Here is a 144,179-nt window from a genome sequence, read left to right as displayed (position 1 = left end):
CTCTAAAAATTATTGCAAGAATGTCTTTCATTTTTCTTAAAACCCATAGATGAGTAAGACCATTCTGCATCTCTCTCTCTCTGACTTATTTCACTCAGCATAATAAATTCCATGTACAACTATGTATAGGAAAATTTCATGACTTCATCTCTCCTGATGGCTACATAATATTCCATTGTGTATATGTACCACAGTTTCTTTAGCCATTCATCTGTTAAGGGCATCTTGGTTGTTTCCAGAGTCTTGCTATGGTAAATAGTGCTGCAATGAATATAGGTGTAAGGAAGGTATTTTTGTATTGTATTTTTGTGTTCTTAGGGTATATTCCTAGGATTGGTATAGCTGGATCGTGTGGGAGCTCAACTTTCAGTTTTTAGAGGAATCTCCATATCGCTTTCCAGAAAGGTTGAATATTCCCACCAGCAGTGGATAAGAGTTCCTTTCTCTCCGCATCCCCGCCAGCATTGCTTGTTCTCATTCTTTGTGATGTGTGCCAATCTCTGTGGTGTGAGGTGGTACCTCATAGTTGTTTTGATTTGCATCTCCCTGATGATTAGTGATGTGGAGCATTTTTTCATGTGTCTTTTGGCCATTTGTATTTCTTCTTTGTCAAAGTGTCTGTCCATTTCTTCTCCCCATTTTTTGATGGGATTAGATGTTTTTTTCTTGTAAAGTTCTGTCAGTGCCTTGTATATTTTGGAGATTAGACCCTTATCTGATGGGTGTTGGGTGAACAGTTTCTCCCACTCAGTGGTGGCTCTTGCAATACCAGTGGCTTTAATACCACTAAACCATGTCCTTTCACGTTGTTGAAACATATTTATTATCTATATTTGCATAGTATCAATAAAAAGCATCAAGAGGCTAGAAAGATTATATTAACAAAATGAATTAACAGAGTGAAAAATTTTAAATTTATGCTTTCTGATAGGAGCATTCATTCAAAAGTTGCTATGTTAAATTTAAAAAAAAAATGGTAGCAATTATTCACTTCACCATTTCCAGATCTCTTTGCATTTGACTTTGTAGTTCATCCCAGCTATAGGTAATTTCCCCATCCCCTGAACCAGGGCTAATGTTTCTTGGACCAATGTTATTCAGAATCTATGTCCCACTACATCTAAATCTCAAAAGACATTATATGCTCTAACCTTTTGAACTCTGCTGAGTTTTCACATGAAAAACCAAGGATAAACCAAAGAGTTGTCCCAACTCTGGAAGTAGCAAGTCTAAAGTTAAAAGAGGCCTGAAAGATAAAACAGAAGTTAAGGAACTTGTCTTGCATGCCTCTAACTCCAGATTGACTTCCTGGCACCACATTTGGTCCACCAAATACTGCCAGGGTTCACTCCTAAACACAAAGCCAGGAATACTACCTGCACACCATAGGCTATGGTCCAAATCTACACACAAATACACCAGAAAACAAAACAAAACTTTTTTTAGCTCAACTGACCAAGATCACTTGGCCAAACCACTGAACTCAATACATTTTATTAGCTCAAAGAATCATGCACCAGGTAAACAGTAGTTGAGATAAGCCACTGATTCTGGAATGGTTGTTATGGTACAAAACTAATATATTTGTCATTATTTAAAATACATTTTTCCTTTTTGTTATCTTTATTTAAACATTGTGATTTAAACATTATGATTGTAGTTGGGCTTCAGTCATGTAAAGAACACCCTCTTAAAATGCATTTAAGACTACCACACACCCATCAGGATAGCTACTACAAAATAATAATAACAAACATTGGTTGCAATGAAGAATTTGAACCTTTTGTACTGTTGGTGAAGAAAAAAAAAGCAAAATGGCACAGACACTGTGAGAAAGACAGTGGCTGTTCCTTCAAAAATTTAAATAAGGATTCAGAGAAATACTACAATTGGTACTTGCCTTTCACACAACTGACTCGGGCTATCAAATATCACCATGTATCTCCAGGAGTGATTCCTAAGCACAGAATTATGAGTTTAGCCCTAAGCACTTAGAAGTGCAGCCCCAAAACAATAAACAAATAAATAAATAAAACCAAATTATTTTTATTTGAAATAGAATCACCATATGATCTGGTAGTTTCACTTCTGAATATGTGCCCAAAAGAGTTGAAATCAGGATTTTATAAATATGTCTATATAGTTAAGTTCTTAGCAGCTTTATCCAATGCTATGTGCACCATAAGTGTCCATCAATGGGTGAGTGGAACATAAAGGAATATTACTTGACCTTAAAAAGGAAATTCTATATATGTGCCATATGAATAGCAATAGTTTAAGTGAGAGATAAATACTGTGTGATTCCACTTACATGAAGTTCCTGGACAGTCCAAATTACTTTCAAAAACAAGAAAGTACAATGCTGTTCTCTGGGACTAGGGAGTTGAGAGAATGGGGAGTTGATGTTCATTGAGAACAGAGTTTCCATTCTACAAGATGAATGAGTCCTGGAAACAGTGAAAATAATCCTGGATGTCCAATATCAATGTCCTTTAATACCACTAAACCACAATGGTAAGATGGTGCATTTTATAGTCTACGTATTTACCATATCAGAATTTTTAAATCAGAACTGGAACGGTAACACTAGAGGTAAGACATCCCCGCCTTGCAAGCGCTAGCCTAGGATGTCCCATATGGTCACCCCAAGCCAGGAGTGATTTCTGAGTGCATAGCCAGGAGTAACCCCTGAGCATCTAACAAAACACAAAATAAATAAATAAATATATTTTAAATTAAGGGACCAAATAGTATGGGACTTATGTAAATTGCCTTGCACATTACCACCCCAGTTGGATCCCCAAGACCATATGTAGTCCCTGAGTCCCACCAGGTGTGATCCCTAAGAGCAAAAACAAGAGTAATCTCTGAGAACCACCCAGTGTGGCCCAAAAACCAAACATAAATAGATGAAGTATAAATGTGTCCAGTGATGAAATAAAGTTCCTGGGAGAGGTCAGCATTCTTGTGAAAGGTCTGAAGAGTCTGAAGAGACAGGGACACAAATACCCCAGAAGTTATTGGATATTCAGAGGGGCTCAGAATGGAGGGACTGTGGGTTTCCATTTGGGTGCTGAGATACTCAGGGTTCTTTTGGTTGTTAGCAACAACAACAACAAAAAAAAAAGCGAACTCTCTTTGGGCTAAATAAAGCAAACCCTGAAATGCTGAGCCAGATGTGATTTTATGTGATTTTTAAATCATTTTAGGCAGCTCATGAAAAAGGAAGGTGACTCAATTGCAATAGCTCAGCCATGGATCATCTTCCTCTCCTCGTCACTATTTCCACTTTACCAAAGCCCCACACCTCTCACCAGCAGAGACCCCAGAGGAAACCTTCACTTCTTTCTCCACTCTAAACATCAAAGCCTTAGGGCAGGAATTTGGTGGGCCTCAATCCATCCCAAAAAAGCTCATTGTAGGAGATGAGGGGATCTGATCTGGGTTTTAAAGCCTCAGAGGCAAGGGTGGGATGAAGTGTGAATTCAAGAAAGTTGAGGGGATTACCCCCACTGAGCCTCAATCCTGTCCTAACTGTCTAGCAAAGCCCAAATACTCACACTTGGGTGCTCCTCACAATATCAAGAGTCCAAGCTCTAGGGAAACTAGATGGATATATGGTCACCAACTAGCAGTGTAAACTGGACAAGACATAAACTTACCTCGTTTTAGATTCTTTTTAAAGCTTCTGGTGGACACAAAAATTGCACAAATTGTACTTATTTAGAGTGTCCCGTTTGACAAGTTCATACACCTATAAAACATCCTTCAGCTAGTAAACACTTAATGTATGCCCCCAATGTTTTCTCAAGCCTCTGCATACTCCTAACTCCTCCCAAGCTCCTTCCTGGCCCCAAGAACTTATCATTGACATTAGCTCACACTATCTAGAATTTCAAATGAAAAGAACTATGCTGGATACTTTCTTTCAGGTCTTGGCTTCTCTCATTCAATGACATCATTTTCGAGGTTTTTTTCTGGGGGCTATTTATATCAATAACTCATTGGTTTGGAGTTTTTTTTTTTGAAGCAGGAATTTTTTGGAGTGGTATAGGGAGCAGGGACTCTAGAGGGGCAATTTCTGAGGTTATTAGGAACCCATTTTCCCAGAAGTTCGCAATTAGGAACCTATCTGACTCCAGGGATGAACTGGAATGAACTGGGATGAACTGCTGTTCACCTCTGTGTCTTCAAGCTCATCCATAGTAAACCTAATAAACTCTAATTTTTAGGAGATATTAAACTTCAGGGAACTTGAATTTGACCCAGCACAGAGCCTCAATCCAAGGTTCCTTGCTTAATAACTCAGTGCCCTGGACATGATGATTTGGTCAATATGGTCCCTGGCAACAGTTGCTTTTTATTTAATTTTTAACCATTTTATTTAATTAAATAAATAATAACATTGATTTACAATGTTGAATAGTTGAATTTTAGGCATATAATATTCTAACAACAATCCACCACCAGTATTATCCATAAGCCGCCATGCTTGCCACCTTGGCAGGCCACATTACAAAATTCTATAGTTGCAGCTTAGATTTCATGTTTTCAGTCTGTGCTTTGAATATATAGCTATAGCACTTTTCCACATCACCAATATAACCAAAGCCCAGACCCTTGCCACCCATTAATTCCCTTTATCATCTTCCTCCTTCCCACATTGATTTCTTTCCTTCTCTAACCTTCTAATTCTGGAATCGCGTTTGCTTGCTTTTTAATTGAGGGGATGTTGGCTTATAATACCACATATATTTTAGGAGCACAGGCTCATTCACACCCATTCAAATATATGTTAACATACATCTACTACTGAAATGCTGAGATTCTCCAGCCCTTTCACTGGGCCCATCTTACCCTGGGTCTCTCCCACTTCATCCAAAGTACCATTAGTTTCCCCACTATAGGGTTAGGAAAGAAATAACATATGGAGCTGTTTATAGATGATTTCTCACTGTATTGTTCCTTATGAGCAACAAAGGAATCCATACTTTCATTGCCAGGGCCAGGACTAGGAGGAGGTCCTGCACCAAGATCTGTGGTATCCCATTGAAAGATCCTCACTTAGAAAGTCATGGGGCTTTATGATGATCTCTAAGTTCAGGCAGTATGTCCTAAATGTGACACCCCAGGCTGTTGCTCTCCCTTCCTCCAAAATTGCCGACATCATCAGTCCTGTAGGGGTGCCATTAGCAGTATCTCTTTGGGCCTACCCAGACCTCCAATTTTTTGGGAGACAATGGTAAGAAGGGGTGGGTAGAACTATGACTGTTGACTTGCATGAAATTTATGGTAGCAAAGCTATCCTGTGAATTCAGGCAATGATTTTCAGAGCAGTAAGAGTTCTGCAGAGACCATGGAGTAGAGGGCAAAGGGGAAACCCTGCCCATTTTTTGCCCAACACTTAAACTGGGTTTAGGCTCTGTACATAATGGGCCTTCACACAAAAATATATATATATATGTATATATATATATATATAATGCAGAAATTTCTGTTGCTTTAAAAATGTTTGTATCATAATTGTTACAGTAAGTAGGGCATTTTTCCTAGTACACAAGAACTCATGATTGATCCTTGACATTACACATGGCCTCCCAAGCACCATGAGAAGTGATTCCTGAGCACAGAGGTGGAAATAAAGCGTGAGCACTGTCAGGTGTGCAACCCTCCTTTCAGAAAGAAATTCTCACAGACAAGTTCTATAGTCACCGCCATGTCAGCTCATCAACTAGCTCCATAGACTCATTTATCTCCTGGAAAGAGCTGTAAATCAAGCTAGCAAAAAAAAATCATAGATACACTGGTCTCACTGCTGAAAATTGAGCCACTCTTGAGAAGAAGGGCAGGTCAAGTCCTCTACCTTGCTGAACCCTCAGAAGCTGCACCCACAATCTACAATCGCTGCCATGTCAATGGCCCAACTTCACTGCTTTACCACTAATCAATGCAGAGACACCTGATGGACTAAAACTCGAGGCATGCTGGTATTTAGGCTGACATCTATAGGGTCTTCTTGGAATGAATGCAGGCAACCTCCTACCCACCCATTGATCCATATTTCCAGAAGTCCTAGCAGTCACAGATATGTCACACAGCCACTGCCATGTTAGCCAAATAAAATGGAATACGTGCATTGAGCTGCTGTGTATGCCACCAACGTTTTTAATATTGACATCCCAGTAGGAATACACCAGATAGATGTGAGGACCAGAAAGATAATACAGTGGATAAGGCACTTGCCTTACACGTGGCCAATCGGGTTCAATCCACAGCAATCCATATGGTTCCTGGAGCATAGCCAATATGATTCCTGAGTGCAGAGCCAGGAGCAACTTCTAAGCATTCCCATGGATGACCCAAAAGCCAAAAAGAAAAATTAGATATCCAAGTAGTATAAAAGCCACCTAAGATTAACAAAAAAAAAAACCCAGTAACACAGAATGATCAACTAACAACCAACAGCTAAGTCAGACAATGACTTACTGACCCTATTGTGAGGTATAACAATTTTCATAACTTTTCTTTTGCTGAATTTTTTTTTAATAATTCCATACCACTTAGTTGTAAATAAGCAAATAAATTATTTTGTACCTGCCAAGCCTGGGGACAATGGTGGAGGGAATGTTACAGTGGTGATGGGATTGGTGTAGGAACATGGATGCAAGAAACAAATGCATTATGGACAATAATGTAAACCTCAGTATTTATGTAAAGTAATAAAAATTTAAAATATAGGCCCGGAGAGATAGCACAGTGGTGTTTGCCTTGCAAGCAGCCGATCCAGGACCAAAGGTGGTTGGTTCAAATCCCGGTGTCCCATATGGTCCCCCGTGCCTGCCAGGAACTATTTCTGAGCAGAGAGCCAGGAGTAACCCCTGAGCAAGGCCGGGTGTGGCCCAAAAACCAAAAAAAAAAAAATTAAAATATAAACAAAAATTTTAAATAATTCTACTAAATTAAATTAAATTAAAATGTTTAAAGGCTGTGAAGCTCAGAGGTTTAGAGCACATGCCTGGCATACTTGAGAGTCAAGTTTGCTCCACAACCTGCACTGCTTCACAAGCACTGCTGAGTTTGAGAATGGTGGTCTCTAACACCACTGGACCTGAGCAATACCCCCACCTTTGGGAATGACACTAAGCCATCAGGTCATGTATTATTAGAAGTAGCTTCCTGAGCACTGTTTGGGAGGATATCTTCAAAAAAATTTTTACAAGACAAGGGAGAAAGCTATGTCTAATGGTGACAAACCCTTGACCTTTGCAGAACTGACATACTCAAATGGATGGTTTCTTATGTTTGTTTGTTTTTAATAGTTTGGATAGGGAGGAACGACAGTGGGAGGAAGAAGCAGTTTAGAAGTTATATAAGGACAGTGGTGGAGGGTCTTAGTCACTTCTGTTATGAAAAAGGAACACTAACTGTACGTAAAATATGTCTATGTTAACATCATAGTACTTAAACTAAAATCAAAGAAAGGAAAAGAAATATTTGGGACATCTGAACTGAAAGTAGAAGAAAATAACATGAGAAACCTCCATTAACCCAATGGTCAGGCTCTCCAAACAAAGCAGCACTACCCCATCCCTGACTCCTGCTCCTTCCGAAACGCTCTTCTTCATCCAGAACACTCTCTCCTTAATCCAGAACATTCTCTCCTTCATCTATAATATATATACTCTCCCTTTTATCCAGAACATACTCTCTTTACAGATAATACAAACTCTCCCCTTTATTCAGAACACTCCCAAGTTCTCATGGAAAGTAGAATCCTAATTCTGCCAGCCTGGTGGTTGATTATTGCACAAGGACAGAATGTAAGGGTCCATTCTGAGCTGAGCCAAGATGCCTCTGTGATCTCGTTTCTAAATATACTTTTCTTATAAATTTTGAAAAATGTTTCTAACTTCCCTCCATAATCATTTGTAAGCACCTTCAGACATGTCATTCCAATGCTTCTGAGTTTAATGACAAGGAACATGATGTGGTCTTCCTTCAGAGAGTCACTGCTGATTTCAAAGTGACCCATTCTAATCTTGGACATTAGAGGAGTTAGACTCACCTCTGCACTCCAATCAGTCAACTCTGAAATAAATATCTAAAGGTCTGATGTTAAAGTGATGCTTGTTTGGTTTGGTTCAATTTTGTGTGTTCAAAAACTAATCTCTCCTTAAAATAAAAAAACAAAAGACAAGAATCCCATGGAGAATGCTCCACCATCACAAAGATTTCATCTCAAATGGATGTCATAGACCCAGATTTCGCAAACACAGACATTATTTCTAGAACTGTGTCCCAACTAGTCATAGCCTCTAACACTCAGATTGAACCAGCTTTTAATATCAGAACAGAAATGCATTATTTCTCCAAAAGAGGCACAAAAATGATTTGACATTATGTATATAATCTAATTCAAATCCTGGGCCCCTAATCGACATTTAATTGATGCAATAATGTTTGTTCATGATGGTAAATAAACAAAATATATAAACAGAAACATCTCCTTGTATGTTTAATGACTGCTTAGCAGCTATTTGGGTCAGAGCTACTGAGCCCTAATAAACAAATGCTTAATAATCAATTGGAATGCATTTCTCTGGTTATTGCCTTATTAAATCAGGCTCCAACTCCAGCTGCGGAATATACCCTCTGTCAGGAAGGAAGTGGTTTAAAATGGAAGCAGCAGCAATGCCAGGTTCCAGTGTGCACAGAGAGTTCAAGGGGGGCTTTCTCACCCACCCTGTACAATCAGAGGGCACACAGCACCTGCATAGTCCCTGGACTTCATGGCTTCAACATGAGTCTGTCTCATTTCTAAGCCTGACATTCTCCAGAAATTCTGTCCTATTGCTCACTTAACAGGGGATTCACATAAGTAAAATAACCCAAGAAGAGGCTGAGCCTGGCATGAAGAAATTACACAACAATGGTTTCCACTGCTACTGTGAGTATTGTGGTATCTTGCAAGCTCGACACTAAGGTATGACATCTTGGAAAGCTCATGTGAGAGTCTTTGTTCCCATCAAAGTAAGTCCAGAATTGTGGGTGCCCAGTCAGCACCAGCAGCACCAGCAGCTCCACTACAGGGGAAGGAACAAGCAAGATTGGCACAGTGGGGTCTAGGTCAGGGCTGCCTTCTGAGCTTGCTCTTTCCAGCTTTTGGAAGCTGATGGACTATTTCTGAGTCACCTCTGGCCCACAAACTCCCAGGAGATGAAACCTATGCTTGTGGCTTACTTCAGGCAGCCGTAAGTCTCTGGATTGGGCTCTATTGCTTCTTGCCAGGATTACCGAGAGCTCTGGTTAGCTCCGGCCCCAGAGAGATAGCGCCCTATGTAACTCAAGACTTTCCTTCCTGGTTAGCATCTAACCTTTCTATATCTATCTATCTATCTATCTATCTATCTCTTTCTCTCTCTTTCTCTCTCCCCCCCCTCTATCTTTGTCTCTTTATCTTTGTCTCTTTATCTTTGTCTCTGTCTGTGTCTGTCTCTCTAATTTTGTCTCTCTGTCTCTGTCTACCTGTCTATCTTTGTATCTCTCTGTCTCTGTCTTTCACCTCTCTCACTCAACCTCTCTCACTGTCTTTCTTCCCTCTTCCCTCTCTTTTTCCTATCTTCAGTTCCATCCTCTCTGTCTTTCACCTCTCTCACTCAATCTCTCTCACTGTCTTTCTTCCCTCTTCCCTCTCTTTTTCCTATCTTCCGTTCCATCCTCTTCGGCACAGCATGGAGATCTGTCCACTGAGGAATCAGAAGACTCACAAATCAGCTACCCCTGTATAGAGACAAGGAGGAGATGGAGGATGGGTACAGAGGAGGGTGAAAATGATGAGTTAAGCAGAGACCAGTGTTGTTTGTAGAGCAGTTAGTATGTGGACCAGGCAGCCATGAGCATGTGCTTGGTGGTCTCAGTGCGCCATCGTGTGGCTAGTCTGTGTAATGACCCAGAGTTTCGAGAGATTTGAGCAACTTGCCCCAGTTCTTCCTTAAACTGAGGAAATTCTGCTCGTTCTGCCCTGGAATGGAGGAGACTTGGAGTATAGTCTAGCGGAGAAAGACGAGATGGAAGCCAGAGCAAGGAGACAGAAAAGGGAGCTGGAGGATCTGCAAGGCTTCAGACAAACTGATCTGAGAAGATTAGAAGTTTCTGGAAGTAAGAATGTCAAGAGAAAGAAAGGCTCCTGTAACAGAAAAAGCAGCGGAAGAGATGAAAGCCCTGGACTCCTCTGCCCTCTCTCCCCTTCTACCCTCCTCTTTTTTTCTCTCTCCTTCCCTACTTCTCTTCTCATCCTCCTTCCCTACCTCTCCCCCCAACATCTCCCTTCTCCGTACCCTCTACCTCCTCCCTCTCTTCCCCTCCTTCCTCTCTTCCTCCTCTTTTTTATTCCTCCTACTCCTCTGCTCCTTTTTCTTCTTCCCTCCTCCCCTCATCTATCTCCCCTCTTCCTTCTTCCCCCTCCTCTGTTCCCCTCCTCCAAGCTTTCATCCCCTCCTCTCCTTCTGCACCCTTCCCCTTTCTTCTCCTCCCCTGTCCTAGTCCTTTACATCCACAGACTAGAGCATAGGAAACTATAGAGAAAATAGAGCATTCCACAGCCCTGTGTCTTTTCCCAGCTTCCCGCTGCCAGGTGTGAACATTTTGCTGATACATTTATTTGGTTCCAAATCCACTCCCCGATTTGGGGGTTGTTGTTTCCAAACACCCAGGCTTGGGTCTGGTTTGACTCCCCCTACTCCCTTACTGGCTGTGCAGCCTCAGACAGCTGGCACTTCCTCACTGGGCCTTCAATTTCAGATCTACAGTGGGATCCAACACCCAGGGTTGTGGTAAGATGTTTCTATAGTGTTGGGTGCCAGAGCTGATTCCATTCCTCAAACTCCCTGTTAAAAGTGTCTCAGGAAACAAGGAGAGCTAGCTGGGGACTTCTGGAACTCTGCCTGGTAGGCCAGTGTCAAAGTCATCACATCTAAGGGGCAGAGGGGTAGCATAAGACTCTGGGTTCCTGGCACTGCACAAAAGAAGAAAAGCGATGGAGAGTAGGAGTGAGTGCTTGCACTGAGACTCCAAGGACATGTACTTCCTCCCTAAGTCCAGCTCTGATACAGACAGGAGCACCTAAGTGCATCAATGAGGCCACATCACCAGACTGTTCTTACCCTAGCAGGCTCCTCTCAGCCACCATACCCCAGTATCCTGCAAGATTTTCAGATGAGGAGGCTTTGCTGCACTCCAGGCACAGCCACTAGAACTGGCCTGAGTTCATCATCACAGGAACCACATACACTGTTGTCGCCTGTTCATCTGAAGGGTACCACACCCCCTAGGCAGAAGCTGGGGACAGCATAGTCTTCACACACACACACACACACACACACACACACACACAGAGTCAAACATAGACTCACACACATTTTCACATATACTCTCTCACATGCACACACATACATATGCACACCTCTATTCATCCATCTGGAGCTCCTGAAGGTAGGGGTGCTCTCAGAATATATAAGGGGACTGGAAGAAGAGGAAAGAAAGGAGGGGATAAGTAAAAGAGAGGAAGGAAGGAAGGAAGAAAGGAAGGAAGGAAGGAAGGAAGGAAGGAAGGAAGGAAGGAAGGAAGGAAGGAAGGAAGGAAGGAAGGAAGGAAGGAAGGAAGGAAGGAAGGGAGGAAGGAAGGAAAGGAGGGAGGGAGGGAGGGAGGAGGGAGGGAGGAGGGAGGGAGGAGGGAGAGAACAGGGAGGGAGGGAGGGGGAGGGAGGGAGGAGGTTGGGAAGAGGGAGGGAGGGGGAGGGAGGGAGGAGGTTGGGAAGAGGGAGGGAGGGGGGAGGGAGGAGGTTGGGAAGAGGGAGGGAGGGGGGAGGGAGGAGGGAGGAAGAGGGAGGGAGGGGGGAGGAAGGAAGGAGTTGCCCTACTTCTCGCAACCCCCTTATGGGGGTCCCCGCCTGGCAGAAGGTGACATTCCCGAGAGAGAGGCCAAGGTCCCATCCACCTGGCCACCCCAGAAGCCTCCATCCCACCCTTCTCCCCAGCACTCAGCTGAACTGAGCTGAGCAGGCGCCTGACTCATCTCCCGGAGTCGAGTATGCACTTTCTGGGAGCTGGAGCTTGGGGCTGGGGCAGAGCAGTCTCCAGCCTCTCGGCAAGCACACCTGCCAGCCTGTGCTGACATGCAGTTTTTCCAAAACCAGCCTGGATGGTGCTCGCCAGCTCCCCCAGGCTGGGAAAGGGCATGCAGTGCTACTTTGGAGGTTCCTCTGCTCCCTTCCCCAGAACTCTCTTGCACAGCAGGAGACAGAGATGTGGAGCCCCCACACACACCCATTCCCAAAGCAGGGCAGACAAATCCACAGGGCTCTTGGATAAAGTGCCAGGACTGTCCCTTCTCACCGGCTTAGAAACCCTCCAGACAGACCACAAGAATATGGGAAGCAAAAGTCTGCAGCAAGGAGCAATCTGACAAACAAAATGTCCTTTCTGGAACTTGACTTTGGCCCACTGGTTCCTCTGTGGATGATTTATTTGGGAGTTGTTTCTGCCAAAAACAGTTGGTGTCACATCTTCCTTGAAGGGTTGAGACAGAGCTTAGATCCAGCAGCTTTGGGAGAGAAAAGACCATGATGTCTGAGTCTCCAACCAATTCCTGGAAGTCAGACCCTAACCACCCTGTCCCCTTCAACAAGGAATGCCTGGGAGTCTCTGTGGAGTTCCTCACACATACCACCAGTCAAAACTTCCTTCATTTACTCCCCACCCAAGACCCCCAGATCCAACCCGTTTCTCTTCCCAGGAGTTCTCAGAGAAAGAATGACACCCACTTAGGTCACACAGCCAGAAGTTGGCTTAGAGCCACCACACTGCCTATGCCTAAAGACTGGGCACTTTTCTACCTTTGTCTCTTTTCCTCTGAGAATTCATTGGTGAAAATCACTAAAGAGAAATATGAGGACCAGCCTTCAGGAGTCATTAGGAAGACTCAGAGGGCAGGGAGCAGAGCCAATTAACATCTACCTTAGGCCATTCAGGGCTGGTCCAGGGAATGACTTCTTGGGGCACTATGCCTTCAACTGTATGATCATGGCTGCTTCCCCACAGGACACAGGCAGCACTGGGAGGGTCTCTGCAGTCTGGGGTGGGGATGTCCTATGTAGTCCTGGCTTCTGTACATTGCCCCTCATGAACATAGATTTACTGACAGGTTAGCTGACCAGTAAGTCACATTCCCATCCAAGCATATTTGGGTTCTATTTTTCTACAAAAGAAGGATCCTTTTGACCCTGAAATAAATATATTATTTTATGTAAGTGTCTCCTACCATCTCTGGGCAATGATTGCCTGGAGCTGAGAACCTAAAAGGCAAGGACCTACAGGGTTCTCTCTGAGCACCATGAGAATGTGCTCAGAGATCAACTTTTCATATCTTGACAGTATACACAACTGCAAGTTGAGATTAACTAGTGATACCTGCCAAAGCTGAAGGTCCCAGGACTCAACAGAAGGATCAAGGGCTGAAACATGAGGAAGTGAACCCAAGGCCCTACATCCACCCCATGCAGGAAGGATGACTCCTATGAGTTCCTGTCACAACCCTCACCAATATTTCCTAAGTAAATTCTTTTGCTACACAAATAAGTCAGAATTCAATTGAAACTACAAGTTTAATGTTGGGCACGGTGATTCCTAAATTCTAAAATGGATGTAGTGTTTCTCTCACTGCCACCCTATCTGCATTCACCTCTTTCTTTTGTGGCATAGAACACTTTACCCCAAGAAGCCATAAAAGTTGTCCACAAACAGGGGAGCTCCTACCGCTGATGTGAAGTAGCCCCTCACTTGAATGTCAAAGTTCCACTTGTATGGTTTAGGAAAGCTCTTTTCTTTCACTCCCTTCTCCACTAACCTGTCACTTGGTATAAAAACATAGTCATCACTATTATAATTATTATGAAGCTGAGAAATGTTATCCTAGAGTGACCATGGTCTCAAAAGACCCTCTCCCACAATTGGAGCTCTGAACCCCTAACATAAAGCACTCATGCTGAATGCAGTAAAGGATACTGATCCCAGGTCTAGTTCCCAGAACTCTGACTTAATGGGTTGGAAGACTCCTGAAAGTTGCCCAACTCATTCTAATGACAAGAATTCTCATTCTGCCATTATCACTCCAAGAAGCCTGTGGGAAATGACTGTGTTTTACAGATCCCCTGTCTTCTCTCTGGATGTCCCACAGCATGATCATCTTTCCCAGTTTCTTTTATCATGTCAAAGCCAATGTCAAAGTCTCTCGTCATTGGCCAATGACAGAATCTCTTGTCATTGGATTCTGGTCAGTGGGACAAGAGTAGAAGTGATTAGCACCACAAGGCCTGATCCTGTTCTTGAAGCTATCTTGAACAAGTACCACCCTCTATGCCCTGTGTGCCAGCCCCAAAGAGATAGCAGAGTTACTGAGCATAAGGCACCCAGAGGCAATTATTACTTCATGGTAAACTACATTCCAAACATCTCACTGGGCTGGGGAAGAGACAGTTGCCATATTGATGGTTGACATATGGTCTACTACAAGAGCAGGAGATACCAAACTCAAGTGCAAATGATGCCTTTGTCTGGAGTATCCCTCAGGACACTGGACCTGGGATTCATCTGTCAGTTAACCAGAGAGATATTTAGAAATTCTTTGTAATTAACTTACTTTAATTGTAATTAAACTTACTTTAACTCTGAACTTCAGACATAGAACCTCAGGTTGACCATATCAGCCTAACTGGAACCTCTCAGGGCTATTTTGTGAAGCCCTGTAGTTCCTGCCTAAGAGATTCCATCCTTGAGTTCTTGGCCACTACTCCATCCAGACTACTTGCTGTTTCCTCTGCTAAGTCCACTGACTTATCTGTTCCCATGATAACTACTTCTTCCTACTATCTCAGCTATAATGTCACCCTCTCAGAGAGATGACATTTCAACTCAGTTGGCACAGCTCTTATCTCTCTTTAAGCAGCCTGTTCATTTTCTACACGGCCTTGATCTCAAGTCCTAACAGCACATTTGTTACTTTCCTTACAGATTGTCTTTCTCAGAATAAATGATCATCTGGAAATAGATATTTTTTTCCTTATGTGTCCCAAGCACAGGACCCAAAAGAGTTCTGTTGAAGTTATTGTATAGATAGTTTGATGGATGGACAGATTTATCAGAGAGTTAATAGATAGATGAAAATGAATCAATGGGCAAATGGATGAGTGAATGAGTGGATGGATGAGTGGATGGGAGGATGTCACGGAGTCACAAAGTAGACAGAAGCTTATTGTCAGAGCCAGAGGTAGAGCCTAACAAGCATCTCTCTTGGGAGAGTAGGGTACATCAACAGCCTTGGTAGAGTTTGCTGTAGCTGTGTAGAGTTCACCTCGGGTCCACTTGAGATCTGACAAAACAATTAATATTCAAGATGCCTCCTATGGTACAGTGCTCTAAGAAGTTTGACAATGAGGAAGGCTATTTCAGTAGACATATTTCATGGGCAATGGACAGGTGAATATGCCCCATGGAAGGTGATTCAAGAATAGACATCTTTCCTCCTCTTTCATTGTGGATTCTTAATTGCCCTTAGCCCCAAATAGTACATTGTTCCTCCTCCCTCTTCTTAGTTGTTTTTCTAATCCTATTCTCCTATAAGAGATCAGTTACCCTCTGTTCTTACTGACGGTCATAGATGGTGATTCTAGATCCCTATGATAGTTCCCAAATAATGTAACTACAGTACTGTTTTTCTAATAGGGCTCTCCCTGCAACTAGTCCCCAAAACCCCTATTTGCTCTGCCTATGACCCAATGGTTCCCAAAACAAAGACTTCAAGAACATGTCCTTGCAGTGTCCCCTCTTCTCTACAGGCAGATGGGCACATGGCCACTCTATCTAGTTCCATCTTCATAAGAATGAAGTTTTGAGCACTGGAGCCACACTCAAATATTTTTTAATTTATTCATTATAATTCATGCATTTAAAGAATCTTTCTAAGAACCAATTTCATAAATCTTTCAGATTGTGTTTTGGGTTTACACTTTGTTGATTTCTGCTCTAAGCTTTGTTATTTCCTTCTGTCTCCCTATTTTTGGTTCCTTTCGTTGATCATTTTCTAATTTTATAAGCTGCATCATTAAACTATTGAGGTATGCTCCTTCTTCCTTTCTGATGTGTGCTTACAAAGCTATAAATTTTTCTCTCATACTGCTTTTGCTGTGTCTCATAGATTCTGATAGTTTGTGTCTTCATTGTCATTTGTTTCCAGGAACGTTTTGATTTTCTCTTTGATTTCATCTCAGACCCACTGGTTGTTCAGTAATAGACTGTTTAATTTCCAGCTGTTAAAGTTTTTTCTTCTGTGTCCCTTTGTAGTTCACATCTAATTGCAAAGCCACAAGGTCAGCGAAGGTAGCCTGCAAAATTTATATCCTCTTGATTTTATGCAGATATGTTTTATGTGCCAGCATGTGGTTTATCCTGGAGAATGACCCATGTACATTAGAGAAGAATACACATCTGGATTCTCTGGGGATCTAGTACGCCTCTTTCTTCTATTTCTCTTTTCAAGGCTAGTATATTTTTGTTGGGTTTCAGTCTGTTTGACAGTATCAAAATAAATAAGATTAATAGATCATTGGCAAAACTCACAAAGAAAGAGAGCGAGAGAAACTTGATAACCTATATCAGAAATAAAAAGGGGGAGATCACTACAGATATTGCAGAGATTCAAACGGTAATCAGAGACTACTTTGAGAAACTCTATGCCACTAAACATGAGAACCTGAAAGAAATGGATAAATTCTTGGACTCCTATAACTTTCCACAGTTGAATAAAAAGGACATAGCATATCTAAACACCCCATCACTATTGAGGAAATTAAAACGGTAATCAAATGTCTGCCCAAAAAGAAAAGCCCAGGCCCAGATGGATTCACTAATGAATTCTTTCAAACCTTTCAAGAGGAACTACTTACCAATCCTGGCCAGGCTCTTTCATGAAATTGAAAAAATGGGAACACTTGCAAATAACTTTTACGAAGCCAACATCACCTTGATACCAAATTCAGATAGAGATGCTGCTAAAACAGAAAATTATAGACCAATAACCCTGATGAACACAGACGCAAAGATCCTCAACAAAATCCTGGCATATAGGATCCAATGCCTCATCAAGAAGATCATTCACTACGATCAAGTAGGTTTCATCCCAGGAATGCAAGGATGGTTTAACATCCATAGATCTATCAACATAGCACACAACATCAACAAAAAAAAAATAAAAATCACATGATCATATCAATAGGCACAGAGAAAGCATTTGATAAGGTCCAACACCCATTCTTTTTTTACATTAATATCTTTATTTAAACACCTTGATTACAAATATGATTGTAGTTGGGTTTCAGTCATGTAAAGAACACCGCCCTTCACCAATGCAACATTCCCACCACCAATGTCCCAAATCTCCCTCCTCCCCACCCCAACCCCACCTGTACTCTAGACAGGCTTTCCTCTTCCCTCATTCATTCTCACTGTTATGATAGTTCTCAATGTAGTTATTTCTCTAACTGCACTCATCACTTTTTGTGGTGAGCTTCAATGATGTCGTGAGCTGGACCTTCCAGCCATCCTCTCTTGTCTCTAAGGATTATTGCAAAAATGTCTTTTGCTTTTCTTAGAACCCATAGATGTGTGAGACTATTCTGTGTATCTCTCTCCCTCTGACTTATTTCACTCAGCATAATAAATTCCATGTACATCCATGTATAGGAAAATTTCATGACTTCATCTCTCCTGGTGGTTGCATAATATTTCATTGTGTATATGTACCACCGTTTCTTTAGCCATTCATCTGTTGAAGGGCATCTTGGTTGTTTCCAGAGTCTGGCTATTGTAAATAGTGCTGCAATGAATATAGGTGTGAGGAAGGGATTTTTGTATTGTATTTTTGTGTTCCTAGGCTATTTCTCTAGGAATGGTATAGCTGGATCATATGAAAGCTCAATTTCCAGGTTTTGGAGGAATCTCCATATTGCTTTCCATAAAGGTTGGACTAGACAGCATTCGCACCAGCAGTGAAAAAGAGTTCCTTTCTTTCCACATCCTCGCCAACACTGCTTGTTCTCATTCTTTGTGATGTGCTCCAATCTCTGTGGCCTGAGCTAATACCTCAGTTGTTTTGATTTGCATCTTCCTGATGATTAGCGATGTTGACCATTTTTTCATATGCCTGTTGGTCATTTGTATTTCTTCTTTGGCAAAATGTCTGTTCATTTCTTCTCCCCATTTTTTGATAGGATTAGATTTTTTTTCTTGTAAAGTTCTGTCAGTGCCTTGTATATTTTGGATATTAGCCCCTTATCTAATGAGTATTGGGTGAATAGTTTCTCCCACTCAGTTGGTGGCTCTTGTATCCTGGGCACTAAAAGTGTCTGCATCTATAAACTCTATTTGGGGACATCTACTCTAAGGATCAGGAGTATCTCAATTTTTTCTCTGGAGCCCTCTTCCCTCTGGCCCAGGGTGGGCCAGCATAGCTAACTGTATTGGGGGCAGGGTCACCAAGTCTTCACCAAGCTTTCTCCCTCTTCCCAGAGACCCCTTTACTTGGAATCCCAGGATCCCCCTAGGAAAGTATTAAGGAAGGAGAGATGCATCCTATAAAACAGGTGCTGGAGTCAAGAGATTGGACAACCTCCCTGAGACTTCAAAGTCAAACTCTGGCAGGGCCAGAGCCTTCATATAGGGATAAGTCACTTCACTTGCACACTGTCAACCAGGAAGGTCCCAGAACCTCCCTTTGAACTGTGTCAGGAGTTATCTTTGAGCACAGGGCCAAGAGTTAGACCTGAACATCACTGAATATGATCCAAACACTGAAAAAATAGAGGCAAAATCTGAATCCTCTTGGGGTGGTCCCAGATCCTGAGCATTGATGGGAGCAATCATACTGAGTCCACGAATCCCTGGAAGTTCCGAGTTCTGAGTTATGGGGGGGCTGCCCGGGTGTGGGTTGTCTCAGTAGGAGTTAGGGGTCTGCTCGTCCCTAGGAACTTGGCTTTGCTCGGGTCTGCTCTTCTGGTTTACAAACCACGGCCTGAGAAATAGTTTCTTTCCGCAAATGAAAGACTCTTGAAAGGTTGAGCAAAATAATCTACTCTGCCAGCTGAGTCCAGACCCTGTTCTCTCTCATCCAAATCACACTGCCCGCTTCCTATCCTTGGTCCCAAAGCAGACAGCAGCCATTTCTACTCAGTGGGTGTGGGGCCAGAACCTCTCCTGACTCTGGTTCCCTAGAACCCACTCGAGCCCATATGTAGGACTCTGGGTCAGGACAGAAAGGTAGAGAGGCATCCTCAAGGAACATCAGAGCAGAAGAGTTTTTCTTGATTTTGGTAAAACTTGCAGGGGTGGAGGATGGTGGCTGGGGGGGTGGGGTGGGCACTGGCTTCCCAGGTTCTTAATCTGAGGTTCGAAAGGAAGAAATAATAACGACAATAAGCATCCCGCTGAAGCCGCAGCATTTCCCGCCCGGAGAGGCGGCTGAGAAAGTGCTGACGGGGATGGCTGACAAGCCGTGTGCATTGTAATTCACACCCTAACAGCATCTCTGGGCTCATGGATTTCTCATTGAAAAATTATGTGATGTCTTTTTGGAAACCCAATACTGAGTTATTGATATCGCAAAGGCGGCGGGTTCGCCTCTCGCAGCTTATTAGCTTTCTTTCTGAAGGACTTTTTCCCCTCTAATTTTCAACTTGATTTTCTCTTTTCAGTTTAAATTGGATCATCGTGTTTGGAGAAGCGTCTGTGTGTGTTGACCCTGCGGGAGAAGAGGGTGCCATAGACTTAGGGAGATCTGGGTGAGGGAACCCTGAGAAGAGCATGAAGATGGTAGTGTGTGTGAGAAAGAGTGTGTGAAATTGTGTGTTTGGGTGAGAGAGAAAGAGAGAGTTCGTGTGAGTATGAAAATATGTATGAGTGTCAGAGTGTGTGTGTGTGTAAATATGTGTGCATGTGTTAGGGTAAGTGTGTGTATATGAGCATGTATGAGTGTGTATGTATGTGAATGTGAGTGCATATCCACTTGTTTGTGTAAGAGTGAGTGAATGTGAGAGTGTGTCAGTGTGTTGATGTATGTGAGTGTCTATGAGTGAGTGTGTGCCTGTGTATGAGTGTGTATCAGTGTGTTAGTGTGTGTATGAATGTGTGAGTGAATGTGAATGTGTGAGTATGTGTGAATGTGAGTGTGTATACGTGTGTGTGAATGTGCCTGTGTGTCAGTGTGTATCATTGTGTGTGAATGTGCCTAACGTGTGTGTGAGTGTGCGTGTGTGTGTGTGTGTGTGTGTGTGTGTGTGTGTGTGTGTGTGTGTGTGAGCACAAGTGAGTGGTCTTCCTAACCTCGTGGAATCCTTGGAGATTCATCTGCAAAGGTAAGAATTGCAGTTTCTACAGAATGCAGCATGTAATCCTGTGGCCAGGATTGGGGAGAAGTGTGGAAGCAGCCTGCCATGGAGAAATAAAGACACCATCTTTCCAAGGTGGGCATCTCTGACCTGTGTCAACTCCCGGGGTGCTTTGCCTCAGTTTCTTGGCCTGAGTCTCCCAGAGAACCGTTTGTAGGCACAGCTTAATAGGCAGCAGGAGCCTAGCCAGGGACGGCTCTGGCAGTGACTCGGGTGCTCATCCCAAGAGGGGCCTGGGAAGCAACAAGAGTGAAATCAGCATCGGGGAACATAAAAAGCTTAGACACCCCCCACTTTATCCCCAGGACCATGCACAAGAGAAAACACTCCAGCTGGGTTCCAGGGGGTAAAAGTGTGTGATCCCTGAAGCCCTGGGAGCATGAGGTAACTGTGTGCTCCTCCCTCAAAACTCTCTTGGCTTCTCCAGGACAGGCAGGTTCTGAGTGCCCCAGGCCAGGACAGCTTTGGGGCCATACGAGAATGAGTCCAAGTCTGAATACACACATGGCCTAGAGGAGAAAGGCCCATTCTGTGTGATGGGTATTGGGTTTCCCATCAATCCAGCGAGAAGTTCTTAAGTCTCACATAGGACAGTAAAAAGGTGTAACATCCAGCCGCCTGCCCAAATCACCCCCACTCTGCAGATGTTTGTTTTATGCTGACAGCACCCTGATTCACTTGCCATGTTCAGAGGTGCAATAAACCCCACTTTAGACAGCTGCACTAGACCAAAACACACAGGCCTGCTTTGCTTGCCTAAGCCCAACTGGAAACTCTAGCCATCCCTTACATGCTGATATAGAGTCCCACGACAGGCTGGGAAACAGCCACCTTCCAGGGAGAAAGGAGACCAACAGCAAGATGAGGCTCAGATCTTGGGTTTAGGAAGAAATTGGGTGTTTGGTGGAATCAGGAGAGGAAGGAGAGAGTCAGCAGCCTAGATCAGACAACATTAGAAACAAGTGCCTGAGAAGAGATAAGGAATGTCAAGGGGAAGGACCCCATCCTTACACAGCTCCTCTCCCTCTATCCCCTCCACAGTTCTTAGTCTTATTTCCAGTTGAAAAAGATGAAGTTTTGGGGACCCCACCATGACTGTAGATGAGGCAAAGGACAAGGTACCAGGTTGTCTAACTCAGAGTTGACAGTTCTATTAAGAAAACCTTCAAGGGACCAGAGGTGGGGGCTCTTGCCTTACATGCAGCCAACTCAGGTTTGATCCCTGACACCTCATATAGTCCCCCTGAGCCCTCCAGCAGCGATTCCTGAACTCAGCCAGGAGTAAGTTCTTTGTGTGGTCACCCATCCATCCCCCAAAAAAACCCTTCAAGGTACAAGATGTCAAGCTTGGGAGTGAGGCAGTGAGCCTCTGTGCTGCCAGGAGTTCAGTCAACATGAAATGAGCAGATACAGGGGCCGGAGAGATAGTATGGTGGTAAGGCGTTTGTTTGCCTTCCATGTAGAAGGTTAGTGGTTCGAATCCCGGCATCCCATATGGTCCCCTGAGCCTGCCAGGAGCAATTTCTGAGCATACAGCCAGGAGGAACCCCTGAGCGCTGCCGGGTGTGACCCCCCCCCCCCAAAAAAAAGAAAAAGAAAAAAGAAAGAAATGAGCAGATACAAATGGCTTCACTACTGCTATGAGCCCAGACAACTGGGTCACTTCTCCAAGGGACCCAGTAGAGAACCCACAGCTGCAAGTGTGCTTACTCTACTGATGATCTTCATCTCCACTCGATTAGCCCCTAATTAGATCTGAGCCTCCTGCTGCAGGGAGAGTGGCATGTTCAGCTGCCATCAGAACCTAGGCCTGAATCCAGCCAACCTTCCTCCTACTGCACATCCTCACTTACTCACCCAGGTGGACCTGGGAGTGTCCAGGACTGATACCTGGGCTCAGCCACTTGTGGGTGACGCTTACAGGTAAGTCTTCCCTAGGTGGACAGTACCTTCTCCACTCATGGAGAGAGGATCCATGGATTAGCCATGAATATTCACAGCACCCAAGGCCTAAGGGACCCAGCAGGAACATGGAAGGGAATAAACCCCACTTACCAAGAGCTGCTATTTTAATGGGTGACAGGGCCCTGCCAGTGATGCCCAACTGATGGCAAGTTGTCTGCCTAACCTCACTCTTTTTTCTTACACACACACACACACACACACACACATACACAAATGCACACACTCCATCTTGTGTGCTAGAGGATGAGGTTGTTGACACCTTTTCCTAAACTCACTGGGACATCCCACCCCCAGGCAGAGTACAGCTCTTTCTATGCCTGCTGCTGAGAGACAGACAGGATGAAGGCACAGCAACTATAGATAAATCTTTGGAGCTGGATGTCCTGGTGCCCCCTATCCATCTACCCTGACTCTGATTCAGCCCTCAGTCACTTTACCTTTCCCCAGTGTCACAGCATCAACTGGGGTTACCAACAAACACCCACAAACATGTCAGAATCAATGGCTACCCAAAGACTGACTACACAGTGGGTGTACTAATATGGACAAAGAAAAATATTCTTCTTACTGGATTCCTGCTGATATGGGAGTGCACAGGCCTGAGTGCTTACGCATGGTCGCATGCGTGTGCATATGCACACACACACACACACACACACACACACACACAACATTTTTCTCTCATAGCGAAAGAGAACAGCCCCAAGCATTCCATTCCAATCCCTTTGCATGGAAAAGGTGTTCCGTGCTCTGCCCCAGTAGGTCTGTGTGACTGAGTTAAAATGTGTCCTTTTTTATTAGATGAATTGCATCATTAAATTACATTATAAAAGCTAAAAATGCACCATTAATTTTCAAAAACAATAGTAAATACATCTCATTTCTAAGACATGATTCTGCATTTAATTTTTGCCTGAGGCCCTGCCTTTTTTTTCTCCCCCGCCTCACTGTCTTCCTTTATGCAGACTATATAAATGGAGCTAAATTGCCAAAGAAATTTTTGTCAAATGTCTGTAATGTGAAAATAAATGAATTTCTAATTGGCTGTTGCAAAAAGAAAAATTACTTTTTGATCTCAGCTCAGCCAAGCAAAAATCTACCTAGCTGGAGTAATAAGATGCTGGCATATCACAGGCAATGAACGAAAGAGACCAAAGACCCGTGCAAATGAAAGTTCTCCCCTTCCTGCCTCCTTCCAGGCCACCAAGAAGACTGGCCTGGAACAAAGCTCAGAAAGGGCCCACAGAGCAATGGCGCATCGGTAGAGCATTTGTCTTGCATGCGGCTGACCCAGGACGAACCACAGTTCCACCCACCACCCACCCCAGTGTCCCATATGGTCCCCCAAGCCAGGAGCAATTTCTGAGTGTATAGAGAGCAGTAACCCCTGAAAATCACCGGGTGTGGCCCAAAAAAAATCCAAAAAAAAGGGGGCCTAGGCAGCGACCCAGATATGGACAGGCCACTTCATAAGGACCTGAGATCCTGCTAGGGCCACACCCAGCCACAACTGAATCCAAGTCCTAGGGGTTGCAAGTACTGTCTTTGCAACACTTTACCAGTGGCCTGACCTCTCTCCACTCCACCGGAGTCCTATTTGCAAAATAATCACCATTTTTATCCTCACTTCTATCTTCAGAAGGAGTTGTGAATGGAACTGAATTCCCCTAAAATTTACACCATGAAGGCCCACTCTCAAGACTGCAGAAGGTGAGACAAGGTCTGCACCAGAAATTCTTCCAGACTGATGTGTCTTGCCTACCCTGTTCAGGAAAAGGATATTGCTCAGTGCAGCCATCTAGACCTCCAGAAATGTTCCTTCTTTAAAAGAACAAGCAAAAATGCCCTCCCTGGATCTCACCCAAGACATTTACTTCCCCTGGATCACTGTATCCAATGCCCCTGGAGGTGAGGGAGTGTGATATCACCCACTTTGGAGAACGCTGCTTCCCCACTGAGGCAATCCAGGTGGAAAGAGAAGGGTAAAATGGGCCTAGAGTTCAAAGGACTGACGCCAGCACATGCTTTGCAAGAGTATTCAGGATTGACCACCAACACCTAACAGAAGCTTTGTACACACCAAGGAGAGGACCCTGAACTGAGCTCTCCCAAGTGACCTCATAAGGATCTAACCTGTGGCCCTCTGCTCTGGCATTCAGACTCCTCAATTGTGAAGAGACTGTTACCCTTCCTGCGACCTCTCTGTCTGTCATGGTTTTGGGCCTTACTGGCAATTACAGTCTGTCTTGGACACAAGAGCACCTGACACATGCAAGCCTGATTGGCTCTCCCTGCTGTTACTCCAAAGTCCTTCCAGACTAACATAAGGAAACCAACCCAGGGACTAGAGGGTATATAGATTTGACCTTTGACATTTGGTCCTGAGATCAAAAGTAATTCAGGAGGTGGAAGAGGCTTCGGTCTTGTCATTTGAGCACCCTGCATCATACCAGCAAAGAATATTCATGGACCAGGATCCAGGATATGTATATAGATGTACAGATTTGGGAGGAAGGGGTATTAGGCCACACCCAGTGGTGCTCAGGGCTTATTCCTGACACTGTCCTAATGGGACTCAGAGACCATATGTGGAGCCAGAGATGAATCTAAGGTGACCATATGCAAGCAAGTGTGCTTGCTACCTTCTGTACTATTGCTCTAGCCCCAAGATCTGGGTCTTTGAACCCCAATCGATGCAAGTTTCTACAAGGCCCCACTCGAGATCTCTTACAAAATCACAGGCAGAGTGTTTCCTCTTCTTTCTTTTTTTTTTATTTGTTTGTTTTTGGGCCACACCTAGTGACAGAGGTTACTCCTGGCTATGCGCTCAGAAATCATTCCTGGCTAGGGGGACCATACGGGATGCCAGGGATCGAACCGAGGTTCATCCTAGGTCAGCCACGTGCAAGGCAAACGCTGTGCTATCGCTCCGGCCCCTAGCTCCTTCTCTTTTTAATGTTTTCTTTTTGTTTGTTTGGGGGCCATACCCAGATGCATCCAGGGGTTACTCCTGCAGGCTCGGTGGACCATATGGGACGCTGGGAGATCGAACCACAGTCGGTCCTAGGCTAGTGCGAGCAAGGCCTTACTGCTTGAGCTAACCCTTCCTCTTTATTCTTCTTCTTTTTTTTTTTTTTTTTTTTTTTTTTTGGATTTTTGGGTCACACCTGTCAGTGCTCAGGGGTTACTCCTGGCTCTATGCTCAGAAATCGCCCCTGGCAGGCACAGGGGACCATGTAGGATGTCGTGATTCGAACCACTGTCCTTCTGCATGAAAGGCAAACGCCTTACCTCCATGCTATCACTCCGGCCCTTTCCTCTTCTTTCTTATTTCTTCCTTCTTTCTGTCTCCCTTTCTCACTTCTTCCCTTCCTTTTTACTTTCTTCTGCATTTGAGTCAAGGCTTCACATGTCCTTGATCCTGGTGACATAAAATACACAGCACTTGCCCATCCCCTCCTGGCTGGCATTACCTAACCAAAGGAATCAAGATGGGAAGAGAGATGGCGGCCTGGAAGGGAGAATAGCGAGAGGGCTCATCACAGCCCAGCTTCTACAGTGCTGAATGAGATCAGGTCCTGTGGCCCAGAGAGGTCAATCAGGCCCAGAGAGGTCCCTTATATGGAAGAAAGTTGACATGGGGTCCACTGTGAGCTCAGACAAGGACTCTGGGTGGCAGATCTGAGGCTCCCATGATTTCTAGGTGCAACCTGAGATCCCCAGAATGCTGATAAGAAGGATCCAGCTTAGGTGCTGATGAACAGAATTGCCTGCAGTCCAGGAAGGCAGCTGGTGGATAGGGAAGAAGGCAGGAGTTAGAGTCAGATAAAATGATTCCAAAAAGAGATCTAACTGGCTGTTTCCACTGCATTTGAGTTTTTGCTGAAAATTGCGAGGCAAGGCAACTCTCTGCACTCTCGATAATCCCCAGCTCCTCCTCACTCCCAAATACCTGGCCCTTTCCCTCCTACTGCACATGAAATAACATCCTTTTTCCTTGCTCCAGTTAGAGAACTAGTCACCCACAAAGCCCCATCTCCAATGTCCTCTCTTATCTACAGGCTTCTCTAGCTGGTCCAGGCTAGGTCAGATTTACCCAGGGACTTCCAGAGTGAAGGGTGAGTTCAGGGCACCCTGTGAGTCTGCATTTCTGATCAGCAATGTTCCCCACTTCCATGTTCTAGTTTTTCTGTCTCATCTTGCACTGCAGGATCCCAAAACTTCATCCATGAAGCCAGAATAATAGCAAGTAGGTAGGGTGCTTGCTTTGTATGCAGATGACTTGGGTTCAATCCTGGGCATCTCATATGGTCCCTCAAGACAGCCAGGAGTGACCCCTGAGTGAGCACTGTCAGGTGTGACCAAAAAACAAAATAATCATGATGATAATGTTTTTTTGGGCCACACCCGGTGATGCTCAGGGGTTACTCCTGGCTTGGGGGACCATATGGGACGCCGGGGGATCGAACCGCGGTCCGTCCAAGGCTAGCACAGGCAAGGCAGGCACCTTACCTCTAGCGCCACCGCCCGGCTCATGATGATAATGATGATGATGATGATGATGATGATGATGATGATGATGATGATGATAATCCATTTACCTTTAGAAGAGAAAGGCAGTAAGCTGGATTTGATTTTACAGGAAGGAAACTGAGGCTCCAGGAGGCAGTCTACTGAAATAACTTATCCCCTCCAACTTTGGTTCAGAAGAACCTGGGAAGGTGTCCATAAGTTCATAGCCAAGACCAACATTCAAACTCCTAAACTGAGCAGAGTCTCAGTGTCAACTCTCAGCAGAGCCAACACTGAGAGGCAAAGGTGAAAAGAGAACAGAGAGGGTGGAGGAACCAAATCTCCATTCCATCCTGAGGGACTCTCACAGCATTTCCTCCCATGCCAGATTCTGTGTTCCCTGTGTTCCAAGTCTATTTCCCCTGCCCCCTAGGGGGGGGGGGCACATGCTGGCTGGCTGCCAAGGACCAGAAATACTGGAAAATTTTGTGCCACCAGGACAAGCCAAGCAGTTGATGACGCTCCTCTGTCCCCTGGAGTATGCATATTAATTACCCTGAACCAGGTGTAAAATCAACCTCATTTATTATTATTTCTTGGAGCGCGTAATGGCAGTTGCTGTGAATAAATCCCCTTAACCCAGGGAAAGGATTTATGGGCCCAAATTTACACCAGCCGTTTAATCATAGCACCTTTGCTGCAGACAGACTTTCTCGAGAACAATTTGCCCCCACGATTTGTCAGTGGGGAAATGGCCTCATATAAACGTTGGGAGGAAATAAATGTTAATCCAAACCTCAGTCTTTCATTCTCCTAATTGCCCAGGGAATGTAAAGGAGACAAACTTATTTACACACAGCAGGAAGTGAGCTGTAATAAACCATCACCATTGTGAGCTGAAATCAGCCCCTGATGGCTCGGGGGAGGGGGTCGAGGGATTTTCAGGGAAATCAGTAGGAACCAGTGGGTGAGGTCAGTGGGCAGAGAGACAGAATGGAGGATCAGGGACTTTGGAGTGCTCTTAGCACTAACTTCCTGGCAAGCAAGAGAATAGGTGAGCACTGATCACGAACTTCTTACTCCTCCCTGGGCTGTCCTGGGGCACAGAAGAAGGGACTCAGAAGCATTCAGGAGAGAATCAGTGCCCTGGGCTCACTAGCAATCCTGTGCCAGCAGGCTGTGCCTCCCTCATTCCTGATGGAGGGTTTCCTGGTGAATGGAAGGTCCCAGCAGTTGCTGGGGAGACAAGAATCACAAAACCTTCACCCTCTACCAGGAGGCTCAGTGACCTACTCTCACCTCTTCCCTGCTAGGATTTCTGGGCCCTGTTCCAGGAGTGAAAAGACTCTTCCCTCCCTGGGAACGTGAGTCACATGCCCCTACAGAAATCACTTCTCACAGATGCTGCCATGTGCAGAATAACCACTAGAGTTGTGCAGTGCCCAGCCTATGCATCTGGTCACCTCAGACTTTTCAGATACTGTTGTGTTAAATAATTAAGGATGGAGCTGGATTGTGGTGGATGGCAATGGATGGAGGAATCTTTCTCTGCCATCCCAGGCCACGTGGCTCTGCAACCCCCATCCAGCCGGCGGGTCCCAGGCCCAGGTGAACGGCGGAATCAGACTCATCCAGAGACAGGCATCAGGAAGCATCAGCTTTATTCATGCCCTATTCACCACATGTGTGTGGCCTATTTCATAACCTTTCAAGCATTCCGCCATTCTTAGCTAGCCCTGCCTCTTAATTCCTTTCAGTCATCTTCCTTTGACCTCCATGCTGGTCAAAGACCAAAAGAGGCCACCCAAAAACCCGAGAGCCCAGCAGGGCAGAACCCCCTAATCCCCTGGCTCAAAGGCTTATCTACCTTTTCCAAGACCCCTCCCAGGAATGGGCGGGGTCTTGCAGGTAAGGTCACACATAATATCTGGTTCCCAAGACCCCTCCCAGAAATGGGTGGGTCTCAGGTAGCTACACCTAAATCCAGGGTGGAGTTACAAGATACCTCTCAGGATGGAAACATTCCAGGATTCTCCTATTGGTCCTTTCTGTCCCTTTTTGCATCCTCCACTCCTCACTCTTTTTTTTTTCTTGGTTTGTTTGTTTTTTTTTTTTTGTTTTTTCGAGCCACACCCGTTAGATGCTCAGGGGTTACTCCTGGCTAAGTGCTCAAAAATTGCCCCTGGTTTGGGTGGACCATATGGGACGTGGGGGGATCAAACCGCTATCCTTCCTTGGCTAGCGCTTGCAAGGCAGACACCTTACCTCTAGCGCCACCTCACCAGCCCCTCCATTCCTCACTCTTGCACCAAGTTACCTTCTGACCTTTCCAAAGAAATTGAGGACAGGGATGCCTAAATGGACCCTCCAGAACTCTTCCCTTTGCCACACCCACGTGGGAACTTTCCTGTCTGTCACCCTCATCTTCTTTCTACCAAGAGCCTCCTCAGAAGGGCCAGAAGCGCCTGGATTTGAATTCAGATCCAGCTACCCCTCGGCACTGGCTGCAGCCCTTGGACCCACCCTCTACTGCCTCCATCCACTCTTCTGTGAGAAGATGCTCCATAGTATCCAGGATAGCTTTAAGATTTGAGGCAGTAATGCCGTAAAATGTGCCTGAATGTTACCAGACTAAGCGACACTTATTGCTCTGTAGACTAGTATAAGGGGTCTCTGGGAATCCCTCTCCATGCTCCAAGTCAACAGGGAAAATGAGAGACTCGTGTTCCCAAGGTATGTCTCAGAACAATTAAGGGATGGACATGTCTCTGGTCACATAGATCCAGAGGGAAATCTTAAAGGCAGCACCCTCTAGTAAGCACTGCAGTAGAGGTAATCTACCAGCACTGTACCCCTCTGCTCACCACAGCAGCCCCCAAACCACCCATAAGCTCTCCCATGGTCAGTGAGGTCTGTAGGGAAGAAGGGCATGGCTGGCCCCAGACTGCACTGTGAGTAACTTGACACTTCAACCCTCACAGCCTGTGTCTCCCATAGACTCCAGAACCCATTCAGCCTTCTGAGGAGAGGAAATCAGAGATGGAAAGCATCATCATTCAGGGGATATCTGCACTTAGGTCTTCCAGAAAATGGTCTGCATAGAAGAGCAGGGCCATGAAAAGGAGGGATCTGTGTGCAGGATGGCAGGCGGGAGGGGGACATCACACAGATCCATGCAACAAAACAAGGAACAGAAAACAAGCTTTGAATCATGTCCAGGTCTGGTTCTAAGCAAATTCCCTGGTCAGCCACTCTCCCTGACTTTCATGTATAGCAAGACTACTAACAACTAGATCTCATAATTCTCTTCCTCTGAATTACTCTTTACCACAAGAAAAGAATGTTTGTAACTGAATCATCTTCTCAGCCCACTTCCTGCTCAAAGAAAATTTGGGACTTAAGGACTTACTTAGAGGCAAGAGCGATAGTCCAGAGGTTAAGGCCCTTGCCTTGCAAGCAGCTGACCCCAATTCAATCTCCCACACCACATGTGGTTCCCCCAAATAACTCTAGAAGTAATCCCTGAATGCAGAGCCAGGAGCAAACACTAAACATAGCCATGCGTGGCCCAATAAATCCAAAAATAAAAATACATTTTTTATTTTGACAAATTTAGTCACTTTTAGTCCAAACTTCTTTTAGTGTTTTCTTTGCTACAACTCTTGCTACAACTCTTGAAATTTTCATGAACATCCTTTGCATTAAGGTTCTCTCGAGTTTGCCCCTCTCTCTCTCTCTCCCTCTCTCTCTCTCTCTCTCTCTCTCTCTCTCTCTCTCTCTCTCTCTCTCTCTCTCCCCTCTGCTCCCTTTTGAGCCCTTAATATTTTTAAAAGCTCTCGTGTCTAGCTGATAGAGTCTACTAGTATTACCTTCAACTTCTCAGCATTCTTCTACAAGGTATTACAGCAACATCTTTGATTTGATATTTAGCCCTGGGTCTCAGGTCACATTAAAGATTGTTTCCTACATACAGATATTAGAGCTTAGAGTTTTGTTTTCCAACCCAGCAAGTTCCAAATCATCAGTGTTTCTCTAAAATCTACTTACAAACCAAATTACTCCATTCATATCGCTCAATTCTCTCTTGCCCCCATTTCACCGTATGCATCCAGGAGAAGGCAAGTAGCCAATAGAACACTCTATTGGAGATCTTCATGGGAGCTCTACAAGTGACATCTACCTTCCAAGTCACCACCAGTGTGAACTTCCAAAGCACTGACTCAAGCCTGCATTAGAATTCTTCCTACTCTAGCCTAATAGTTGCCTAGTCCTTTCCCTGCCTTGTGTCCACTCCTGCCCCAACACTACACCAATGCCAAGTATTTCAGGATTTGCTACAGCAGGTTCTGATTTCCCATACCCACTTATCATTAACTACCCAGAGCTGTGGAAGGAATTATCTCAAAATCCAGTGAAATAATAAAAAAAATTCATGAGGATTTGTATTCTTTTTGCTTGCTTCCTTTCCCTGCTGCATGGACTTATTTGCAAAGGCAGATGCCCACTTTAACAATCCTGATCCTCTGGAGCTTAAGGTTTCATTGCCAAAGTACCAGTGTGGTGGGAAAGGGTAGAGAAAAGGAGCATAAGAAACTCTGTCCTGGGTGTAGGGCGGGCAGATACTGGCATCCGGCTCTCTATCCATCCTCTCTTGAGCTAGCTCTAGCCGCATGGGGTTTGGGGAGACCCCATGTGGAAGACCTTCTCCCTAACTTGGGTGCGCTGGGAGCCTTGATAGGCCCCCAGCCTTCCCCTCTTCTGCCCCAGGCCTCCAGGACTTCTGGGGTGGCAGCCAAGGCGGCCAGACAAGGTGGGTGTGTGGGGGGGGTCCCTCCTGGATGGGTTCCCAAGCTTTCCCCGCCCTTCCCCCAACTCTAGGGTGGGAAGGGCACAGGGTGTAGGGTGGGCAGATCCTGGCTTCTGGCTCTCTATCCATCCTCTCTTGAGCTGGAGGCTAGCTCTAGCCGCATGGGGTTTGGGGAGACCCCATGTGGAAGGCCTTCTCCCTAACTTGGGTGCGCTGGGAGCCTTGATAGGCCCCCAGCCTTCCCCTCTTCTGTCCCCAGCCTCCAGGCCTTCTGGGGTTCTAGCCCAGGAGCCAGAAATGGTGAGTCTTAACTTGGGGTGTGCTGTTTGTCACTGGCAATTTCTGACTAGTCCACATGTGGAAAACCGCGTGGGGGCACTAGCACTGCATGTATTAAGTGTATCCCTTATCTTTATGTTTGTTTTGCGTATCCAGAATGTCCATTTTGTATTCTTCCCTTTCCCACACCTCTACAAAGCTTATTTTTACACCTTACCTCTCTCACTCCCCCCACAAACATCACTAACCCACATTACTTTTTATCTTATATATCTTATCTTTATACTTTTTATTACTGCACAATCCTAATCACAGACCAAAGCATTGTGTGTGACAACCCCAAACTGTTTCAAAAGACATAAAATGGACACATATCTCTTTCGAATATTTTGTGTTTTTTCACTGACAGCTATAAGTCTTACTAAATATTCTCTTATACAGTGACGATTCTAACCACTTTTTATCTTCTCTTTATGAGCTGTTCAACAAGGAATTTTGTTGAAAGAGTCCCCCAGTTTAATGCTTATGATTGAACCATGTCATGAGGATTGTTGGACTTGTTCCTATGGCCCCCATATGCGCCAATAACACCATGTGGCATTGCTCCTTTTTTGCATAAGCACATTAAAATGGGAAAATACTATTCATACAAATAAGATACTATCTCATAGAGATTGGAACACACAAATCTTGTAGTGCAAAGGGACCTTACACCCTGAACATTGACATAACGACCTGGCACAGGCCTCAGAAGAAAGAACATTTTCCATTCACCCCTGAACCAGGGAAGCCATCCACGAAACATCCAGGTTTATCTACAACATCACCTGGAAGCAATCCTCTACCAAGAAAGACCCTACCACTGCTCAGACATCAACCTGCTCAAAAGAGACTTCCCTTAACACTGAGAAGACTTAACAACAACAACCTGCTTACAGGACAGGGCTCTCTGCATTGTCCTTTAATGGTGAGGTGAAACAAGAGGACGCTCCACATCCTGACTTCAATGTAGGATATGCAAATTCCAGGATATTTAATAAGAAACATGATACCAACAACAGAGACTGTGTGAAAAATAAAAGTGTGTTGGCACTACAGACAATGTCTTAGATTGGACGATCTAGCTTGCCTGGAGCCTAGAGTCGGTCTTATGCCAGGAAACTTCAGGGGTCGGGTCTCTTTGTATTTAGGCCAAGGTTATTCCTTTCCATGCCCCTCATATTTTGGTAAGCCTATGCAAACAACAATTGCCACTCTAATACCGTTTTTACTGTGCTCCTTTGACTCTAATCCTTAAAAAAAAAAAAAAAAAAAACACTTAAAATTTGAAGTTAACTTAAGCTAATATGCATGTGCATGGAAATGTAAAAAATACTATGCCTCTAATGTTTAAGGAGTTACGTAAGTTTTATGGCTTTAGATTGCCTTGTGTGCTGTTAAGAAATATTATAATGTGTTACCATCTGGGAACTTGAGGGACAAAGTAATTGTACATAGATTCTGTTTTATTTATCTTAATGTTCTTTGGCTGAAAGTTCAAAGTTAAGATATCAGCAAGGGGACTTCTGAGAATTATGTTATGGGTGATGGTCCTTCCACTGTAACTTTACCTTGTCCTCTTTCTTTGCATCTTTGTTCTCATAATTAAAAATAAAAAAAAAGAAAGAAACTCTGTCCTCCAGCCAAATATAATAGAGCAAGGAGTGAGAGGACAAGAGCTGTTTTCTGCCAAGAGCTTAAGAATCATGACACTGATGAATCTGACATTGGCAGATTCACTCACGAAGAGATTCAACCATAGCAGGGAGAGCGTCAACCCATCTCTGCTTGAACATGGGTTCCCACTTTAAGAAGCATTTAGCACTATCTAAGTATGCTAAGGACTCAGCCATGTGGTGAGAGGAGAGGAGAGGAAAGGTCATCCAGGGAGAAGCTAGTAGGTGGCTGAGCTGATGGACTAAGGGTGGTATAAGCATGAGAGGGAGAGACCAAGAGTCAAAGCTCAGGGCCAGAGAGAAAGTACAAGAGGTAGGGCACTTGCTTTGCATATAGTTCAATCCCTGATACCCCATGTGGTCTCCTGAGCACAGAACCAGAAGTGATGCCTGAGCATAGAGCCAGGAAATAACCCCTGAGCGCTACCAGGTATGGCCTTAAAAAATAAAATTTTAAAAATAAAATCTGTCACTTCTCAGGTTTTACCTGAGTTATGATGACAAAATCCTCATTTCCAGGGTAAAAAGGTTAGGGTACAAGTTTCTCTTGGTGTGAGGTTCCCCTGGAGACCCTGAAACAAGGGTAATATGGACAGAAATCTGTCAACGTACATGAGGAAGAGGTTGGGGAAAGGACTGACCCAGTGCAGAGAGCACTGTGAACCAGGGGAAATGGTGGATACCTGGGTCTCTGTCCCTGGGGTCCTGGAAGGTACCCCTAGAAATAGATGAACATGAAAGTGAAGAAGTAGGGTATTGTCCATTAGCTAGTTGGGGGCAGTTGCTCCAAGGAATGTCTCAGAGACTAGGCTACAGAGACTAAGTTACAGACTCTGCGCTATAAAGGAAGCTTTTTTTTTTTTTGAGGAGTTCTGGAGGCAGGAGAGTGAGGGCAGTGCTAGCTCCTGGCACACCTCACACAGCAAAGATGCAACTAGAGGGGCTGGAGAGATAGCATGGAGGTAAGGCGTTTGCCTTTCGTGCAGGAGGTCATCGGTTCGAATCCCAGCGTCCCATATGGTCCCCCGTGCCTGCCAGGAGCAATTTCTGAGCCTGGAGCCAGGAATGACCCCTGAGCGCTGCTGGGTGTGACCCAAAAAAAAAAAAAAAAAAAAGATGCAACTAGAGAGCACTCCAATGCAACTTCACTGGCTTCAGTGTTTTCCAGCTTGGATGTGAAGATCTGGAGGCTTCCAGATGGGTCAGGAGGAAATGTAGAGAGAAAGTGACACTGGAAGAGTGAGCATTTCCTTAGGGGGCATCTCATGGGGGCCAGGACTTCATTTATCCTTGGTGTCCTAGGGCGGGAGAAAGGATAGATAAAGGTGGGGTGGTGGTCTAGTAAATGCACACCCTACCTGGTCAGAGTGCCTGGAAGATGTGGAGAATGAGAGCTCCAACTTAGGGGCACTTATGACCCTGGTCAGCCCCTACAGGACAGCAAACCCCTTCTTTCCCCATGTGAATGGCTCAAGATATGGGTTCAGAAAATGGAGACAAAACTAGACTCAGGCACTCCCCTCCCAGCCAGTGACAAGCTGGGATTGGGACCCTTTTATTCCTCTAGCTAAAAATGCTTGCTGAGTCACTTCCTGAATGTCTGGGAGACCCCAGCAGCCCCCTGCCCATGAGGATCTCTGTCCAGACCTTAGGGAGCGGACAGGGGAACACGTTGGCAAGTGTTACCCCCTTTCTGCTCAGCCCACCTCTGGACATCCTGGCCACCAGCCCACTCCAGCGGGCCCCTGCCCCCCCCCCCCCAGCCCTACTCCCTCCACCCTCCCTTCTCCTTCTCCCTGGAACATCTCCTGCTCGAGACAAATGGCAGCTTCTTCCTGCCCATCCATCACTGCTCACGGACCCATCCATTAGCCACCGCTCCCTGGCCTGGCCCGGCCACACCGTCCTTGCTTGGGGACGGCTCCATTGATCAGAGGCCCATCTGCCGCTTGTCATATGCTGGCAGCCGTGACAGCAGGAGACAGAGCTGTTGCCGGCCAGGGTAGCCTGAGGCCAAGGGAGAGAAGGAAGGACCGAAGGACCATGTTCTCCCTGGGAATGGGGCAAAGGCCAGGAACCCCTAATGGGAGACACTAAGGCCATTAGCATTGCCTCCCCCAAAAGATGCTGCTAGGGGTCCTCAGGGAAAGTGAACCCCCAGGTCAGGCTTCCCAAGGTTCTCTCATCCCCACCTACCCCCATCTATACTGTTCCAGTCTGGATGAGCAGAGCTGAGAGGATATCCAAAGGCTGAGCTCCACCACCGCTATCACCCACGAATCAGGAATCCCCACATTATCCCTCCACCTGCACAAGACCTCCACAGTCTTGAACTTGGCAAAGTCTCCAAACTCACTGTCCCCAATTTCTCCCCATGAGGACACCCTGGAGGACCAGCCCAAGGGCCCCTATGCCTCTGGTTGCAGGAGGCCAGAAAAAATGTGAGGCACCTGCTGAAATGTGGGAAGAGGAGCCAAATTGTGGTGGCCATGGCTCCTGCCCTTTTAGCCAGCCCTCACAAGGCCCCAGTTTCCCAAAAGACACCCATAATACCTCCTAGTCTTCCACCTCCACCCCCTTCGCCTGGCCCAACTCAAAGGGCCCTCTCCATCTTCAAGGGCATCCCACTTCCTGCTCAACTTCTAACCTGGACTCACATTCCACCCGGAGACTCAAGGCCTGGCTTCCTCCCTCATGAGATCTGCACCCATGTAGACTTCTTTCTACCCTTAGTGAGTGTGTGTGTGTGTGTGTGTGTGTGTGTGTGTGTGTGTGTGTGTGTGTGCGCGCGCGCGCGCGCAGCCCTCACTTCTCCATCTGCCTGAGGATTTCAAGACCGCAGGTCCCTATCTTCACACACACAGACAAAAACATACACCAGCAGAGCCCAGAGCAAAGGAAAAGGAAGAACCTGGTTCTTATTCAGAAGGATCTGTCCCAATGGCACATTCCTCTTCCCCAACCCCTTGCCCACCCCATCATGGTATTTTCACAGCCTGTAAATATGTCATGGGAACCCTCAGAAGCACCAGGATACCCAAGCCTGGCCTCTGGCTCTCAGGGTGTCTATCTGTATTAGGAGCAGGGAGGAAGCTCCCTCATTTTGATGCCCCTTCATGCAATCGCTGCCTTAACCATAGAAGAGTGATTTCCCACCACCCAGGGTAACAAGCTTTGTCTGCTCCAGCATTTGCTTCACACCTGAAAGTAGGGCCAGATAAGAGGTCTGCCCCCACAGGGAGGAGCACAGCTGTCTCATGACCCAGTGCCCAAGATCAGGCTTGGGGACCCCTGGGACCAAGCTCCAAGTCCCTACTCCACTATCCCCAAACACTTTGCTCATAAAACACAAATTCAGAATAAAGGAATTGAGGGTTTAAAGATCTTGAGCTAGAGCAATAATTCAGTGAACTAGAATGCAGCTTTGCATGCCAAAGATCCAGGTTTGATCCTCAACACAGCATAAGGGCCCCAAGCACCACCAGGAGCAACCACTAAGCAGTGAGCCAGGAGTATCCCTGAGCACCTCCAAGTATGACCTCCCAAAAAAGTGTTAAAGTATAGCAGGCAGGGCTCTTGCTCCGCATATGGACAACCCAATGATTCACTGAGTCCCACCAGAAGAAATCCCTGGGCACAGAGCCAGGAAGAAACGCTGAGCACTGCTGGGTGTAGGCAAAAAATATTTTTTAATGTTTTTCAAGACCATAACCAAAGAGGTGAGACCCTTGTGTCCATGGCTCCATAGGGCCAAAACATGGCACATGCACCAGGCCCTTCCAACACCCTTAGCCTAAAAGAGGCACCTCCCACCTAGACATCACTCTGGGTCCCAACATCTCCAGAACCTCACTTCCCATAATACAGCTCAGCTCTGCAGGACACAACTTTTCAGAAACCTCCATGAGCGCTATCTAACACCTGCTTGCTGGAAGCCACTGTGGTTGTGTCAGCAAAACAGCTTGGCAGCTTGGAGCAGAAGCAAGTCTCCCAGAAAGATGCTTCTTCTTGAAGCACGACTTCTATTCCTACAGTTTAATCTTTTACCACAAGGTGGCGCGACCTCTGGAATGTCTCTTTCCCATACAGGTGGATAACTCTGTGCCTAGCTATCAGTCTTCTCCAATAGACTTCTTTCGGAAGGCAGATCCCATAAAAAAATAAATAAACCCCATTCTGGACCTGAAGATGGTATAGGGTTAAGGCACTTTCTTTGCAGGTGGTTGATCCGGTTTGATTCCTACAGTCCTCTAAGCACTGCAGGAGTGGTCCTTGGGTGCAGAACCAGAAGTAAGCCCTGAGCAAAGCCCAGATTGGCCTCAAAATAAGCAGACCAAAAGGAATAGGTAAGTTAAAGGTATAGGCCTTGCCTTTCATGGTGACCAACTCGAGTTTGAACCCAGATCCCATTTGATCTCTCAGGCCCATTAGAAGTGCAGAGCCAGGATTCAGTCCTCTAACAGCTAGCTAAATAATAATTAAAAAAAAAAATTTAAGCAGGCCCCGGAGAGATAGCACAGCGGCGTTTGCCTTGCAAGCAGCCTATCCAGGACCAAAGGTGGTTGGTTCAAATCCTCGTGTCCCATATGGTCCCCCGTGCCTGCCAGGAGCTATTTCTGAGCAGACAGCCAGGAGTAACCCCTGAGCACCCGCCAGGTGTGGCCCAAAACCCCAAAAAAAAAAAAAATTTAAGCAGGCTGTATCCAAAAAGCTATATGAGTTTTCTTTTTATATAGCATATTACACAATATGTGGGTATTTAACATTATAATATATATTTATATCCACAACCTCACCTTTGTCCCTCAGAACCTTAAGGAGTGAATACGACTCTTCCCATTGACCAGAGAAGAAACTGAGGCTCTCAGGAGTAGATCTAACCCCAACCAAGTGCTCCTGGTGGGTGATTCCACCTTCTCAGCACCAACTTTTCTGAGTCTTGGGTCTCTAATTCAAATCACTTTAAAGCTCTGATTTCACAAACTCTGGGACCTGAGCACTCTCCCTGCAGGAGGATAGGGGAGCACCCAGGGCCTCTCTCCTCCACATTCTTCCACCTATTTTTAAGAATTCCCAAGCTAGCCTGTATACAGGCCTCCTGGGAGAAACTTCAGAAATTTTCAAGCCTATATCTCACCCCAAGACTGTGAGTTAGCCTGGAACATTGTAAAGATACCCCCCAAGTAATTCCATGAATTGACTAGCAACCTCTAAAATCACGCCCTTCTTTCTCAGTTGATCCATTGATCAATATTTCTAAAAAGGTGAGGGGAAGAAAAAGTAGATCACAATTTCTCTCTGGGGCCCTGTGCCGGGTCCTTTTCCACTTTGTCCACTTTCAGCCCACAGCCCAGCAGAGCCTGGTCCAGGAAGAATCTTTTTCCATCAAAATACAGAGAATTCCAGTGGTTAGGTCTCTTTTATCATGAACTTTTCAAGTCAAATACTATCTATAGCAGAAATGCTCCTACTTGGCTATACAGGAGTCACCCCACATGCTATTAAAACCACAGTGCTTGGGCCACATCCCAGAACATTTCATCAGCGACTCTAGGGTACCAGCAGCCCAGCTCTCCCAAGTGGGAGAAAGAACCAGGGTTCAACACCTTCATTCCTCACCCGGGGTCCATATGTCCCTGTGGGCTTCCCAGGGTATTCCAAGGGGTGCATAGGTGAAAGCTTTGTAAGCACAAAACCAGGAGCCCAACTTGTAGGACAGGAGGCCCCAACAAGGAAACAAGTCCAAAAGGTGCCAAGACTGTTAAAAAGAAAGTTGAGAAACTCTGAACTAGACCCTTGTTTCTGAAGTGTAACTATGAGGCCACCAGCAAGGCTGAGAGCTGCGGCGGAAAATCTGGTCCCTAGATCTTTGAGGATATGAATTTGCACAGGGGTCTCACACCAAGGGCTCCTAAAGTGCCCTCGAGCGTCAGAATTAAGTCCAAGAACACACCTACAGGGAGGCCTCATGTCACTGGCCTTTGCTGCCAACTAAAGTCTCTTCTTGAAGTTCACCTGCACACGACAGAGCTGGAAATGTTTTTCTGCACCTGAGAGAAATTTATATTCATTCTTCGATGATTTATAGGGCTTTGTCCTTTGCTCATTTGATTTAGAGCCAGGGCTTTTCTTTATGAATTGACAGACATTAACCTTTTATTGTTATATATGTTCAAAAGGCTTTGTCAGTTTGGCTTTTGCCCTTTCCTTGGCAATTATGCCTTGACATCTATACAGGCAAACATCTTGGGAGCCATATCAATCTTTTCATTCAGGCTCTACCCAAGGTCATGGATAAAACCTTCTTCGTCTGGACACCCCATTATGCTCTTCACAGGCCTCTTTCTAAACTGGGATTGTTTGTTTTTTTTTAATTTTCAACTGTTCACCCATCTAGTTTTTTACTTTTGGACCTAGAATGAGATGCAAATCTACATAAAGTGATTTCCAAATAATTCCATTTACCAATATTTTCTATTTTCCAAATAACTTCATTTAGCATTTGCCAAATAATTTTGTCTTCTCCTGTTGAGGGGCAGCCTTTCTCTTTTCACAACCTGGCTCCAGCTCAGGAATTTATTTCACCCCATTGATTTGTCTGCTTCATCTCCCGGGCACACACTGGTTTTATTATTGTAGCTCTATAATGCCTTTTAATGCCTAGGAAAACAAGCCAGTTTTTTAACCACATCGATCTAGCTATTCTCATCTTGTTTAGGTTTGCCTTCTACAACACAACGTGTAGCCCTGTTTTTACTTGTCATCACGGAGCTGTGGTCTGGTCTCTTCCAGAAGAACTGAACTTCAGGAGGCAGCCCTAGTGACCCCTGGCAGGGTTTCGCCCTAGTTAATATGGATATGGCAGCAGATATGGCACTCCAGGGCATGGAGGAACATTCTAGCACAATGTGGGGGTCAAATGTGTGCTCCCTCCCTCCAACTATTTTAGTGTCTCTGCTAAATAAAAGTCCATTTTTATTCTTATAGGAGCTGAGCAGGGAGATGCTTTACACCCCAGTTTTCACCCATCGTGATCTATGTCCCTTTTACAAACTTATCTCTGGGTTTTTGCTCAGTTTATAAGCAAGGGGCTATCTTTCTTCCCTAAAGCCTCCTTCCACCGAGGACTGCAGGAACCTTGAGATTTCCTGCCGATGATTTAAAGGGCTATAACACTCGCAGGCTAGATTTGTTTTAGTGTCCATAAAACTCAAAAATTTCATAAAACAATTGGTGAAAATAAAATTACCCAAAAATGATATAGTGCCAGCAGACTGTATAATAGTTACGGGAGAAATGGAGACCATGATTCACTGGGGAATAAAAATGACAATGTATTTATTGCAGTGCACTGACAAGAAACTAATTTGTCCCTTTTACTTTTGAGACAGGGCAAGAATCCCGATTTTTCTCTTCTAGCTCTAACTGACAGAGCAGAAGGAGGCAGCAAATAGTTCTCTATGTGTATGTGCATGCACACACATACTAGCATGAAGAAAGGTTTCAATACAAACTATTGTTGCTTTTTTTGCAGTCTGTATCTTTTTTAATCTAAAAAGAAAGAAAAGAAAAGTCTGAAGAACCTGAGAGATAGTGTAATGGGTAGGACACTGGCCAGATCTGGTTCTATCCAGGGCACCAAGCACCACCAGGAGTAATCCCTGAGTACAGAGTGAAGAGCAAGCTCTGATGACAGCCAGGTGTAGTCCAAACCCCAATACACCACACACACACACACACACACACACACACACACACACACACACACACGAGTCTCCTTGACCTATAATATGTAGACCTGTCCGTGATGTCGATGTGTATAAGTGTGAATGCACATGTTCATCTTTCTTGTGAGAATAGTGGTGCAGACAGATGCATATGTGTCTGTTGTATATGGCATTACCAACTTTGATGAAAGAAAGGAAGTGGGAGAAAAGAGATCTGTCTACTCAGGATGTGTGCCCCAGACCAGATTCTCAGCCAAAGGACATATGGATCCCTGTGGGTCTCCAGAATATTCCAAGGGAATCAAGGTGAAAATCTCATCAGTGGGAGGCTAACTGCAACTTGGGGTCAACTTGTAACTTGGGGGAGAGACAGGAGAATGAAGGAAACAAAGTAGAAACAAGGTTGAAGCTGAAGCTTTGGTACAAGGCTCTGAGGCTGAAGGAGCCTCTTTTGCTTTGTGGTGAAATGCACTGCAGTAGGAGGGGTCAGACTACAATCAAAGAGCATGAAAGGTTATACTGATGATGTGGGTGTGTCCAAAGCACAACTCAGCAACACTAAAAACTGAGATCTAAGCTGCAACTACCAAACTTTGTTATGCGCCTTCCTGATTGGAGGGGAATAGAATATAGGAACACTAGTGGAGGAAAGTTGACGCTGGTGGTAGGACTGGTGTTGAAATACCATATGCCTAAAAACCAATTTTCAGTAACTTTTTAAATCATAGTTCTTTTTTGTTTTGTTTTGTTTTTGGGTCACACCTGGCAGTGCTCAGGGGTTACTCCTGGCTCTATGCTCAGAAATCGCTCCTGGCAGGCTCAGGGGAACCATATGGGATGCCGGGATTCGAACCACCGACCTTCTGCACGGAAGGCAAACACCTTACCTCCATGCTATCTCAGCCCCAAATCATAGCTCTTTAATTTAAAAAGTATATACTACTATGCCAAAACAAATAAACTACCACACACATACACATACCCTTTTTTCTTTTCTTTTTTTCTTTTTTATATTTTAAGTAGAGGCTCCCGCCTTTTTCATAGAACCTTGGGACACGAATTATTTTGTTTTATCTTGTGTTTTTGCATGTTTTTCTATAAAACAGAAAAAAAGGGGGTCTGGAGTGATAGCACAGTGGTAGGACGTTTGTCTTGCACATACCTTGCACGTTTGCCTTGCACGGTCCTTGGCGTCCCATATGGTCCCCCAAGTCAGGAGCGATTTCTGACTCTGAGTGCATGACCAGGAGTAACCCTTGAGCATCACCAGGTGTGGCCCAAAAAACAAAAAACAAAACAAAACAAAAAAAACCTAAGAAGAAAGAAAAAAAAAGAGACTGGGCCAAGGGCCAAGTGGTCTCAGATGGGTTGGTAGAAAAAATAAAATTAATAATAAAATAAAATTAATAATAAATCATAATAAATTAATAAATAATAAAATAAAATATACAGAACTAAATATCTGAGTGAAAAACAACAATAAAGCAAGAGACCTGGGACCAAAATGGTGATGCTAGCCTAGGATGGACCCTGGCATCCCATATGATCACCCAAGCCAGGAACGATTTCTGAGTGCAAGAGACCTAAACTTCAACAGTCTAAACTTAAATGGGCCTGTTATACTGGCAGGTCAGGGGGCAAAGGGTGGTGGTATAGGATACACTCTGGGTCCATTAGTGGAGGGAGGTTGACATTGGTGGTGGGAATGGCCCTGACTCACTGTATATCTGAAATTCAACTATAAAGCACTTTGTAGATCAGACCTCTGACCACCCCTTTTTTCTGGCCTGCTAGAAGGTCAAAACTGACCTGATGGGTACCTGTATGGTCAACTGTGTCAACTTGACTCGTCTGCCCCGGACAAGTTTGAGGATGACACAATGCCCAAAGGAAGCAGACCACCTTCCTACCAAGGTGGGCTTCATCTAGGCAATGGTGCCTAAAAAAGCAAAAGAGGCTCCTACAGCCTCACAGCCTTGTACCAAAGCTTCAGCTTCTTTCCTGCCTTTGGATTCAAAGGAAGCAGCGGCTCTTCTCTGTCCAGAGCCTGCTGTCTTCAAATGGGAATGAGTCAGCTCTTGCAGCTCCGACACTCACAGTTCCTCTGCCAGAGAGTTTCAGGCCCTTTAGCAGTGCCTGGCAACTCTTTTTTTTTTTGGGGGGGGGGTCACACCCGGCTGTGCTCAGGGGTTACTCCTGGCTCTACGCTCAGAAATTGCTCCTGGTAGGCTCAGGGGACCATATGGGATGCCAGGATTCAAACCACCGTCCTTACACATTCAAGGCAAACATCTTACCTCCATGCTATCTCTCTGGCCCCGCCTAGCAACTCTTATCACAAAACTGATGCATGGATGCAGTATATATCTAGCACAGATTTGTACTGTATTATTGAATGAGCTGAGGCCCATATCTCATATCTGTATAAAAGCATTTCTATTTGCATCCTAAAGGGTGAGAGCTTGGCAAATGCCAGGTTCCTAGGAGATGAGAGCGAGCAGATAAGAGTTCGGCAAAGTTTTCTGCACCAGGCCACCCAAGGAGTGTTCGGGCCACATTTGAGCAGGGTGAGTGAGGCCTGGGTGCCTGAGATTGGGGGTGCCATAAAGGCAGTAGGGAGGCAGGGAGCATAGCCAAGTCCTGCCCCCATTGTTATTTTCTGCTCAGCCTCCAGCTTCCTGCCTAGGTTCTGCACACAAGCCTGCTCTTTTTCAGGTCATGGGGCCCAAGCTAAGCTGATCTTCCTCATTGTGAGCCTGGCCTGTCACATCTAGCCAGATGCATGGCTGTTGGCCATGGGAGTCAGTCCTGACAGATGGCTAGAACTATGATGAGTTGTAAATTTCTCCTTGCTCCAGGGCTGCTAAGCAGTGAAGGGTAAGTCTAGGGATGCAAGAGATACTTTGAGAAAATCAGAAACCACAGAAAGTACCAAAGGTATTGAGAAGATGCCTGACGGTACAGGCCACTACCCTAAATCCTGTCCTTCGGGAAGGCAGTTGGGTCTTGAGAAATTTCCATTCTACAAATCAATGAAGTCCTTACAAACAAGGAACTCATAAGGAAAAACAGGAATAAAGCAAAGGGTAGAGGAGGACAGCTGGAAGAAATCTGCAGTTCTGGAAGTTGCTCTGGAATGAGCAGGACTCGAGGGCAGGCAGAGGGGGGCATGGACTGGCCTCGAGATCTCAGCATGCCCAACATCCAGCATACTAAAGAAGGAGAGCAGGGAGCACCTTTCCCACAGCTCTAAGGAGAAACAGCAAAGTCAAATACAAGGTCATGGCTCCAGGCAGGAGCAAAACATACTCTTGTGATGTATCTCTGCTACCACGGTGTGCGGTTTGCAAACCTCTGAGGATGGAGTAGAGCACAGGGGGCTACAGACTGTAGTCCTTGTGCACCACCCTTCTTGATGTTCTGCAACAGCCTCACATGCAACATCAACACATTCTTCTCAGTCACCGCAACCAGCAATGCTTTGAGGGCATTGGCCCTAGGCTTCAGTAGCTCTTGCTTCTCCTCCTCTGCCACCTTACAAGCATCCCCTTGGGGCCGGAGAGTTAGCATGGAGGCAAGGTGTTTGCTTTCCATGCAGGAGGTCATCGGTTCGAATCCCGGCGTCCCATATGGTCCCCGGTGCCTGCCAGGAGCAATTTCTGAGCATGGAGCCAGGAATAACCCCTGAGCACTGCCGGTGTGACCCCCCAAAAAAAAAAACCCACAAGCATCCCCTTCTGCTCCTGGTCCAGAAATGGGTTAAGTTCCTCAAACTTCCTTGTGATTCTGCATCTTCAGCTTCTCCTACCACCACACCAATGACTTTCAGTCTCATCATCAAACTGAGGGCTGTGTACCCACCTACAGGGGAACCCACAAAACCCCACAGCATCCCTAACAACAGTGTGTCAGCCCATACACAGAGATCCTGTGATAAGGCTATAGGTTTACCCCTGTTAGGATAAACCCTTTGGGAACCCTATGGTCTGTGTGCAGATACTGAAGAAGAGATAAGAGCGCTGCTGTGTGTGTGGTTTGTGCATGTGCAGAGAGATGGGCACACTCGTGTGCATGAATGTGTGCATACACACACAGACCCTGGCAGGGCTCCTTGGCTTCCTATAGTGTGTACTACTTATCCCACAAATGCATGCCTGCAGGCACACCCAAATTGGAATGGTTGGCATCAGGCATGCACACGCAAACATATACCAGTTGGAAAGCTTGGGGTTAGCATGTAGACACACGTGTTCACAGCTGTGAACATGCAGTTAGAGCTGCCCATGACACACACAGAATCATCGTGTGCTGGGCACTGGTTTCCACACTTTCTCCCCCAGGGAAACACTCTAGGACACACATGGAACTGCTGGATTTCTCTTTATTGAGTTTTCTGCTTCCCATAAAACAAATGTTTTCTTCTCAGAGTTGAACTGTTAGTCCCACAACTCAATGTTCCTCAGCTTCTGTGCCCTCTAGGCCCCCAGTTCTTCCCCTTGACTCATCCAAATGGAAGATGCAAAGAGTAATGAGAATTAAACATGGACACAGCACTGAGACTTGAGGTTGAGGAGATCCTCTCAGCAAAGGGCTGTTTGGGGATGTTCCCCAGAAGTGCACAGGGGACCACACATAACACTGGGTTTACACATCATTTACCACAAGCCCCCTACTTTTCTTACCACTAACTCTAATTTTCTACCTCCAGCAACCCCATAAAGTAAATTTTTAATTTTTAATTTTTTATATGAGAGGCTAAAGTACAGGGTCCCATGAGTAATAAAACCAGGACCTAAACCCAGACAATCTGGCCCAGATTCCAATTTTAGTATATGTGCTGCCAGAGAGCACTGGCCCAGAATTTCAAACTCTTATCAGCACTGCGATAGACTTTTCCATCTTCTCCTTCTTGGTACAATCCTCACTTCTCTGAGAGCAAGCTAGGACTGCAAGGGTTTGTGAAAAAGAAAGAAACAAGAGAAGGGGATGGAGCTAGGAGTTGAGGTGCTAAGGGTCCTCCCCTAGAAACTTCAGGAGGGAGGGTTGGGGGTCCACAGAGACATTGGCAAGGACAGTCACAATTTGAAAGCCCCTCACAAAGATATGCTCTGCCTGGTCAGCATAAAGGGAGGGAGCTGAGCTTCTCCAGGAGGAGAAGAATAGATCTCACTGCAGAAACCCCCCCTCAGCCTTCTTTTGCTAGACTATGTCAGCCTGGGTTGCTGGTACATTCCCAACAGAGGAAGAATGTCCAAGCAGGAGACTATGCCCCAGAGTGTTTGCATTTCCCTCCTCTTATAAGTCCCCCCAACATGGGATGAGGGTCTTACTCCAGTATGACCTCAGTGGGGACTGGGCATTTGCATAACACATCCCCATTACTATGGATGGGATCAAGGGTTGGTGACTTTGCCATCCTATTGATGGGAGGTGAGCAACCAGTCTATCACAGTGGGACCTCACACAGGAGGAGAGCCCTGACAAGAAGACCTGGATCTCTGTCACCATGAGGAAAGACCATAGAGCTCCCTGCTGCCATGCCTGGCTCCAGAGGAGAACCCTCAACTGGCCCTACCCCTGCTGGCCCCTTGACATTCAGCTCCCAGCCTCCAAACTATGTGAAAATATGGTCTGTCCTGTGGACCACCCAGTTGGTGGAATTTCCTTCTAGCAGCCTGAACTAATTTCTGCAAAGAAATGAAAGCACATTCACAGACCTTAGGGATTCGAACTTGAACCTAAGGTAGGGGCCATCATATAATTCCACCTGAAATAGAGCTGTGGCGGAAGGGAATTGAGAAGAAACACAGCTCCCTTTCCTGTCTGTCTTCTTGTGGGGCAGCAACAGCTCTCTATGGTTGCTGGAAGCTTGCCCACTCCCTCTCTCCAGGACAGCCTTACAGGTCTCAGCTCACCCACCTCACCTGTCTCCTACCAGCACCTGATAATTCAAGTCAGTTTGGTAAGTGATAAAGCAGCACTGCATGCTCTCTCCAATAGAAGGGGCTGTACCTTGGTATAACATCTGCTAGGAAACAAAGGCATACACTGAGTTCTACATGTCCCCTCCTGACTATATGCCTCAGAGAAATGCAGCCCTCATACTTCCAGTCACCTGTTGTTAGTAGAAGGCTCCAAGCAGCACTATTAGCAAAATCCCAAATCAGGATAAACCCCCAAATCTAGCAAGCATAAGGGAATGGGGATAGCCAATGAACTGCTCTGACCATTATTCTATGCTCTAGCCAGTGATTGCATTAGAGCCATAGGAAACTATTCAACAAGAAAAGGAAACCACAACTATATACCAAAGCCTGGTGAATTCCCACATCGTAATGTTAAATAGATGAAGCAAGCCAGAAGAGTCTACGTGATATCATTCCAACTGCTATAACATGTAAACAGTCAGCACTCAACTATGGTGCCTTGAGAGAAATTGCGAAGAGAGAAATGGAAAGGAAAAGACAACATGGGATCCCGACCAGACCTGACATTCTAAAATGTTCAAAAGAGGCTTGAGGGAACCCAGACTGGATCCTGGGATGAAAAAACAGCCTTGGTGGGAGGTCAGGCAAGGGGTGTCCTCCTATTTACAAAGCATCCACATTCCACAGCCCAGAACAAGCCCAGAACAAGAGTAGAAGCTACTGCAGAGAAGAGGGGCTCTGGCTCTTTTTTTGCAACTCATCAATCTAAAATGATTTCAAAATAAAGTTTTGCTTCTTTATAAGCAATAGAAGGGGTTTATAAGCAAGAAGAGAGAACTCCAAGGCTGAAGGCAAATACTTTGTATACGGGAGCCCCAGGTTTAATGGTCCCATGATTTACATGATTAAACCACTTACTGGCCCCATAATTTATGTGATTAAACCATGACAGTCTCACGAATCCATCCAGAACTGGGGAATAATATAGTGCCTGTCCCTTAGGACTGGTAAGACATGAAGAAGCATGGAAAAGCTCTTTGTGCAATCAGCAGTCCCCCCAAAGTTTTCCCTAAAAGGCACTCTTCTCCTGCTGTACTGGTTGCTAATCCAGATCATCTTAGCATATACAGAAGCGGGCCTCCATAGGATGCCATGTTGATGCAAACAAGCCCAGCTGTGGCAGTCAACAGGAAGTCAGCTTCCCCTTTCTCCGTTCGAACCCTCCATCAGTGCACAGATGCCTGTGACAGTGCACCTACCCGCCTCTCCCCTGCTCCAAGCACATCTTTCCTTCCTCCCCTGGTAATCCCCAACAATTCACCACTCCAAGTTCTTCCCTCTGCTCCTGGCCAAACTCTAACTTCTACCCAAGCAGACCCTACACCCCTTCTTCCTAGGCCTGCACCTACCTCTTGATTTTTCTCTGAGAGACTCAGAGACTCAATTCACAGCCCTCTCCCCTCCGTTATGCCCCCCACCCATTCAACCCTGACTGTCAGGACAGGTGGCTCTTCAAGGTTACAGGCTCAAGTTGTGCTGTTGTGTAAAATATAAAGAAGAAAGGGACCGGAATAATGGTGCAGTGGTAGGGCATTTGCCTTGCACGCAGCTGACTTAGGATGAACCGCAGTTCAATCCCCCGGTGTCCCATATGGTCCCCCAAGCCAGAAGCGATTTCTGAGCGCATAGCCAAGAGTAACCCCTGAATGTCTCAGGTGTGGCCCAAAAAACAAAAAAGGAAGGAAGGAAGGGAGGGAGGGAGGGAGGGAGGGAGGGAGGGAGGAAGGAAGGAAGGAAGGAAGGAAGGAAGGAAGGAAGGAAGGAAGGAAGGAAGGAAGGAAGGAAGGAAGGAAGGAAGGAAGGAAGGAAACTAGCCCAGAGCAGAAGTGCCCATCCCACAAATACAACAGCATGTGCTCTGAACCCTGCTCATGACTGCACAAATGTGCCTGTGAACACTCCAAACAGGTGCATGCATGCACGCATACATGTGTGCCCAGTCATATGTACACACCACTCTGTGCATTGCTTGTGCATGACCCATTGTGTCATGTGCTGTGCACACAGGGGCTATGTGCGCAAGCATGTGACCCCGCTCTCCAGTGTTCTGTGGTTAGTGCTGTTCAAATGTGCCCCATGGGTACAGGCTGTGTCAGACCCAGACTCAGGCCACTTCCTCCTCTAACTCAATGTACATTCCTTCACAGTCCCCCACTAGCCTCAAGAAACAAAGACAGTTTAGTAAGAACTCCCCAGCTAAGCGGTTTTTTTAAGACCTTCAGCGGCAGCCTCTGGGCTGAGCAGAACGTCTCACTTTATTAGTGAGTTTGGCCTTGGGCGTCTGGCTGTTTGATCAATCCTGCCGGGTCCGCGCACCTGATGAACAGCGCTGCCCCTGGACGCTGATCACCTATTGATTTTCCAGCCCCAGGCGGCATCTGCAGCCAGCTGCCATCTCTAGTCCTGTCACCGGCCCCTCTTGGTGACTAACTGGTCCCCTGGGTCCCTCTCTCTTTGCACATCAGACTCAGCACCTCACCACCACCAACCCCCACGCCCCCATTACACACTAACCGGCCCTGCCCTGCTGGCTTTGTCCCATTATTATTCTGTCACTTGGGGCTGAGTGTGGGAAACACAAGTACTGACCTCCTTTCCCTTAACCAGGGCCCCAGGCAGCTGGTCTTTGCTTCCCAGCTGCATGAGTCACTGTACCCTGCACTCTGCTGACCTCAGCTTCCTAAATCGTAAAACTGGGACATTTTAGATCTTGTCCAGAATGGGCAGAAGAGAGCAATGACTGAGCTGGAGAGACAGTACAGCAGGGAAGGCACTTGCCTTGCATAGAATCAACCCGGGTCCCCTGAGCCTCTCCAAGAGAGGCACAGAGACAAGAGAGATACTGAGAGAAGAAAGAAAGAAAGAAAGAAAGAAAGAAAGAAAGAAAGAAAGAAAGAAAGAAAGAAAGAAAGAAAGAAAGAAAGAAAGAAAGAAAGAAAGAAAGAAAGAAAGAAAGAAAGAAAGAAAGAAAGAAAGAAAGAAAGAAGGGAGGGAGGGAGGGAGGGAGGGAGGGAGGGAGGGAGGGAGGGAGGGAGGGAGGGAGGGAGGGAGGAAGGAAGGGAGGAAGGAAGGAAGGAAGGAAGGAAGGAAGGAAGGAAGGAAGGAAGGAAGGAAGGAAGGAAGGAAGGAAGGAAGGAAGGAAGGAAGGAAGGAAGGAAGGAAGGAAGGAAGGAAGGAAGAAGGGGGAAGGAAGGAACAAAGAGGAAAAGAGCAAACTGTGTATCCTGGCTGTGCACTCAGGGATCACTCTTGGTGGGCTTGTATGTGATACTGGGCCTCAAACCTATGTCACATGCACACAAAGTAAGCACTCTGTTCAGTTTACTATCTCTCTCTAGCCCCCAAGGCTGAGCCCTTTGGTCCTGTACCTGTGTTGTGCTTCCCCAAAGTTCTTGGGCTTTCGTCGCCAAAGTGAGAGGCAGGACAAGCAGTTTAGGGTTGGTTATTTGAAGAGAAGAGCTTAGTTGGGCAGGGCCCAGGATGAGTGCTGGTTGCTAGGGAAAGGGATGCGCTTTGGGGAACGGGGTTATGAATTGATGTATAAATTTAAAACGGGTCGGCAACATGGGTCAGTTCCAGGGCCTATTGTTCACTGGACTCTAGGAATTATACAGCCCTGGAAGAGGCAGTCAGAAAGTCTTCTGACACAGAAATAGCTTAGGGGTTAAGGCACTTGCCTTGCACACAGTCTTCCCCAGTTCCATCCTGGATGCAGCACCCACTAGCACCGCCAGGAGTGATAGTAAAAACATGATGAATACAAAGCTCTGTGTCACTTATATCTGCATTCTTCAGATGTGGATGCAAGGGGCAAGGCAGGGGATGCAATAGAACACTTGCCTCTAGGTCTAGTTCAATCCCCAGCTGCGGTCCAAAAACAGAAAGGCTGAGGAGATAAGACAGCTTGGCTTGGGGCTGGAGAGATAGCAAGGAGGTAAGGTGTTTGCCTTTCATGCAGGAGGTTATCAGTTCGAATCCCTGCATCCCATATGGTCCCACGTGCCTGCCAGGAGAAATTTCTGAGCCTGAAGCCAGGAATAACCCCTGAGCACTTCCGGGTGTGACCCAAAAACCACACACACACACACACACACACACACACACACACACACACACACACACACAAAGACAGCTTGGCTTGGGGCTGGAGCAGTGGAAGGGAGTTTGCCTAGCACGCGGCTGACCCAGGAGGGACCTTGGTTCGATAAGGGGGTCCCATATGGTCCTCCAAGCCAGGAGCGATTTCTGAGCGCAGAACCAGAAATAACCCCTGAGCATCACCGGGTGTGGCCCAAAATAAATAAATAAATAAATAAATAAATAAATAAATAAATAAATAATAAAGACATCTTGGCTTACACGCAGCTTAGTCAGTGAGCCCTGAACATCACTGGGAGTGCCCCCCTATGAAAGAAACTAGAGGGGGGTAGGAGTCTTGTCCCCACTCCCAGCTATGAAAGGCAGCAGAGCAAGGTTCCAGAGGACAAGCCCCCTAACCAACAGACCACACTGCCTTCTTCAGGGCTTCTCCTGGCTAGCACCAGCTCCTGAACAGAGTTGGCCTGTCCTGAGAGCTTCGGGCTATGACCATAACCTCAGCCTCAGGACCCTCCCAGAAGAGCACAGGTAGCTCTGAGAACTGGCCCTGAGGGGCTCTGTTCAGGCTCTGCAGGGGAGAGCAACTCTGAGCAGAGGAGCGGGTATGGGTGGCTAAGGCTGGCCCCTGCTCCTCCATTGACTGTGGCTCATTGCTCCTCACACGTCAGGACTACCAGGTGATGGTGTTCACCTGAGGAGAAGGGAAGGGTGCTGGCCTTACAACCCTGTCTTTCCCGTCTCCCATTCCAAGGGACCGGTGCATCCAGGTCAATCATTAGATGGACTTGCAAGTTATCTGGAACTGTCTGAAGTTAGTTGGTTAGTGTCTGGAGCTGACCCTTGGAAACTGGGATATGGCAGATCTGGTGGGTCGGATCCATCTCTGAGCAGAAGGAACAGAGTAGGGGCTCAGTGATAGGTGGTGCGGGAAAGGCTGTTCCCTTCGAGAGGGGCGCAGGCGGGTAATGAAGCAAAACCCACACTGGAAACTGGCTGCCCCAATGCAGCTGCTGCTGCAAACGCGGGGCGCCAGCGCCCCCTGCCAGCCGCCCTGCGCAGCATCAGCCAGTCCTTTCAGCTGGTACCCTGGCAGTGCGGGGTGCCAGGCTGGTGAGCCACAGAGAACCGGCTTCTTAGCCCTAAGGGAACCCAGCACGATCTATGTAATCCTTGGGCATGGTTCGTGGTCTTCTGGGTAGGTCTTACTTGGAGGAAACTAACTGGTGGGACTCAGCTTCTTCCACCACGCGCGTCCCTCACCAATGGTGCCCCTGTCGGCCCAAGCCCCACTCTCCTTGCACGCGGTGACCTGATGTTGGGGGCTGGCATGCTGTATCGGGGCTGCATCATGATTTGACCCTGAAACTCGGAGGCACAAAATTTCTGTTATTGGCGCCCAGATTTCCATGTACAGCCTCTAGAAAGCATTGCTGCTTGCAGCCTGGAGAACTTCGATTTTGGAGACTCTCCTGCTGGATGTACACTGAGAGGCTCCCCGGTCCTGCAGGGGGCAAAGCCATGAGCCAGGGAGATAGGATGGTGTTCCCGTGTAGGCCTTGAACCCCAATCTAGGCGCCATCCCCTGGATCGCATGATTTCCTGAACATTGGTGGGTGCAGCCCCCAAAGATTCCCTTACCCAGCATTACTAGAGTGACCCAAACAGTCCCCAGAACCCCAGGACCCAAGCAGCACCACATCCTCAGACCCTAGTACTGAACTGAAAATATTCACTTGGCTTCATATTTTTTGGAGGGAGGGGCAAGAGCAGCCCCTGAGCCCCTTGAGCATACTTGGGGAAACCACATCCCACACACACAGTTAAAGAGTATAGTGAGAGCCAGAACAATAGCACAGTGAGTAGGGTGTTTGCCTTGCATGCAGCTGACCCAGGTTCCATCCTTGGTACCCCTTTTGTCCCTCAAGCCTACTAGGAGTGATCTGAGTATAGAAACAAGAGTAAGCCCTGAGTACCATCGTATATGATGAATGAAAGAGAGGGGAAAAAAGGAAGGAAGGAAGGAAGGAAGGAAGGAAGGAAGGAAGGAAGGAAGGAAGGAAGGAAGGAAGGAAGGAAGGAAGGAAGGAAGGAAGGAAGGAAGGAAGGAAGGAAGGAAGGAAGGAAGGAAGGAAAGGGAAGAAAGGAGAGAAAGAAAGAAAGAAAGAAAGAAAGAAAGAAAGAAAGAAAGAAAGAAAGAAAGAAAGAAAGAAAGAAAGAAAGAAAGAAAGAAAGAAAGAAAGAAAGAAAGAAAGAAAGAAAGAAAGAAAGAAAGAAAGAAAGAAAGAAAGAAAGAAAGAAAGAAGAGAGAAAGAAAAAGGAGAGGAGAGAAAGAAAAAGAGCAATTGTAATACTGAGTCTGGGACTCAATTCTCTTTCCTAATCCAGATGCTCGGAAGGAGACATGAAGGAAATAAGGAGTCGGAGGACAGGGGGGAAAGCCTTCGCATTGGTCCTGCCCCTCCCCGTTTGGAGAGGCGCTGTTTCAAGGTGGCCAGCAGAGGGCAGCACAGCCCAGTGCCGCACAACCTGATTGCAGACTGGCAAGAGTAGGGAAATAAAAGTCTGGGTGAGGATAAGAGTTCTCAGCACCACGGGGGGGAAACGGTACAGCCTGAAAGTAGAGTGAGCTCCCAGGGGACAGAGACCTCACTGTATCACTGCTGCAGCTCCTAGTGCCCTGGACACAGAAGACGGTTACTGTGTACTGATTGTTGGCGTGACTGTTAGCAGTTCTCTGACCTGATCCTGCTTCCAGAGCACCCAAGGCTAAGCATGAAGTCCTGGGGTGTCCTGTTCCTGGAAGAAGGCCCAGCTCTTACCTTCAGTTTACAGACAAGGCATTGGAGATGAAGCTGGAAATAGTATCTCACCAGGCTGAGATTCAGGCTTAAAACCAGATCTTATCCAGCCAGGAAAGAATGTACTAATGGTTCTGTTTATAGAAAAGACAAAACTCATCCACCATGACAGAGAGCCACATTATGATGCCTGAGGAAGTGTGGGGACTATGGAAGACAGAAGGAAGCTAGGCATGGAAGTGTTCAAGGCTTGATTGGGGCAGTCATTAGGAGAGGAGAGAGGGAGGGAGAGGGGGGGGAAAGGGAGAAAGGGAGAGAGAGAGAGGGAGAAGAGAGAGAAAGGGGAGGGAGAGAGAGAGTGGTATACAGGAGACATGAGTTCATGAGGTGGAGAGAGAGGACAGCATTCAGCATTGGGGTCACACCAATGGCCCCTGGTACTTAGGAACCATTGCTGGCTCTGTACTCAAGTGAGACCCCTGCTAGTGCTTAAGGGACCAACCATATGTGGTGCTGGGGACTCAAACTCATTATGCAAGACAAGCACCTTAGCCCCTGTACTCTTTCTGGCCCAGAAAGAGCTCGTTTGCAATAAAGATTCCCAGGGAAAGGTATGCCTTACCTAAGGACAGGGGTGCTAGCTCAGATGTCCATTCTCTGCCAGCCTCCCTCAGGTCAATCATGATGTCACCAGCACGGCCTTAGGTCCTATAAGAGTTATTCCTGCCCTCCAGAGGTGTGGCAAATCCCTTGGGTCCCCTTAGGAGAAGGCATAGGAAAGGGGAGGCCCTGGATCTCAGATTGACCAAGACAGAGGATTCATCTGAGAGCAAAATTCAAATGTAGCTTTGCCTCCAGCTGAGCTCTCTTTCGACACAGTTCAGGAGACCTTGAGCTGAGCTTCTAAATCTGGACCGGGGGTGGGGGTGGGGAGGTGGCGAGAATGTTGGTGGTGAGAATGTTGTACTGATGAAGGGGGGCATTCTGTTTATGACTGAAACCCAACTACAATCATGCTTGTAATCATGGTGCTTAAAGATTTTATTTAAAATAAATATGGAAACTGGCCTGAGCTCCCAAGCACTGAACTTTTAGGACATGACCCCCCCGGCCCCCGCTATTGCAATAGGCAGAGACTGCCCGTGAAGAATCCTTTCCAGGTGGCCTCTTATAAAGTATCACCTCATAGACTGAGCCCCCAATACTCTGGTCTAGGAAGACCAGACTCTGAGCTGCCCAAGCAGATTCTCGATGGCCAGCGAGCTAATGCTAAGGCAGTGGAGCCACAGACACGTGGACATGACTGAAGTATAGAGATCATGGAGTGAAGGTCAATTTTCCCATGTCCTGTGCTCTAGAAGCTATGTGCTGCCAGCTAAAAGGAAGAACAATAGTCCCCATGGGTGGTGGGCATAACACCCTCAGGAATGCTCCCCAGCAGGAAGAAATCACAGTGAGCAGTATCTGGAAATCTGGATAAATTGGCCCAGCAGAGCCCAGGAAAAAGTCGGCCCTGAGTCTCCCAAGGGCCACAGGTAAGATGACTTAACACGTGAATCAGGGTAAAGGCCCTAAAATGTGGGCTTTGGTGGGTACCTGACACCCTTTATTCCATCTCTCACGTTCTTACTGAATTCTGTCCACTCCTCACTCACTCACCCCCACCACAGGCCCTCCGGGTACTCCTGGCTGTGTCCACCTTCTGCAGATGCTAGTGGTGCTGTGTGGAGTGGACGGAGTTGGCTGGGACTTTTGGTGCTCAGCCATCTCCCAGGTCTATGTGTGTGGACGGACCTGCTTGCGTAAGCCCCTGGGTGTCTCCACTGCCCCAAACCCTCCAGTCCCTCCTGGCCACACCTAGGGGAGCGACCTGACTGGTGTTCAAAGGGTGTTCAGGTGACACAATAAAGACACAGGAAGGAGTTCGGGGGCTCACACAGACCTCAAGAGAGTTGCTCCTCAGATGCCTCCCTGGCACTTGGTCTTATCCCCGTTATAGTTGCTTTAGTCTGTGTATCTCTGGCGACTATATCTGGCACCTCCTCAAAGGCTTGACAGATCTGGGGGTCTGCGGCAGGAAATAGCTGGGTGAGCTCTTGGACAGGTCCTCTACTGGATTTTAGTCTTGATTTAACCCTTTGTGGGCTTTCACCACTGCAAACCTCACTCTGCTGCCACCAAGGAAACTAACTTACAGGATCTGGGAATGTAGGTTATGAAAAGGAACTAAAATAAAAGTCAATCCCTATTTTAGGTGTGTTTTTGTTTGGTGAGAGGGTTCGAGGGAAGTGTTGGTTTGGGCCACACCCAGCAGTGCTCAAGGGATATGACTGGTGCCAGGGATCAAACAGGGTTGGCATATGCAAGGGGTGCCCAGGGGAACAGCCTTCTCTCTCTGACCCAATTAGCTAGTAACATGAAGTTAAACCTGAATTTAACATGAGTTAACATGAATTTAAACCTTAAAGTGAAAACATGAAACAAAAATCATAAAAGGAAATATTTGCTGAACCAAAAAGATAAAGATGACTAGGTTTCTTTGTACCTACAAGTATAAAACAGAATTTAGAAACAGCTTAAAATCAACCTAGAAATTAAGTAAACAATGGGGGCAGGGAAGAGAGAAAAAAATCCCTGTTGATCCGGAGAGAGGGAGACAGCTGGGCTAACCTTGAGTGCCTTGGGCAGCAGGCAGTGCTGGGGCCCTGACCTGTCTGGGTTCCAGGACTGAGCTGCCCAATCCCACTCCCACCCTGCTAGCTCACCCAGCCAGCGAGGCTGAAGCCTCTATCCCTGAGGCCAGGGCCAAGGAAAAGGGCAGCACTGGGAATACCCCTCAGGCATGCCAGCTCCGTAGATCAAATTCCACACCACCAAGTGTCCACAGGTGCCATGAGTTTCTGGATCAATTCACCCTGGCCAGGGCAAGATGGCACACAAGACAATGACCTGAGACAAAACAATCAGACACAGTGGCCCATCGTGTACAAAATGACTGGACTGGCTGGTCCCAGTGTCAAGGACAGAGTATATCACTGCATTCACTGGCAGGCATCCTGGCATCCATAGGAGGAGGTGAGGACAACTCTAAGTGAGTCATGGGAAACAAGGGGAAATCTGGACATAGACAGCAGCAGCAGCAGCACACACACACACACACACACACACACACACACACACACACACACACACACACACACACACACACACACACACACACACACACACACCCAGCACTGGGAAGCCTGGCAGAGGTAGTACCAGAACCCCACCACCACCAGAACCACCACAACCCTGCACTTCTGACCCTGGAATTTCATTTGCTGGATTGTCTATGTGTTGAATTGGTTTTTCATTGGAGAATGATGTAAGATTCTGTCTTTTCTTATTAGTCCACATTCCGTTTAAGGCAGGGAGTTGGGAATAGTTATGGGGCCTCCACCACAACCTGCCAAGGCTGAACTCAAAGTATACTGACCAGAGCATGCAGATTATATGAGTATCTAGACACATGGCAGGGCACAGCCTGTACAGAAACCAACTTGCCACTGGCACTGGCATCCAGTGCCCTCTCTGACCTTTCTCCCCAGCCTCATAGACTCAGATCTTCACTTCTATCTCCTTGACTGCTAGATCCCAGACCACCCTACCCTTCGAACCATCCAGGCTGAAGCTGACAGAGCTGGGGTGAACCTCAGGCAGCAAGCAGCTGGTGTGCACATGTGTGGGAAGCCATAAGTTCAACTGTGGGTACCCCCCACTGAAAAACAAATCAAAGCAAAACACTGAACCCCTTAGCATAGGGATGCAGCTACTGGGGATAGGGTCTGTCTGGCACTCCAGCATGGGACACAGCATGACCTGTGTCCCTGCCCGGAGACCTATGACATGAATAACAGAAGCTGAGCCCTGGGACTGTGCTGATGTGGCAAGGGACAGGATCAAGGTCACCAGATGAAAATCACACAGGCACTAGACTCTGCAGTGCTACCCAAGTTTCACAACCCACGATGTGGGGCCTTTGACATTCACTGCAGAACTCCTCAGGGACAGACAAGTTAGTGTGTGGTCCAGTGGTGTAGCCCTGCTGCCTGCCTCAGCCAGCCCAGGTCACCCCTCTGAGAGCCTGTTTCCTCAGATCCATGAAGGGCCAAAGCCCGGTCAGGATCTGCTGCTACAGACTCTGAGCATAGTCACTCTTCTTAGTCCTGCCTGACCAGGGGCATCCCCAGGGCAGAGCTTGGGAATCTGGGGCCAGGTGGCTGTAAAGAGGTGATGTGGTGACCGGGCACCTATGTGGGAACTGCCTTCTCACCCCACACAATGTGAATTTCACTCCCTTTTCTCCCTCCACCTCCAACAGCAACTTATTAGAACAGTCTTGGTCCTAACTGAGGCCTCAAAAATAAATATTTCTAGATGCAGAATATAGCTCAGTGGTAGAGAACTTGCCTCATGTAAGAAAGACCCCAAGAAGGAGTAGACATCAGTCTTTTGGGAACCGTGTTGCAACAACACCATAGGGTGGCAATAAGGTTCTGATGCCATTGGGACCTTTGTATGGGGCTTTCCAGGGCCATGTATCCCCGAAAGCTGCCATCAGCCACAGTGTCAGGCACCCAGGGTCAGGCCCTCCCCAGACCATCTGCAAACACAAACATAAGACTGTGTGCGGGAGGGAATATTTACTTCCGGTATAAAAGCTTTCTATTATTTACATGTTTTATAAAATGAAAATTAAAAATAACAGACACATTTGGTGCCTAAAGTGGCACATCCAAACAAATCAGTAGAAAAATAAATGTTCAAGCTATGTGGTTCTAAAGAAACATCACCGGAACAGAGCGGGAGAAATGCAAACATCATTGCAGCAAAGAGGCAGCTGGTGGGGGTGGCCATGAGGCAGCCCTGAGCCCTGTACCTGCTGGAAGGGCTGCCCCAGGGGCCATGAGAGTCCAAGCAAACACAGAAAAGGGGTCCTTGGGTCACGAGTCACGGTCCCAAGCTGCAGAAGCTTCACACCTCTGCACTGCTGTGGTATGTCCCACCTGGGGGCTGTGCTAAGAGCTGAGGGTGGTGGGGTCACCCTGGAGCTGAGCTGGTGCTCCAGGACTTGGTTGTGTCCTTGGAGAAAAAAGAAAGCTAAGCCACTTGTGAAAGAGAAAACTCATTATTGCTATCAGAGAAAAGAGCCCATGGGTTCTTTCTTGGGGTCCCCGATGCCTTCAAGAGAAATGAAGATGCAGGCAGAGGGAAAAGCCATACATTGGATTCTTATCTTCTGTGGACACACGAGAGCTCCCACCTGGCAACCACTTTCTGGGTCACTCTGCCTGGGCCTGCCAGCCTCACCTGGGTCCCCTGGTCCCAGCATGGCATGGTGCTCACATGGCTGGCACTCCCAATCACTCCCCACAGAGCTGGGCCAGGGAGAGGCCTGTGGGCAAGGGAGCAGCTGTGAGAGCAGAGAGCATGACTCCACCACTCCACTCTTCAGCCTGACATGCACAGACCCTCCTGGGACCCAGCGGGGTGGGATGGGAATAAAGGGTGAGGAGCCGCACTTCAGAGCTGACAAGTAGATGGAGCAGACGCAGGGCCACAGCAGCAGTGCCAGCACCGCCAGGGCCTGGACCACAGCAGAGCAGAGGAGACGCTGGCAAGCCCTGTGGCCACAGGCAGACTCTGATCACTGGTCCTGGATTTTGGCCCTCTTGGCTTTCAGGGACAGGTGCTAAGAGAGAAGAGAAAATATGGTGATTGGGGTTGAAAAGACAGAGAAATTTCAGCATAATTCCTACATATAATAGGCCAATTAAAATTCAGTTTAGGATGAACATCCCCCCATAACACACACACATTATCATTCTACCACTGGAAAACCCAGCAGCCCCCACCCACAGCCACTAACATCCTGGCAGGAAAATGGCCCAGTTCCTCCACCTCGCTCAAAAAAAAAGGGGGAGGGGGGACACTGATACCTCCTAATTAGCCCAGTCCTGACTGATACCTCTGTGATATTCTCAGAAAGTGGGGCTAGGAGGCCAGACTCCCCTTTACGAATGAACCACAACCTCTACAGCCTTCAACAGAAATAGCCAAGTTTCATGACAGACAACCTTATCAAACCGTCAAGTCACCTAATTTGTTTTATATCTATAAATCCTGGACAGAGATATCTCAATATTTTAAAGCAGTATCAGCCCAGTAGTATAACAGGAAATCTGACGGGAAAGTTATATAGAAATCTACCAAGCTCAATGAGCCTAAGCAGTGTCAACGAAGACACAGCTACCACCAACTATAGCCCAGTAAATTCTTAGATACTGACTTTATTAACACCATATAACAATCATTTCAGAATGGCCTGAATTAATCTATATTTTGATAATTCCATTTGCCTTTGTGTTGTAACAAATAATATGAAGTAAATTTGTTTGTGCCTACATGAAGGCAGGCTTTGGTGGTAGCTGTGAGACTGGGAACACTGTCAGAGGGGAAGTCACAGTGGTAGTGAGATTGGTGTTTGAACATTCAATGCCTGAAACAGATTTGTAAATTATGGTGTAATAACAAAAACTAGGCGGGGAGGAATCCCCCTTCCCAGCCCTTTTAGATGGCAGGGAAGGGTCTAGGAAAAAAACTGATTGTTACCACAAATGGACAAGTACAGAGCAGAAGTGGGGGCCACAGTTGCACCTGGCTCATGGTTCCTGGGAATTCAGCCCAGAGGACAGTGCCACAGTCAATCAAACTTGGGACAGGCAAAAGGAGCTTCTGAGAGACAAGACCCAGCAGGCCAGCAAGCCCCTCAATATGTGGGGGTGGAAGTCTCCAAGCACACACACAACTCAGGCCTCCAGGCCCTTCCTGAGCAACACTAGGAAGACAAAGGGGCAATGGAGAGCTTGTAAATGGGCTGAGCATAGGGCCTGGGGGGGGGGGGGGGGGGCGCGCCAGATTCAATCCCCAGCACAGCTGTGTGAGATCCAGAAACCCAAATGAAAGAAACAGACCAAAAAGAACAGATTCTACCAGTGTAAGTGGCAGTCAAGCTGTAACCTCACCTTCCTGCACAGAGAGTAACTTAAAAGGGCCAAGCTCCCATTCAAAAGACAAGCACACAGGGCAGGAAATCATGCAAAGGGCAGAGTAGCAGAGTGCACTAACTTGAGTGTCTCATACAGGACCTCAGCCTGACTTCACCATCCTATGCCGAGAACCCAATGGCTTGGGCATGCCACCCTCATGCCAGGGCTCTGCTCTGATGAACTCCACCACCGAACCACATCAAAGCAATGTCCCCACGCCACCTCCGATGCCTGAAATATTCAGTGGCCAAACCCCAGGGCCTCAGGCCCCTGATCCTGTCTGCTGCTGACAGACTAGTACACACTCAGAAACACACATGGTGCAAAAGAACCCCCCTCTCCACCCCTGCATGTCAACCAAGAAGCAGATTGAGTAGGATGGGGTCAGGACTGTGTGGCTGCAGGAAGTCCCTGCTTCTGTGAAACGACGAAGCTGTGGGCATCCTACACCAGCCAAGCAGGAAGTGTTGCACAGACCCCCTAGGGCAGGTGGGCAAGCTGGGAAACACAGAGTGGCAGAGAAGCCTCTGTGCTGGACAGCCAGCCCCCTCCCGCTCAGGCTGTGGGTCTGGCAGCTTCTGGGCCAGGCTTGCGCACACCTCCCTGCATTTACCTCAAGTGACCCTAACAGCTGAGGTCAGACACCCCCAGACTTGGCTGGGAAAAGGGAGATGATGTCACAATGCCAGAAGGACCATTTTTGGTATAATTTCAGGGAAGAATGTTGAGTTTATAAACACAGCTGAGTGTGGGCCTTCTCGGGCCTCTTAGAGGACACGTAGTAATGGAAAGTTCCAAAGGGGCCCAGAACAGAGGCAGGTAGAACAGTGGACCACAGACGGTCTGGGCCCACCACCTCCCATATTTGGAAAATGGCTGGAGCCTAAAGCCTCTCAAAGAAAGCTGACAGAAGTGTCTTTAGATTGCAGTGTTTGAGTACTGCTCAGGGAGGTAGAACTACCTCTCTCCCTGCCTTCAGCTAGAGTCTGACAACCATGTCACTCTCTTCTCTTCTCATGGGCCTTTTTCTAGTCAATTCTCTTGGTTTCTGTGTGAACTTGGTCCCCATAAAGGACAGTAATCTCTGACAGTGACAAAGTGGTGAGAGTGGGAAGATGCTTCCAGAATGCTGCTAGTGAGAGATAAGAATCCAATAGCCCCAGGTAGGCAGTGACAAACATAAACACTGCTCCTCCACCTGCCCATAGAAACTCAGGCCCAGGGCAGGCAAAGAGAACCAGGCAACCAGGTGAAGAACAGCCTGAGGCCAGGATCACTGTGAACAGCCTGCTGGTTTCAGTTCAGCTGGTTGTACTGTACCAGCACAGACCAGAAAGATACAGACATACAGACTTCTCTGGTCCTGATGAAGTAGCAGGTACTGGGCTTCCCTTCCAAGAGATATAAGATGGACAAAGCCTCTGAAACAACTATTTCCAAGGATTTCCAAATTGGGGTGGGTGGGAAGAGGGGGAAGAAAGGGAGAGAGAGGAGAGAGAAGAGAGAAAGAAAGGGAGAGGGCGAAAGAGGGAGAAGGGGAGAGAAAGAGAGAGGGAGAGGAGGAAGAAAGAGGTAGAGAGGGAGAGGGGGAAAAGAGAGAGAGGGAGAGAGAGAAAAAGAGAGATAGAGGGAGAGGGAGACACCAAACACACACTTAAAATGACCTGGATGATCCTTCCAGGACTCCTGGTATGAGCAAGGAGAAGTGCGTGCTGAACTGAGGCCATCATGTCTGGGCAGAGGAGAAAGAGCTGTGTTCAGGGCTGCTAAGGCAACTGGGAAATGCAGGGCAGTATTTATGGGCTTTGGTTTTGTGACCTATCTGTTTGTTGTGCAATAAATGGGTCAATTTTCATAAACATGAAAGAGAGAAAACTCTGCCCCTCTCTGTTCTCCCGCTTACCCCTGGCTCACTCCACAGGGCCTGCATGGAAAGCTGCTACAAGGGATGTCGGTGCTCAGCATCTCCAGCACCTATACCCTGCAGGGCTGACACCTGCCAGGCAGCCTCAGGAGAGAGCACACTTGTCTTTCCTCCTGAGCAGGGTCATCAGGGGCCAGGATCTGTGGGACAGGTCAGGAGGAGCAAGAGAGCAGAGGCACCAACTCTACACTGTTCGAACTTCTGAGTCAGAGGGACTCAATTTCAGGTGCACCGTGTTGACCAGGAGTGGATACTAGCTTGTGTGTAGATGTCCTCTATCAATGAATGGCGCAGTTCTTTTACACAGACAGAGACAGAGCAGCGGTCTCACCCCCTCTGCACAAAGGAGAGAGCATACTAAGAGCATTAAGTTGGAGAATACAGTTTTACTTAAAAGCATAAAGATGCGTGTGCTCGCTTCGGCAGCACCTATACTAAAATTGGAACGGTACAGAGAAGATTAGCATGGCCTCTGCGCAAGGATGACATGCAAATTCGTGACGTGTTCCATATTTAAAAAAAAAAAAAGCATAAAGACGCGGGTAACAGACAATGTTGGGGCACAGTGTCTGTGTGTTCCTACCGTTCCCTGTTGATAGAAGTGTGGAGCCAGCTCCAACAGCCAAGCAGACTCAATGGCGGTCACATCTCTCATGTAATACTTGGAGGTTTGTATGACTTCATTATAGAGTACCCTGAGGAGAACAGGAAAGAGATCGTGCGTCAGGTGCAGAATTAAGAGCCACAATCAGAATTGCAGGTCTTTCTCCTTCCCCTTCCCTAGGAAGCGATTCTGGGTGACAGGCACTATGCTAAACAAGTACACTTATGTTGCTCACTTAGGCTTCAGCACCTGAGTGGTAACAGCACATCCACTTTTCCAATGAAACTCTGATTTCTAGGACATTTCCATCAGTGGCACAGGAACTTTCAACAGAGCCTAACAATGTCACTAAAAAAAGACAAAACAGATGCATAGCCTTGCCTGACTCTAAAACAGGCAGGGAATGAACTGTCCAGAGATACAAGGGAACTTTCTAGAGTCTTGTTTTGTTTTTGTTTCTGGGTCCACATAGCAGCATTCAGGGCTTTCTCCTGCCTTTGTGGGCTCAGGAAACCATATGGGGTAACAGGGATCAAACCTGGGTCAGCCACATGCAAGGTAAGTGTCCTACCATCGTGCCATCTCTCTGGCCCACTGGAATCATTCTGATAGGAAAACTATCATTCTGAGTATAGGCTACATGAGAATACAGTTATCAATAATCTACTAGAGAAAGAGGGGAAAAGGCTTACCGAGGCTAATATCACTCATGTAAAAGCCTAGACTTTAGGGTTCACATACTAGATATACTAGATACAGAGATTAGCAATAATTCCCCCTCCCAACAAGAACTACCTCAGCACTTGGCACTGTTCCCCAGAACACAATGCCGGGTCAGATGCTGAAGGTGGAACCAGTGAAAGGGGAATGGGGAGCATCAAGGGCTTCCCCATCTCCCTTGATGACAAGAATTAGCTGCAGGGCTAGCTCTACCAGGCAATAAAACAGGAAAGATCAACATCTCTTCCCTTTTTTTGGTTTATGGTTTTTTGGGTCATGCCTGGCGGCACTCAGGGGTTACTCTTGACTCTGCACTCAGAAATCGCTCCTGGCAGGCACAAGATACCATAGGGGATGCCGGAATTCGAACCACCGTCTGTCCTGGGTCAGCTGCGTGCAAGGCAAATGCCCCACCGCTGTGGTATCTCTCCAGCTCCAACATCTCTTCCTTTTAAACATCTCCTAAATTTAATCAGCCATAAGTAAAACTGGTCTTGAACTGAGGTCTGGCTTCCCTCTTCAGATCCCGCAATAGAATAGTCCTATAAAGCCCTAAACTGACTAAGCCCCTCTCTCTTTCTCTCTCTCTCTTCTCGCTCTCCTCTCCCTGTCTCTCTCTCCCCTCTCCCCATCTCTCTGTCTCTCTCTCTCTCCCCTCTCCCTGTCTGTCTCTCTCTCTCTCCTCTCTCTGTCTCTCTCCCCCTTTCCCTGTTTCTATCTCTCTCTTCTCTACCTCTGTATCTGTCTCTCTCTCCTTCCCTGTTTCTCTCTCTGTCTCTCTCTCCTCTCTCTGTCTCTCTTCCCCCTCCCTGTCTCTCTGTCTCTCTTCCCCCCCTCCCTGTCTCTCTGTCTCTCTCTCCCCCTCCCTGTCTCTCCCCCTCCCCCCCTCTCTTTCTTTCTTTCTTGGTCTCAAGGGCCCATAGCTGCACTGCTTACAGGATCATGGCCGATTCATTTATCTATCAAGAAAGATCTCAAACTCTCCTCTCTACTAAGTTACTCAGAGGCTATTCAGCAGTTGCTGGACCTCAGCTTGTACCTCACACAGCAGGACCAAGCAGGACTAGAAACTGTACTTCTAATGAATCCCCAGTCAGGCCAGTCAGGGCCACACTTTAAAGACTAGTGCTCTAAGGTACACACAGGGCTTGTATACACTCCACCATAATCTGCCATTAGTGCCCTCCCTCTAGCCACTGCACCATAACCCCACCCTTTCTTCTCCAATATCTGATTAGAAACAAGTTGTTTTTAAAATGTTCAATCCAGGGGCTAGTGCAACAGTATTCAGTGATGGCTAACCTTTTTGAGCCCGAGTGCCCAAACCACTGCACAATGCCTGGTCCTCCCAATGGCCAGCCTGGCCCTGTTACCAGGTGAGCTGCAAAGCAGACACCGGCATACTCGCCTCCAGCCGAGCTGAACATCTTAATTGTGAACCCCTTCCCGAGTGTCAGCTGCAAGGCCTTCTCGTGCCACTGCTGGCACGTGTGCCATAGGTTCACCATCGAGGGTATAGATAGTAGGGCACTTGCCTTGCACTCAGTCAAACTAGGTTCAATGGTCCCCGAGCACTATCTGAAGTGATTCCTGACTGTGGAACCAGGATTAAATAAATTCTGAACATAATTGGTGTGACAGCCCCCAAAAATAAAATAAAATACTCAGATCTCATATGGTCCCCAAGCATGCCAGGAGCAATTTCTAAGTGCAGAGCCAGGAGTAACCCGAGTTCCGCCAGGTGTAGCCCAAAAACAAAAAAAATATTTTTTGTAAGATACAATATAAATCGATTACTAGAGGAAGGATCACATTTTTAAAAACAAAATACAAGCCTCAATTTTTTTTATTATCAATTAGGTAAATTTAATCTACCAAATGGCTAATTTGAGGCCAGAGACAAAGCAAAATGGACTGGAGTAAACAGACAGCATGCAAGGTTTTTTTGTGGGTTTTTTTTGGTTTTTTTTTTTTTTGGGTTTTTGGTTTTTGGGTCACACCCAGCAGTGCTCAGGGGTTACTCCTGGTTCTAGGCTCAGAAATTGCTCCTGGCAGGCTTGGGGGACCATATGGGATGCCAGGATTCGAACCACCACCCTTCTGCATGCAAGGCAACTGCCTTACCTCCATGCTATCTCTCTGGCCCCAGCATGCAAGTTTTGATCTTAGTTTGATTCCAGAATTTGGCCCCCCAACACTACCAGGAATGATACCCCCACCCCTAGCACAAGCACTGAGCTGTGAGTAGCTCCTGAATATTGCCAGCTACAAACCAAAATTCCAAACCAAAATCAAAAAGGGGTCTCTGTCTATTTTCAGAGCCCACTCACTCCTCCCCTTCATAAATAGCATCAGTGTCTCACCAATACTCTCTGCAAAGATTATAGCTTCTTTCTCTCTAGCTCTGCCTGTGACTGTGTTGGTCTACGTTCCCTACATGGGCCTTTCCACCCACACACTTCAGGTCCAAAGCAAGGCCATCCCCCAGCCCGCACTCCCATCCCACAAGGCTGGCTCTTATTCTCCTCAGGACTCACCAATCAAAGCTTTTTCTCCAACACACTAACTTTTGTGTTTCTGTTAGGACTGTAGGCTGGACCCCAAGCCATGTTTGCAAAGCTTCACCAAGCCCAAGTCAGCAGCCCCCAAATAGGATAAAACTGAGTGAGGAGTATCACCATTGGTAGAAGAGCTCTGAGGAAGCTGAAATTCTATGTTACATAGGCACAAATGGACAGGTGGCACTAGGAGGGGCCTCAGGAACCCTGAGCTGAATGAGTTCTAGCAAGGCCTGCAAAGTGAGGAGGGGCTTACCATCGAGGAGGCTTCTCGGCATAGAGGACAGAGGCTGGATGGATGTGTAATTCATGATCATCACGGATGGTCCTAGGGAAACAGAAGGGTGTGTCACTGACACATGTGCCACAAGACTCCCCACATATGCTCACTATAATAAAAAAAAAAAAGGCCAATGGGGCCATCACAGGGACCACACTGTCCTTCCATCTCTGCTATGGCTACCCCCTTGCTGCCTTCAGAAATGAAGACTAAACCACGCAGCCAGAACATACTGGCTATCTTCCATGGGTGTTCCTTCAGAACCATTTCTGGTTGCTAGAAATAAAAGGATTGTATCTACAAAGTGAAACAGCCAGGAGAAAGGGTCTTGGGGAAGTAACCATGGAGTTAGAGGTGAGGCAGGTAGCTCATTAGATGGCATTTCAAATTCCAACTCAATATGAGACCTAACAACCTGAGTAACTAATACATGGCTCTGAGTCTACAGACAGAAAGAGATTAAGAGTAGAGACCATGGATTGGCACTGTCCAAATCACAGTCAGGGAGTGTTTCTGTGGGTGCCTGAGACTTGGTGTATGAGAACAACATGGTTCAAATATCAAAGACACTAACCAGAGAAATTTGAATGCCAGGAGATTCTGCTAAGAAATGGTCTTGAGAAGAATGGGGGTCATCAAATAGATGACAAAATAAGGGTGTTTCATTTATGATAAAAATTTTCAACAATGGGGGCTGAAGCAATAGCACAGTGGGAAGGGTGTTTGACTTGCATGCAGTCAATCCAGTGTTTAATTCTCAGCATCTCAGATAGTCCTCTGAGACTGCCAGGAGTAATTTCTGAGCTTAGAACCAAAAGTAAACCCTGAGCGCCACCAGTGTGGCCAAAAAAAAAAAAAAAAAGGCAAAAAAATCTTAAAAGATGGGACTTGAAGGAACTTTACTTAATATAGTCAAATCATTTACCACACTCAATGGGGGAAAACCCCTTTCCTCTAAGATCTGGCACAAGACAAGGTTGTCCACTCTTACCATTTCTCGTCTATATATAGTACTAGTATTTACTATGGCAATTAGGCAAGAAAAATATATCGAAGATACACAGATAAGAAAGAAAGAAGTCTGGAGCCGGAGAGATAGCATGGAGGTAAGGCATTTGCCTTGCATGCAGAAAGACAGTGGTTCGAATCCCAGCATCCCACATGGTCCCCCGAGCCTGCCAGGGGCGATTTCTGAGCACAGAACCAGGAGTAGCCCCTGAGTGCTGCCGGGTGTGACCCAAAAACCAAAAAAAAAAAAAAAAGGAAGAAGTCAAGCTCTCACTGTTTCTCTCTCCTCTTTCCTCCTCCTCTCTCTCTCTCTCTTCCTCCTCTCCCTTCCTATTGTAAACCATAGTTTACAATTCTGTTACTGCAAGCTTTTTTAAGATTTCTGCTTTAGCAAGCAGCCTCATATAGTGCCAGGTTACCTGTAAGCTCCTGTTGAATGAAACCTTGCTGCATTGGCAAAGAATCCCGCCACGATGCACCTCAGAACAGGATCTGGATCACCTGTACAGGGCAGTAAACAGAAAGGAATAAGACCCCTGTCTACACTGGGCTGTGCTGGAACACAGAGGACCCAGACACAGGTTCACTGCAGACTGCTGTGAGTCCTCAACAGCCCAGTCCTCTGCTCTCCTGGGCTGGAGGCCTGCCTTGCCTGTCTCCCTCTCCTGCCCTACACTACATTCTTACCAGCAATGTCTTGGCAAAAAGGTACCTCGTCCCTTACTGCACATGTGTTTGATTACTACCTAATGTCTTCTTGGGTGAATTTTCTATTTTTTTTCTTTTGATCTGTCTATCAATTTGGAAACTAGTGCTCTTTGTTAATGCATTACATAGACTCATTCCGTAGTATTACAGCTTTTAGATTGTTTTCTCATGCTGCTAACAATATTTTCACTAGTTGCTTTTTTTTAATCTTGTAGTTTTAGATTTATATGTATTTTATCAAACCTCCGTGGTTTTCTCTATTGTTCCTGGGCATGAATAGGATCAGTCACGATCACATTTCTAACCATATTCTGATTCAAGATCCAGTCCCTTCTCTACAAGTGTCAATTGAAAATCTTCATGTAGAAGAAATCATGCATCTTATCAGAGCACTTTCATTTCTATAGGGGTGAAAATTGGTATTTAGGGAGAGTTAAGCTATGACGATGGCTACAGCCTTCAAAATCCAGCTCTATCTCACAAAATCTCGTTTCTTAGTATTGCACTTCTCACATCACAAAGATTCAAAGTTCAGGTAACTTTTCTCCTGGGTGGGGATGGGGGTATGAAACCCAGGTGAATAAACACAGATGCAGAAGTCAGAGTGTTAACTCTGTAAGGCCAAAGCAGCCTGTTAGCTTCTCCTCATTAGCTTCCCCTGGAAGTTTCTGGTTTCTCTCAAAAACAACTTCTAGCCCAGGTTCTAGGTCTAAATTCTTTCCTCTATAGTGAACTTACCCATGAAAATGCCCTGAACTCCAGCAGGAGTTCCACACCATTCACTTGACTCCAGTCCTCCTTGCCTCACTTGCGCTCTGCTTTCTATTCCCACTCATCGCAGTCACCACTTGAGGCCGAAATGGACAAACCAAAGGCATTCTTGCCTCCACATCCCGCCCTCTTTATAACTAGGGCAGTCACCAATGCTAGGTTGCCTGTTCCTTCAACCTCCAAGAACAGAACATCTTGTAGTACAGTATGTTTGTCTAACTGTAAGCTACAGAACCATTCTCTCCACTGCACCAACTCTGGGTAAGACCAGGTCTTCATCATTCTGTAATTGTATACAAAGTCAAAATAAGGTTTTGACATAAAACTGTCTAAGTTTGAGCTATAACTCCACTCAACTCTCACAGTGTAACTTTCAGCAAGTTCCTCTGTGTCTCTTAGCCTCCTCCTTCTCATCTCTAAAATGGACAGGACAGCAGCGTTTATTTCACTGCATCAGTGTGGAGCAGGAAGGGATCAATATAGGGCTACACTATGGATGCTGCCTGGCTTACCAGAGATACTCCAGAGATGTCCACAAGGACTTGCTGAGTGAAAGAACAGCAGTATTTGGCACAAGACAGTACTTATTTGACAACTATGGAATTTGCATCACGTAGGACTGAGTGTCTGCCTGGGCTGGGCAAATCTGGCCTGTTGGCCAGTCACCAACTGTGCAGCCCAGAACTTCACTGAATTTCTCAGGACCTTACAGTAGCAAAGACCCTAGTCCCCCTCCACCTCACAGAGCAGGAGATGAGCAGGACAACAGTGGGAGGAGCCCTGGCACACTCTCTGGTGTGTTTTCAATCCCCAGGAGTCAATGTTGTTGACAAGAGTCCAGGTCTGATGTAATATTTCTGATTAATCCAAGGGGCTGCCAGGATGAACACTAAAATGCTAGCACAGATCCTGTTTGGTTAAGACCTGGGTTTCACAAATAAGTATAATTTATTTGTAACAAGCATGAACAATACCCACTTAAAGGTATTATGTCTGGCAAATCCTACATGGGAAATTTATTATATAAAGGGCACCAAAGCAGATGTTCACTATTCCTAAGTGTTTTCAGGGGCTACTGGAATAGCAAATATTTTTTAAAGAAAGGAGAACCCTCAGAATCAAAAATTATGTGGGAGGGGGATAGAGGTGGAGAAATACTCTCCTTTCCCAGATTGCTTTTCACCAGTGTAGGAAATGCCAGCAGGGCAGCTAGTAGGGGGAGAGCCTGGGAGAGCAGGAGCACACTTGAAGGCTGGCAATGCAAGGGCCAATGTAAGCAGTGCTCACCTTCGCTGGAGTTCTTGGGTACCTGGAACTTGATGAGAAGCTTCTTTAGTTGTTCTCGCACAGTCGAAGCTCGGACTAGACCCTTGTAATTCAAGAAATGTTCCTGACACCACTGTGAGCTCTTATTGTGCTATGGAAGACCCAGACAGGGGAGGATAAGGAGATAAGTTACAGGTGCTAGATGCCCCCCGCCAGGGAGCAGATCTCCCCACTTCCACTCCTCCCTAACAGGCCCCATAAGCCCCAAAACTCTCCAGGTGAACTCAGCACACTCTACACAAACACACAAGTGTCACCTCACTACAGAGAGTCCTACAAAGAGTCTACAAAGAGGCCTTCCAAAACTTAAGCACCCGCATGAGAGGCAGGCTAGTAGAAAGAACAGCTTCTCTGAAGCCCTACACCAGCCAACTTCCCTTCTGCAGAGCCTGAGTGAGTTGATCACCTTGTTTAACTACTGGCAACCAATTTCACACTTACCAACTTAGAAATTATTATTTGTCTCCACTACATGATTTTTTTCTAGCAATAATGCTTCAACATTTCTTTCCACATCCCCTTCTCCCTTTCCACATCCTAATTTTCCTATGGTGTGGTGTCAGAGATTAAACCAAGGAATTGGACATGAACTTTATGTCCTATATTAAGTTATTACTATATGAATAACCTCTAAAGTCATATTCTAAGTCAGGAAGTAAAGTGTGCTAAGTAATAAAATTTAAATTAGAGGCCATTGATCAGACAGCAAGTAGGGCACTTGCCTCACATTTGGCTGACTCAGGTTCAATCCTTGGCGTCCCATATGGTCCTCTGAACTTCACCAGAAGTAGCCCTGAGGGCAAAGCCAGGAGTTAAGTACTGGGCACTGCAGTTGTGGCCCAAAAACAAAACCAAAATGAAAAAAAGAAAGAAAATATAAATCATAGCAGATTTTCCAAAAAGAGAATAGAATAATAGTGCCATTCTACAGGCAGAGGAAAGTTCTCATTGGAGAATGCACTGTTTGTAAAATGAATTTTTACCTACTTAACCCATAATTAATAATCTCAACAATACATTTGTCTGGTTTTTATGAAACATCTCCCTCAAATCAGTTAGACATTTGTTCTCTCCTAAGAAAAGATTTAGAAAATGAATGTGAGGCATTGAAAAATCTAAAATATCTAATTTTCCCCTTCTATCATTTCCTTTATAGGAGGTTTCTTTTTCCATTGTTTCCATTATCTCTAGATCTATTTGCTATTTTTTTGTTTTGTTTTGTTTTTTGATTTTTGGGCCACAAATGGTGACACTCAGGGATTACTCCCAGCTCTGCACTCAGAAATCGCTCCTGGACTGGGGGAGGGGGGCACATAGGAGGCCAGAGATTGAACCTGGAATGGTCCTAGGTGGGCAGCGTGCAAGGCAAATGCCCTACCATGTGCTAGCACTCTGATCCCTATTAGCAATTTTTAGTGACAACTTTCTGCTGTATTATTGCCTTTAATTTGTAGACTAATAAGCACCACAAAAGTTAGCATTTCCAAGGCTAATGACAGTATGTGTGAAGAGACCTGAGTATCCTCAAGTGATGCTAAGTGTGGCAGTCAGAGGAAAGGTGACCGGTGCAGCCTGAACTCTCCGGCACAGCTCTGCAGCTCCTACCTAGACTTATTTACTTTCCACCTAACAGTAAATAGAATAGAACTTCTACTCATAGGCCACTGCAATGGGTGGGCAGGCTAAGAAAGCTGGCAGAGCTAGCTGAAAAGAGAAGTGTTCAAAACAGGAAGCCAGAACACAGGAATCCTAGTATTCTACTAACACATTCCTTCTGTGGGCCAGAAGGAAAGGTCATGGTCTGACAGGAGGACACCCTGGTCTCATGGCATTTGACATGCACTGAAATTCTGGAAGCATGGCTGGCAGACCAGTCTCAGGGGCTGTGCTTACTTTGATGAACGCTTCGTACACATTGAGCATGGTGAGATGATCCCCCTCCTCCACAGCGAATCTTCGGTGCACACGCATCTGGGGAGATGACAGGACACTGAGAAGCGGGCCTGTATCTCTGAGATGGGAAGGGACAGTACAGGGAGCAGCACCTGGACAGAGGAATCAGAGATCTGGCCTGTGGAAGTTCCAGCTCTGCCGATACATGCAAGGCCTAGGATGGGTTACCTCATCCATCTCAATGTCCTCACCTGGTGAATCTGGAAATTAAACCACTCTAGCAAGAATACTGAGGGAGATACTTGCCTGCAGTGCCCCCGGCACTGGAGCTGAATGAACACCAATGTCCTAGTCTCACTCCCCAACTAGCCAGTTTCTTCACTTTTCTCAAGAACACTCTCATCTGCCCTCAACTGAGTGAAAGCTCCATGAGAACAGAGGCTGCCACTTGGTACAGGGTGGCCTCCTGGTCCTTTCACATCTTCCTCCCCTGAACACTGTTTTTGTGAGACCCTGGGCAGTGCCATTTGTTCGCGAGTTCATAGAGCAGCATGCACAGAACAGACAGATCTGCAAACTCACTTATTAGCTTCAGACTTTCTCCCTACATCAGATAGCACATACTTATACAATCTTTCTTCCTCCCAGAATCCCGCTCTCTTTCTGCCTTTCTGATGCTTACTGAACACCACTCAGGGACCAGGACCCACTCTGAGTACATGAAATCTGACATGACCACAACAGTGGGGGGACAAAAGCAACAAACAAACATACAGGGAGGCAGCAAACTAATACTGAGAGATGACTGGATCTGGGGGAGATAATATATCAGGGATGGATTGAGGAGTTCCAAATGCTAAACTTTATTTCCCTCAGCCTATCCCAAGAAAGACTTGTCAGAGATTGACAGAAAAGCAAATGAGCCAGCAAATATGGGCAAAGGAAAAACCTTGGCTCCAGCCTCTTCCCTGCTGCACGGCTTCTAGCTTGCCCACAGGAACCAAAGAGGTCCTGGTGACCCGCATTGAACCACATGCCTCACCTGTATGGGGCTCCCAATGCCTTGCCTTATGCTTGATCTTTCCAACATTCACTCTCTCAGCTGTCCCTGATGCTGGGCCTTCTGCAGGTCTGGTATCGACTTTACTGATTTTCAGCACAACCAAATGGGGCAGGCTCTGCCTAAACACCAATTCCTTAGGTTCACTTGTGTGCTCACCAGGACTGTGCCTACCAGGATTGCCCTTACTAGAAAGTCGGGCAGATGATGGCTGAGATGAGAGGCTCTGGACTGCCTGCCCAGCCCTGGCTGTGCAACCCGGAAGTAGTTATCTGACCTCTCTAGGCCTCCATCTCTAACCACAAACCATCAGTATCTACTCCCTAGGACAAAAGTAAAATACAAAATGATTTACGTAATGCATTGGCACTTGTTTAGATATCTCTACCATCAGCCTTTTTCAGGGGTTTTGATAAGGGAAACCAGAGTAAAAGAGATGGGAATGAAGACCTCTGGGACATGGGACTTACTGCTTGATTCTTCTGGTTGGAGGGGACTACAAAGATATTCTGGATCTGCATCATGGCAGCAATGCTCAGGATTTCCTGTGAGCAGCCAAAAGTTCCTAGGAAGCAAAAAGCATACGTGATTCCAATTTACCACACATCTATGAGCAACAAAGATGTGGCCCTGTTATTTAGTTTCTTAGGATTATACTTGGGATCCTCTTTACTCTGACAAGTGCAGTGTCAACTACACAGTCAAGATGAGGAGAGACCAGGATAGACTCAGAGCGGGATAGTTGGACACTCTGTTTACTTCATAATTGCTCTGACTTGTATGTGGACAATGGGGAGTCCTAGGAGTGGGGGAAGTTAGGTCTCTCTGACTGATGGCCCAGCCTCACCTGGCATAACTTTGGTCTCGCTAGCCTAGAGCAACTCTCACAGGAAACAAACCAGAGTTTACTGAAGTAATGACGACTAATTCTGAATCAAAGTTAGCAATACACCCCAACTGGCATTTCATGAAAAGCTCCTTCACGACTCTAAGTATTAGCAGGCCTTCTTTTCTTCCTCAGGCAGCACAGGATTCAGGGAACTAATTCAGGGGACTCAGAAAATAAAATCCATGAAAACTGAGATCTCCACCCACCTGATTCAAGCAGCATCTTTGCAAACATGGGATTTAGAGGAAACTCAGCTATTCGCATGCCAAGTGGTTCAGTAAGGCGACAGTCTTTGTCCAAACCTGCCATGAGAACAACAAATATCAGAAGCATGCAACATCACGCTGGAAGATGCAAAGTTGCTGAAAGAATGACAGATGATGTATGCTTTGAAAAAAGAAGACAAGGTATACACAAATGAATCAGCCTGGCACCACACTGCCTTACATTAAAATGAAAAAGGGCAGGGCCGGAGAGATAGCATGGAGGTAAGGCGTTTGCCTTTCATGCAGAAGGTCAGTGGTTCAAATCCCGGAATCCCATATGGTCCCCTGAGCCTGCCAGGAGCGATTTCTGGGCACAGAGCCAGGAGTGACCTTTAAGCGCTGCCAGGTGTGACCCAAAAACCAAAAACCAAAAAAAAAAAAAAAAAAAAAAGAGGGCTAGAGATGTGGTATAGCAGTAGATCACTTTGCCTTATATGTGTGAAGCTCTGAATTCAAGTCCCAGCAGAGCATTTTTAAAAAAAAAGTACAGCAGGTAGAGCACTTGCACTGCACACAGTTAATCAGGGTTCAATTCCTTGCACCCATGGAGTACAGAGCCAGAAGTGAGCCCTGAGCTCACTGAGTTCTGAATGCTGCTCATGTTTAAAAGACCCTGGAAATGGTTTCTTCATCAAGGAAATAATAAGGCCTCTATTGTCAGTCTCCTCACTCAGAGTATCCTCTGCCTGGTCCCACTTACCCAAATCATTTCCCACAGGCCCTACAACCAAACAGGCCAATACTCAAAAAAAGAGTCTTTTCTTTTCTTTCTTTCTTTCTTTTGTGTGTGTGTGTGTGTGTGTGTGTGTGTGTGTGTGTGTGTGTGTGTGTGTGTGTGTGTGTGTGTGTGTGCCAATACTCAAAGAGTCTTGTCTTTTCTTTTGTGTGTGTGTGTGTGTGTGTGTGTGTGTGTGTGTGTGTTGTTTCTTTGGGGGAGTCTCTCAAACAGTGGCCAAGAGGCATGGAGCAATTCATGTTTAGCATTAGCACTAGGGGCTAAGGATGTAGTGTTGTCTCAGCCTTGTGATACCAAGGACAATCAGGGCTACCCCTTTGTTGTTCGGGAATCTCCGGAATCACAGTCAGTAAAGCTAAAGAGGCCAGGCGTTGGCAAGGATCAAACTCAAGTCAGGTGTATGCAAGGCACGTGCCCAGAGACCTGGACTATCTCCCAGTTGCACCAGTGCATTTTCCTCAGGTTCCCCAGCAACCTGGCCTCAGCTCATTTTTCCATGAGATGAATGTAGCTCATCCCATTACAGAGTATTCCAGGAAACTGTACTTCCCAGTTCTACTATGTGCCTGAGAACAAGAGATAATCACTCTTCACCACCCACTCTATTCAGAGTGGGAGGACTCTATACAGACCCACTGGCAGGTATTGTAAACCACCAAAGATCTTTTAAATCAATTACTATTTTATTCCTTAACAAAGGAGTTATCACAAACATAATAAATAAAGGAAGACCTCCTACCTCACCCTGTATCAAAAACAAAATGACTGAGATGGGAAAGATGACTTAAAGAGCTGGAACAGCCTTTGCATGTGGGAGGTCCAGGTTCAAACCAGGGAACTGCATGATTCTCTGAATATTGCCAGGAGTAATCCCACATCAATAAGTCCAAAAGTACCACAGCATGTGGGCCCCACCCAATTCCACATGGATTTAGTATCTATTAATATATGCTAAAACTATAAAAATGCTTCAAAGAAAATCTTCATCCCCACAGATCAGGAAATCATTTGTTAGATATAATGTTATAACAACTTACAAAAATATTAATTTGGCTATATAAAAACTGGAGAGATAGAACAGGTGTTAAGCTTTATCTGCGGAAAATAAAAAACCTGCATATGAACAAGCTGTATCCATAGTGTTTAAATAAAAATTAAAATAAAAAACAGGATTAAGGTACTTGTATTGACTATAGCTTATTTTAGTTCAATCCCTGACACCACATATGGTCCCCGCAAGCAATGCCAGGAGTACCTCTGAGCAGAGTCAGAAGCAAGCCATGAACACAGCCAGAAGTGATTCAAAAACCCCAAATTTTTAAACCAAAAGTCTTTTCTAGCAATGATACTAAGAAGAAAGTGAAATACCAACCCACAGAATCAAAGAAATATTCATAAATCAGATCTGAGAAGAAACTCACAATCAGATATATAAAGAACTACTCCAACTTAATAACAAAAAGAAAAATGCTATATGAAAATGGGAAAGGAGTTAACTAAACATGTCTCCAAAGATAATATACAAATGGCCAACAAGCATATGAAAAGGAATTCAACATCATTAGTCATTAGGGAAATACAAAGCAAACCATAAGACATACTTGCACATCCATGAGGATGGATAAAATACAAGAACAGATAATAATGGTAAGTACTTAAATCCTCACACACTGAAAGCTTGAACATGAATGTTTTGAGAGGCAGCACATTAACCAAAAAGGGGAAACCACCCAAATGCCCATCACCTGATGAAAGGACATGCATAATTTGCAGTAGAGATGCACAATGAATAATGTCCAACAATAAAAAGAAATGAAATCCAACCCGTGTGACAACATAAAGAAATCTCAAAACAAAATACAGGGTGAGGGCCCGGAGAGATAGCACAGCTTGCCCTGCAAGCAGCCGATCCAGGACCAAAGGTGGTTGGTTCGAATCCCGGTGTCCCATATGGTCCCCCGTGCCTGCCAGAAGCTATTTCTGAGCAGACAGCCAGGAGTAACCCCTGAGCATCGCCGGGTGTGGCCCAAAAACCAAAAAAAAAAAAAAAAAAAAAAAAAACCAAAATCCCAAAAAAAAAAAAAAAAAAAAAAGATACAAAAGGACAAAATGAATCCAAATCAATAAAAAAAAAATTTTTTTTTTTTTTTTTTTTTTTGTGTGTGTGGTTTTTGGGTCACACCCGGCAGTGCTCAGGGGTTATTCCTGGCTCCATGCTCAGGAATTGCTCCTGGCAGGCACGGGGGACCATATGGGACGCCGGGATTTGAACCGATGACCTTCTGCATGAAAGGCAAATGCCTTACCTCCATGCTATCTCTCCGGCCCCTAAAAAAAAATTTTTTAATTTAAAAAAACAAAAGGACTCCAAGCACATATCTGATGATGCCGTGTGGAAATAAATTCCTGAGTTTCCTGGACAATGACCAAACCAAAAATTTTTTTTCTGAAAAATGCACATATACCAAAAAACTTTGTTAGTTTGTCTCTTGTCATAGTCACCCAATTTTCTTAAATTTTGTCTCAAAATGTGTTTTTTTTTTTTTTTTTTTTTTTTTTTTGGTTTTTCGGGCCACACCCATTTGATGCTCAGGGGTTATTCCTGGCTACGCACTCACTCAGAAATTGCCCCTGGCTTAGGGGGACCATATGGGATGCTGGGGGGATCGAACTGTGGTCCTTTCCTTGGCTAGCGCTTGCAAGGCAGACACCTTACCTCTAGTGCCACCTCGCTGACCCCAAAATGTGTTTATTTTTAAGATGTTAATTTTTTGTTTGTTTTCTACTTAAGTACAATGGAAATAAATGTTTGTCCTTATTGGCTTTCAAAAACAGTTTTATCAAATCTGCTAAGGTGCTTAAAGTTTTGTTTTTGGTTTAGTTTATTTTGCATTCTTATTTGTTATTCATTAAAAATTAAGCTATTTTTCTTTTTTTAAAGGAAAAAAAAAGGACAAAACTTTTACTAAAATACAAAACTGAGTATTTTATATTCTATTTTATAAACTGGCGGTAACATTCAGGGAAAGACCTGGACTTCCAAAAGGGGTAAATTCAGACTATGGTTTAGGCTCTTCTGTAACAAGATGTTTTCTTGCCCACAACCTCTGGTTGTGCCCAGAATAAATTAAGGGCCTTAAAGAGAAAACAATGAGCCACAGACTTCAGGATGAGAGAGGAGACTGAGAGAAAGGTTAGGAGAGGTAACATCCAGAGAGGGAATCTTGAATTAGGTCACAGGGCAACTTCAGGAGATCTCTTAGAAGTACAGCACTGATATGGTTATTACTAGCTTTTGTGTACTGACATATTCTATAAATTCACTGTCATAACTGGGCTTTATGTGCTCTTAATCTCTTTATGGTTGCCACCTTCTAATTTTGATAAAGCTTAAAGATTATTAAGAAGGATTATATATGGAAGAAGCCATCCCGTTCCTGAAGATACAAAGAATCCTACAGTAAATATGAACTCACTAAAATCCCTTATTAGGAAACAAAGCAGAGATCACATAAGAGACATACCTCCCAGAGCATAGAGTAACTCCAATGCTTGAACCATCGATTGTGCTGGAGGGGGCTGTAAAAAAACATAAAAAATCCTCCTCAGTTAATTCCAGTAACAGACAAAAAAGCAAGACTACTTCCCATTCAACTCCATTTTTCCCAATGGCCTGCCCTGTTCTTCACCCTCTATGCCTTTTTTTTTTTTTTTTTTTTGGTTTTTGGGCCACCCCCGGGGGGGGGGGGGGGATATGGGACACCGGGATTCGAACCAACCACCTTTTGGTCCCTGGATCGGCTGCTTGCAAGGCAAACGCCGCTGTGCTATCTCTCCGGGCCCACCCTCTATGCTTTAATGCACATTAAGCTTTGTGTTTTCTCCACATAGGAATAAATCACAGAGGCCCACTTCCAATTCACCAAGTCTTTGAAATTTTCTCACTATTAATCAAAATAAATTTCTTGTACTTCCCCCAAATATCCAGGGTTTTTTCCTCCCTTTGAATTAACTTTTCAGGAGAAAGTTCCCTAAGAGTTACAGGCATTTGTATAGTGCCAAAAATAATGCCAGGAAATCCTTCATTAAGTCTGAAAACAAACTAAAAAGTCTTTTCTACAAATTATGTAAACTTTGGATCTTATCAGATTTCTTTATATCTGATCACTGAATTAGCATAAAACAGCACTGTACATCCAACTCAATCTACATTTGTCTTTCTGTTAGAAGCTAAACATACTCTAATATGAGTTTACTATTTGTGCTACCCTCTTTTCTGTAGTTTTCTTTAGTAGGTATTTGATTTGTTCTAAATGTTTGAAAACACTAGCTTTTGTGCTATTGAGCTGACATTTGTCATGCTTAGCTTTCACAGATCTTTAATTTGCATGTATTGCTCCTCTTTCCTAAATTCTATATTCTACATTCTTATTCTATAAACCAAAAAGCAAAGGGTTCTTCCATATTTCCAATAAACAAACATCGGTTTTCTTGAGAAGACTGATATTCTTCTATGCCTTAACTATCCTAAGCATAAAGCATGTAGTATTAAGGACTATATTATCCAAGCATCCAGATTTGTATTTTAAGACCATTTTGTAGAATAAATCTAATGTGCAAGTCTGCAAATTCTACAAATCCAAGAAGAAAATGAGTGACTGTTAAATGACCCAGATATAAAGAAACATTTGTCAATCACAGAAGAACAGAAGAAATAGCAGCAAAGACAGGAAGGCTTTACTGCAGAAATACTATCTGATCTTAAAAATAATGGACAACTACAAATAAATGCAAAAAGAAACTTGGAAAAAGTACTACACACAAATAAAGAATAAATTATAGAACACTTAAAGAACTTATAAAAATGACTGACAAAGATAAAAAAGATAAATGGCTTAACAAATCAGAACAAGGGCAAGAAAAATAGTACAGGGGTTTAGGTACTTGTAGCCAAGCCCAGTTTCACCCCCATTGCTACCTATGGCCAGTCCTTTGAGAACAGAGCCAGCATCAAGTCCTAAGCACTGCTGGTGTGGACCCAAAACAAACAACAAGAACAAAGCAAAAGAAATATAAAATAGTCAATGATAATTTTTTATTATAGGTTTTTGGTGGGGGGTACTGTTGTTGCTGTTGTTATTCGGGGGGGGGGGGTTCTTGAACATACTCAGCAGCGCTCAAAGATTACTCCTGACTTTGCACTCAGAAACTACTTCAAGAGGGCTTGGGGAACCAAACGAAATGCCAAGGATTGAACCTAGGTCAGCTGTATGCAAGCCACCCCGTTGTGTTATCACTCTGGCCCCATTAAAGAATTTTTTTTTTGTTTTTTTTTGTTTTTTGGGGCCACACTCGGCGGTGCTCAGGGGTTACTCCTGGCTATCTGCTCAGAAATAGCTCCTGGCAGGCACGGGGACCATATGGGACACATGGATTCGAACCAACCACTTTTGGTCCTGGATCGGCTGCTTGCAAGGCAAACGCCGCTGTGCTATCTCTCCGGGCCCTAAAGAATTTTTTAAAAAAGATACAGATAATAGTTCCCACTCACCCACCACCACCTCAACTAAATGAACAAAACTCAAGAAGAAAAATAAAAAGGGCAAAAAAAGAAAAGAAAAGAAAAGAAAAGAAAAAGGGCAGGACAGAGGCACAAGATGTCAGCATTCATTCTCTGCTTGAGTTTGCTCTGGACTAGTGTCCAAGACAGAGAAATAATAAATAATTATGGCCCACTGATCCAGTAATTCTACTCATAAAAAATGGCCTTCAAAACCTATGAGAAATGCAATCAGCCTCAGGGACATTCCCTGAGGTTCTCCTAAGACGCTCCCATACCCTCACCAACCCGTCATGAGGTTCCAACTTCTAGCCTCCTCATCAATTCAATGGCCTGACCCTCCCAACCTGCTGATGAAACCTGGATTTCACAAACAACTTTGAAACTCAGGTAGTAGAGCACATAACCACAACATAACCATTCTTCTTAACCTCTCTTTACCATAACCTCTCTACTCTAATTGCTTCATCTGGCTGTACCCCTCCGCCCTGCACAGGGCCTAGCATAGAACACACATAATGTGTGCAGAAAAAGTGGAGAGGTGGCAGGTTCGGAAACAATGTCCACACCTCCCCAGAGCAGCCCAGGTGTCCCCTGGCCCCAGAGAGAAGACCAGACTTACTGACATGAAGTGAAACCTGAGGACATTGTCAATTCCTAGCGCCTTCAGCTGCAGGATGACGGGTGCCAAGTTGCTCCGTTGCATCTCGGGAACTGTACTCTGGGGCAGCTGTTCAAAGGCTTCCTCTGAGGAGAGGAAATCAGAACTATCTGAGCTCAAATGTCACAATCTAATGAGATTATGCCAAAAGGGCAGTTTTTCTCCTCCACCATGATGCTCGAAGAATCTAGTATTATCATGACAAAGAGCCATGATATTACTAAAAAGCCATATTCAAAAAAGATCATCTTGGGGGGATCGGAGAGATAGCATGGAAGTAGGGTGTTTGCCTTGCATGCAGAAGGACAGTGGTTTGAATCCCAGCATCCCATATGGTCCCCTGAGCCTTTCTTTTAGAAGGAGTAATTTCTGAGCGTAGAGCCAGGAGTAACCCCTGAACATTGCTGGGTGTGACCCAAAAGCAAAAAAAAAACAAAAAAAAAAAAAAGGAAAGAAAAGATCATCTTATTTGGGAAAAGATACAGTGCCTGGGAAGATATATTCAAATAAAATATAAAGGGATGATAAATAAATAGTACCCACCACTGGGGAAACATTAACATTTTCAGTGAAAAGGACACAACCAACTGATACCAGATTTAATTAAAAGGTCTCAAACACTACTGAAATACTTCCAACAAACCAGCTAAAAAAGGACAGGGGAGACAGCCCAAAGGGCTGGAGCCATGCTCAGTATGTACAAGCCCTGGGCTGGAACCCTAGAGTGCAATGGTCTCCTGCAAAATGCCAGGAGCAAGCCCTGAACACTAACCCCAGAGTAGCACCCCTACTCCAGCACCGCCAGGTATGGCCCCAAAGCAAAAACAAATAAATAAATAGAACCAAAAAAATAAAATAAAATAATGAGTTCCTCAAAAGTTAATAAATGATATGATCACCAAACCCATTCCCAGGTATGCACCCACAAGAATTAAAAACAGAACATGAGAGTGATCTGACTGTAACATGTCATCCCCACTGATTGCCATTTTTGAGTCAGCTGATCTGGCTTCCCAGGAGTGTCTCCTCCTCTCTCTTTCTCTCTGCTACATATGCATGCCTCCCAAAGCTACACACTTGGTTGAAGAGAAAAGCCAGCCCCAAAAGAAAATGACTGTTCTTAGGCTGAGAGCATATGGGTAGCTGTGCTCTGCCACTAGAACCTCCAAACAAGCTCTGAGGCATTAAAAAGAGTCATTCACATAAATACAGTTACAGGACATGTTCACAGGAACACCATGCACAACAGACAGAAGCAGAAACATCCACCCACCCATACCCATTGGTGACCAGAGAAACAATCAGGTCTATTTCTATAGGGAATATTATTCAGTCATAAGATAAAATGAAACACTGATATAACAGAGATGACTTATAAAGCAGTGAGAAAATGAGGAAGTCAGAAACAAATATTATAGAAGCCTATAATATACAAAATATTCCCAAAGAAAGTTGGAGACATAGAACAAAAACTGTGGGGTAGGGGTCTCAGGGACTGGGTGGGAGGGAAGGAGGAAATAAATTGCTGAGTGGGTGGGTGGTTTTAATTTGATGTGAAGGAAAGTTTGTTAAAACTAGACAAGTGGTTATTCTCAGTTACCACCTTGAGAATTTTAAAAAGGACACAAAACTGCTGAATTTAAAGAAGGTTAATGTTATGCAGATTTCATTTAAACAAATTTCTTAAGAATATGGAAAATTTCTCTCCACTATATTTCACCATCTTTCAAGTACCTGTAACATTGCTCATCCCATTTTATTTTTATCTGATTATGTACAGTATATATATGGTATATGGTATAAAAACTGACTGAACTACTTTATTTCTATCAATGGAGTTTCAGGATAGAACTTGCCATTTTGTCTTCTCAGAGATACTCTGAATCAGGAATGAGGACAAGAACCCAAAGAGAGGGCTCACAAGATTAAAGGCTCCCTGACCAGTACATTAAGCTAAGAGAAAAGTAAGAGAGACAGCATCTGAGATGCACAGCCCAAATACAGGATCACCAGGCTCCAGACAAGCTGATGCTGTCAATCGACTCATATCACCAATGCTGTGGACCACCTCGGCCAATGAAGGAATAGCAGAAAAGAAATGTAGTGTTAAAAATGAGGAAGGATGGGGCTGGCGAGGCAGCGCTAGAGGGTAAGATGTCTGCCTTGCAAGTGCTAGCCAAGGAAGGGACCGCAGGTTCGATCCCCCCGCTCCCATATGGTCCCCCCAAGCCAGGGGCGATTTCTGAGTGCTTAGCCAGGAGTAACCCCTGAGCATCAAACGGTGTGGCCCGAAAAACCAAAAAAAAAAAAAAAAAAAGAGGAAGGCTGGGGCCTGAGAGATATCATAGCAGTAGGGTGTTTGCCTTGCACGAAGCAGATCCAGGACAGATGGTGGTTCGAATCCCATATGGTCCCTGAGCCTGGCCAGGGGTAATTTCTGAGCGCAGAGCCAGGAGTAACCCGAGTGTTGCCAGGTGTGACCCAAAAAAAACAAGAATGAGGAAGGCTGCCAGCAGCAGGGCCACAGAGGGTCTCAGAAAGGAAGCCTAAATGCTACATTAAGTTCTGTACCTTAAGACATATACCTTTCGGGGGCCGGAGAGAGATAGCATGGAGGTAAGGCATTTGCCTTTCATGCAGGAGGTCATTGGTTCGAATCCCGGCGCCCCATATGGTCCCCCGTGCCTGCCAGGAGCAATTTCTGAGCCTGGAGCCAGGAATAACCCTGAGCACTGCCGGGTGTGACCCAAAAACCACAAAAACAAAACAAACAAAAAAAAAAAGACATATACCTTTCAATTATTTCCCAGTATTTAGTCTGACTAAAGGAAATTAAAGAACACATAGGGAGAGCCCCACTGACCTGTATAAAGACGGTAACATTTTCCTGAGCGGTTGCGGCCCCCACGTCCTGCTCGCTGGTTTGCTGATGCCTGAGACACTGGCACTACCACCAAGCACTCAATAGCTGTTCTGGGATTATAGGCCCGGAGTTTCATGAAGCCACAGTCGATCACATACACAATCCCACTGATGGTAATGGAGGTTTCGGCCACATTGGTGGCCACTACAACCTACATTTACCATGGAAGAAAAAGTGAGAGATACAAGTTATTTGCCTTTTCACTTTTTATAAACTATTCAAAACTGGAAAAGCTATAAAGCTATTTCTGACATTACAGATCACTGAGAGTAAAATGTTTTAGCCATTAAACAGGTGGATGAATAGTGGATAGCGCAAGAATTTTAGAATAAGGATGTCCTGAGTTTAAATTCCACCTCCCCAGGACTAGAGCAATAGTACAGCAGATAATGGTACTTGTCTTGCATTATGCCTGACCTGGGTTTAAGCTCCAGAACTTCATATGGTTCCCTGAGTCCTGCTAGGAGTGACCCCTGAATGCAGAGCCAGGTATGACCCCAAAACCGAACAAAAGAATCAAGTAAGTAAATCCTACCTTCCTATGTGACTTTAGACATCACCTGGCTCCACAGCATGGTTCCTCATTATAAGGATAACAGTTGTCTCAACCAAGGTCATCATGGAGAATATGCTCATAAGATATATAGATATTTCATTTTCTAATAATTCACAACAATCAGAGCCTGAGAGATGGCCCAAAATAAACATTCAACAAATATTGCTTTTTCCTTCTGCACAACTAAACGGCATCACCACATTATATATGCATATTCCTTTCTGTACTCAAATTCTAACTAGTTTCTACTTATCTGTAAGTTTTCCAGGCATGTTCAAGGTTCTAGGGGTATACAAAGCACAAGACAAGAGTCTTGCTTTTCTTAAATTCATCACAGAGTGAGAGCCTGGGTGAATAGTGAACATAAATAAGTAGTTAATTTCAGATTCTGACAAATACTAGGACAGAAGGCAATAAGTGAATAATATATTATGTGATTTCAAGCCTGAGTGGTAGTACAGCAAGTAAGGCACTTGTCTTGTATGCGGCCAACCTGGGTTCCATCCCTGACATCCTATATGGTTATCCAAGCTTGTTAGGCGTGATGCCTGAGTGCAGAGCCAGGAGTAAGTCCTTAGCAATACTGGATGTGGTCCCAAAATAAAAATTTTCAATTAATGGTTAAAATATATACATGTACTAGTTAAAGTATATACTATAGCTAATAGTATTAAAATAAGGGGGGACAGGTGCGACTTTAGATGCTGAAGAAAAGACTCTGAGAGAGTATTTTAAGCCCAGTTCTAGTTTCTAGCAGCAACCAATGCTAGAAACCCATGCAGAAAAGAAAACATAAAAGAGGAGGAAAAGCCAGTGGAGTCAGAGTCCCAAGAACAGGATGAGGCTGAGATGAAAGTAGTACCAGTTGTTCATTACAGTCTCTGGGCCAAGGGAAGGTATTGGCATTTTATTCCAGGCATATTTAGCTTGGATGTGAAGCAACAGAGGTATGCACCTTAGAACTTTTATTCAAACACTCTTCCATCTGTCATTTCAAATCATCCTACCTGGTCTTTTTGTAGAAAGTAAGAAGTAATGCTATGAAACCACCATAGTGTTACTATTATTCCTTAATTTGATCAAAAGTTGATCAAAGAAGGCCTCAAGGTTGAATATGTCAATCCAGGGAACAGAATAACCCGGGGATCAGAAGAACCCCAACTCCCTGGCCAGTTGAAGTATTTCAGCACTGATGGGCAGGCTTGATGCTACAATACTAGGGAAGGAGGAAGCTGTGCACTCCTCCAGGAGTCCCAAGGTCAGTCTTATTTCAGGAGCCACAGCAGCAAAGAAACAGTGTTTCAGAGGAAGAATGACAAAAGGCAGCAGGAACAGAGGGTCTTGTGAAGGAGGCCTGGATGCTAAGTTCTGCACGTGTATTCTTTGCTACCCACAGATGCAAAGCTATTCCAGTTCAACTCCAACCAGGGACTTCTCCGTACCAGGGACTTCTCAAGTGACAGAAAGAAAAAGCAGCAGAAGCCCAGGGGACGAGAGGGGAGCAGAAGCTGACTCACCACATCCTTCCCCCACCCTATTTCAAGGCCGAATGTTTTTAAGCCACACCACAAATTAACTGACTTAGACTTGGCTCTCTAGGCAAGTAGACACTTAAAACAAATGGTTAGAAAACAACTTAATTGGGGCCGGAGAGATAGCATGGAGGTAAGGTGTTTGCCTTTCATGCAGAAGGTCATCGGTTCGAATCCCGGCGTCCCATATGGTCCCCCGTGCCTGCCAGGAGCAATTTCTGAGCGTGAAGCCAGGAATAACCCCTGAGCACTGCCGGGTGTGACCCAAAAAAAAAAAAAAAAAAGAAAACAACTTAATTATTCTAGATATATTACAATCCACCAAAGAAGGCATTCCTTTAAGTCAAGGAGATGGTAATGTTAGGAAGGCAGAAAAGAAACCAAGGGAAGTCACCTGTTTTCATCAGTAGTGTACCAGTCACCATTCAGTGGGGTTGCAACCCTAAACACTGTGTGCCTTTAAACCTACTGGAAAATAAACCAAAATTCTAGATTCCACCAACCAGCTAACCAACCAGTCCAGTGCGCTGCCAAGAGGCCCAACAAGGGTCCAGAAAGCTACGAACATCCTGGGCCATCAGCCCTGCCTCACCTTTCTGACACTGTGTGACACCCTCTCAAAGACTTTCATCTGCTCGAAGGAAGGCAGTCCTGCATACATGGGGAGCACTCGCAGATGCCTCTTCATCCCAGTGCGGCCAAGTGCTCGAGCCTGCTCAATCAGCAGAGACACAACGGTTTCCACCTCTTCCTAAAAACAGGTGACCAGGAGTCAGAAAACAAATAAGGTCAACATGAAACATGAAGCTTTACTGTACTTAAAAAAAAAAATTCAGGTCTAGGATTTTCATTTTGGTCAGATGCATGAAGTTTAGTGTGAACATGTTCCACTCCAGGATAGTATTAATACTATGCCCAAAGAATACAAATGCCCAAAGAATGATGCCTGTGGGGTGAAAATTTGTACCTGTCAGCTTAATGACTGAAATCTCTACAATCTGCAGTGAACAAAAGAGTTCTCAATAAACAAAAGCAATGACTATTTAATTCATGTACTTGGCGAACAAAGCATCTAACACATATGGACAAGTTGGAACATATAAAATCACTATCAGCTTTCCCCAGAAAGATTACCAAGCTCTGGAAAACATTCAACAGTGGAAAAGATGACAGCTGGAACAGAGTTCTGCACACTGGGGTTTGTTCAGCTTCTTTTCCAGTGCCATGCCCACTCACCACCTCCAGTATAAGCAGGAGGTGTCAGTGGAAAAGAACCAGGGAACAGAGGCATGCATGCAGCACAACGGGCCCTGTCAAATCTTTAATTCTGCTGTGAAAATATCCCCCAAACTGAAGTCAAATTCCTCAGGCATCAGCAATTACCTTTAAAATATACTTAACCCTCTTACAAAGATAACCGTAGGGCTAATGACTCCATGACAGTCTAGTCAGCATGACACAAAACAAACAACTGCTGTGCCGTCAAAAAACTATAACATACAACAAAACAGAAAATAAGTGACCAATATAACAGGTCTCTAATAATTCATAGTGAAATTACCTGGCCAGTAAGAAATGCTAATATGTCTCCATCTCCCTCTGTCTGGTGAATTTTCATCACAGTGTCTACTGTTGATTTGATATAATCTGGAACAGGGCTAAAAAGATAGGAGGAGATAAGTGCATGAGAACAATATGCTCATTATCTATAGATGATTACCCTAACAGTCTGGCAGTGAGACTTCCCAAAAGTTAGAGCCTGATAAGTTATCAGTACATGAGTAAATGTAAATAATGACTCATTTTTTTTAAATGTAACCCTCTGCAGCCAGAGCCATACTACAGTGCATGCTTTCCATTGTGGTCAGCCTGGGTCCATCCCCAGCACCTCATATGATCCCCCAAACCACCAAGACTGCATCCGTAAGTGCAAAACAAGTAGTAAGCCCTGAACACCACTAGATATGGCAGAAGGGAGGGAGGGAGGAAGGGAGGAAGGGAGGAAGAGAGAGAGGGAGAGAGGGAGAGAGGGAGGGAAGAAGGGAGGAAGGGAGGAAAGGGAGGGAGGGGGGAAGGAGGAAGAAAGGAAGGAAGGAAGGAAGGAAGGAAGGAGAGGAAGGAAGGAAGAGGAAGGAAGGAAGGAAGGAAGAGAAGGAAGGAAGGAAGGAAGAAGGAAGGAAGGAAGGGAGGGAGGGAGGGAGGGAGGGAGGAAGGAAGGAAGGGAGAGGAAGAAGGGAGGAAGGAAGAAAGGGAAGGAAGGGAGGGAAGAAGGGGAGGAAGGGAGGGGATGGAGAAGGGAGGGAAGAAAGGAAGGAAGGAAGGAGGGAGGGAGGGAGAGAAGGGAGGGAAGAAGGAAGAAAGGGAGGGAGGGAGGGAGAAGAAGGAAGAAGGAAGGAAGGAAGGAAGGAAGGAAGGAAGGAAGGAAGGAAGGAAGGAAGGAAGGAAAAGGAAGAAGAAAGGAAAAGAAAGGAAGGGAAGAAGGGAAGAAGGGAGGGAGGGAGGGGAAGAAGAAAGGGAGGAAGAAGGAAGGAAGGAAGGAAGGAAGGAAGGAAGGAGGAAGGAAGGAAGGAAGGAAGGAAGGAAGGAAGGAAGGAAGGAAGGAAGGGAGGGAGGGAGGGAAGGAGGGAGGAAGGGAGGGAGGAGGGAGGAAGGAAGGAAGGAAGGAAGGAAGGAAGGAAGGAAGGAAGGAAGGAAGGAAGGAAGGAAGGAAGGAAGGAAGGAAGGAAGGAAGGAAGGAAGAAGGGGGGAAGGGAGGGAGGGAAGGAAGGAAGAAGGGGGAAGGGAGGGAGGGGGATGGAGAAGGGAGGGAAGGAAGGAAGGAAGGAAGGAAGGAAGGAAGGAAGGAAGGAAGGAAGGAAGGAAGGAAGGAAGGAAGGAAGGAAGGAAGGAAGGAAGGAAGGAAGGGAGGGAGGGAGGGAGGGAGGGAGGGAGGGAGGGAGGGAAGGAGGGAGGGAGGAAGGAAGGGAGGAAGGGAGGGAGGAAGGGGAGGGAGGGAAGGGAGGGAAGGAGGGAGGGAGGGAGGAAGGAAGGGAAGGGAGGAAGGGAGGGAAGGGAGGGAAGGGAGGGAGGGAGGAGGGAAGGGAGGGAGGGAGGGAGGGAGGGAGGGAGGGAGGGAAGGAGGGAGGGAGGAAGGGAGGGAGGGAGGAAGGGAGGAAGGGAGGAAGGGGAAGGAGTTTTGCCTACTGAGTTTTGCCTGGTGACAAGCTATAAAAGTTAGTGACCCCTCCCTGTCCAAAAGGGTCCTCAGAAGGGTCTGAGAACCAAATGAGGCAAAGGGTCTCTCCTGCCCCCCACTTTGTAAACCACAGTTGTGAGAACAAATAGCTTTGCTGCTACTGAGTTCTTCCCAACTAAGTTAGAGCCACAGGTTCAGAGAAAACTGCTCATCACTACCAAAAGCTAAAATTGATTCCTTAGCGATGTAGAACAGGGCTGTAGAACATCCTATCAAAGACAGGAGATACCAAGTCTTCTCCTCTCCAACCTGGCAGATCACACCCCCAGAGCTTCAGACAGATATCATGCTGGAGAGAGCGCTCACTAGGCTACAGTGCTTGCTTCCCATGTTGGAGGACCAGGATTTATCCTAGTGTTATAAAGTACCCTGAGCACTGGTAGGAGCAACCTGAACACTGAGCCAAGAATAGCCCCCTGAGCACTGCCAGATATAAAAATATTTTCTTTTAATTATTTAAGTAAGACTCATCAAACCTCTGCAGATAGAAATATCCACTGGGAATGTCCGCCCTTCCACGGTCAAGATCACACATGGTGTCCTGGTGTGGTCACTGGTCTCATTCTGATTAAAGAATCCCGAAATTTCTATTTAAAAAAAAAAGAAAGAGAGTATTCATCTCTCAAAATAAAAACGCTTCGTATTAACTCATGAAAGAAACAAAATAATACAAAGCAAGCAGGAGTAGCTATAGGTGGCAGGAATATGTGGAGTATGCGTGTACACATACATATGTCTGCATATATGTATGTATACGTGTATCTATACAAAACATAAACTATAGGTTGCAAACTTATTATCAGAAAAAATCTTATGACTGACACATTAGGGAATCAGAATTCAATTACTATTCCAAGATTTGAGTAAAAATAATAAAATTCAATGGCAAAACTACATTCAATAATAATGTATGAGTCAACATTTAGCTGGATATTTTTCTAATCCTGTGAATGCATTTAACCAAAAATTAGGTCAAAGGCGTGACTCCAATTAAATCATTAACTCAGGTTAATGTGTAATTCTAATCTGAAACCATAGATCTGATCATACAAGGTTATCAATTTACAAAGGAAACATGTGCTCTTGTGCACGGGTCAGGTGCTCTGGCATCACAACGGATGTACTTTTCCATTAAGAATGCCAGCAGATACAGACCACCTGACAGTAGACAGCATCCGCTCTCTTTTTTCCTTATATATATAAAATCTTTATTTAAGTACCATGATTACAAGCATGACTGTTGTTGGTTTCAGTCATAAACAGAGCACCCCACTTAATCAGTGCAACATTCCCACCACCAATGCCCCCTCCTTCCCAACCCTTGCCTGTATTTGAGACAGGCATTCGTGCAGAGGGCTAGAGTCTCTTCAGTAGCAATCTTACCACCAAACCAGCAATCTATAGAATGGCCTGAGACCTCCAGCTAATAAAATGGGGAAGGAATCACCAATGAGCTCCAGTGAATGTAACCCGAGATACACAAAAATAAATGAGATTGGAGGAAGAACTGAACCCCCAAACTGGCAGGTGATGAGTACAAGCAAGATGAGAAACAGAGACCAGAGAGACAGCACAGTAGATAAGGTGCTTGACTTGCATTCCTGCCAAACGGGAATCCATCCTTCCCCCCTCACTTGCTGGTCCCCCAAGACCAGCCAGGAGTGACCCCAGTACAGAGCAAAAAGGTAAGGCCTTAAACACAGCCAGCGATAGCACAAACAAAAATGGTAAAAATTGGTCATGCCAGTGGTCTGTGATGGAAGGCAGTCTATTAGACAATTATTAGTCTATTATTCTCTGATTCTTCATGACTTTCCCACTCCCCAACTCCAATGCCCCTGAGTCCATGCTGTGTGGATCACAAAATCCTTTCTTCTTTGTTTCCCATAACTTTATAAAGCATGCCAATGCTGATCTGAGAAACCAGAACCAGCAACAAGCCAAAGAAGTACTGATAAAAGATGCTCAACAGGATAGAACCACAAAGACTTGGATGCCGTTTTTTGCTAACCTCAAAGGTTATGTTTGAGGACAAGTAAGTCCAGACATCATGTGCATTGTGAAAGCTGAAAAACCACGTGGGGGCCATGAAGAGCCAGCTGGCTTCATTTTTCCCTTTCCTTCAGACAAGGGACAATTCGCTTCCCCTTTCAACAAGGGGGCACACCAGAAGTGAGGCACAAACAACAGAGAGAGACCCACCCCCATTTTTTCCCAAAGTATGAGTCATCCCAGAAAGACAGGTAGGCAAAGAACCCATGTAGAATAAACTGAAGCAGAGGGGACTAAAGCAGAGGATAGAACCTGCTACCACTTAAGAGTGGAGCAAGGAACAGGTCAGTCATTGCTGCATTGAGGAAGGGCTTTGTGGGGTTGTGAGAGCCTTGGCCAGGCCTGGAAGAATTGCTGCTTCCAGACTAGAGAGAAAAGAGAAAACCATCCCAAGAGGATAAGAGAATCCATATGGAATGCTGAGGATCAAACCCAGTCGGGTCACGTGCAAGGCAAATGGCAACTATTCTGGAGAAGGGCAGGGAACAATCTACTGAGAGTAGCTGTAATAATAAGCTCAAGAGGAGAGAAGAAAACATCAGTTTGGATAGGGCCAGAGAACAGCTCCTCACAGAACAGGCCACCCTCACACGCACACACGTGTGCACTAGGGAGAAGGAGGAGAAATGTCTACTAATGAGCTGGGGACAATCCTCCCAAAGCATGAAGGCCTGAGCTCCACTGTAACAAGAAAGGGGAGCATCACAGAGTCGGAAGAATCCTAGGCCCTACATTCAGCTGGCAGCTCATGTTAGAACCAGAGAACAACCAAAGGGGCCACACAACCAAGGAGCAGGCAGCTACAAGGAGGGTGGAGAGTGGGGAGACACAGCACTCCACGCATTGTGGGGCAGAAAAAAAACCCAGATGTATTTGGTGCATGAGCTGATAGCAAAAACATATGCAGCAGGGAAGAAAGATGACACCATACTGAGTAGTATAGAAGATAAGCTATTCCTTAGCTGTGAGGACTAAGATTCTGAAGAATCAAGTCCAGGAATTCTTTCAAGAAAGAAATAAAACTATGAAGTTCCTAAGAAGGCACATAGTTTTATCCTCAAGATTCTAATCTTTTTGGGTTAGAGAGCTAGTTCAGCAGGTGGCTTTTACTTTTGTCTTACATGCAGTTGACCCAGGTTTGATCCCTAGCATCACCTGACTTGATCAAGCTGCTTTGTTGATGTAAGCCTAATTAAAACCAGTCATTAAAAAAAAATTGCCAAATATTTATTGTCCATTGTATTGTCTCATTTGTTTTTATTTGTTTTGTTTATTTTGGCCATACCCAGAAGTGCTAGGGACCAGGCCCTGGGTTGATACTCAGCAGACCATGCAGAACCAGGAATTGAGCCCCAGGCCTCACACATGTAAAGAAATGCTCTACAGCATACCAAGGCAACCTCTCCATTTTGGTCTCCCATGGAAAACCTTGAGTAGGGGAGGTGAGTATACTAATGATGGGAGAGGTGTTGGAATTGTGACATAGGAAAGCATCATTATTAATACTGTAAATCGGGGCTGGAGCCATAGCACTGTGGATAGAGCATGTGCCTTGCACACTACCATGGTTTCAATTCCCAGCATCCCATATGGTCCCCTGAGCCTGCCAGGAATGATTTTCTGAGCTCAGAGCCAGGAGTAACCCCTGAGTGCTGCCGGGTATGGCCCAAAAGCCAAAATAATAATAATAATAATAATAATAATAATAATAAAGTAAATACTGTAAATAATAGTACCTTAATCGATCAAGAAAAATGCTTAAAGAAAATCTCCTATTGCTTCCTAGTCAATCAAAATTCATTCCATCTAATGAACTTACTTGGTGCCAGACTCTGTTTTTTTGAGAAAAGGGTGAAATGATGAATTTTGAGATAGTCCTAATCTTCCTAGAGCTTCCATGAGTAGCAACAGAAACATACAATAAGCAAGAACTGGGGATGCACAGAACTGAACAAAAGACCAAACAGAACAAAAGACAAAGTTGGTAGTAATAGGCACATTTTAGCTGGGCTGGTCAAGAGAGACTACTCAGAGAGCCTATCAATCAAGACTAGGGGGAAATGAGTGGAGTAAGAGAACATCTGGGAGAACAGTCTAGAATGAAGTGTTTCAGTCTAGAATAAAGTGAGTGGACTACAGCGTAAGTGGAAGGGTGAAGAGGCCAGATGAATTTAGGCAATCTTTTTAAATCTTGCCAATGGGAACAGGAAGCTACTTGAGTGTGTGAGATAGCAGTAAATCGAAGGAGTAAAGGAGTCTGTCTGTCTGTCTGTCTGTCTGTCTGTCTGTCTTGTCTCTCTCTCTCTCTTTCTATCTCAGAAAGCAGGAATAAACCGAGAACTGCTGGGATACAGTTGAGAGAGGGCCCAGGATCTCACCCACAAGCACATGGCCACAGGTTAGAGACTAAGGAAAGCTTGGACAAGACATCAGGGAATGTTGGTGGTACATTCAGGAAAAGACCCCAGGGATGTGACTTCAGATGAGAAAGCAGACATGGGACAGAGATTGACATAGGGACAGAACCAAGCCATTGTACAGAAGAGGCAAGTACAGTGTGGGGCAGAACTGAGAAGGTCATATCCAGTGAGACTGGACAGCATCAGGGACACTGACAAGTGACATCATTCAAGGATGAAGGGAGGCCTAGAGATTCAGGGAGGGATCTGAAAGTACAATGGACACTCACTTCTTTATTTTCCAAGATATAAAATATAATTCTCAGAACCCACTATGCAGGGAAAATACAAAGGTACATATGCAAACTCCTGAGTGTCTTTCAGAGCTGGCTGGGAGAGCCCTCCAATGAGAGCATCTCAACATGGAGCCCCCTAGTTAGACAGACATACTCACCCATCAGCACAACCATAAACACCCCAGTAGGTGCCACCCCTGCAGAAGCTGGGAACAGGGGAATCACCCCACACCCAACAGAACTGAGCAGGCACGCACATTTCAGGATGGAAATGGACTCAGAGGTAGAGTAGGCACTTCACACATACATTTCAAATTCTCAAAACTATCTGTTGAGTTAACTGCTCTTTGCAACAAAAGATTAGTCACTGTAAGAAAGGGGGTGAACTGTTGTAACACAGAAACTATTATATACACAGAGACTATTATATGTACAGAGTTTCAACAGTATAAAAAAAAAAGCTAAAGGCAATATAGTCATATATAAAATTCAAGAAATAGAACCTCATAGTGAAAAAATATTCAGTAAGAAGCTGCCTGAATAAGGAGAAACACATCTGCACAGAAACAAGACAAGTAGGTAATCATGAATTCAATTAATTATAGGCTCAGCTACACCCACAAACAGAGGCAGGAGTCCTCAGAATCTAGGCCATCAGATGGCCCCATCAGAAACAAGGCATTCAGGGACCAGAGAGATAGCATGGAGGCAAGACATTTGCTTTGCATGCAGAAGGATGGTGGTTCAAATCCTGGCATCCCATATGGTACCCTGAGCCTGCCAGGAGCAATTTCTGAGTGTAAAGCCAGGAGGAACCCCTGAGCACTGACGGGTGTGACCCAAAAACCAAAAAAAAAAAAGAAAGAAGCCATTCAGCCTAAGATAAACCCTTGCCAGAGGTGACATCTCAAGGCCATGGCCATTGAAAGTTCAGTGGCCTCCCAAATCCACATCCAGCAGATTTTATAGAGGGGAACAGGAAATACTCTCACCTCTGCATCCAGCGTGGCTGAGGCCACAATCAACCGCAGATCCCCTCGTTTTTTCTGAATCTGAAATACAAGGCATCAGGAAACAGTGACTGTCTGTGGGTGAAAGGATCTGATATCTGAAATCTAGTTCAAAATCACTCAATTTATGTGGTTTTGGGGTGGGCAGAAAGGTATTTTTACCTTTACTAGGTAACAAGGTGGTTATGACTTTTTTTTTTTTTTTTTTTTTTTTGGTTTTTGGGCCACACCTGGCGATGCTCAGGGGTTACTCCTAGCTGTCTGCTCAGAAATAGCTCCTGGCAGGCACGGGGGACCATATGGGACACCGGGATTCGAACCAACCATCTTAGGTCCTGGATCGGCTGCTTGCAAGGCAAACACCGCTGTGCTATCTCTCCGGGCCCATCACTTTTTCTTATTGTAAATGAGTGTATGTACTGTAGCACCATTTCTAATGGTGAATGTATAACATTTTCCAAAGTGAAAAAAAGTAACCAGGAATACAATTTAGTGGATGGGCACATGCTTCACATATATGAGATCCTGAGTTTGATTCCCAGCACTGTAAAAAGTTTATAGAAAGTATAAAGCTAGGGTGCATAATCAATCTCTCATCTTCTTCAAATCTCCCCCTCTCTTCCCTTCTCTTATATTTCCTAAATAAATATACTTTTCTGATACTTCATATCAATCTCCAAGTGCAATCTCCAAGTGCAAAACCATGTTTTATTGACATCTGGATATCGAGTCAGCATATAAATACACACACAATGCATGTCCACATGTATATACATATATACATCTATAATTAAAGTATGAAAAAGTACATAAAAAAGAAATGTGATAATACCAGGACAGAAATAGTTTAAGATATAAAGGGTTATTCAAAGACACAAATGATAAACAGACACTGGAAAAATGGTTAAGCTATAGAAAAAAAAAAAAATATATATATATAAAATGAAATTATTTTTTCACTGAAAGATTTTTTGTTTTATTTTGTTTTGGGGGCTACATCCTGCAATGTTCAGGGATTACTCTTGGCTGTACACTCAGGAAATCATATAAGATGCCTGGAATCAAACCTGGTTCTGCACATGCAAAGCAAATGCCTTCCCTGCTGCACTATCATTTCAGCTTCAGGATTTAATTTTTAAGGCTGATATTCACTTAGTTGGCAAAGATTCGGCGGCACAGTCTTTTATTATACTGTTCCTGAGAGAGTAACAAGCTAAGGACATAATATCCTTATAAGGATTAAAAAAAAAACTCCATTTTTAGCCAAGAAATATAATAAGGAAAAGAGCAGAAGCAGTGGCCACTGGCATGGAGAAAGCTGTGCTGTTGTCGGACCCCTGTACCCAGTTGTGCAACTTTTGAATGTGTTTGGTTTGGGGCCATACCCATCAGTGCTCAGGGCATACTCCTGGCTCTGTGCTCAAACAGTGCTCAGGAGACTATATGGATGCCAGAAATTGGATCCAGGTCACCCATGTATAGGTCAAGTATCCTACCTGCTGTACTATCTTCCTAGCCCCTTTTATTCTACTTTTAAGTTTATTATTATTTAAACCTAATGTGACATGACTATCAGATCAGAAATTGTTCTAGTACAGACATAAAGGCTTCTATTGTTCCCATTTCAGAAGTGAGTAAAGTTGGCCAAGTCAGAACGTGAGCCCAGGAAGTCTGACCAGAAGTACATGTCTTCAATCACCCTGACGTAGCCAGCAACTAGAAACTCTCAAAAAGAAAATAACAGGGTCCGAAGAAATAGCATGGAGGTAGGGCGTTTGCCTTGCATCCAGAACGGTGGTTCAAATCCTGGCATCCCATGATTCCCCGAGCCTGCCAGGAGCGATTTCTGACGGTAGAACCAGGAGTAACCCCTGAGCGCTGCCGCATGTGACCCCCACCCCCCAAGAAAGAAAGAAAGAAAGAAGAAAGAAAGAAGAAAGAAGAAAGAAAGAAAGAAAGAAAGAAAAGAAGAGAGAGAGAGAGAGAGAGAGAGAGAGAGAGAGAGAGAAAAGAAAGAAAGAAAGAAGAAAGAAAAAGAAAGAAAGAAAGAAAGAAAGAAGAAAGAAAGAAAGAAAAAAAGAAAGAAAGAAAGAAAGAAGAAGAAGAAAGAAAGAAAGAAAGAAAGAAGAAGAAAGAAAGAAAGAAAGAGAAGAGAAGAAAAAAAAGAAGAAAGAAAGAAAGAAAGAAAGAAAGAAAGAAAGAGGAAGGGGAGGAAGGGAGAGGGAGGAAGGAAGGGAGGAGAGGGAGGGGGAGAGAGAGAGAGAGGGAGGGAGAGGAAGGAAGGAAGGAAGGAAGGAAGGAAGGAAGGAAGGAAGGAGGAAGGAAGGAAGGAAGGAAGGAAGGAAGGAAGGAAGGAAGGAAGGAAGGAAGGAAGGAAGGAGGAAGGAAGGAAGAGAGAAGAGAGAGAAAGAGAGAAAGAGAGAAGAAAGAGAAAGAGAGAAAGAAAGAAAAAAGAGAAAGAAAGAAAGAAAGAAAGAAAAAGAGAAAAAGAAAATAGCAGAAAGCACAGTAAGAACAGAGGATAAAGGTAAGGCTAAAACAAGACTGGCTATCAGCTGCAAATAATGAAGAAAGATATGGGTACATGGAAATCACTAAATCTTTCTATCCTCTCTGAGATACGTTTTATCATAATCATCATAAAAGTTAAAAAAAAAAAAGGAATAGGGGCCAGGGTGATAGCACAGTGGTAGGGTGTTGCCTGGGACAAACTGGTATTCGATCAGCCTAGTCCCCGAGCCTGCCAGGAGCGATTTCTGAGTGCAGAGCTAGGAGTAACCTCTGAGCACTGCCAGGTATGGCCCAAAAACAAAAACAAAAAAAAAAAATCTAAAAAAAAATTAAAACCAGAAATGCAACAGATTTTGTTACAAAGGTGCTCAATGAAAAAAAAAATTTTTTGGCTTTTTGGGCCACACTCGGCAGTGCTCAGGGGTTACTCCTGGCTCTGCACTCAGAAATCACTCCTGGCAGGCTCAGGGGACCATAGGGGATGCCAGGATTTGAAACACCATTTGTTTGAATCAGCTGCGTGCAAGGCAAAAACGCCTTACCGCTATGCTATCTCTCCAGCTCTCAATGAAAATTATTGAAGTATTTCAAATCTAAAAGCTATGCAAATGCTTCGAAATAGAAGGCTCAAATACTTGATGTAGAGACATAAGTTACTGGCAGTTACACTAAAATATTGTCTTCCCGGGCCCGGAGAGATAGCACAGAGAGATAGTACAGCTGTTTGCCTTGCAAGCAGCTGATCCAGGACCAAAGGTGGTTGGTTCGAATCCCGGTGTCCCATATGATCCCCCGTGCCTGCCAGGAGCTATTTCTGAGCAGACAGCCAGGAGTAACCCCTGAGCACCACCGGGTATGGCCCAAAAACCAAACAAACAAACAAACAAACAAAAAAAAAAAAAAAATATATATATATATATTGTCTTCCCAAGAATAGTTAAGGACATTGAAAAATAGGCTTGATAAAATGGTGATAATGAAAGATACAAATTAGAACAGTCTAGTACCATTATTCCAAAACAAATCACACAAAGAAAACACACCAACATTCTAGAGCAAGAGAGACAAAACAGAGAACAAGGCACTTGCGTTGCCTGAAGCCAACCCAGGTCTGATCCCAGCACTTAATGGTCCCCTGAGAATTGCTGGGTATGGCCCAAAACCCAGTAACAAATGACCAGTGATTTTTCTCTATATGAACAGGATTATAAAATTTTTTAATTGTGGGGGGGAGTGCCTGGGATCCAACCCAATGTATGGCTTTGACTCTTACACACACAAGACTGATAGCAAAGGCCTACCTTTTTCAGCAAGCCAAGCAATGTCAGTGTACAAGGTCCTCTCGTGAGCTTCATCCAGCATAATGACACTAAAGATCAGAGGAAAGACCTCAGCGATCATCAAAAACTTCCCCTAACCCCATCCAGATCATCCAATGAACTTTTGGGTAGACAACTCCCATACTACTACCTGGTATCAAAAAGAAAAACTTATATTCTTCTGAGTCAAAGAAGCCACATTTAACACTACTAAAAGGAACAACATATCCTGGTGACTGCTACTTTAAAGAGCTTCACTGCCCTCATTGGAGTCCAATAGGATCTAATACTTGACTTTAAAATTAAATTACAACATAATATGTAATAAAAAATGTTATATTGCACATAAAAAATGAGTACATATAATCAAAGCAAGACTCAACCACCTCAAATTTGTTAAGTTACAGAAAACAGCACAAATAGGCAGGTGATATGATATGGGATACCTGATATGAAAGGATATGTCACATCCTTTCCCAGACCACCACAGATCCCAGATGAGACCAATAGGAATGTCATAAGTGATGGACAAAGACATGCAAGTGTAAATTATTACTTGGATTTTGCAAACTATTTTCTACAGAACATTGCCCAGTTCTATGCTTATGATTCTGCAATTACCATCAATCGTAGAATTATTAAGGAAAACTAAAATGACAAGTTAACAGCTGTAGTAAGGAGAAAAGTTTGGGAGAGCTGAATTAAGATATAAACCTCAGCTAGTAACAAAATGCTTCTTAAGCTATTTGCATTTTTGGAACTTTAGGAAAAGTGCCCTATGAGAAATACATTTACCTGTATTTTGTTAACAATGGATCAACCATCATTTCCCTAACCAACATTCCATCAGTCAGAAACTAAAAAACAAAAACATGAAGTTTAATAATAAATATTTATACTTCTAAATTCAAGTGCATTCAAATACAATTCCCACAAAGAACTGTAAGAAAACGTCTCAAAAGTTTAGTATTAAGCAATGGAACAGTTCATAAGATTTCAAACAGATTCTTCAACTGTAAATCTTTCAACAGAATTACTTCTGTATTAACTATTGAAACATGGGTAAGCCCAAGCCTCCAGGCCTGCATCTCATTGACTCCAGATGGATAGATGCTAAAGACAAGCGTGTGCCTGCCCAAGGAATAATTGGTCTTGAAACATCCCAAGGGGACAAACATGCAATTCTTGAGGTCACTAACCTCTATTTCAATTGCTATAAGTTGAGAAAGGCTGAATGAGGTTGTGATGATAAGAACAGGTGTCGAATCGCAGGGAGTTCAGATCTGAATTGGGCAATTACTTGCTCTGAGCCTTAGTCCTCACTTATAAAACACCTTAGTGAGTTGTCATGAAACTGACAAGAGCATTTGTGAATTGTTTAGAACAGGCCTGAGAACACAGATAATGTTCAAGAAAGTCAGCTCTTACCAAATGAGATTAATGAAAGTTTATAAAGCACTTTAGAAATAAATACTAGGGGCCTAGAGAGATAGCACAGTGGCATTTGCCTTGCAAGCAGCCGATCCAGGACCAAAGATGGTTGGTTCGAATCCCGGTGTCCCATATGGTCCCCCGTGCCTGCCAGGAGCTATTTCTGAGCAGACAGCCAGCAGTAACCCCTGAGCATTGCCGGGTGTGGCCCAAAAACCAAAAAAAAAAAGAAAAAGAAATACTAGATCTTGTTACTTTCACCCAAAACAATTTATTAATAATTTTACAAGATTAAACATAAACAGCTGTCTCTCTGGCTGTATATATATATATATAAAACAAGTGTTTTTTTTTTTTTTTTTGTTCATAAGCACAGGATGCTTTGGGTTTTTTTAGGGGGATTTTGCCATCTGGCAGGTGCTCAGAGTATAATCCTACCTCTGTGTTCAGGGGTAACATTTTTTTTTTTCAGGTTTTTTTTTTGGGGGGGGGGGCACACCCATTGACGCTCAGGGGTTACTCTGGCTATAAACTCAGAAATCGCTCCTGGCTTGAGGGGACCATATGGGAAGCGGGAAGGGAGTGGGGGGAATCGAACCAAGGTCCATCTTGGGCTAGTGCTTGCAAGACAGACACCTTACCTCTAGCACCATCACTCAGGCCCAACTTCTTTTTGTTTGTTTTTATTTGGTTGTTTTGTTTTGAGGCCATACCTGGCAGTGCTCAGGGCTTACTCCTGGCTCTGCACTCAGGAATCAACCCTAAAGGCCTCAGGGCGTAATATAAGATATTGGGAATTTAATTGGGTTGGCTTAATCCCTGTACTACTGCTCAGACCATCAGGGGTCACTTCTGGTGACATGGGTTGGCAACATGAAAGGCAAACACCTTACCCCCAGTACTCTCTAACACACACACACACACACACACACACACACACACACACACACACACACCAGAGTGAAAACATAAATTTGACACCAATAATGGGTTAGCAACATGAAAGGCAAACACCTTACTCCCAGTACTCTCTAACACACACACACACACACACACACACACACACACACACAGAGTGAAAACATAAATTTGACACCAATAATGGGTTAGCAACATGAAAGGCAAACACCTTACCCCCAGTACTCTCTAACACACACACACACACACACACACACACACACAGTGAAAGTGAAAATTTGCCATCAATAATAGATCATCAGTTGGAACTGGGGCATCTGTGGCCAGAGAGATAGTATAGCAGATAGAGAACTTGCCTTACATGAGGCCAGCCCAGGTTCAATCCCCAGCACTACATATGGTCCCCTGAAACCCACCAGGAGTGACCCCTGACTACTGAGCCAGGAATAAGCCTTAAGCACTGCTGGGTAAAACCCAAAAAGCATTTTTAAAAAGTGGGGTACCTTCAAATTATGACAAAATGAAATAACATGTTTTTCATGAAATCAACCATTTGCTGATAATAATCCACTGGAAATATATCTTGATTAATCATTTAAATATGTTTAATAGTATAAAGGAATATTTCTTTTACATAGCAAAATGAATGTCAAAGATAACAAAACACAAATTTAGAAAGCAAGGCAAATCTCTACAAATCACTGCATTATTCACTTATCTGACCTGATTTCCAAGTTTCCTCCACTTCAAAGTGAGGGGTGACTGACATCTAATAACCAAGTTCCATTTCTTAGAGCACTTTTACTCACTGTCTTACAGTACTATCTGATTAGACTTTGATTCTAGCACAGTGGTACACAGTAGACACTGAGTTGAGTTGATTGTACATTGATTACTGTTGATGCTAATTACTTTAATATTAGCAACTAGGTCAAAGAACATACACAATAACATATACCATTATGTATGATGGGAAAATTCTGACTAGTACAAAGATATTTGTGAGTTTTAAACTTTGTCAAGTACACTATCTTACCCAGTTTTGTTTTATTTTTCATTGAATTACCAAGAATTACAAAGTTACAAAGATATTTATGACTGAGTTTTTGGCTTACAATGTTCTACAAGATTTAAAAAAAAAATCTTGCCCCATTTAGGTCTTCTACAAGACTTTGAACTTTGAAATATTGAAAACTGCAAGTTTCAATATTTAGACTTAGACTTGGATCAATGGAAAAGTAACAATACACACATAAAAAAAAAGACAGCTCTAAGTCCTCTTCTCCCACTGAGAGGTAGTTTGGGCCAGTCATTTAACTTTCCAGTCCCCCACAATGTCTTCATCTATAGGCCCAAGGGCATAATTCTACTTCATGGCTCTTTGTGGAAGATTTGAAGGCTCTGCTATACACTGTACATCGCAGTAGATGATATCCTACATTTCCTGCCAATGTATTAGAATCTTGAAATGCAGCAATGGGTGTAGGCTTTTAATCACTCCCAAATCATCGTACTCTTCCCTCACTATAGGAAAAGCAGCTTGAGCTCCTCACCTTAATCCGTGTAGCCAATGAGTCTGTGCAGTCATCAAAGCGGATGCAGTAGCCCACTTCATGGCCCAGCAAGGTACCCCTTTCCTCAGCCACTCTCCCTGCAACCTTTGGGAAGAAAGATAATGCTGAAATAGAGACATAGAAATTATTGCACAGAGCAATATGCTATGAAAAAATATACTATGAAAAAAATCGAAAGGTCATTACTCCTGCTATCTGCTCAGAAATAGCTCTTGGCAGGCATGGGGGACCATATGGGATGCCGGGATTCGAACCAACCACCTTAGGTCCTGGGTCGGCTGCTTGCAAGGCAAACGCCACTGGGCTATCTCTCCGGACCCGAAAGGTCATTATTTTTAAACAATAAATGAACGCAACAAAAATGAGATGAGGACAGTCTATTAGAGAATAAATTAATTAACTTTTGGTATCTATTGACTTCATTATTTTTTTACCTTATTCTACAACTGACTTGAGACAACCTATAAGAAAATAGACAGGGGCCGGGAAGATTGCACAATGGCGTTTGCCTTGCAAGCAGCCAACCCAGGACCTAAGGTGGTTGGTTCGAATCCCAGCATCCCATATGGTCCCCCATGCCTGCCAGGAGCTATTTCTGAGCAGATAGCCAGGAGTAACCCCTGAGTACCACCGGGTGTGGCCCAAAAACCAAAAAAGAACATATACAATTAAAACAGAATCCCATAAAGATGTTACAAGTTAGGATCTAAGAAATTCAAAAGATCAAAACCAACTAAGGAAATTTCAAAACTAAAGACATATCTAAGTTATCTAAATCACAAATAGGCTCTCAATTTCATGACTATCAAAGCAAATTGAAAAGGAAAAAAGATAAGAATTCTGTCCCTAATTCATTCATTCATTCATTCATTCTTTCTTTCTTTCTTTCTTTCCTTTCTTTCTTTCTCTCTCTCTTTCTTTCTTTCTTTGAAAAGGAAAAAAGATAAGAATTCTGTCCCTAATCCATCCTTCCTTCCTTCCTTCCTTTCTTCCTTCCTTTCTGTCCCTAATCCATCCTTCCATCCTTCCATCCTTCCTTCCTTCCTTCCTTCCTTTCTCCCTCCCTCCCTCCCTCTCTCTCTCTTTTCTCTCTCTCTCTCTCTTTCTTTCTTTTTTGGTTTTTGGGCCACACCTGTTAGCACTCAGGGGTTATTCCTGGCTCTGTACTCAGAAATAGCTCCTGGCATATGGGATGCCAGGATTCAAATCCGGGTCCATCCCGATTGGCTTCATGCAAGGTAAAAGCCCTGCCACTGTGCTATCGTTCCGCCCCCATGTTTTTTGTTTTGTTTTGTTTTGTTTTGTTTTTTTGGTTTTTGGGTCACACCCGGCAGAACTCAGGGGTTACTCCTGGCCCTACGCTCAGAAATCATTCCTGGCAGGCTCAGGGGACCATATGGGATGCCAGGATCTGAACCACTGTCCTTCTGCCTTACCTCCATGCTATCTCTCTGGCCCCAGCCCCCATGCTTTCTTTAGCAAATTATTTTTGAAGAAATGTTCATGTCTCATTCCTTGAAACAATGCATCTTTCACAGGACCATGAGGACAAGAGAAGAAAAATAATTGAATTCATTTTCTCTAGGCAAAAGGAAAACTTTTCAAGAGTCAGTTAATCTCAAACAATTTGCAATATCAGCTACCAAAAGCCATCAAAAGAAAAAAAAAATAAAGACAAAAATCAGTTTAAAAAATACAAGATTAATAAAGGATCCAAGTTAACATAGTAAAGTGAAAAAAAATAGATATACACGATAAAGACCATAAGCTAATGTTTCATTTGTCAATAAGAAAAGAGAATAAAGACTCAAAAAGGTCCAGAGAGATAGCATGAAGGTAGGGTGTTTGCCTTGCACGCAGAAGGATGGTGGTTCGAATCCTGGCATCCCATATGGTCCCCTGAGCCTGCTAGGAGCGATTTCTGAGAGTAGAGCCAGGAGTAACCCCGGAGCGCTGCCGGCTGTGACTCAAAACCAAAAAACCAAACCAAAACAAAACAAAACAAAACAAAAAACATTAAGTTCCAAAGAAGCCAGAGAGATAACATGGAAATAAGGCATTTGCCTTGCATACAGGAGGACGGTGGTTCGAATCCCAGCATCCCATATGATCCCTCGAGCCTGCCAGGAGCAATTTCTGAGCGTAGAGCCTGGAGTTAGTAACCCAAGTGCTGCCGGTTGTGACCCAAAAACCAAAAAAAAAAAAAAACCCCAGAATCAAACAGCAAAACAGCAAGATCCCCTATTACCTTTAAAATATCATTAACTTATTAACAGGAAGTATTTAAAATAATAATATAATAGAGCAATAGCTAGTTTACTGTCAAAATACAAAGTAAATAGTTTCATGTCTACCATACAGACTATCTAACTAAAACTGAGCCAGAGAGTGGGGCTGGAGAGATAGCATAGAGGTAGGGCATTTGCCTTGCATGTAGGACAGTGGTTTGAATCCCAGCATCCCATATGGTCCCCCGAGCCTGCCAGGAGCGATTTCTGAGAATAGAGCCAGGAGTAACTCCTGAGTGCTGCCAGGTGTGACCCAAAAAAAAAAAAAAAAAAAAAACCTGAGCCAAAGAAAGAATATTAGGGATTTCCTGTGGACCTAACACACCAGCCTCAATATGGAACAGCATTTCATCTGCCCTTTCACATAATATACCTCCCCATGTAGACCGTCATCAAGAACATGAGCAGACATAGGAGGCATCCTATGACAGAGCTTTCTGCTCCAGCCATCAGTCCAAAGCACCCCCAACCTCAGATGCCCAGGCCCCAACTTTCTGAGCTGACCACATCAACATTATCTGGCCATCGGCATTTAAGAAACTGAGGAGTGGGTATAGCTATATCCAAAGCAGTATAGCTATATACTCAAAGCACAGAGTCAACAACAACACTGAAAACATAAGATCTAAGCTGCAACTACTGAACTTTATAATGTGCCTGTTAGGTTGACAAACAGGGGTTAAGGAGACATGCCAACACTAGTAGAGGAAAGTTAGTACTGGTGGTAGGACTAATGTTTAAATACTGAACACCTAAAATTCAACTATCAAAAACTTTGTCCAAGTTTTAACCACAGTTCTTTGATTAAATAAAAAAGAATGTTTATGGGGCTGGGTAGGGCATTTGTCTTGTGCTTAGCTGACCTGGGTTCAAATTCTGGCATCCCATATGGTCCCCCAAGTCCTACCAGGAGTAATTCCTGAACACAGAGCCAGAAGTAATACCTGAGCACCATCAGGTATAGCCACCAAAAAAAAAAAAAAAAAAGTGAAAACATGTTGGAGACAGTGTCCTGTCAGAGATCAATTTTTCTGTCTTCTGTCTTTTATGCAGCCTTTTTCACCTAAGGCTGCCTACGTGCAGACTTTGCTATAAGCTCTTGAGCTAACAGGAAAGGTATTTTGCAGCTACAGGAGATTTTCTTTGAAGCCAGAGAGAAAAGTAAACACCCCGATACCATCCCCAGATTTAGGTGACTCCCTTTAGCTTCTTTCCGGAGTTAATGGCTATGCTACAAAACTTGCCCCTTCACAAACTGCTGTTAGCTCCAGATAAGTGAGCTGCAGACACCACTTTAGAGTCATAGGGCAATCCTTTGAAAGCTGCTGACTTGGGAATGATTGTAAAATTGTCACCCCTTCTCCCTCCCCTCTGGAATGATTTACTGCCTTTGTTCCATGGCCTTCGCGCCAAAAAGTATGATTGACATGTCTTTTTACCTGCCCATTTCTCCTCCTCTATATAAGAGATGCTGGACCCCAATAAAGGCACCTTAGACCGGTTATATCGCCTGAGGTCATTATTACTAACCTCTCTCAGATTTTTTACAGGTGTGGTTATTCTTCTGACCCAGCCAAATAAAGGTGTGGACGTCCGAGAGCCTCCCAGCCGCTTCCCGCTGGCCGGGCCCTCCGGGGGGCTCACAGGACCCCGCAAAAACAAAAACAAAATAATGTTTAAAAAGTTATTAGCTCTGTGGAGTCAGAAAGAAACTGAAGAGAATGATGAGAATGAGAAGTGACTTGAAATTATAGATCTGGTTGACGGAACAGAATCAACCACTGAGCAGTTGGTCTTCAACACAGTCTTTCAAAACACTGCTCTACCTCTGGAAGTTATTAGAAACCCGATAACCAGTATTTCTCCACGACAGTGTGGTTTCAACTTCAACCCCAGCCAATCAGTACCCGATAAACCTGGAGAAATGATATGAATAGAGCATATATGCATAGAGAGGAGCTTATGAGGAAAATGGGCATGTAAGAGTGTGCATAAATGAACCAACCCTGTCCCCTAAAAATACAATCAGCTTATAAATCTATAAAAGTACAAGTAAACATATTGCTCTTATTTCGCTATTTGTATAAATTTACTATAAGAAGATTTCTTTTCTTCTTTAATTTTAGGCCATACCAGGAGACGCTCAGGGGTTACTTCTAGCTCTACAATCAGGAATTATTCCTGATGGTGCTCACAGAACCATATGGGATGCCAAGCGTAAACCTGGGTCTGCAGCATGCAAGGCAAACACTCTACTCATTGTATTATCACTCCAGCCTCTATTTCAATTTTCAAAAAATTATTTTTTACAAGGCAAGCACCTTATCCACTCTGCAACAATTGTTATATAAATACTCCATTTTTGACAAAAACAAGCAGAGAGAAAGGAGGGTACTAAAAGGTAAACAGTTCCTGAGATCCTACTACAAGAAATTTGTTGTAGTCTGATGCTTTAAGAGCCAACAAGGTAACCAGAATGCTCTATGTTCTCTTTGCCACACCCAACCTGTCTCAGGGCTCAGGGTCTGTTTCCATAGTTTTCAAGGGACCATGCAGTGATAGGGATCAAACCCAAGACTTAGGCAGGCAGAGTATGCACTCAGGCCTTTGAGCTAACTCTCCAGCCTCAAGATGTTCTCATTTTTACCAAGGAAAAAGCTCCAGTAATTCAGGCATCAGAGCTGATCCCAGATCAAGAAGGACCTCCTCTGAAGTCAAACTCAGACCAGTGTCCACTAACTAACTGCATTAGTAACTGCCTCTCATAGAGATCAAGCAACAACTGTTCTTAGAGGGTTCTGAGATGGTTTTCAGATTTCAGTATGCACACAGAATATTTTCTGAAATGTAATATTTCAAATTCAACAACTCTATTATACTATATTTATAAACTCTTCGTTCTTTCAAGAGAAAGCATGTGTTTTCTTGGAAATTATCCATAGCTACAAATCTGGAGCTAAATTGCAAACTGAGTAAGAGCTGAGGTTTCAAACTACAAATAGAAGAGCAATGCTCTAATTTCTCAATAACTGAGTCATTTTTTTTTTTTTTTTTTTTTTGGTGAATGGCTCTTCTGGTATTTCCTTTGGTGTATTTAAGGAAGCTCACGCACACACAAGCACACGCATACATTTGCGTGCACACTTATGCCAAGACTGGTTCTGGAAGGATGCATTCAATACATGGTAATAGAAGTCTCAAGTTGGGGAGAGTAGGGGGCAGGAGGCAAACTTCAGATGATTTTTTGACTCTTCATTTTGCTGAGAATTCTTTTTTTTTTTTTTTAATTTCTTTCTCGGGTCACACCCAGCAGCGCTAGGGTTACTCTTGGGTTTGTGCTCAGAAAATGCTCCTGGGCAGGCATGGGGGACCATATGGGATGCCAATATTTGAACCACCATCCATCATGGATTGGTTGCATGCAAGGCAAATGCCCTACCGCTGTGCTATTTCTTCGGACCCTTGCTGAGAATTCTTACCATGTGCAAATAGTCTTTAAAGCATAAAGACAAGTTCTTAGTCAATCACTAGGTTATGGGAGTTTTTTGGACATAGTCCTAGGACTGAAGAGCCAAGAAAATATAGGAATTTTTTTGGGGGGGGCCACACCCATCTGATACTCAGGGGTTACTCCTGGCTAAGTGCTCAGAAATTGCCCATGGCTTAGGGGGACCATATGGGAAGCCAGGGGGATCGAACCGTGGTCCTTCCTTGGCTAGCGCTTGCAAGGCAGACATCTTACCTCGAATATAGGAATCTTTAAAGTTGTTTTATAACAATCCATCTGAACTCAGGTCTCCTGAAACAGTAGAGAACTTTCTTATTTTTATTTTTATTCTTGCTTTTTGGGCCACACCTGGGAGACACTCAAGGTTTACTGCTGGCTATGTGCTCAGAAATCACTCCTGGCTTGAGGGGGGACCATGGTCCGTCCTAGGTTAGCCGTGTGCAAGGCAAACGCCCCATCGCTTGAGCCACTGCTCTGGCCCCCAGAGTAGAGAACTTTATCCGTTTTCATACAGACTCTTTGAGGATCTCCTTTTCTGCTTTCATTGAATCTTCCAGCTCATCCCCAAATAGCTGAGGTCTTTTTTGGATTTCAGCAAGGCTGGGCCTTGGCCTCTGCCTCCTCAGCCCTGTCCTGGCTCAGGTGCTCCTGTGTATAAAAGCAAGCAAGTGTCTGCAGCCTTTTTCTCTCCTCTGCACTTAGGCCTTTTCTAAGACCAGAGGGCCGCTCTGCTCAGCTGGGCCCCAGCAGCTAAAGTCCATGAGAACTTCAGAATTGGCAGCTTTCTGGAAACTTTTCTTTCCCAATTTCTGGCATGTTGAGTGGATTCCCTGCCCTGCTTCAGACTGTGCTCAGGGGTTACTTGAGTTGAATCATGCAGGAATGTCTTGTGTCTTGCTCTTTTTTTTTTTTTTTCAGTTTTATAATTTTTTATTATGAATTATGAGAACAAAAGATGCAAAGAAAGAGGATAAGGTAAAGTTACAGTGGAAGGACAATCACCCATAACATAATTATCAGAAGAAGTCCCCTTGCTGATATCTTAACTTTGAACTTTCACCAAAGAAAGTTAAGATAAATAAAACAGAATCCATGTGCAATTACTTTGTCCCTCAAGTCCCCAGATTGTAGCACATTATAATATTTCTTAACAGCACACAAGGCAATCTAAAGCCATCAAACTTACGTAACTCCTTAAACATTAGAGGCATAGTATTTTTTACATTTCCATGTACATGCATATTAGCTTAAGTTAACCTCAAATTTTAAGTGGGTGTGTTTTAAGAATTAGAGTCAAAGGAGCACAGTAAAAACGGTGTTAGAGTGGCAATTGTTGTTTACATAGGCCCACCAAAATATGAGAGGCATGGAAAGGAATAGCCTTGGCCTAAATACAAAGAGATCCTACCCCTGAAGTTTCCTGGCATAAGACCAGCTCTAGGCCCCAGGAAAGTTATCGTTCGCTCCAAGACATTGTCCGTAGCGCCAACACACTTATCACACAGTCTCTGTTGTCGGTCTCATGTTTCTGTATTAAAGATTCTGGAATCTGCATGTCCTATATTGAAGTCATGATGTGGAGTGCCTTCTCGTTTCACCTCACCATGAAAGGGGAATGCAGGAAGCCCTGTCCTGTAAGCAGGTTGTTGTTGTTAAGTCTTCTCAGTGTTAAGGGAAGTCTCTTTTGAGCAGGACGATGTCTGAGCAGTGGTAGGGTCTTCCGTGGTAGAGGATTGCTTCCAGGTGATGTTATAGACAAACCTCACCATAAAGGGGCAATACAGCAAGCCCTGTCCAGTAAGCAGGTCATTGTTCTTGTTGTCTTCTCAGTGTTAAGGGATGTCTCTTTTGAGTAGATCGATGTCAGAGCAGCTGTAGGGTCGTCCCTGGTACAGGAATGCCTCCGGGTGATGTTATATACAACCTTGGATGTTTTGTAAATGTCTTCTGTAGATCAAGGGGTAAATGGAGAATGCCCATTCTTCTGAGGCCTGTGCCAGGTCTTTATGTCAATGTTCAGGGTGTAAGGTCTCATTGCACTACAAGATTTGTGTGTTCCCATTTCTATTAGATAAGAACTTATTGGTATGTATAGTATTTTCCCATGTTAGTGTGCCTACGCAAACAAGTAATAAAGCCACGTGGTGCTATCAGATATATGGGGGCATAAGAACATTTCCAACAAGACCCATGACTTGGTTCAAACATAAGTATTAAACTGAGGGATTCTTTCACACCAAATTCCATATTGAGCAATTCACAAAGAGAAGATAAAAAACATGGGGGGGGGGGATCATCACTGTATAAGAAAGTATTTAGCAAAAGTTATAGCCGTCAAAGAAAACACCCATAAAATGTTGAAAAGATATGCGTCATTTTTATGCCTTTTAAAATAGTTGGGTGGGTGTTAACTCTAGGGCACCACTTTGGTCTGTGAATTAGGACTCAACAGTACTTAAGTTAGAAAGGGTAAAAAAGGAGTAATGATGATAGGAGATAAAGAAGTTAAAGAGAAATATGAACTTATGAAGGGGTATGCAAAAGGGCAGAGTACAAAATGGACATTCTGCATACATAAAAACATAATTCAATGATAGTGAGTACTATTAATGTTTCTTGTGAGAGTACTATTAATGTTTCTTGTGCGCGTGGGGGCAATAGCCCCCACGCGATTTTGAAAATGTAGACTGGACAGAGATTACCAGTGCCAGCCAAACCTCCTCCTGCTAGACTCCCGGCTCCCAGGAAGGAGAGATCCTTCAAGAAGCTGGGAGACCAGAAGTTCAGAGCCCCACCCAGACCCTCCCTAAGGAGCCGCATGGATAGTGGGGGAAGGCCTAGGGTACCTTCAAGCTCCACCAAGGGACCCAACTCACCGGCTTGCCCAGGCGTGTGGGGGGAAGCCCTGGAGATCTGGAGCAAGGCGGCAGAGGGGTGCTGGGGTTACCCAAGTCCCGCACCCCCCAGGCCTGGCCAAGCAGGCCTCCGGCATGGCGTGGGCTTGCCAAACCTCCTCCTGCTAGACTCCCGGCTCCCAGGAAGGAGAGATCCTTCAAGAAGCTGGGAGACCAGAAGTTCAGAGCCCCACCCAGACCCTCCCTAAGGAGCCGCATGGATAGTGGGGGAAGGCCTAGGGTACCTTCAAGCTCCACCAAGGGACCCAACTCACCGGCTTGCCCAGGCGTGTGGCCCGGGGAAGCCCTGGAGATCTGGAGCAAGGCGGCAGAGGGGTGCTGGGGTTACCCAAGTCCCGCACCCCCCCAGGCCTGGCCAAGCAGGCCTCCGGCATGGCGTGGGCTTGCCAAACCTCCTCCTGCTAGACTCCCGGCTCCCAGGAAGGAGAGATCCTTCAAGAAGCTGGGAGACCAGAAGTTCAGAGCCCCACCCAGACCCTCCCTAAGGAGCCGCATGGATAGTGGGGGAAGGCCTAGGGTACCTTCAAGCTCCACCAAGGGACCCAACTCACCGGCTTGCCCAGGCGTGTGGCCCGGGGAAGCCCTGGAGATCTGGAGCAAGGCGGCAGAGGGGTGCTGGGGTTACCCAAGTCCCGCACCCCCCCAGGCCTGGCCAAGCAGGCCTCTGGCATGGCGTGGGCTTGCCAAACCTCCTCCTGCTAGACTCCCGGCTCCCAGAACTGAGTCATTTTTAATGTTATAGCCATTTATCCCTATTTTTCCCCACACCAGATTTGGAAAGCATTTATCAGTCATTCCAGCAAGCAGTGTACAAGCCCAAGAGAGAAATGAAGCATTATCAATAGAGACCCATCCTAACAGTGAAGTAGCACAGGAAAAGAGGAGTTTTTTAATCCCAAGTCAATGAGCCCAAAGAATTTATTGTCAGCCAGAGAAACCTTTCAAATGACTGAGATCACCACCAGATCGTCAACCTCACCCTCCCAAAAAAGAAAAGAGAGATGGGAAAGTGCCTGTGCGATATCACAAACTCACAAGTCTGCTGAAAGATGAGCAATTATCATAAAAATGCTCACACAAAGGTCAGAAGGAGCATTCAAGGGCTAGAACAGGTGTCCAGCATACACAAGGCCCTAAGTTTGATCAGGCACAACAGGGTCCTCCAGGTATCTTAGGACTGAACCTCCAGTCCTAAGCACAACACATACCAAGCCCCAAGACCCAACTATCAGACACGCTGAAGATCACAGGGAGTAGGTCCTGGGCTCCTGCGCACCACTGGGCAGGCCTCCTTCCCCCACCCAGAAAAGAGGGCTCACATGAGTCCTTTACATGACAACTACACAGGAAAGAATGGAAAGAAAACACAAACAAATCCAAAGAAAACCGTGGAAGTAAAAGCCAAGAAAACAAAAGTAGAGGTTAGCCATAGAAACCCAATTTCTAAGAAATCGAGGGTTTATGCAAAACCTCCTTAAGGAAGAGACACAAAGTGAAAGGAGAGCTGAAAAAGATGAGATCCACATACAGTTTAGAAGTGAGTCTGCAGAAATTTTCCAGAGCTACTAGTTAAGAGCTAGAGGCTTCTTCAGATTTGAGATCTCACATACAGTTTAGAAGTGAGTCTGCAGAAATTTTCCAGAGCTACTAGTTAAGAGCTAGAGGCTTTCTTCAGATTTGAGAGCAATGATGTTCATGGTTAGTAAGCTATAGGAACTTTTTCACAGCATCAGTAACAAAAAGAAATTTTAATCAACCATGATAAATACTAAAATGTTGTTCTGCTCTTGCTGTAAAAAAATAATAGGGAGCCGAAGTGGTAGCACAGTAGTAGGGCATTTGTTTGCCTTCCATGGGTCTGGCCCAGGACGGAACTGGTTTGACTTCCTGTATCCCATAGGGTCCCTCGAGCCAGGAGTGATTTCTGAGTTCAGAGCCAAAAGTAACCGCTGAGCGCCACCACGTGTGCCCCCGCCTCAAATAAATAAATAAATAAATAAATAAATAAATAAATAAATAATAAAAAAGAAAGAAAATAATAGGGAAAAATCACTATCATGTAAAAAAGATCAACAGGAATATAGCCAAAAGTTTCAGGGAGGGGCCGGAGCGATAACACAGCTATAAGGCATTTTTGCCTTGCACGTGGCCAACACAGGACGGACCCTGGTTCCAATCTCAGCATCCCATATGGTCACCGGAGCCTGCTAGGAGCACAGAGCCAAGAGTAATCCCTGAGCGGCGCGCCGGGTGTGACCCAAAAACGCAAAAAAAAAGTTTCAGGGAGAAAAAAATTATAAAAATCTATCATGCAGTTAAAAGAAATACTATACTAGTTTCCTGGGTTTTAAAAATTGTGGTGTTATCAAATTTTAAATTTTTAATGTATTATTCTATCTCTCCAAATCTATCTATTCACTTCTCTATCTATTAAAGAAAAATATATTCAAAGTGAGATCTAAAGAAAGTAAAACAATGAATATGACAAAAAAAAATCACGATCATCATGGACAGGTTTAATGAAATTAGCCAACTAAGAAAAATAAAGGAAGGGCCAAAGTGAGAATATAGCAGGTAATTCACTTAGCTGGCCAGGATTAGATACCTGGCATCATACCCTATGGTCCCCCATGCATTGCTAGAAGAATTCCTGAGTACAGAGCCAGGAATAACCGCTGTTGGTGTGGCCCAAAAACAAAAAAATAAATAAATAAAAGGGAAATAACCATAAGAACTGACAAAACCACAGAAAATAATTATTGATGAAAGATAAATCTATTTAAGATAGAATTAGAATTAAATTAAAACCCTTTGGGGGGCCAGAGAGGTGGCGCTAGAGGTAAGGTGTCTGCCTTGCAAGTGCTAGCCAAAGAAGGACCACGGTTCAATCCCCCGGTGTCCCATATGGTCCCCCCAAGCCAGGGGCAATTTCTGAGCCCTTATCCAGGAGTAACCCCTGAGCATCAAATGGGTGTGGCCCAAAAAAAAAAAACTTTGGAAGTTATGACTACAGAAGAAAACACATGATATAAATTTTTGAAATAAAAATTACAATCCTGGGGGGAGGACAAATTTGGTGGTGGGTATTCCCCTGATTCAATGTTAATATGTACCTAAAATACTAATGTGAAAGATATGTAAGCCACTATGATCAAAATAAAATTAAAAGAAAACTAAAAAAAATTACAATCCTATATCAATAAATAGAGGGAAGGTCAAAAGAATAAGGTTATTCACTTATACATGTATAATTTAATAGGAAACTATAATGAGTTTCAACAACCTTAAGTTTCTTATAACCCTTTTCCTTTTTTTTTCTTTTTTTCTTCCCTTTTCCTTTTAATAAAAGCTCTGGTACTGAATTATAAACACTCTACTTATAAAGCATATTTAAATAACTAATAAAGAACTGCTTAACTTAACATATCAAAAAGAAACCTTGTGGCCAGAGCCATAAACAGTGGATAGGGCATTTGCCTTACATGCCACTGACATTCAATCCCCAGCATCCCATATGGTCTTCCAAGCCTACGAGGAGTAATCCTGGCTGAGTGCTCCTGAGAGTTACCCAAAAATAAAATAAAACAAACAAAACAAAACAAAAAAAAAGAAACCATATGGTAAATAAATACATATCCAAAATTTAACATCTACCCAGTATTTTACTTCAGTTCCTTCTTTCATCAAATTCAAGAAAAGCAAATATATATGGCTATGATCTTATCATTTTAAGATTATTTCCAAGGCCAAAGTTATAATCTAGGAGGTAAGGAGGTACTACTTAAATATATGGTCTCTTAAGTACTGCCAAGGTACAGAGCACCACCAGGTGTGGCCCCAAAACAAACAAAAAAATAATTATTTCTGTTCATCTGGCCAAACATTCATTTTTATGTAAACATAAAACAGAAATTTGGAGTGATATTTAAAGACGTTCACATGATTTTTATTGGGCAGTGATATTTTGGTTATTTTAAATACCTTTTCTGTTTGTTTTGACTTGCTCTGTACTTTTTATGCTCTACAACTCATATAGTATAGGCATTAACTGTACCAAAATAATCAGCAATATACCTCTTATTTTAAATAGAAGAATTCTTAAGGAGCAATGACATATTCATTTGGAGTTTGTTAAGAAATGAAAATATAAAATGTCAGTGAAACAAGAGACACTGAAGCCTTGCAAAAGGAAAGAGAAACTCACTGTGACAGTGGCCACTCTTCGAGGCTGAGTGATCCCCACAATCCTTCCTTCTGCCGTCCAGCCAGCTTCTGCAAGGTACTGCAAAGTACAAACACCATCTTATCTAAGGAGACATCAGACACATATTCAAAACAAGCTCCCCCAGGCGACGTTGCATTGTACTTAAATCACTGAGAAGGGAAGTTACAGATGGTTCTTGTCCTAGTGCATATTTTGAAAGTTATCCTGCAAATGAAGTATCTGAAACTTGGAATTGTTAGCATTGCATTAAATTTGCATCAGTCTACTGAAAAGAATTTTAAAGTATAGAGAGAAAACTAGTACAATCATGACCAAACAAAATGTTTCAAACAGTTTAAATAGGTACTAGATATTATATACACAAATATGTGCCATTAGATTATGTTATTAGCATTCTTAACAACTTTTACAATTCTGTCAGTCATAATTAGTTTAAAAAGTGATTAAAGGTGGGTAAGCATCACAACTTAAAGATGTGTGAGCACCGTGGCCATAGCATGACCAAGCCCAGAACATATTTGTGTGAGCCTCAAAGTGAACCCTGTCAAGCATTACAACTAGAATATGCACGGTCTCAACTAAGCAAGTGTGATCCACAGCCAACACGTGTGCAAGCACACAAACAAGCATGTGCAACCCATGATCACTGCAACGATCATAGCAACAAAGGAAAATGAAGGGGAAAATGAACACATGTTTAAAATAAAGGCTGATGGGGCCAGAACGATAGCACAGCAGGTAGAGCATTTGTATTGCATGCGCTAACCCCAGGTTCCATCTCTAACATCCCATATGGTCCCTGAGCCTGCCAGGAGTGATGTCTGAGCACAGAGGGAGGAGTAACATCTGAGTGCTGCCAAATGTGGCCCAAAAACAAAACAAAACAAAAAATAGTAAGAAGGGCTGAAGAAACAGCTTAGCAGGTTGAGCACATGCTTTGCACGGGGCCCAAATCAACTGCCAGCACCACATTGTAACCCAGCACCACTGGGAGTGATACCCAAGCACAGAGCAAGGAATAGTCCCAGGCAACTCCAAGTATAGCCCTCAAATCAAATAATAATAATAATAATAATAATAATAATAATAATAATAATAAATAATAATAATAATAAAAGTTCTTTCTAAAGTCAGAAATAAAATGTTTTAGATAGCATCAGTTTTTTGCTATAGTGCAGCTTTGGTGAGAGAGAAAGCTCATTGGCTGGAACTCTGCATGCAGGAGACCCAGTTGGATCCTCAGTACTACATGGTCCCCCAAGCACCAAGCCAGGAGTAGCCCCTGAGCACTGTCAAATGTAACTCCCCAAAATAAGTAAATAAATAAAAACTGTAGTTTTTTCTCATATTACTTATACACAAAATACTACCACTTATCCAATCAATAGAAATGCAAGAATAGTTAAGATTCACAATGCATATTATTAAGTGACCGGAATTGTCCCAATCTCCTGGCATGCATCCCATTTAACCCTCACCACAAATTCTATGATCATCAATTCAGAGATGAGGAAACCAAGACCAAGATGAGGAAACATAACTTGTCTAAAGACACTGATAAAAATCTCAGGGCTAGTATTTAAGCTGAGCCAAACCATGTCTGTGACATAAAACCAGGGTATAATCCTCCCAACCAAAATAACACACACACTTATTCACAGTCAACTTCTTAGATATAGAGTTAAGGAAAGAAAAGTAATTTCAATCATACACAACCCTACCATGCTAGATTTTATTATGTGCAAGTAAAAAGAAATTGGAAGAAATTCAGAAATTATAAAAGTGGGTGTAATGTTGACAGCAAGAGGCGAGGGATGCCACAGAGGGAGCTGCTTAAATACTTCTCTATTCTCTCCGCTCTTTATAAGAGTCACTAAATCTGATCTTCCAGTTAAGACTGAATGTAAAAGCCCCCACTCACCCAAAAAAAACAGCACAAACATTACAGTGAAGATTCTGTTTTCCTAGCCATGGTTTTGACAAAGCTCTAATAAAAACTAGCACTTATATTACACATAGAGCTTTGGAATTTCAAAGTTGGTGTTTGGACTTTAGCATGCTGTACTTTATCAATGTAGCTGGGTAAGAAGAATACTGTACAACTTTGCTGTAATTCAGTCTTCCTGATTTCTCTTAAATTTAGTTTCATAAGGTAAAACAGACTGTCTCAGAAAAGGAATGTGAACAGTGTAAACAAATGAACTAATCCTTTCATAAAAGAACATAGATATTGGGGCCGAGAGAGATAGTATAGAGGTAAGGCGTTTGCCTTTCATGCAGAAGGCTGGTGGTTCGAATTCCAGCATCCCATATGGTCCCCTGAGCCTGCCAGGAGCAATTCCTGAGCGTGGAGCCAGGAGTAACCCCTGAGCACTGCCAGGTGTGACCAAAAAAAAAAATAAAATAAAATAAAAATAACATAGATATTAGGGGAAGGACATTGTGAGTACTGGGAGGGGTAGTTTTGGGACCACACCCAGTTTACTCCTGGCTTTGTGCTCATGAATCATTCCCAGCAGGTATCATGGGACCATATGAAATGCTGGGAATCAAACCTGGGTCAGTCATAACCTAAGAAAGCCCAAGGACAGGAAGATAATCTTTCATGGGGCCAGAGCAATAGTACAGCAGCTAGGGCACTAGCTTTGCAAACAGCTAACCCATGTTCAATCTCCAGCATCACATATGGTCCCTCAAACTCTGCCTGGAGTGACCCCTGCACACAGAACCAGGATTAAGCCTAGTGTGGCCCCAAAATAAAATTAATTAAATGTAAATGCATATATTCTTTGACCCAGCACTCTGCTATATCTATTATTAAAATAGAACCATATAGGGGCCGGAGTGATAGCACAGTAGGTAGGACATTTGCCTTGTAGACAGCTGACCCAGGTTTGATTTGACCATCTCATATGGTCCCCCAAGCCTGTCAAGAGTGATTTCTGAGCACAGAGCCAGAAGTAACTCCTAGGAGCTGCTGGGTGTGGCCCCAAAACAAATATGAATAAACAAATAAATAAAATTTTAAAACATGTATATAAAATTTTATATATACAAACCAATACACTGTATCAAGAAAACACAAAACTAGAATAGTCTACAGTGTCTAGAAAGTAGAAAATGGTAGTTTAGATAGAAGCTCCACAACTGTAAAAAGGCTGATACACAGTGGCTGGAGCAATAGCACAGTGGGTAGAATGTTTGCCTTGCACTTGGCAGATCCAGGTTCAATTTTCAGCATCCCATATGGTCCCCTGAGCCTATTAGGTGTGATTTCTGCTGCACAAGTATGGGTAACACCTGAAAGCCACCAGGTATGACACAAAAACAAATCAAAATACATAAATACAGTGTAAGTTACTGTTCATTTTTTAATTTATTTATTTTGGTTTGGAGGTACTCAAGGCTTACTCCTGGCTCTGTGCTCAGGGATTACTCTTGGTGAGGGTTAGAGGAACACATAGGATGCCAGGGATCAATCATGTCGACTTCAAGCAAGGCAAGCACCCTCCCCCAACCCGCTATACTATTTCTCTGGCCCCAAACAATTATCTTTTTAAACACACAAATACACACACAACACACAAACACACACACACACTTAAGAGGTATGAAATCACCCCACGTGCCATATTTCCAACCCCAGGTGAACTGATCTGAAGTAAGGTAGCCACGAAGAATTAATAAACCAAACCAGTCAAGAGAGAATCAGGAAGTCAGTTCACTTCTCATCTCAGGTCCCACTCTGAGCACCAATGAGAGTCAGTGAGATCCTGGTGGACTTTTACATGTCAAAGGGCTTGGTGAAAAGAAAAAATTAAAATTAAAATAAAAAATAAAAAAAGAGGAAGTTGGGGGAATGCCTTTGTTTTGGGAAAAGGCAGGGTGTGACCTAACAATCTTTCTGTTCAAAAAAAGTTTTGAGAAGCTGTTGCCACTAGATGTAAAATAAATCCCCAGTGTGGCTGTTAATTTGCATTGGCACAGTAAAAAGTTGAGGAAATAAAAAGAAAAAAAGATAAAGAAAAAAATCAATCTTTTAGCAGTAAGTAAGGTGGTGAGGACATTTTCTAATTCCTAGGAATCACAGCTGGTGAGGATAGACTTGGCTGTAGAAAGTGTCATGGGTTTGACTGTGCATGTATCATTCTCAAAATAATCAGTTTTTCCATATCCTTGTCTTATACATGTCACAGAATTTTTCATTAAACATTAGAACTTTCTGCAGATATACTTAATTTGAAAACAAGTGTACTCTTTACTAAACATTGTAATATGAGTCTAACAACCAAGTTCCTTTTCCATAAACCTTTCTAAAATAAGAACATTTCTGCAAAATATATAAGAATATTTCTGGGCCTGGAGAGATAGCACAGTGGCGTTTGCCTTGCAAGCAGCCGATCCAGGACCAAAGGAGGTTGGTTCGAATCCCGGTGTCCCATATGGTCCCCGTGCCTGCCAGGAGCTATTTCTGAGCAGACAGCCAGGAGTAATCCCTGAGCAATGCCGGGTGTGGCCCAAAAAAACCAAAAAAAAAAGAATATTTCTGCAGGGGCCGGAGAGATAGCATGGAGGTAAGGTGTTTGCCTTTCATGCAGAAGGACGTGGTTCGAATCCCGGCATCCCATATGGTCCCCCCGTGCCTGCCAGGAGCAATTTCTGAGTGTGGAGCCAGGAGTGACCCCTGAGCGCTGCCAGGTGTGACCCAAAAACAAAAAACAACAACAACAACAACAAAAAAAACAGAATATTTCTGCTAATTATATATATACACATACAGTTTGAAACTAAGTTTGCTAAATCATTCTTTTTTTGGGGGGGGGGCCCACACCCGGCATTGCTCAGGGGTTACTCCTGGCTGTCTGCTCAGAAATAGCTCCTGGCAGGTACAGGGGACCATATGGGACACGGGATTCGAACAACACCTTTGGTCCTGGATCGGCTGCTTGCAAGGCAAACACCGCTGTGCTATCTCTCCAGGCCGCTAAATCATTCTTATAGTGAGCACTGTAATAAGAGTTCATAGCATCCAAGATCCTTTTCCATAGATTTCTGTGGACAAAAACCTTAAAACATTTTTGCAGACACACTTTATTTTGAGAATAAGCTACTAAATGATACACAAAATCAAGCATCAGAGCAACTCGGAAAAATAAATAGGATAGCTGAGAACTATTAAAAAATCTAATAACATTGTGCATTTCCCCGGAACTGTGCAAACTAATATTAAACTACTAGAGTTAGATACAAATTATCTGTTTTCAGTTTTGTTTTCAGAACAAAAGAATAGCTATTAGTATCTAAACAGGTAGAACACACAGTGTAACCAGCAATACAGTGACTCACATAAATAGGGTCAAGAGATTAACCTAAAGAAAAGTTGCTGGATAGTCTCTGAAAGAAGCTTTCTTCAGTTGGGCTTTGGCTGAGTTCTCCATCTTTATTTGTGGTAGGCTGCTGAAGTTGCTGGGACAGAAATTCCCTCAGTATGGGGGGGGGGCGTCATAACCTGCTGTTAGTCCTCTCAAATGGGGCTCCTACCCCATCAGTGACCTCAATAAGCTGCTGCAAGTTGGGAGGGGAGGGGGGCGAGGTCCTCCTACAAAGCACCTCTGGTATTAAAAGGCAGTGGAAGTTGGCATCTGCTGTCCAGAATCTTCAGCTCTCTCCCTTCAATGCCTGCTTCTGTCCCACCTGAGGGTGCTTCTGCTACCAAGGTGGCGGAGCAGCCAAGCAAGGCCAGGGGATAAATCAACAGAACCTATGTCAATTGGGAGCATAGTGGCAACCTTTCACTAGCACTCTGCCAGGTCCAGATATATCAGTAGTTTTTGGACCCTCTCTCTTTCACGACATAAAACTCCCCATTTCCCCACTGTTTCCCCATCTCCAATGCTACAGGAAAACTTCCTGGGATTGTTTCTCTTAAAAGCTGTCCAGTGAATAGTCTTCTTTGGTGTCATTTCTGTTGATAAATAACCATTCCAGACATTGAACCATTTGACAGTGCCAGTCTGGCCTGTTCACCTGACTCAGAACTTGGGGTTTGGGTTATCTTCAGCTGAGCTCTTTTCAGACTCTCAGTAGTCAGTAATAATTCTTAGGAGATGGGGTCTCTCTGGTGGTAAATGATAAATTTACCCTGAGAACTCCTGTAAATGGAGAGCTCATCATCACTGAGAAGGCACCTTCACCTCTTGGGAGGCATGTGCGAGGGAGAATCTCTAGTGAGCCTGGCACATATAGTCCAGAGCAAGAAATGCAGTTAGATGGACCAGAACAATATGAAGCCATTCAAAACAGGGCCATGTGCACTGAGTTTCTAGTGAAGGGTACTACACACTCATTCTAGTTTAAAGGGGCCATCATGGAAAATATGAACCAGAGGGTCAAGTCATTCACCATTGTTGGGGTCTTCTCAGATCCCTGGGTGCCTGTTTGAGAATCAGTTGTAAAATCGCCCCACATGCCATATTCCCAATCCCAGATGAACAGGTCTGAAGCAGGGTAGCCACAAAGAATTAATAAACCAAGCCAGGGGCCGGGCGGTGGCGCTGGAGGTAAGGTGCCTGCCTTACAAGTGCTAGCCAAGGAACGGACAGCGGTTCGATCCCCGGCGTCCCATATGGTTCCCCAAGCCAGGGGCGATTTCTGAGCACATAGCCAGGAGTAACCCCTGAGCGTCAAACGGGTGTGGCCCAAAAACCAAAAAAAAAAAAATAAAAAAAAAAATAAACCAAGCCAGTCAGAAGAGAATCATGGAGTCAACTTGCTTCTCACCTCATGGTCTCACTCCATGCACTAAGCCAAACTGAAATCTCTTTTTTTTTTTTTAAACTGAGATCTCTTTATTAACCAACCAGGAGGAAGAGGGTCAAATGAGATCCAGGTGGACTTTTATAAGTCAAAGGGCTTGGTGAAAATAAAGAGGAAGGTGGGGGAAGGCCTTTGTTTTGAGTAAAAGCAGGGAGTGACCTAACAAAGGGGATCAGAGAGAGTACAAGGAGGTAAGGCAAGTTACTTGCCTTGTATGCAGCCTACCCCAGTTTAAATCCTATATGATCATATCATAAATCCCAATGCCACATATGATGCCCTGAGACACCAGGGGTCACTCCTAAGCACAAGGCCAGTAACATTCCTTGAATACTATCAAGCGTGGCACAACATCCTCCACCAAAATTTAAAAAAAAAAAAATGACAATGCTGATTGCATCTTTTGTTTATTTTTGGGCCCACCCAGGGGCACTCAGGGGTTTACTCCTGGCTCTGTGCTCAGAAATCACTCCTAGCAGGCTTAGGGACCATATGGGATGCCAGGGATTGAATCTGGGACTGTCCTGAGTCAGCTGCATGCAAAGCAAATGCCTACCACTGTGCTAAAACTCCATCCCAGCTTGCATTAATAAAGAATGTCAGAAGATAGGACAAAAGTAAAATCTTCATATCCTTTCATGTCTTTTATTTCTTTAATTTAAAAAAATATTTCAATAGTCAAAATCAAAACAAAGCCACTATTTACTTCCATTTGCTGCCACAGTGCCCACTCCACTTCCACCCAACTTTCTCTGGAGCCCACCCTCCAAAAACCTCTATTTCCAAGCAGCTTAGCCTCACTGAGGGGCACAGCTCTGTATCACTGACCCATATTCTGTAGCCCACCCTGCAGAAGGACTCCATCCACCACCCACTCCCATAAGGTCCAACCACGTCATTTGCTCTGACCATAGCTATGTAAACAGGAGTGTCACTGCTGGAAGGAAGTTTAAAGAGCCACCTCATGGTCCTACCACCCACCATAAGATACACAAGCCCAGGGAAGAGCCACAACATCGCCAGAAAATCAGTGATGGTGTGAGTAGCCCATAGCTTGAGTCATCAGCCCAAGATTACCACACAGTATGAGGAAGAAATAAATAAGCCTTTGTGTTTTTAAGCCATTGACTTTTTCAAGTTCTTTGTTATCATAACAGAGCTTTTCTAAAACTGACGAATCAACCACACAGACCAATTCCAAAAGAAGCCAAAACCAAGTAGCCTCTGACCTCTGTTCTATATTCTGCATCCTCAGTACACTCTATAGTTCTGTCCATTGTATAATGAGGATAATAACAGTCTCTGCTCCCATGGAAGTCACAGAGAATTAAATACCTTTACATATGAGGTGATCACTTTAGATAGCACCATGATGCAGCATTTATTATAAGTATTACATTATAATAACTCCCTGATCATCTCAGTAATTTAGCATGCCCTTCTTCTGTAATTTGTGAGAATTTATGTTATTGGCACATTTTCCCTCCAGGCCACCATTTTCTCAGCTGTCTGCATTTTACACAACCCTTGGCTACCAGGCCATTCACACTGGGCTGCCTTTACCTTGCCACACACTAGAGTACCAGGAGAACTATTATGTTAGATCTACATCTAGTTCCCATGCTAAAACCATTCATGAGAACTGGGGAGGGGAAATAAGACAGATATCAATAGTTCTTCAGACTCACTACCGTGTCCACAAGACCATGGAGAATACACACAGTCATCAAGTTGAAAAAAACAAAAGGGGAACTGAGAGGTAGTACAGCTGGAGCTTGCCTTGCACACGAATGACTTGTGTGCTTCAAATCTGGCTTCAATCCAGATTCCCATATGATCCCCTGAACTGACCAGGAGTGATTCCCGAGTACAGAGTTAAGTGTGAACCCTGAACACCATGGGTTATGGCCAAAAAAAAATTTTTTTAAAGTAAAAGGACTTCTATCGCCTCCTCACGACTCTCAGGCTGTTAAAGTCCATATACTCCTAGGTACTCCAACAATTCTCCCACCAAACACAGGTGCTACCATCACTATGTCACACCTCCAGCCACTGCTCCCTCACTGTTAGTCACCCTTTGCCTCTGCTTCTCTCCACCCCTAATCTCAGGCCTTTGACTCTCCAACACAAACAACTCAGAATAGAAATCACCTCTCCATGACCTCTTAGGCTGAAATCACCACCCAAGCCCATCCCAGAAAATTTCACTCCCCTTCTACTTCTGGCCTTATGAGCATCCATGGGCCAATCCTGCTTCCTGTCACCCACACCTCCAGCTCCATCATCTCTTCTTTCTGCTCCAGACTTTCAATCCTTAATGACTTCCATACCACAAACTCTACAAGATCAACAACACTGTGAAATAATCTCAGGCACTACTTACTAACATTGAATACATAAGCTAAGAAGTCCAACATAAATATGCAGAGATAGCCTCCAAAGTACAAGTAAATTCAAGGCAGCACCATTCATGATAACTGAACATTCAAATTAACTCCTACACCAATCAATGGTGGACAGTAGAAGCTCACACCTGGAGAGACTACAGAGCATGGGTCAGCCAACTCAGGCTCTAAGAGTCCATTGGACATTGTCACAACAGCCCAACAGTGCCATCCAGACATAAAAGCAGGCATGGGAAATACAAAAATGTGAGTATGGATGGTCCAATAAAGTTTTATTTATAAAGGCAGACTGTGGGCTGGATCTGGCTCCTGTGCTGTGGTTTGTTCACCCCTGTCATACAGACAAACTGTAACTACATTCAATACAAAGACAGATATCACACACATATACTGAGTAAATAAAGCTACACTGGGCTGGGGAGAGGGCTCAAAGGACTAGAGCACAAGCTTTGCATGTGGGAATTCCAAGTTCAATCCCTAGCACCACAGTGGTCCCCATAGAGTCATAGGGAGCAACCCATGAGCACCAAGACAAGAGGAAACTCCAAACACCACCAGGTGTGGTGTGAAGTAAAACAACAACAGTAACAACAACAATAAAAAGAAGTACCAGCTTCGGGGGGTGGGAAAAAAAAAAAAAAAGTACCAGCTTCTTTACTTTACTTCTTTACAGAACTTCAGAAACAGGCAAAACTAATATATGACTTTAGAAGTCAGAATAAGAGCTACCACATGTAACTAGCACATGTAACTCACAGAAGTAGCTAACACATGGTGTTTGTAGGAACAAGGTCAGAGGGTAAGTTAAGATACCAGAAGAGGACATAATGGATCTGGCTTCTGTATAGTGCTCTTATTTCTTAATCGGAGGTGCCAGGCAACACAGGTAGATTCATTTGTAAAACTTTCCCAAACTATACAATGATTAATATAAGATAGTTCCTTATAGGTATATATTCTATGATCATTAAAAATCTCCCTCAGTGGGCTGGAGAGATATGTACTATCATGGCATGTACCATGCATGCAACAACCAACTAGGTCCCCAGCACCACATATAGTTCTCTGTCCCCCAGGAGTAAGTTCTGAGCATATCCATGCTCCTACGGCCTCAAATCAAAACAAATCCAAAAGGGGGCTGGAGAGATAGCATAAGTATTGGGAATTTGCCTAGCATGCTGAAGGACAATGGTTCAAATCTGGCATCCCATATGGTCCCCCAAGCCTGCCAGGAGTGATTTCTGAGCGTAGAGTCAGGAGTAACCCCTGAGCGCTGCTTGGATGTGACCAAAATAAAAAAAATAAAATAATAAATTCTACATTAAAAGAGAAAGGGTTTAGGAAATGTAACTCTTGGTAAATCACATCTTTAGCATGTATGAAGTCCCAGGGTTTAATACAAATATAGTGAAAACCTACAAAGACTTCACTGGCCACTTCATCATCATTCTTCACCCTCCAAGTCAAGACCCTAAAAACAAAGTTTGGACCTCACCACCCCTTTCCACTACTGAAATCTGGCTGTTCCAAAACTGCCTCCACCCCAGTAACTCTAATTAAGTATAGTATTCATCAGATTAGAACCCTTCCAACCAATTCTCAACAATTGTGCGACAGAGATCTGTTTCTGATATCTTTTCTTTCATAAGATTCTCCCTAATGCTCCCTATCCAATTCTATTCCATTCCCAAGTAGGTTACTGTCTGGTAAGAGAGTTGCTTACCTTACCCCTACATAATTCTGTTTTAGTCCATTTTCATTCACAGCAGCACTCTTTTTGTACCCCACCACTACTACTGTAAACTATTGGGGGAAGGAGGTACAGAGAGATGACTATGTATCACATACCTTTAACTCACTGCTCCCTTCAAAGGGATTGCTAATTTGTTATTATTTTAGAATTATCATAAATCAGAGAATGATACTTCAGTACTAATCAAAGAAGCCATAAGTTCCAAATAAAGGTATCCAGTTGGGGTAAGTATTTCCTCTCTGAGAAGAAACTTTCAAATAGAAATGACAGGCCTGGGCCCGGAGAGATAGCACAGCGGCGTTTGCCTTGCAAGCAGCCCATCCAGGACCAAAGGTGGTTGGTTCGAATCCCGGTGTCCCATATGGTCCCCCGTGCCTGCCAGGAGCTATTTCTGAGCAGACAGCCAGGAGTAACCCCTGAGCACCGCCGGGTGTGGCCCAAAAACCAAAAAAAAAAAAAAAAAAAAAAAAGAAATGACAGGCCTGAAAAGATAATATTAAGAGAAAGATATTTGCCATGCATGCTAGTCAACACTAGTTCCATCCCTGACACTATATATTATTCCTTCCAAACTTCCAGGAGTGACTCCTGAGCACAGAGCCAGGAAAAGGCAATACAGGCAACACAATGCCGTGAGAATTGCTAGGTGTGACTCAAAACTCCAAAACATCATCATAATAAAGAAAAAGTAAAGTGTAAATGACAGAAGAGTTCTCAATCTACCAAGTCCTCCCATAAAAATGATACATGTATGTGCTCACCTGTGGAATCTGCGTGCTCTTCCCACATCCTGTTTCTCCAACAATCACCACCGTCTGATAATTTTCTATCAGATATAATATATGATTCCGAAGCTGAAAAATACAACTGTACACTATCAGTTGCCATGTACTGGCTCAAAATACCAAACCAAACACATTTAAACATTGTAAAATGTGTATTTTGCCAAAGGTAAATAAATTTTGTAGAGAAAATATAGAGTAGAAAGGCCAGAGAGATAGCATGAAGGTAAGGATGATGGTTCAAATCCCAGCATCCCATATGGTCCCCCTAGCCTGTCAGGAGTGATTTCTGAGCATAGAGCCAGGAATAACCCCTGAGCGTTGCCAGTGTGACAAAAAAAAAAAAAGAAAGAAATAGATACACTTTCGGTGTCAGGAATGACCATAGCAGGAATACAATTGTAACTGGCAATCAGAGGGTAGGGGAGGAGAGAAGGTGGAGGGGAGGAGGAGGAGCACCAGTCACAAAAATGCAAAAATATTAACACCTATGTTTATACAGCACTTAGTACAACAGCTAAGAGACCAACAGATGTTGAATAGATCAAGCAGTTGTCTATCTAAACATAATAGATTACTTTGCAGTTCTAAGAAAGACAAAATCAAGTATTACTTATGTACCGAAATGAGTTTGCAGAGAAAGATCTGAAAAGAGAAAGGATATTGGGGGTTATAGGAGAGCAAACTGGGTATACCTGGTGATGAATGTGGTCTTAGGATTATGCACAAAGAAAAACCTCCATTAACAGTATAAATCACAGCATGTCAATCAATTTAAAAAAATTAAAAGTACCAAAAAAAATAATTAAAAATACCATCTATTTATTTCTGTTTCACTTGGTTGGAGAGTACTGTTTCCTCTTTAAAGATACATGTCTCACAAAAGAGAAAAGAGCTGGAAGTTACAGCTCACCTCATGAAGCTCACCACAAACAGGGATGAGTTTACTTAGAGAAATAACTATGTTTTAACTATCCTAATAATGAGAATGTACGAGGGAAATAGAAAGCGCTGTCTAGAGTACAGGCGGGGGGTTGGGTGGGGAGGAGGGAGATTTGGGACATTGGTGATGGGAATGTTGCACTGGTGATGGGTGGTGTTCTTTACATGACTGAACCCAAACACATCAATGTATGTAATAAAGTTGTTTAATAAAAAAATTAAAAAAATACATGACTCAATGTCATAGAGTGTTTGACCTACATGTTGTTCTATATACCAGGGGTCTCAAACTCGTGGCCCGCGGCCGTTTGCGACCCTCCATACAACATTTTGTGGCCCTGCCCTAGAAGAATCTTTTTTTTGTATTGTTTTGTTTTGTTTTAGTTGTTTGGGTCACACCCCCCCAATGTTCAAGGCTTACTACTGACATTTGCACTCAAAGATCACCGCGAATCTGCCTCCTGCGGCCCCCAGGTAAATTGAGTTTGAGACCCCTGCTATATACTTTATGGTTTCAAGTCTAATTATGTAGGTCTTTAATCCATTTGGATTTTACCTTTGTACATAATGTTAACTGGAGGTCTAAGTTTTGCTTTTTTTTTACAAGTGGCTAGCCAGTTGTGCCAGCACTACTTGTTGAAGAGGCTTTCTTTGCTCTGTTTAGGATTTCTTGCATCTTTATCAAAAATTAGGTGATGGTATATCTGGAGAACATTCTCTGAGTACTCAAGCCTGTTCCACTGATTCTGAGGGTCTGTCTTTATTCCATTATTCCAATACCATGCTGTTGTGATAACTATTGCTTTGTAATACAGTTTAAAGTTGGGAAAGTAATACCTCCCATATTCCTTTTCCCAAATATTGCTTTAACTATTCGTGGGTGTTTATTGTTCCAAATGAATTTCAGAAGTGTTTGATCCACTTATTTGAAAAATGTCATGGGTATCTTTAGAGGGATTCGCATTAAATCTGTACAAAGCTTTGGGGAGTATGTCATTTTAATGATATTAATCCTGCCAATCCAAGAACAGGGTATGGATTCCATTTCCGTGTGTCTTCTCTTATTTCTTGTAGGCAGGGTTTTATAGTTTTCTTTTGTATAGGTCCTTCACATCATTAAGTCAAGTAGACTCCAAGGTTATATGAGTTTATGTGAGACTAATGTGAATGGGGTTGTTTTCTTAATATCCATTTCTTCCCTTTTATTATTGGTGTATAAAAAAGGCCATTGATTTCTGTGTTAATTTTCTAGCCTGCTATGCTACTATATGCTCTATTGTTTTCTAAAAGTTTTTTGATAGAATCTTTAGGGTTTTCTTCGTATCATGTCATCTGCGAGCAGTGAGAGCTTGACTTCTTCCTTTCCTATCTGGATTTTCTTGATATCTTTTTCTTGACTAATCACTATAGCAAGTACTTCCAGTACTATGTTAAATAGGAGTGGTGAGAAGGGGCAACCTTGTCTTGTACCGGAGTTCAGAGAGAAAGCTTTCGGTTTCTCTCCATTGAGGATAATATTTGCCATTAGCTGTGATAGATGGCCTTGACTAGATTGAGAAAGGTTCCTTTCATTCCTATATTGCTGAGAGTTTTTATCAAGAATGGGTGTTGAACCTTATCAAATGCTTTTCTCCTGCATCTATTTATATGATCATGTGATTTTATTTTTCTTCTTGTTTATATTATGTTGATGGATTTACAAATGTTAAACCATCCTTGCATTCCTGGGATGAAACCTACTTGATCATAGTGAATGATCTTCTTGATAAGTCATTGAATTCTATTTGCCAGAATTTTATTGAGGATTTTTGCATCTGTATTCATCAAGAATATTGGTCTGTAATTTTCTTTTTTAGCTGTATCTCTGTCTGGTTTTGGTATCAAGGTGATATTGGCTTCATAGAAGCTGTCTGGAAATGTTCCCATTTTTTTCAATTTCATGAAAGAGCCTGGCCAGGATTGGTAGTAGTTCCTCTTAAAAAGTTTGAAAAAATTCATTAGTGAATCCACCTGGTCCTGGGCTGAGAAGCTTCTGCACCTCGAAGGAAATAGTGCTCAGAATACAAGAACCACCCACTGAGTGGGAGAAACTATTCACCCAATATCCATCAAATAAGGGGTTAATATCCAAAATATACAAGGCATTGACAGAACTTTACAAGAAAAAAATCTAACCCCATCAAAAAAATGGGGAGAAGAAATAACAGACACTTTGACAAAAAAGAAATATAAATGGCTAAAAGGCACATGAAAGAAAGCTCCATATCACTAATCATCAGGGAGATGCAAATCAAAACAACTATGAGGTACTATTCACGCCACAGAGATTGGCATACATCAGAAAAAAATGAGAACAAGCAGTGCTGGTGGGGATGTGGACAGAAAGGAACTCTTATTCACTGCTGGTGGGAATGCAGTCTGGTCCAACCTTTGTGGAAAGCAATATGGAGATTTCTCCAAAAGCTGAAAGTTGAGCTCCCATACAATCCAGCTATACCACTCCTGGGGATAAATCCTAGGAACACAAAAATACAATACAAAAATCCCTTTCTCACACCTATATTCACTGCAGCGTTGTTTATAATAGCCAGACTCTGGAAATAGCCTAGATGCCCCTCAATAGATGAATGGCTAAAGAAACTATGGTACATATACACAATGGAATATTATGCAGCCATTGGAAGAGATGAAGTCAGGAAATTTTCCTATACATGGATGTATATGGAATCTATGATGCTGAGTGAAATAAGTCAGAGGGAGAAAGATAAACACAAAATGGTCTCACTCATCTATGGGTTTTGAGAAAAATGAAAAACATTTGTGTAATGATTCTCAGAGACAAAATAGAGGAGGACTGGAGGGTCCAGCTTCTGACATGAAGCTCACCACAAGGATCGTTTAGTGCAGTCACAGAAATAATTACACTGAGAACTATCATAAACAAAATGTGACTGAATGAGGGAAGCAGAAAGCCTGTCTAGAGTGCAGGCCGGTGTGGGGTGGGGAGGAAGGACACTTGGGATATTGGTCATGGGAATGTTGCACTGGTGAAGGATAAAATATATATATTAAAAAATATATTAAAAAATCAAAAAAAGAAAAGAAAAGGCCTCCCAATTCTTTTTTTTAATATATATTTTATTTAAACACCTTGATTACATACATGATTGTGTTTGGGTTTCAGTCATGTAAAGAACACCACCCATCACCAGTGAAACATTCCCATCACCAATGTCCCAAATCTCCCTCCTCCCGACCAGACCCCCGCCTGTACTCTAGACAGGCTTTCCATTTCCCTCATACATTCTCATTATTAGGATAGTTCAAAATGTAGTTATTTCTCTAACTAAACTCATCACTCTTTGTGGTGAGCTTCCTGAGGTGAGCTGGAACTTCCAGCTCTTTTCTCTTTTGTGTCTGAAAAATTATTATTTCAAGAATGTCTTTCATTTTTCTTAAAACCCATATTTGAGTGAGACCATTCTGCGTTTTTTCTCTCTCTCTCTCTCTGACTTATTTCACTCAGCATAATAGATTCCGTGTACATCCATGTATAGGAAAATTTCATGACTTCATCTCTCCTGACAGCTGCATAATATTCCATTGTGTATATGTACCACAGTTTCTTTAGCCATTCGTCTGTTGAAGAGTATCTTGGTTGTTTCCAGAGTCTTGCTATGGTAAATAGTGCTGCAATGAATATAGGTGTAAGGAAGGGATTTTTGTATTGTATTTTGTGTTCCTAGGGTATATTCCTAGGAGTGGTATGGCTGGATCATATGGGAGCTCGATTTCCAGTTTTTGGAGGAATCTCCATATCGCTTTCCATAAAGGTTGAACTAGACGGCATTCCCACCAGCAGTGGATAGAGTTCCTTTCTCTCCACATCCCCGCCAACACTGTTTATTCTCATTCTTTGTGATGTGTGCCATTCTCTGTGCTGTGAGGTGGTACCTCATAGTTGTTTTGATTTGCATCTCCCTGATGATTAGTGATGTGAAGCATTTTTTCATGTGTCTTTTGGCCATTTGTATTGCGTCTTTGTCAAAGTGTCTGTCCATTTCTTCTCCCCATTTTTTGATGGGATTAGATGTTTTTTTTCTTGTAAAGTTCTGTCAGTGCCTTGTATATTTTGGAGATTAGCCCCTTTTCTGATGGGTATTGGATGAATAGTTTCTCCCACTCAGTGGGTGGCTCTTGTATCCTGGGCGCTATTTCCTTTGAGGTGCAGAAGCTTCTCAGCTTAATATATTCCCATCTGTTAATCTCTGCTTTCACTTGCTTGGAGAGTGCAGTTTCCTCCTTGAATATGCCTATAGTCTCAATGTCCTGGAGTATTTTGCCTACGTGTTGTTCTATATATCTTATGATTTCGGGTCTGATATCGAGGTCTTTAATCCATTTGGATTTTACCTTCGTACATGATGTTAGCTGGGGGTCTAAGTTCAATTTTTTGCAAGTGGCTAGCCAGTTGTGCCAACACTACTTGTTGAAGAGGCTTTCTTTGCTCCATTTAGGATTTCTTGCTCCTTTATCAAAAATTAGGTGATTATATGTCTGGGGAACATTTTCTGAGTATTTAAGCCTATTCCACTGATCTGAGGGCGGTTTTGATAACTATTGCTTTGTAGTAAAGTTTAAAGTTGAGGCCTCCCAATTCTTACCACAGGCTGTGTTCTTTACACTGACTGTATAGAAAGAGGAGGTACAGTAAATGCACCCCATATACACCTCAACCCAGGCCCTTTGCCTGGGTATTGTGAATTGGGGGACAAAAAAAATAAAAAAAATAAATTTAAAAGTAAAAGTGGAGGAGCCAGAGAGATAGCATGGAGGTAGAGCATTTGCCTTGCATGCAGAAGGACGGTGGTTCGAATCCCGGCATCCCATATGGTCCCCTGAGCCTGCCAGGAGCAATTTCTGAGCATAGAGCCAGGAGTAACCCCTGAGCACTGCCAGATGTGACCCAAACCCCCCCCCCCAAAAAAAAAGTAAAAATGGAAGAGAACGAAAAGGAAAGAGACAGACAGAGAAAGAGAGAGAGAGAAAGAGAGAGAGAGAGAGAGAGAGAGAGAAAGAGAGAGAATACCTTTCATTCTGCAAGCACACCTAAAATATCTTTGTTTCTGATTTTTTTTCCTTATTTGGGGACCACATACCACATGGTACAGAAGCTACTCCCAGATCTATGCTTGGCAGTTACAAACCAGTGGTGCTCAAGGGACTACAAAGTGCTAGAGAGGGATCCTGAAGCTCTGTCATCCAAAGCATAAACTCTAGCCCTCTGGGCTACCTCTCTGTCCTTGAGTTGACCTTTTTTTTCCTTTCTTTTTTTTTTTTGTTTTTTTTTTTGTTTTTTTGGGGGGTTTGGGCACACCCATTTGATGCTCAGGGGTTACTCCTGGCTATGTGCTCAGAAATCGCCCCTGGCTTGGGGGGACCATATGGGACGCTGGGGGATCGAACCGCGGTCCGTCCTACGCTAGCGCTTGCAAGGCAGACACCTTACCTCTAGCGCCACCTTCCCGGCCCCTTTTTTTTTTTTTTCCTTTCTTAATTTTCAGGATCCAGTGGTACTTTGGGGCTACTATTGGCCCAGTGTTCATTCTTTGGGATGCTTAGGGAAACATGTGTGCTGGAGATTCAAATCGAGGTCAGCAGGATGCAAGCAAAACAAGTATTTAATCCCTTGTATCATCTCTCCAGTTCCCTGAGCTGACTTTCTTTAACAAATCTCTAGCCCCCCTTAATAGCAACATGGCTTGCCAACAGGGACAAAGTGTCCTCCTGGATTGGAAAACTAAGGCTAATGCCACACAAAAGTAATCTGAATTATAGCTTATAAGATATGTAATTATTTGATTAAACACTAATAAAATTGAGGTCCCAGATGTAACAGCCACACCCAAATCCCATCAATCAAGATTTATATTTTTGTTTTTATTTTTGTTTTGTCTTGTTTTTTGGGCCACATCTAGCAGTGCTCAGGGGTTACTCAGAAATCACTCCTGGCAGGCTCAGGGAACCATATGGGATGCCAGGGATCGAACCCCAATATATCCCGGGTCGACCACGTGCAAGACTAACACCCTACCACTACCATTTTGCTATCACTCCAGCCCGATCATTCAGTTAAAATTAAGAGTTATAATTCCACAAAAATAACTGAGCATTTCTAGTTAATCTTACATAGACCATTAAAAGAAAGCCAATTGGGCCAGAGAGCTAGTACAGCAGGTAAGTTGTTTGTCTTGTACACAGCAAACTGAATTTGATCTCCTGGCATCTCATATGAACCTCTGAACACCAACAGGAATAATTCCTGAGTACAGAGCCAGATGTAACCCCTGAGCGCCCCTGGGGCCCAAAAAGCAGAAAAAAAAATAATAATAAAAGAACACTAAATTGGGGGCCGGAGAGATGGCATGGAGGTAAGGCGTTTACCTTTCATGCAGAAGGTCATCGGTTCAAATCCCGGCGTCCCATATGGTCCCCCGTGCCTGCCAGGAGCAGTTTCTGAGCACAGAGCCAGGAAAAACCCCTAAGCACAGCCGGGTGTGACCCAAAAATCACAAAAAAAAAAAAAAATGTTTAAAAAAAAAGAACACTAAATTGGCCCTTTGTGTGCAATCCAATGAAGGTAGATATATAAACTTTCACTGTGCTATTTTCTCTACTTTTCTTTATGTTTGAAGTTATCCATAAAAGACAATGAGAAAAAGGAAAAGGGTAGAATATCATTCCATTTCTCCGAGTATATACAATCTAATTGGAAAAAAAAATTTAAGGACTGTTAAGATTTATAAAGGTAACTGTACATTCATATTTTGAAAAGTTCATCCCTTCAATTAAAGATAACTCTAGAGTCACACTATCCTGGAAAGTCCCAATAAGAAAAAACCCTTCCCTCTGATGTCAAGACAAAGACTAGTCGACACACTAGGCATGTATGTTCAACATACCCTGAACACAGGCAGTTTCTGTCTCTGCTGCTCAATGGAAAGGGATGCGTATGGGTTGTAAACAATGGTTGTGGCAGAGTTTTCAGCAAGGCTCTGCCTCTCTTCAGAGATGCTGATGCCTGGACCCTCGGTACCTGGAGCAGAAACATTTTGTCAGTCTTTAATACCATGAACCAGAAATGTAACAAACTTTCCATATTTAGAATCAATAGGATATGACACGTACATAGCAAAGCAAAGAGAAAAGTGCTAAAGAGACTAAGGCTTTAGTAGGATGAGAAAGGAAGCAAATGATGGATTCCACATGGGACACTGCTGTGGCTGACACCACAAAACAACAAACCTTCCCTTCTGCATGTCACTGTGGGACTACAACCAAACTCTTAGACTGAAGCTCACTAAGTAGCTGCTCAGAAGGAATGAATCATGACTGCAGGATGGTGGTAAGATTGGGGGTCGGGGGGTACAGGAATCAGGGGAACAAGGGTTACGTAAGCTTTTCTCTCATCTTCACCATTTCTTTTCAAGTCTGCAGGGGGATTCTCAACAGGAACTGGAACCTGGCATCTAAGGCTACTGAGAGGCCATGGCTCAGGCTTATAGCTCCCCCAGCAATCAAATATTTGCTCACCAGCTAAGGCTGGAAGGAATATCAGTAAAGGCTTACTTGCTTTTATTTTTCTTGCCATGAAAACATAACAGAGTATGGGAGGTAATAAGTAGTGCTAGGAGAAGATTAAAGGGGTTGAGTGGGGGTATGTGTATGCAGTTCCACGCATGTATAGTCTACCTGGAGGGTAGCAGACTCTTTTACAGTGGATGGTCAGAGGCTGACCTGTCATCTAGCTTAGGTTCAACGTGCATCCCATTTCAACCAACTATGATTTAAATGGGACGGGCAGAATGAAAGACAATGAAAGAGGCCCCACTTTGGTTTTTGGGTCACTCCCGGTGGTGCTCAGGGGTTACTCCTGGCTGTCTGCTCAGAAATAGCTCCTGGCAGGCACAGGGGACCATATGGGACACCGGGATTTGAACCAACCACCTTTGGCCCTGGATCGGCTGCTTGCAAGGCAAACGCCGCTGTGCTATCTCTCCGGGCCCGAGGTCCCACTTTGAACCAGAGAACTACAACTGTTGAACAGATGTGCAATTCAAAAAAAAAAAAAAAAAATCAATGTGCTGACCAACAAAAAGCCACTTCAACTTCTTGATAAGAACAAGGGCAAATTGGTCTCAGGATGATGGTCTCTGAGCAAAGGCCACACCCCCTCATGATAAGCTATCAAAGGGACCCTGCAATTTAGTCCTAAAAAGGAAAAACTGTTAGAAAATATGCGTGCAATCTCTAAGATCAATTTCCATAACTTTTCACACCAATACATGTGTATAGCCCAAAGGCAGAACTAAGAATAATGAGTAAATGGCACAGACTTCAACTTCAACTCAGACTTCAACTCAACATAAGGAAAATTATTGTCAAAGTCAAAGCTGTTCCACACTTGCACTGCTTCTATGAATCAATAAAAGCCCTAAAAGTTCAAACACATACTGCACAGCCATCTGTTTGGGTTGCCTCGGGAATAATTACCCAAAACAATCATCTCCCAGGTCTTCTAAACTCAGAATCTGTGCTGCTAAGGGAAAGTGCAGCAGTTCTGTAAGGGTATCTTGTCCCATGATTTATTTTTCTTTCTTTGAGGGCTCCTGGCCCCTTAAATTATCTGACAAAGGCCAAGAACTTCCTTTCCTGAGGGATACAGTGGGTAAGGTATTTGGCACGTTGCCAACCCAGGTTTGATCCCTAATATCCCATATCCCATATAGTTTCTGGGGCCTCACAAAGTGTTATCTCTAAGCACAGAGCCAAGAGTAAGCCCTGAACACTGCTGGGTGTGTGGGGTGGGAAGGTGTGAGGGGTCTCTGTTTCCTGAAAAATACATTAAAATGTAATTTATCAGAACATAAAATGCTTGGAGGTCCACAAACCCTATAGAGTTTAGCAGAATCAATACTAAAAAATTTAATCCTTTTTTTTTTTTTTTTTTTTTTTTGGTTTTTGGGTCACACCCAGCAGGGCTCAGAGATTACTCCTGGCTCCATGCTCAGAAATCACTCCTGGCAGGCTCAGGGGACCCTATGGGATGCCGGGATTCAAACCAATGACCTTCTGCATGAAAGGCAAACACCTTACCTCCATGCTATCTCTCCAGACAAATTAAATCCTTTTTACATTATTTCTGGACTGAAAGAAAAAAAAAATCAGACTGCACTGCATGGTTTTTGCCAAAATGCTAACCTTCAAGAAGGTTAAAGAACAAAACCCGGGCCTGGAGAGATAGCACAGCAGCCTTTGCCTTGCAAGCAGCCGATCCAGGACCAAAGGTGGTTGGTTCGAATCCCGGTGTCCCATATGGTCCCCCATGCCTGCCAGGAGCTATTTCTGAGCAGACAGCCAGGAGTAACCCCTGAGCACCACCGGGTGTGACCCAAAAAAAAAAAAAAAAAAAACAAAAGAACAAAACCCAGAACAAAGTCTACACTCAAATAAGTAGATTTCCTTTTCTTATTTTCTTTCCTTTCTCCTGAGTTCTGCTTCTAGCCTGAATTTGGTTTTTCAAAACATGGATTTGGGTTTTTTGGAGATTTTGTTTTTAGTTGTTGTTGTTGTTGTTGTTGTTGGGTCACAGCTGGTGGTTCTCAGTAGTTACTCCTGGCAGTGCTCAAAGGACCATATTATGTGCCAGAAATCAAACCTGGGGTTGGCCACATGCAAGGGAAAATCCCTACCTTTTGAACTATCATTTCAGCCTTCTAAATATGTTTTAAACCTAAACAAGCAAGTCAAAAATATTTCTAGCTCACATTTTTTATTTCCTCCACCCTGGAATTTAAACCATCCAGATGTCTTCCTCACTACCCCTCCTCTCCTTGACTCTACCCTACACCAAGTCTAGTAAAATTTGTAATGAAATACTTTTACAAGAACAGCTGCTATCAGTCCATAAAGAATATAAGTCCTGCTTACAAAAGGTTTCATTCAGCTAAACCAGGTACACCTTCCCTCTAGAGGTCCAATAACCCATACAGCTGCTGATAGTTTTCTTCCCTTGGGAACATTTTGTGTGTAAGGAAGTAACAAAACTTTAATTCTTGCAAAATATAATTACCTTCATTTCTCCATCTATAAAACAAGGTTGTTGATGCATCCCTCAATCTGTCATTTGCTCTAAAACAGTTTCAAAACTTGAGAGATGACCCACTAATCAATTATAAAATAAATGGACTGAGCCTTGTTTATAGTGAACTGGCAAAAACAGAACAGGAAGCATCATGATTGCATCACCAATAGGATCCCTCTGCAGAGCTAGGATTAAGTCCTGAGCACTACTTGGTGTGCCCCCCAAAAAATATTAAAAATAAATAAATAAACATAGCTAAACAAAACTGGGTTTGATCCTCCAAGTACTGCTGGGAGCAAACATAAGCACTGAGCCAGGAAGAGACAGCACTGACAGGTGTAACACAAAACAAACAGATCAAAAAAAACAATTAAAACTTGGGGCCAGAGTGATAGTACAGTGGGGAGGACATTTTCTTGCATGCAGCTGACCTGGCTCAGCTCAACCCCTAAGCCCAACAGTAGTGATTCCTGAGCACAGAGCCAGGAGTAACCCCTGAGCACTGCTGAGTATGACCCAAAAACCAAATAAGTAAGTAAGTAAGTAAGTAAGTAAATAAATAAATAAATAAATAAATAAATAAATAAATAAATAAATAAATAAATAAAATGTAAACATTTTCCCTTGAAAGTTGGCTATTAGATGGTGAAGAAAAAAATAAGATGTTTACTTACAATGAGACAGCAGAGGACAACTTCCTGTTTACACAACTATGCAAATTCCTCTACATTGTCTATATTAGTGGTGAACGACTACTCTAATATGCCCCAACTCTCATGGCTCCCTACTACACCATAGCAGAAGCTTTACTTATTAAGACTGGGCCACAGAGATAATACAAAAGGTAAGGTATTTGCCTTACATGCACCTAATGTGGGTGTGATACCTAATATCACACATAGTCCCTGGAGCACACCAGGAGTAATCCCGAAGCAGTAGTAAGTTCTTCTTTTTTCTTTTTTTCTTTTTTTTTTTTTTTTTTTTGGTTTTATGGGCCATACCCGTTTGATGCTCAGGGGTTACTCCTGGCTAAGTGCTCAGAAATTGCCCCTGGCTTGGGGGAACCATATGGGACACCGGGGGATAGCACCGCGGCCCTTCCTTTTGCAAGGCAGACACCTTACCTCTAGCACCCCCTCACAGCCCCATAAGTTCTAAGAACAGTCAGTTATGGTTCAAAAACAAAAACAAAAATACTGATTGTAGATAGCTGAGCTTATAAGTCCCTGTCTACAAGAAATGCTTATGTTCCAACATATAACTTTATTCCCAATTTCAACCTTATAAACAATCTCCCTGACCTTCACCATGTATTTTCTACATCCTATTTCCATACCTTGAACTCTGGTTTCCCATGAGTCACACTTCTATCATAAAGATACCGTAACTGAGGCCGGAGAAGTGGCACAAGCGGTAAGGTGTCTGTCTGCCTTGCCCACGCTAGCCTAGGACAGACTGCAGTTCATCCACCGGCATCCCATACAGTCCCCCAAGCCAGGAGCGATTTCTGAGCACATATCCAGAAGTAACCCCTGAGCTTCACTGGGTGTGGCCCAAAAAATCAAAAAAAATATATATATATCGTAACTGTCTAATAAAAGCATTTTATTAAAAAATAAATTTAATTATTTAATTAATTTAATATAAACATTTAAATGGTTTGTTAAAAACAAAAAAGGAACCTAATAAGTATCTTCTAGCTTATCTGGACCACTGTTCCCCAAACATGCTGGAATCACCTGGGGTTATCAGAACTTAAAATAGGTCTCTGGCGTAAGTCTTTAAACACTGAATTGTAAAACAATCATAATGTAATAAATTAAAGGGTTTTTTTTTCCTTTTTTTTTTTTATTTACTTTTTGGTTTCTGAACAGTGTTCAGGACTTATTTTGCTCCAGGGGCCATAAAGGATGTCAATCACTTGCTAGGCAAGCACCCTGCCTGCTGTACTCTCTAGCCCCTAAGTAATTTTTAAAAGGTATTTTTTTTTAAAGGAAGAATTAACACATCCCTTGTTTGGGTTTACTTCCCATATCACCTGTATCCATGGTTAAGAAGTTCAGGGAACTATCAAATACCCTTTAAAAGACCTCCTCTTCTCTTTTTCTTTTATGTAGAACTTAAAGATATATACCAAGGTAACAATAAGGGCCAAAGGCCACACAATAGGAGAAAGAGCCACTCAAGTGAGTTGGAGGGGGATGCTCTGAAAGAGAGGAACTTGAGGTTCTTGAGGAAGGGAGGTGAATGGTGTTGAATTATGTGCCTCAAAAACCATCATGTAGGGGCCGGAGAGATAGCATGGAGGTAAGGTGTTTGCCTTCCATGCAGAAAGAAGGTCGGAGGTTCGAATCCCGGCATCCCATATGGTCCCCCGAGCCTGCCAGGAGCATATAGCCAGGAGTAACCCCTCTTAAAGGAAGGGGAGAGGGGTGGTGTTCGCTTTCTGATAGACCCTTGGAATTGACAATAATTACCCTAATCAGGGGTCTGAAACTCGCGGCCCATGGCCCGCAAACGGCCCTCCATACAACATTTTGTGGCCCTGCCCTAGAGGAATCTTTTATTGTTTTGTTTTGTTTTAGTTGTTTGGGTCACACCCCCCAATGTTCAAGGCTTACTACTGACTTTGCACTCAAGGATCACCCCGACTTTGCCTTCTGCGGCCCGCAGGTAAATTGAGTTTGAGACAAACGTTTCCTTTTGCAAGCACTTTCTATGTCAGTGGATACCATTTGTTATCCAAGCTCACAGAATAGATGTTCCCGTTTCACAAGCTCAGAAGGCTGTAAGACTTGCTCAGAGCCTTGTGGGTGCAATTTCGAGCCCAGACGGGCAGCCTAAGCAGCTAAAGCTCCTAAATCCTGAGCAGCAGTTGTCAGGTCCCCAACGTCAACCCAGGACACGCGCAACCAAGACCCGCGTGGGTCCCCCCTCATTTCCCCAGCGCAAGGGGCTGGGCAGGACGCGTAGGAGAAGGGGAGAAAAATGAGGCCCAGGAGGCCGGAGTCTCCCAACAAGGTCGGCCACACCGGGAGTTTCCGCCCAAACTGGGGAGGGCCCTGAATCCTGGGAGCTACTGTGAGTCCACCACCAGCACTTGTGTGGACAGCCCGCCGAGGCCTGGCCTGAGGAGCAGGTCCGCGTGTCACCGGGCGCCGGGCGCGAGGCACCATCGTCTCTGCCCAGGTGTCTGCCAAGAGCCTTACCAGGTCGCCAGAACCTCACCGGTCCCACGGGCGCAGCCATGCTGGGGTGAAAGGTCACCGGAAGTCCCGCCCCACCGTCGCGCGCGAGCCCCAGCGTGGCCCGCGAGGAGCCCGGGCCTCCGAGGCTCTGCGACCATGCCCGTTGGGCACGCCCACTGGAGTCACGTGATCCGGGCTGGGCTCCGGCGGGCTTTCCGGTTCCGCCCAAGACCAGCCCTGTTGGGAGGGAGAAGCCAGTCTCCTCCCGATTAAGCCCTTGCTTAGTCAGCATCTTAGGGTGGCGGTGTCTGTTTCTCCTTTAGTCTGCTCAATTTCAAACTGAGGAATAGTGATAGTAACTCTATTAGGGGCTTGCTGCTTCGGTAAATAGGTGCCCCAGCGTTCAGATAACAGCATTTTCTGTCCCCTTGCATAGAACTTCTAAGGCGGAGGCGAGGGTGAGTGGGAAATAAACTGGAGCTTGAGAGATAGGACAGTGCAAGAGTTTAAGATGGGTAAGCCTTGTATCCCCTGACCCGAATTCAAATCACTGGTGGGACATATATGGTCCTCTAAACATAGAGCCAGGAATAGCTTCTGAGCACGATGGGTGCAACTCAAAGCTAAACTAAAAGAATAAACAATAAACAGTACCATTTATTATTAGTTTTTTATCAACAACATATAAAATAGTGGAGAATAATATGGAACTCTTCAGGGCCTTGGAAAAATCGAGGGTGGAGTGTGGTGGGTGGAGGTGGCTATTGGGGAGCTGTTTGAGATGAACTGAAATGAGTTTATCAGTTAGCCAAGGGTATTAATGCAATATATCCTTAAATTTGACTTCTCCTGTGATTTAAATGATTATTAAAGTACAGATTCTAGGGTTTGGAACACCAAGTGCTGAAATGTGTACCTGCAATGTGTACCCTAAGCACTGCAGACAACTGCCTGCATCCAAACATACCACCTAGGATAGTCCATGAGGGACACTGTTATGACCAAAAAAAAAAAAAAAAAAA

The 144,179-nt window shown here is 44.3% G+C and overlaps 1 protein-coding gene and 3 non-coding genes across 4 annotated transcripts; 3 read left to right on the top strand and 1 right to left on the bottom strand.

Annotated features, from left to right (window-relative positions):
* Positions 1 to 59,087: 59,087 nt before the first annotated feature.
* Positions 59,088 to 143,218, bottom strand: DHX35 (DEAH-box helicase 35). Its single transcript, XM_049779454.1, is given in 25 exon segments — positions 59,088 to 60,114; positions 63,979 to 64,090; positions 67,534 to 67,605; positions 68,985 to 69,066; positions 71,332 to 71,461; positions 73,264 to 73,341; positions 74,794 to 74,888; positions 75,419 to 75,514; positions 79,739 to 79,793; positions 82,397 to 82,521; positions 85,299 to 85,509; positions 88,039 to 88,197; positions 89,008 to 89,104; positions 91,158 to 91,173; positions 91,176 to 91,268; position 94,565; positions 96,421 to 96,480; positions 100,251 to 100,266; positions 100,268 to 100,318; positions 101,064 to 101,125; positions 104,171 to 104,275; positions 117,107 to 117,184; positions 128,863 to 128,955; positions 136,788 to 136,921; positions 143,179 to 143,218. Coding segments are annotated over 25 exon segments (2,106 nt in total). The 3' UTR covers positions 59,088 to 60,069.
* Positions 63,806 to 63,912, top strand: LOC126019789 (U6 spliceosomal RNA). The gene has a single exon (XR_007499411.1). It is a non-coding gene; the product is annotated as a U6 spliceosomal RNA (small nuclear RNA).
* On the top strand, positions 78,562 to 78,635 carry LOC126019479 (small nucleolar RNA SNORD121A). Its single transcript, XR_007499166.1, has one exon. It is a non-coding gene; the product is annotated as a small nucleolar RNA SNORD121A (small nucleolar RNA).
* LOC126019348 (small nucleolar RNA SNORA51) lies at positions 134,473 to 134,602 on the top strand. Its single transcript, XR_007499074.1, has one exon. It is a non-coding gene; the product is annotated as a small nucleolar RNA SNORA51 (small nucleolar RNA).
* Positions 143,219 to 144,179: the final 961 nt, after the last annotated feature.

Source organism: Suncus etruscus, chromosome 9, assembly GCF_024139225.1.
Source record: "Suncus etruscus isolate mSunEtr1 chromosome 9, mSunEtr1.pri.cur, whole genome shotgun sequence".
Classification (NCBI taxonomy): Eukaryota; Metazoa; Chordata; class Mammalia; order Eulipotyphla; family Soricidae; genus Suncus; species Suncus etruscus.
The sequence above is the reverse complement of the archived record's forward strand: the minus strand, read 5'-3'. Positions and strand labels throughout refer to the sequence as shown.